Raw genomic sequence first — 144,179 nt, 5'->3', positions numbered from 1 at the left:
AGTAAACAAAACAGTGTGGTACTGACATAAAGACAGACATACAGATCAATGGGATAGAATAGAGACCGCAGAAACAAACCTTCACATGTATGGTCAAATGATTTTTGACAAGGGGGTGAAGACCATTCAACAAGGAAAGAACAGTCTTTTCAACAAATGGTGCTGGGAAAACTGGACATTCACATAGAATACAATGGGACCATTACCTTATACTGTACACAAAAATTAACTCAGATCAAAGGTCTAAACATAAAAGCCAAAACTATAAAACTTTTAGAAGAAAACATAGGGCAAAGCTTCATGACATTGGGTTTGGTGATGATTTCTTGTATATGACACAAAAGCATAAGCAACAAAATAAAAGATAGATAAATTGGACTACATCAAAACTAAAAACTTGTGTGCATCAAAGGACACTATCAACAGATTAAAAAGGCAACCCACAGAACTAGAGAAAATATTTGCAAATCATATATCTGATAAGACGGTAATATATAACATACGTATATATATATAAAGAAGTCCTACATCTCAACAACAACAACAACAAAACACCCAAATTAACAAATGGGTAAACTGAGATGAATAAACATTTCTCCAAAGAAGACACACAAGTGGCCAATAAGCTCATGAAAAGATGCTCAGCATCACTAATCATGAGGGAAATGCACATCAAAACCACAATTAGATACCACTTCACATCAATTAGGATGGCTATTACTAAAACAAGGCAAAACAGACAAATGAAGAAACCAGAAAATAACAAGTGTTGGTGAGGATGCGGAGAGATTAGAACTCTTATGCACTGCTGGTGGGAATGTGGAAAACAGTATGGCAGCTCCTCAAAAATTACAAATAGAATTACCAGGGGGCCGGCCCCGTGGCGCAAGCAGTTAAGTGCGTGCGCTCTGCTGCGGCGGCCTGGGGTTCATTGGTTCGGATCCTGGGCGCGCACCGAGGTACCGCTTGTTAAGCCATGCTGTGGCGGCATCCCATATAAGTGGAGGAAGATGGGCATGGATGTTAGCCCAGGGCCAGTCTTCCTCAGCAAAAAGAGGAGGATTTGCAAATGTTAGCTCAGGGCCGATCTTCTTCACAAAAGAAAAAGGAAGAAAAAGAAAAGAAATAGAATTACCAGCAAAACAGATCCAGCAATTCTACTTTTGAGTATACCCAAAAGAATTGAAAGCAGAGAATTTTTTTAAATTTTATTTATTTATTTATTTTTCCCCGAAAGCCCCAGTAGATAGCTGCATGCCATAGCTGCACATCCTTCCAGCTACTGTATGTGGGACGCAGCACCAGCATGGCCAGAGAAGCGGTGCGTTGGTACGCGCCCGGGATCCGAACCCGGGCCACCAGCAGCGGAGCACGTGCACTTAACCGCTAAGCCATGGGGCTGGCCCGAAAGCAGAAAACTGAATAGATATTTGTACACCCATGTTCATAGCAGCATTACTCAGAACAGCCAGAAGATGGAAGTAACCCAAATGTCTATTGACAGAGAGATGGGGAAGCAAGGTGTGATACATGCATATAATGGAATATTATTCAGCCTCAAAAAGGAAGGAAATTCTGATACATGCTACAACACAGGTGAACCTTGAGGATATTATGCTGAGTGAAATAAACCAGTCACAAAAGGACAAATACTGTATGATTTCACTTATATGAAGTAACCTAGAGTGGTCAATAATCAAATTCATAGACAGAAAGTCAAATAGTGGTTGCCAAGGGCTGGGGGGAGGGGGAGAATGGGGGGTTAGTATATAACAGGTACAGAGTTTCAGTTTGGGAAGATGAAAAAAATTCTGGAGATGCCTAGTGGTAAGTTTCACAACAATGTAAATGCACTTGATGCTACTGAACTGTACACTTAAAAATGATTAAAACAGTAAATTTCATGTTATTTAAATTTTACCACAAAAAAACTCCCCTAGGAACACAGAAAAGCAAGAAAGCTCATCACCTTACACAATATCCCCCTATTCCCAATCTCCACTACTAAGCATAACACTCTGGAGTAGTAAATGGGGGAACACGTGATGTAATTCAATTTGTGTTTGAGGTAGTTTACTCCAGCTATAGAAAGGAGGATGGACTTAAGCAGGACAACCTAAAAGGCAGGGAGGCTGGTTAGGTAGTGACAGCAATAAGGCAAAAGATAAGGAAAGCCCGGACTAGGGAAGTGCTGGTTCACTGCTAAAGAAGAACAGATGTATTGGAAATATATTTAGGACCCAAAATGAGCAAGATTTGGTGAGTGACTAACGATGAGGATGGAGAGGAATGAATCCAGGTACCTAGCTTTAGAAAGTTAGTGAATGGTGCACCATTACTTGAGACTAGATACACAGAGAAACAGAAAATATAATTTAATAAAACTTTTAAATAATTTAATTAAAATTTTAATAATTGGGAATGTGATTGTGGTGGTTTGTAATTTGTTAACTGGATTAAAATGACTCTTTCCCAGAACGCTCTTCCCTGTATGTTTCTGATTAGGGTGGACCGTAAGAAACATTTATATGAGCTTTGGAAGCTGGAAGGGAAGCAGGAGCCATGACGTTTTAATGCACGAAACGTTGGTGCCGGAGTGGAAGGCATTGACGGAGCTCATGCACGTTGTCACTTATCTGCCGGCTCATCTCCTTGTCATGGGGCAGCAGCCAGTCCTGTAGCTGCTCCACCTCCTCTTGGATCTTCCTCTAGCTCTTCTGACTCCTGGGCCAGATGAGTATTTAGCTTCATGCCAAAGTGTGCCCGCTCCTCCTGTAAGACGTTGGAGGTGATGAGAAACTGACACAGTTTCCAGTCCACCTTTGTGGATTCCAGCTGGAGGCTCCAGGTTCCAGCTCATTCCTGCTTCTCTTCCCCACTTTACATCCATCTTCTCTTCCTGACTACCAGCCCTGCCAACTTCACGCTCAAGCACAGGCACAAAGACCACAGCCTCACGGAGACTGTTTAACCACATCCCACAATTATGTAAGGTCAAATCGCTCGTGGTTTTGCTTCTCTGATTGAACTCTGCCTGACAGAGAATTTGGTGCTGGACACAATTCCAGGGGTCTAGTTGGGTTGGATGTGTTCTCTGAATAGGTTCTGGATTATCTGGAATTCATTCTCTGATTTTATCAGATTTCAAGGTATTAACGGCCCTGTTTCTGGTGGTAAAGGGGATGCTAGTATTATATGGCAATCAGAGGCAAAACAGTTGCACAGATTATCATTATCATACGTTGACACCTTTAATCAAATACCTAGAGAAAAGGGGTTGGCAAACTTTTTCTGAAAAGGGACAGATAGTAATATTTCAGGCTTGAGAGCCACAACTACTCAACTCTATGGCTGTAACTCAAAAGCAGCCGTAGACAATAAGTATACGAATGAGTGTCTGTGTTCTAATAAAACTTTATTTACAAAAACAGACAAGTCAGATTTGGTCCAGGAGACATAGTTGCCAACTTTTGCGGTAAAAGGTAAATCTTCGGATGAACAAAGCTTTGGTAAAAGTTTTGGATGATACTTTAGAGACAATACGAGTTATAATAGGATTGATTGGTCTCTTCTAAGTGTGCTGGAGAACTTAGAGAAAGGAAATGACGAGCTCAGGGCTTTACATTCTTAGCTCAAGGTCCATATAGGGGCTCTGAAATCTTCTCTGAGCACCCTAAAAGAATCTTGACTGATACAGTGATGAGAGAACTGAAATCAGTAGATAATTTGCAGGCAAACTTTAAAAGGAGGAATAAATTTGCAGAGCAGAGAATTGAGGGCATGCCAAGTTTGAGGTGCCTATGAAATATCCAAGTGGAGATGCTTAGCAGGCAAACACATGTACGCGATGGTTACAGTCACGAGAATAAATGAGATAACCAGGGAAAGGAGAAAGAGGGAGAAGAGCAGTGGGCTAAGGCAGAACCTCAAGGAACCCAACATTTAGTGGATGGGCAGGGGAAGAGGGACCCATAACGGAGGCTGAGAAGTCTAAGACCCCAAGAAGAGAGCAGCCTCACAGAGGCCAAGGAAATGGAGAGTTTCAAGAAGCTATGAGTGACAGCAATAAAATTGGGTCTGGCTGAGGTTGAGAAATGTGGTAAGTCCAAATTGAAAGAGACAGGAAAATGCCTTCAAAAGAAACAACTGGAGAGGAGAAGGAAGATATGAATTTTAATGAGGTCTATGTAACCAAGGGCACAGTCATTCTGCTAGCATTCCCTTCTTTAAATAGCCATTGAACTTGGGGACGATGCACGAGGTTAGATAGAGGAGAAGTGGCTGTGTGGCTCCTTTCCACACGGGTGAAAGGACTGTGCTGGATGAGGGGCGGGAGCGGTGGGAAGCTGCCTAACGGCCTCCATTTGTTTGATGAAATAGCAGGCACAGTCATGGAGAGAGGAAGTCGAGGGCGGTGCAGAGAGCTTAAGAGAGAAGTGGAGTTTTGGAACAGTCACCTGAGGCTGGGAAAATTTTATTTAAAGCAATGGAGACTTCATGCAGCACAGCCATATGAATGCCCTTTCATCTGTGACTTATAACATGAAGGCAGCATTTCTCTTAGGCGCAAACTTACAATACCAGACGTGTTTGTCCACATCCAGACCAATTCCTAGATTCAAAATTTTTCATGTATATTTCTTCCAGAAACCTTGGATAATGAAAGAACAAATAAAAATTTTCCTCATTTCTAGCAGCTCTAAGAGCATCCTTTTAAATTCCCAAATCTCTAAGGAAATTCTCTGTACATTCACACAGAATAGCTCAGCAGACCTGCAAAGATACAACGGTATTGCCTCCCACAATATCTTACCGAAGTATTACTTGCAGATTTCTGTTTATTTTACTGTGAAACTTGCTGGGCTTTGTCCTAGGAGAACTGCAACCAGCCCTGTTGAAATGCCAGGCGAGTAACTGCGTAGCTGCTTATATCTATTCCTTCACGTACTCAGTTTCCTCCTGATAAAAGAAAACAAAAAAACTATAATTTGGAATGCAATGGGAAACTGAAATCAAAAGTTTATTTGCAGATTTCCCTCACTGGGTTATAGTATCAAACATTTCTAAAGAAGTTTTTTCTGCTAAATACACACACACATACAGCAGAGGTAAGAGTTCCTTGGTAACTCAACTGTAAAATGTAGTTTTTGTGACTATTTTTACCGATGAACCAAAAAAGGTCAAACTAAAGTGATTCTTTGTGAACGCAAGTGTATGTATATTTTTAAACTTAAAATCAGAAAAGAACTTGATTTTGAAAGAAAAACTGAAGAATTTCATTTCTAAGGAGATTCACTGCCAAGAGGGAAGAACTATACTGTCTGGTCTCCCTGAGTACCTTCTCCCGTGCCTTCTCCATACAGCAACCAGAGTGATCTAGAAACGTAATTGAGTAAAATCACTCTTCTGCTTAAAACTCGCAGTGGAGAGTGTTCACCAAAATGTTAACACATCATTTCTTGGTGTCTCAATGCTTTGAGGAAATGAAAAGTGGATTTTCCTCATTGAAAGACATTGAGGAGGAGGAGGGTAGAAGCCCTAGTGCAGATTGGAAAGCTTCAAATAAAAATAGAATTACCCCTATTCCTACATTATCATTTGTCTTACCAACCTAGAGTGGACCATTTTTGAAGTTGATGGGGTTTTACTTACCTCAAAGCATTGGGCCTTCTCAGAGAGAGAGGGAGTAGGCTATGATCTGCAGAGAAGGGGCCCTTTTCTTAGGGAGGGCTTCATTCTCCCCGTCTCTGCTATCTTCTATACTGAAGGTTCCTAAATCTTATTTCTGTCCCTGAACTCTCACCAGACATCTATCAGAGGTCATAATTTCCAACCAAATGTAAAGTCTTCAATTCGAAGTCAACATGTTTAAAGTCAAACTTGCTATTTGTCCTCAAATATCAGGCTCCCCTTTCTAACTTACTCATCTCTGTCAATGAAATTGTCAATGAAATCATTCTCTTAATTACCTGGACTTGAAACCTGAAGGAGATTCACTCATCTTCGATTCATTCCTTTTTTTTTTCAATTGAGATCAAATCCACATAATATAAAATTATTAATTACCATTTTATCAATTTTAAGTGTATAATGCAGTATTTTCCAGTATATTCACAATTTTGTACAACCATAAACACTATCTAATTCCAGAACATTTCCATCTCCCTAGAAAGAGATCCTGTGCTTCTCAATTCCCTCTTCCCCCCATCCCCTGGCAACTACTAATCTACATTCTATCTCTATGGATTCTATTTCTATGGACATTTCTATAAATTGAATAATAGAATATGTGACCTTTTGTGTATGAAATTTTTACGTAGCTTATGTTTTCAAGGTTCATCCATGTTGTGGCATGTATCAGTATTTTATTCCTTTTTATGGCTGGATAATATTCTGTTGTATAAATATATCACATTTGGTTATTCACATTGTTGTATAACTATCACTACCATCCATCTCCAGAACAGTGTTTGTCTTCTAAAACAGAAACTTCGTAGCCATTAAACAATAACTCCTCATTCCTCTCTCCCCCTAGCCGCTGGCAACCATCATTCTACTTTCTGTCTCCACAAATTTGACTACTCTATGTACCTCATATCAATGGAATCATAGAGTATTTGTCCTTTTGTGACTAACTTATTTTACTCAGCACAATGTCTTCAAAATTCATCCATGTTATAGCATATATCAGGATATCTTTCCTTTAAAACTGAATAATATTCCATTGTATATATATATACCACATTTTGTTTATCCATTCATCCATTGATGACACTTGGGTTGCATTTCCATCTTTGGGCTATTGTGAATAATGTAGCTATGAATATGGATGTCTAAATATCTGTTTGAGTCCCTACTTTCGATTCTTTTGAGTATATACCCAGAAGTGGAATTGCTGGATCACATGGTAATTCTATTTTTAATTTTTGGAGAAACCACCATACCATTTTGCATAGCTGCTATGCCATTTTACATTCCCACCAGCAGTGCACAAGGGATCCAATTTCTCCATATCCTCACCAACGCTTGTTATTTTCTGTTTTGTTTTGTTTTGTTTTTCTTTTTTGATAATAGTTATACTAATGGGTGTGAAGTGGAATAATGCCATCTTAACAGTAATTTATTCCTATTTTATTCTTTTTGTGTGTGTGTGAGGAAGATTAGTCCTGAGCTAACATCTGTTGCCAATCCTCCTCTTTTTGCTGAGGAAGACTGGCCCTGGGCTAACATCCATGCCCATCTTCCTCTACGTTGTATGGGACACCACCACAGCATGGCTTGACAAGTGGTGCGTTGGTCTGCACCCGGGATCCGAACCTATGAACCCCGGGCCGCCGAGGCGGAGCACGCAAATTTAACTGCTACACTACTGGGCCGGCCCCCTATATTATTCTTTTTGATGGTATTGTAAGTGGAATTGCTTTATTAATCTCATTTTTGGATTGTTTATTGCTAATGTATAGAAATACAACTGATTTTTGTATATTAATCTCGTGTCCTTCAACTTTGCTGAGCTCATTTACCAGCTCTAATAGTGTGTGTGTGTGTGTGTGTGTGTGTGTATTCTTTGGAGTTTCTGTATTTAAATTGTATACAGATCATATCATCTGAGCCTGAAGATAGTTTTACTTCTTTCTTTCCTAATTGGATGTCTTTTATTTCTTTTCTTGCCTAATTGCCCTGGCTAGAACTTCCAGTAGAGTGTTGAGTAGAAGTGGTGAGAGTGGTCATTTTTGTCTTGTTCCTGATTTCAGGGGGAAAGGTGTCAGACTTTTGCTGTTAAGTCTGCTGTTAGCTGTGGGTTTTTCTTAGATACTCTTTATCAGACTGAGGAATTTCCCTTCTATTTCTGGTTTAGTCGAGTGTTTTTATCATGAAAGAGCATTGGATTTTGTGAAATACTTTTTCTATGTCTATTAAGATGATCATGTTTTTTCTCTTTATTCTATTAGTATATTACATTGACTGATTTTTGTATATTGAACCAATCTTTCATTTCTGGGATAAATTCCACTTGGTCATGATTTATAATCTTTTCTATACGCTGCTGGGTTCAGTTTGCTAGTATTTTATTGAGGATTTTTACATCTATATTCATAAAGGATATTAATCTGTAGTCTTCTTTTCTTCTGATGTCTTTGTCTGGTTTTGATATCGGGGTAGTACTGTCCTCACAGAATGAGTTAGGAAGTGTTTGTTCCTCTTTGTTTTTGGAAGTGTTTGTGTCAGCTTGGTGTTAATTCTTTGAGCATTTGGTAGAATTCACCAGTGAAGCCATCTTGTCCCAGGTTTTTTTTTCTTTGTTGGAAGTTTTTTGATTACTGACTTGATCTTTTTACTTTTTACAGGTCTATTCAGATTTTCCACTTCTTCTCGAGTCAGTTTTAGTGGTTTGTGTGTTTCTAGAAATTTGTCCATTTCATCTAGATTATCTAATTTGTCGGCATACAATTGTTCATAGTAGTCTCTTATAACTCTTTTCGTTTCTGTAAGGTCAGCCGTAAGGTGTCTGCTGTTATTCTTGATTTTAGTGATTTGAGCCTTCTCCTTATTTTTCTGTTCAGTTTAGATAAAGGTTTGCCAATTTTGTTAATCTCTTAAAAGAATCAACTTTTGGTTTCATTGATTTTCTCTATTTTTTTATTCTCTATTTCATTTATTTCCACTCTGATCTTTATTATTTCCTTCCTTCTTTTTGATTTGGGCTTAGTTTGCTCTTCTTTTTCTAGATTCTTAAGATGGAAGGTTATATTATTGACTTGAGATCTTTCTTCTTTCTTAATGAAGTGTTTAAACTGTAAATTTTCCTCTGAGCATTCATCCGACATTCTCTGTGTCCCATAAGTTTTACTATAGTGTGTCTTCATTTTTCTCTTGTGATTTCTTCTCTCACCCATTGGTTGTTTAAGAGTGTGTTGTTTAACTTCCAAATTTTTGTGAATTTTCCAGATTTACGTGTTATTGATTTCCAATTTCATTTTATGTGGTAAGAGTACATACTTTGTATGATTTCAATTTTTTAAAATTTATTGGAACTTGTTTTGTGGCCTAGCAAATAGTATAACATATAATAGAGAATGTTCCACGTGCACTTGAGAAGAATGTTTATTCTGCTGTCATTAGATGAAATGTTCTATAATGTCTGTTAGGTCTAGTTAGTTTGTAGTGCTATGAAGTCTTTTACATCCTTGATGGTCTTCAGTCTATTTGTTTTATACATTATTGAAAGTGTGGTATTGAAGTTTCCAAACTGTATATATTTGCTATATACAATTGCATATATGTACTGTAGAACTGTCTATTTCTCCCCTCAATTCTGGCAGTTTTTGTCAGTTCTGTTGTTAGATGCATACATATTTATAATTGTTGTATCTTTTTGTTTTTGAGGAAGATCAGCCCTGAGCTAACATCCATGCCAATCCTCCTCTTTTTGCTGAGGAAGACTGGCCCTGGGCTAACATCTGTGCTCATCTTCCTCCACTTTATATGGGACGCCACCAAAACATGGGCTGACAAGCGGTGCATCAGTGCACGCCCGGGATCTGAACTCGGGCCACCAGCAGCAGAGCACGTGCACTTAACCACTACACCATGAGGCCGGCCCCTATAATTATTATATCTTACTGATGGGTTGATTCCTTTATCATTATAAAATGCCCGTCTTTGTCTCTCATGACAATTTTTGTGTTAAAGTCTGGTATATTTGTCTGATATTAGGATATCCACTCCAGCTTTCTTTTCATTACTGTCATGTGCAATATCTTTTTCTATTCTTTTACTTTTAACCTATTTGTGTTTTTAAATCTAAAGTGAGTCCCCGTAAACTGCATATAGTTGGATCATGTTTTTTTAAAAACCCATTTTGTCAATCTCTGTCTTTTAATTGAGAGTTTAATCCGTTAAGTAATTAATTACATTTTTTGTGTGTGTGTGTGAGGAAGATCAGCCCTGAGCTAACATCCATGCTAATCCTCTTCGTTTTGCTGAGGAAGACCAGCTCTGAGCTAACATCTATTGCCAATCCTCCTCCCTTTTTTTTTTTCCCCCAAAGCCCCAGTAGATAGTTGTGTGTCATAGCTGCACATCCTTCTAGTTGCTGTATGTGGGACGCAGCCTCAGCATGGCCGGAGAAGTGGTGCATCAGTGCGCGCCCAGGATCCAAACCCGGGCCGCCAGTAGCGGAGCGCACGCACTTAACCGCTAAGCTATGGGGCTGGCCCCTAATGTAATTACTTATGGGGAAGGACTGACTTCTGCCATTTTGTTATTTATTATTTATATGTCTTACATCTTTTTTGTTCCTCAATTCCACCATTTCTACTTTCTTTTGTGTTAAATAGACACTTTCTAGGGTACCATTTTAATTCTCTATTATTTCTTTTACTGTATATTTTGAGTTATTTTCTTAGTGGTTCCCCTGGGAATTACAATTAACATCTTAGTTTATAACAATCTAGTTCAGATTAATACCAACTTAATTTCAATAATATATAGAATTTTGCTCCTATATAGCTCAGCTTCTCCCTCCCTTTGTGCTGTTATTGTCACAAATTACACCTTTATCCATTGTCTGCCCATCAACATAGATTTATAGTTGTGGCTTTAGTTGTCTTTTAAATCAGACAGGAAAAAACAGGAAATACAAACAAAAATACATTAATACTGTCTGTTATATTTATCTATGTAGTTATCGTTACCAGTGTTCTTTATTTCTTCTTGTGGATTTGAGTTACTGTCTAGTGTCCTCTCATTTCAGCCTAATGGACTTGAGCATTTCTTGTAGGGTATGTTTGCCAATAATAAATGCTCTCAGTTTCTGTTTATCTGGGACTATATTAATTTCTCCTTTATTTCTGAAAGATATTTTTGATGAATATAGAATTTTTGCTTGACAGTGTTTTTTTCTTTCAGCACTTAAATGTGTCTTCCCACTGCCCTCTGGCCTCTATGGTTTCTGATGAGAAGTTAGCTGTATGTGATGAATTGCTCCTCGTTGCTCTCAAGGGTCTCTCTTTGTTTTGAGCTTTCAACAGTTTATGACGGGTCTTTGTGTGATCTCTTTGAGTTTATCCTTCTTGGAGTTAATTGAGCTCCTTGGAGGTGTAGATAAGTATTTTTCATAAAATTTGGGAAATTTTTGGACATTATTTCCTCAAACATTCTTTCTGCCCCTTTCTCTCTCTCTCCTTTCCTCTGGAACTCTCATTATGCATATGTTAGTCCCCTTAATGGTGTCACACAAGTCTCTTATGCTCTGTCATTCTTCTTCATTCTTTTTTCATTCTGTTCCTCAGATTGGATAATCTCAATTGACCTATCTTCAGTAGCTAATTCTTTTTTCTGCTTCCTCAGACCTGCTATTGAGCCCTTCTAGTAAATTTTTCATCTAAGTTATTGTACTTTTCAACTCCAGAATTTCCATTTAGTTTATTTTTATAATTTCTACCTCCTGGGCCGGCTCCATGGCTTAGCGGTTAAGTGCGCACACTCTGATGCTGGCGGCCCGGGTTCGGATCCTGGGCGCGCCCCGAGGCACCACTTCTCCGTCCAACGCGAGGCCGAGTCCCACGTACAGCAACTAGAAGGATGTGAACCTATGACATACAACTATCTACTGTGGCTTTGGGGGGCAGAAAAATGAATAAATAAAATCTTTAAAAAAAAAAAAAAAATTTCTACCTCCTTATGGATATTCTCTATTTGATGAGGCATCATTTTCATGCTTTTCTTTACTTCTTTAGATATGATTTCCTTTAGGTCTTTGAATGTATTAAAACAGTTCATTTAAAATCTTTGTCTAGGAAGTCTAATATCTGGGCTTCCTCAGGAACACTTTCTGTTGATTGCCTTTTTTCTGTGAATGGGCTGTACTTCCTTGTTTCCATACGTGCCTTAAAATTTTTTATTGAAAACTGGACATTTTGAATATTATAGTTTGGAAACTCTGAAATCAGATTCTACTCTCTCCACAGGCTTTGTTTTTGCTAGTTGCTGTAGCTGTTGTTTGTTAAATGACTTCTCTGAGCTAATTTTGTGAAGACTGTATTTTTTGTCATGTATGGACACTGAAATCTCTGTTCTGTTAATTCAGTGGTCAGCTAATGAATGTACAGAGATTTTCTCAAACACCTGGAACAAAACAATATTCCAGTCTTTGCAGAAGGATTCTATGTGTTTATTGGGGCATGCCTTCAACACTCAGCCAGGAAATTTACAACTCTGCCTTGGCCCTTGCTTCATGCTTGTTCAGGTCAACTGGAGGTCAGAGCTTAGGACCTTCTCTGGTCTACCTTGAGCATGTGAACAGCCCTGGGCCTTCCAGATTGCCAGAAATATGTCAGAGCTTTACAAAACCCTTATTCCTCAAAAGCATCTTATTCCCCAGCCTTTCCTCCCAAGGTATTTGATTAATCTATTGTTTGCCCTAACTGTTATCAATTGCCTTAGCAGCAAAGGCTAAAATACTTGCCTGTAAGTATTTTCAACAAGTGACCCTGGGTAGTGGCTTTAGGGCTGGGCAAGTTCTGAGTTAAGTGAGATAAAGCATTCCTTTTGAGCCAGTCTTCTAGAGAGTCACCAGGCAGATCAACCACAGGTAAATATTTCCAAATGACATTCATTCTACTTCCTCTGATACTGGTACTAGAATGCAGGCTGTTATTTTCAAGGCTACCACCGAACTGGGGAGCTGGAGATGGGACTAGGGCAAGTTAAAACACTACAAAACTTGCTATTCTTAACAAGATTCAGCTGTTTTCTGGAATATGTTCTTCTCGAATTGCTGCAAGCATCTAGTTAGTTTCCAGAGTTCTGAAAAAGTTGATTCTGACAGTTTTTGCCAGACTTTTAGTTGCTTTTATGGAGGGGTGTACTTTTGAAGTGTCTCACTCCACTGTTTTCACTAAGATCAAAATTCATACCTTTTTTTATCCCCTATATCCAGGAAATCACCAAAGATGTCCAACTGTTACTTTAAAAGCCTCTTTTCTGTTTTTTTCAATAACCACTACCAGGCAGGCATTGAGAGGCAGTTTGTCTTACTAGCTAAAAGCACAGATTTTAAGCTCCACCACTTCCTGGATGTATAATATGGAGCAATTAATTAAAATTTTCTATGCATCAGGTTTACCATCTGTAAAATGGGATAATAAAAGTACCTATTGTTATGAGGATTAAATGAGTTAACACTTGTCAAGTGATTAGTACTGATCCTGGCACATAAACACTAAAAAATTGTTAGGCACTACATGCATTCAGCAAATATTTATTGAAGGCTTATTTTATACTTATCTGTAGGACTATTACAGTGAACAAGACTGACAACAGGTGTCTTAATCAGCTTGGGTTGATATAACAAATTACCATAGACTGGGTGGCTTAAACAACATTTATTTCTCATAGTTCTAGAGGCTGGGAAGTCCAAGATCAAGGTGTCAGTAGAATCGATGTCTGTTGAGGGCCCTCTTCCTGGTTTGGAGATGGTGTCCTTCTTGCTGTCTCCTCACGTGGCAGAGAAAGAGATCATCTTTCTGGTGTTTCTTCTTATAAGGGCACTAATTTCAGTCCTGAGGGCTCTACCTTCACAGCCTAATTACCTCCCAAAGGCTCCACCTCCAAATACCATCACATTGGGGATTAGGCTTCAACATATGAATTTGGGAGGGACGCAAACATTCAGTCTATAGCAACAGGTAAGATCCTTGTTCTCATGAAGCTAAGATGAAATGTCCCAAACACTCCATACTCACATTGCTATTTTTCAGGTTACTTCTGTTGGGAACCAGTTTTTCATGGGTTTCTCGTGTTGCTTCCTGTCTTGCAAGCAGAGGCACAGATGGCCTTATTTTCGGACTGTCTCCCTCTAGAGCAGAGAACAGGTTTGTGTATTGTCTAGTACAATAAAGATAATGTCTCCTCCCATGCAAACTCAGGCAGGTGTTCTTGCAGCCCATATAAGAGATTTGAGTTTCTTAGGCGTGCAGTTCCTCAGCTGTGACACAAACCCATGGCATATATAGCATCCGCTCTGCGTCACCTCTGGGGGACTTGAGGAGCAAGGAGAATGGATGCAAAACACGCTATGGCACGCTATTTCCTGTGCCATAAATAATCAAGTGTTTTGTCTCTGACTTGGGAGTCTTGTGTCTTCTGCCAGCATCATGAACAAACTAACTTTTTTGCTTGCAGTTAGGGTAAAATGTCAGACCCTTTACAGTTTTCGATAACTTCTATCCAGTATGCTGTTATAAAGATATCTTCCTTAAACCTAATTTCTACCTATTATATCTAAATTTCTTTGTCTGGCTTTCAGGCTCCTCCATACCTATCCAACTGAATTACCCATTTCTTCCTGAAGAAGACCTTCTGCTTTGTGGGCCAGGATTTTCAAACATATATTATCATACTCGTTTCTACTTCTGACATCGGGCTCATATGTCCTCCCCTTTGGATTTCTTCCCGTTCCCTTTTCTCCTACTTAGTCGATTCAAATCCATTTCTCAAGAACTATTTCAAGTCCAAAACTGGCAGGAAACTTCCCCATTGATCACCCTTTCTGTAAGCATCTGTAATACTTAAGATCCAGTGCACATAACAAAGAATTTGAGTACATGTTGTATTGTTTTCTAATGGTTCCATATGAGTATGCTCCTCATTCTGATGGTAAGCAGGAAGGAAGAGTGCTGGGCACAGAGCAGAAACTGAAGATTATTGATTGGAGTGGTTAAGAGCATGTGCACTGAAGCCAGAGTTCCCAGATTCAACTACCTGCTCCTTATTAGCTATATGACCTTGGGCGTATTACCTAACTTTTCTATGCCTCAGTTTCTTTATCTTTAAAATGGGAACAACGATAATACATATTTCACAGACTTGCTGTAAGAATTAAATAATACACATAAAACATACCAAAGATCATGTTGGAAACATCACAGAATTTATAGCTATGAGAACCGATGGAGGTATGCAGTACTACAGAGAATTTCATATCTGAAAAACCTTTCTGCTATAAACCTCTCAAAACCAACAGGTAAAATTTAACAAACATCTTCTGTTTGACAAGAAAATAAGGAAAATATTCAAAGGTCAAAGACGAAACTACAGCACAAACCTAAAGAGGAGGGCGCACGATAAAGCTGGGGGCTGTTCTAGAGCATTTGCTGAGCCGCAGTAATCTAGAGCATTTGTTTTAATGGCCACTTGGAGGCAGCACAATAAGTCTCAAGTCCACATAAGTTCAAGAGTAAGATCAGAGACCCAAATGTTTATCCAGGAGTTGCAAAGGATTATACACTCAGTGACTAGTTAAAAGAAACACACATATACTCCTCAAAGGAATAAACTGGAAAACAATTAATATATCAGTCGTGGCATTTTGTACAGGGTACAAAAGTCTCCTTTATGAATTTTTAACCACATGTGAGACCTCTAATATGTTTGGGGCCTGAATTCAGATTTCCTTCATGTTCCAAAAAAACCCAAATCAAAACTTTAGTCAAAGTGATCCCAGATTGGTAGTACCCAAGACTCTGGCAAAAGCAAACACAAATTCTCTCCAGAATTCTCTAAGAATTCCTACAAAGTTCCAAAGAATGATAGCTTGCAATCAAAAATCTCAAAATGCATGATGACACAAAATTTCTGAGTGAGAAACAGCAGAAACAACATGAAGGGGAAAAAAAAATCACCAGCCAAGACTTTAAATATATGTATTAATGGCTACATAATATTAAATAAGTATGTATTTTAAAAAATAAGACAATTAATTGGAAGTATAAGTAAAGAATAAGAGGCTATAAAAAATGACCAGACATATCTGGAAAAGAACTAAATAGATCTTCTAAAAGTGAAACAAATGTAATAATTGCATTTAAAATTTGGTAGACAGATTATATAATGGACTGACCCAGAAGAAGAATTGGTAAAGTAAAAAACAAAGCTGAAGAAATTATACAGAATTAATATTACAAAGATAATGGAATAAGAAATACAGAGGATGAAGTGAGAAAGCTAAATCTGTGTCTATTCAGCTTTCCAAAAGAGAGACTACAAAGGAAGAGGGAGAGGCAATTTTTAAAGAGATAGTGGTCTTTCAACAAGTGGTGTTGGGAAAACTGGATAGTCACTTGCAAAAAAATGAAGCTTCACCCTTTCCTTATACCATATACAAAAATTAACTCAAAGTGAATTAAAAGCCTAAACAGAATAGCTAAAAGTATTAAACCTTTAGAATAAAACATAAGGGAAAACCTTCAAGTCATTAGATTTGGCAATGATTTCTTGGCTATGACACCAAAAGGATAAATAACAAAAGAAAGACACAAATTAATTGGACTATATCAAAATTTTAAACTTTTGTGCATCAAAGGGTACTATCAACAGAGTAAAAAAGCAACCTGTGGAATAGGAGAAAATATTTGCAAATTGTATACCTAATTAGGAATTAATATCTAAAATAGATAAGGAACTCCTACCACTCAACAACAAAAAAAACAACCCACAATTAAAAAATAGGCAAAGGTCTCGAATAGATGTTTCTCTGAAGAAGATACAAAGGCTAATAAGCATATGAGAAGATGCTCAATATCATTAATCGTTAGAGAAATGCAAATCAAAAACAATGAGATACCACTTCACAGCTATTAGGATGGCAGTTATCAAAAAAGAAAACCAAAACCAAACCAAACAAAATGGAAAATAACAATCATTGGTGAACATGTGGAGGAACTGGAACATTTATGCACTGCTGGTAGGAATGTAATATGGTACAGCCACTATGGAAAACAGTATGACAGTTCCTCAAAAAATTAAAAACGTAATTATCATATGATCCAGTAATTCCACTTCTGGGTATATAGCCAAAAGAATTGAAAGGGCTCAAACATATATTGTACACCACGTTCATAGCAGCATTATTCACAATAGCCCAAAGGTGGAAATACAACCCGAGCGTCCATCAATGGATGACTGGAAAAACAAAATGAGATATATACATACAATGGAATATTATATTAATCAGCCTTAAAAAAGATGGAAATTCTAACACATGCTATAATACAAATGCACCTTGAAAAAAATTATGTTAAGTGAAATAAGGCAGTCATGACAGAATAAATACTGTATAATTCCACCTATATGAGGTACCTAGAGTGGTCAAATTCATAGAGGCAGAAAGTAAAATGGTGATTGCCAGGGGCTGAGGGAAGGAGGGTTATGTTTAATGGGGACGGAATTTCAGTTTTAGAGGATAAAAAATGTTCTGGAGATGGATGGTGGTGATGGTTGCACAACTAGTGCTGCTCAATTGTACACTTAAAAATGATTAAAATGGTAAATTTTGTTATGTATATTTTACCACAATTTTTTAAAAACTTGAAGGAATGACAATGGTTGCTAATTTTCCAGAACTGATAAAAGACGCAAATGTTCAACTCAAGGAATCACAATGAATCCCTAGTAAAAGAATACATTTCTAGACACACTGGAGTAAAACCACAGATTTACAAAGAGAAAATGTTAAGACAAGTCAAAGTGAAAGATATTACCTACAGAGAAATGATGTTTAGACTGATAACTGATTTCTCAGCACCACAATGGAAGCCAGAAGAGAAGTATAATGGCTACAAAAGACTGAGATGAAAAATTGTTATTGTTAGTGCTGTGGGGTCGATTCCAACTCCTAGTGACCCTGTGTACAGTGGAGTGGATCCCTGCCCAGTCTTTTTGCGCCATCCTCTCACCTTCCAGCACTGTATCAGACAGTGCTCCACTGCTATTCACAGAGTTTTCATGGCCAATTTTTTTGGAAGTGGGTGGCCAGGTCCTTCTTCCTAGTCTGTCTTAGTCTGGAAGCTCCACTGAAACCTGTCCACCGTGGGTGACCCTGCTGGTATTTGAAATACCATCAGCATAGCTTTCAGCATCACAGCAACATGCAGCCACCACAGCGTGACAACCGACAGATGGGTGGTGTGGTTCCCTGACCAGGAAACAAACCTGGGCCGTGGGGAAGAGAGCACTGAATCTTAACCACTGGACAACCAGAGCTGGCTGAAATGAAACATAATTCTACCTAAAAATGTGTATCTTATTTCTAAAAATCTTACAGGAATAAGGGGAAAATATACCTCATGTCATTTTGTACATAACCATTAAAACAGCACATTCAATATTTCAGTACAGTTGGTTATGTGTCTGTCTCCCACACAAGAACATGAGGTCAAGAGCTGTGCCTTATCTTTGATCCTTAAAATCTACCACAGGCTCAGTAGTTTAAAAACTGCTGATTGTGTGGAGAAATTAAACAAACAACCAAATAAAACATAAAGCTAATCATTTTTGGTGATGTACAATAATACATCTACATTTGTACCTGTCAAATTTTCTAAACAAAAATCAAGATATACGGTCTGAAAATGGACCAGATGATTTGAAATTGGAAAATATCCTCAAAAATATGCTGCCTCAGACCTATATCCCACAACCATCCCATCAACATCTCAGGACTAATATTTCCAATATCCCTTTCCTCTACCCAAACCCACTGCCATAATTCAAGTGAAATTTATCAGTTGTCAACCAAAGAAAATAAATTGCTTTTTTATTACTGTTTAAGTCTCTGCCTGGGTCAGGAAGCCATAACCCGTTCAGGTCCTATTGATAGGCTGGGAGATTAAAGCCAATACTGGCCTTGAATTACTCTTTGCTTTCTTTGCTTTATTTCCAGTTTTCAATCAGGTATTTTGGGAAAATTGAATACTAGTGTGTGCCTAGTGGTGTGCTAGCAGCTATTGTTTAGAAGGTACAATTGACTAGGCTCTCACTAGGTACTAGGTACTGGGTTAAGAACTCTAGATGCGTTATCTCTTTTAATTCTCACAACAACACTTTACAAATGATATTATTATGATGTCAATATTGTGAATGAGAAGACTAGTGCTTACAGAGATTAAGCAACCTACCCAAAGTCCTACGTAGCAAGTAAGTAGCAAAACCAAGATTTAAACCCAGGATCAAATGACTTTGAAGTCCATGCTCTTAACAGCAAGCAACTTACAGTCTATCTGGGGAGATAAGAAATTCACATATGAACTCATTGGAAAACAGTATTCATTGAAATGCCAAAATGCAGTTCCTTAAGTCGCAAATTATGGTGGTTCTCCAAGGCCAGATTGAGATTTGTTTTTCTGAAGTCTGAGAGACATTTAAGAGGAAAGGGCCTGAGTTTTGTAAGAAAATAAAAGTTTACAAGAGCCCTGAGCTGTATACAGTCAATAAATTCAATGACAAGAGAACTCATGGGAAAATGCCTACAGTGGTAATAACTTGTTATTTCTCAAATACTTGACAGTTTACAGAGCACTTTCACACATATCTTGTCATGTCATCTTCACAACAACCCTGTGAAATACAAATTATCGCTATTTTACAAGTGAGGAAAAGCGATGATTGAGTAGTTTGCCCCACATCACCGAGCCATGTTGCAAAGTGGTCAGTATGCAGACTCAGACCTAGATCTTTGCCTCCAGCCCTTACATTTTCTGTGATGCCTCACGGCCGCTCAGGACTCAGGGAGCCTAGCATCCAGTCTATCTGCTTTTCCCAGGAGCTTTCCTACCTGGCCACTTTCTGTTCCACGCAGCCTGCTGAAGTCCCTTCCATCAGTCCAACTGGTGGTCTCCTTGACCAACTGCCATGGAAGCTTCCAACAGCCACGTTCCACCCATCCAACCCTTTTGCCTTAGAGGATCAGGGCTCCCCTGGTTCTGGGGGCAGACTATTGGACATACTCATGAAGCCTCAACCTTCCAACTCATAATTATCCTTTTTCCCCTGCAGCAACTTTTGCACCAGAAACCAAGGAAAAGCTGGTCATTAGATAACTTTCCAGTGAACATTTGGAAATTTGAAGTGGGAGAAATATTGAAATTTCTGGAATTCTGCTTCTGAATGCCTTTTTATCTTTTCCCTTTTCCTAACTTCCTCTATGATAGCTAGTCTAACATTGCAGTCAATAAATATTTATTGAGCTCCTATTAGGTGCCAAGGACTGTTCTAGTTTCTGGGAATACAGCACTGAACAACACAGAAAAGTGCCTACTCTCATGAAACTTGCATTCTAGTAGGGAGAGCCAGATTAATTAAGTAAATATCACGCCAGGTGGTGATGGGCACTGTGATGAAAAATAAAGGTAAGTGGTTAGAAAATGACTAGCAGAATGGGGCCTATTTTCAAAAAGTGGGCCAGGGAAGGCAGCTTTAATGAGGTATCTAAATGCAATGAGGGAGCAAGCAAAGTCAATTGACTTTCCAGGGGAAAGTCTTTCCAGGCACAGAGAACATAGTACTGAGGGCCTGAGGTTAGCACAATACGTAGGGCATTCAAGGAATGGCAAGGAGCCAGGGTGGCTGCAGCAGAGTGAACAAATGGAGGGTGGTAGGAGATGAGATCTGAGAGCGAGTCAGGGACCAGATCTTACAGTGCTTTGAAGGCCGGGAGAAGATTGTTGCCTTTCAGGCATTCAACCTCATTCCAACAAACAAACGGAGCAGGTATTTTAGGCGAGGATTGCTGGGTGCTGAAAATACAAAGAGGAACAAGAGCAAGTCCTAACTGTCAAGAAGCTTAGAGTCTAATGAAAAGCAGAGACAAGTAAGCAGGCAATTACATCCCAGTGCAATAAGTACTGTGGTCTTGTTGAGCCCAAAGTGCTATCGTCACCTATGGGAGGGCACCCGGTGCAGACTGGAGATGTCAGAGAAAGTGACCTCGAAACCTGTGCTGTCCAATAGCTACAATAACCCCACTAGACACATGTGGTTATTAAGCACTTGAAATGTGACTGGTATGACTGAGGAACTGAATTTTTAATTTTATTTAATTTTAATGAATTTAAATTTAAAAACTGAAGCAGTGTGACATATTTTTCCATTCAACACAACTTTATTGTTTTGGTAGGACTACATTACACTTCTGATGTTGCATCGTGTAAGATATTATTGTTGCGCCGTAGTGCTCATGTACTTTTTACATTTTAACATGTGGCTACTAGAAAATGTATAATTAAATAAGCATGTGGGTCATGTAATATTTCTATTGGATGGCATTAACCTAAACTGAAAGTGGAAGAGATGAGTCAGGGCAAAGTCGAAGGAGAAGCTTCTAGGCAGAGGGGGCTACACGTGCCAAACCCCAGATGGTAAGGAGAGCTTGGCAGCTTCAAGGAATTACGAGTAACTCAATGTGATGAGCCCTGAAATGCCAGCGAGGAGTGGGGGAGACAGGAAGGAAAGGGGATCAGTAGCCGGGTCCTGAGGGCTTTGTACATAATACCACAGAATCCACGCTTTCTCTTGAGGATGACAGGGAGCTAGCGAGGGAGTCGAGCACGAGCATAGGAGCTGCATGATCAGCTTGGAATTGTGGCAAAGGTCATTCTGGCTGTCACGTAAAGGATGAATTGAAGGTGGCAAGAACGGAAGGAGGAAGACCAGTTGGTGCTGGTTACAATAATCAGGCAGGAGACCAAGGCAGTGACGGAGGAGGCAAAGAGACAAGTGGGCCAATGTCAGACGTTAATGAGAGGTCAGGTTGGCTAGACTCGATTGAGCAGGTATGAGGAGCGAACGAGCATTGCCCTCCAAAGCTGAGTGTCCAGGCAAACGACTGAGCTCCTAAAGGCACACAGGGTGCGAGGGCTGACCCACAGGACCGTGCTTCCCCTCTCTGTAAAGGTTATGAGTAACAGTCGGTGGGAAGAAAACTGTCCTAGAATCACACTGGGGGCATCTTATTTCGTCTTTAATTAATATGATTTTTGAAAGTCAGTGTATTCCATGCTGCCAGGCACACAGTTCCAGTATTTTCATTTCCTTCGATCAAAGGATGGCTGAGTGACAAGATTAAATCTCTCAAAAAGTCTCAGGGAAAGAGAAATGTATTTGAGGTGCTTCCTCCCTTTCAGTGGCAAAACAGGGAGGGGAAGAAATATTAAATATAGCAGAGAGCCACACTCCATCTCAGCAACCCAGGGGCATACTCGGGTTTTATGGAGCCCAAAATTTATATAGCTTTTTTTTGGGGGGGGGGATCTCTTTAAGGAAAAGAATATTAAATTGTGACTTTGAAATTGCTAGGCAGGTCCTCATGCAAATGAAGGGCCCTGATGCTTAAGCTTCATTAGCTTCATGGTATATCTGCCTCAGCATCAACAGCTTTAGGAGGCCATTTTGTTCATCCATCAAACGTTTATCCAGTATCTAATGGGTTATGGGCACTGAGCAGGGTGCTGGGGATATAAACATGAATGAGATGAGATGTAAGCCTTGTCGTCGAGAAATTCACCATTTTTTGGAGCAGATAGATAGACAGGTTGTCATAGAACTACACTAGGGATGGAAGGATAAGAGCTCTGTCTATAGGGTATTGTGGCTACAGAGACGAGGGACACTTCACTCACCTGAGGGGAGGGTGGTCTGGGTGTCCTTCTCAGGGATGTGGGTAATATTTTGTGTCCCGTGAAACTGCAAAATTTGTCAACTAAAAGTAGAAGGGTCTTGAATGGCAAACCCAGTTCTTGCTAAAAGTCTCATCACTGCCAAGATGAATGGCTTACCAATAACTTGAGATCCTCCCCAGGGTAAAATGACAACCCTGCTATGGACTGAACCGTGTACTCTCAAAATTCTTATGTTGAAGCCCTAACCCCCCATTGTGACTGTATTTGGATATAGGGCATTTAAGGAGGTAATTAAGGTTAAGTGAGGTCAAAAGGGTGGGGCCCTGATCCGATAGGACTGGCATCTTTATAAGAAGTGGAAGAGACACCAGAGATAGATAGATAGATCACTCTTTCTCTCTCTCTCTCCCTCCCTCTATCCCTGGCAAGCCAGGAAGAGAGCAGAAACTGGATTTTCCAGCACCTTGTTCTTAGACACATAGTCTCCAGAACTGGGAGAAAGTCAGTTTCTGTTGTTTAAGCCAGTCTGTGGTCCTTGTTATGGCAGCCTGAGCAGACAAGACAAACCTCTAGAGCACTGCAGTCAGTTCGCACTCAGCCTGGCCTCTGGGCAGAAGAGCCAGGAGCAGTGGGGCATTGCTGTGCCTCCCTCCGTATTTCCAGGGGAAATGCAAGAACTGTGGTTGGTGATCCCTCACTGTCCTGGGCCCTACTCCTTCCTGACACCTTAGCCCCTCTAGGCTACTCTTCCTTACAGTCATCCCCCAAGGGTCATGTTCACAGCTAGAAAAAGATTCTCTGCTCACAGATTAAGGAAGCAGCCTAATATTGCTGAACAAGTCCTGGTAATACTTAGAAACAGCCCAGGTTGGCCGCTGTCCTGGATAGAAGATCGCAGGCTAATCAAGCCCTATCTCTGAACTATAAAATGAAAGGACTGGGCTAAATTATCCCTCAGCTTCCTTCTACGTCTGTGATCTAGGATTCTAAGCTATGGTCTTTACCGGGTTCACTTTCAAGGGCCTCTGAGGCCTGATATGTCTCCAGGTCCCACATGAAGGAATCATTCTCTAAGATTGGGAGGTACATCTGGCCAGGAGGCCTTCCTGGCAGTCTTCAAACCACCCTCGGGCGCACAGGTGACTGTTCCACCTACTCAGAAGTCTCAGAGTCCTCTGCTTTTTAGCACTTTTGAAGCCACAAATGTATTTGTGGAAGGTGGGCATTCAGAGGTCTCCCTGGAAGTTTCTGATTAACAAGAAACATTAAAAAGTCTTTTCGCAGTTAGAAGAGCAGCTTCTGTGTTGTGTTCTTTCCACGTGGAAAAAAATTAAAACAAAGCATAAAACGTCAGGAGGAAACTGCTGAGTGCTGTGTCCTGAGTGTGTGGCATGGGGAAGCTTCTTAATTTCCCAGAGGACATGCGAATGTTTGCCAACCTAACCTTCATTTTGGCGTGGGAACTCAAATGCTCTGTGAGCAAACAATGGCTAGCACCTGGCTCTTGTGGCCATCCCAGCACTGCAACTGGTCAGAGTGGCAGACCCTCCCAGAAGCAGGCTCCGAAACCAAGGGCCTCTGAGGCCGTGTGGTGGTAGGAGCCATCTCTTGCCTCTTGCTCTTGTCTTACAGCCCTACAGTCTGTGCACCTTAGAGTATATATAAATTGAAACTATACTGAAGTTGAGAGGGACTTCAAGGTCAAATCAAGGTCTAATAAAGTGCAGCAATTCACTTGTTGGGCACTTACCAAAATGGCTTTGAATTGTGCCTTTTTTCATGTGCAATTGATTGTTAACTCTGACGGCCATTTACTACTTTTGTGTCTCTTCCTTGGTGCTTAGGATGTTCGTTGCTGAGTGATGTTTTCTGACACCAAATGTGTGAGAGTTTTCCACACCTATGCCCCAATTCTCCTACACCAACTGGGTGTCCAACAATTCAATTCAATTCTGACACTAACTCCTGGAGTTAGCGTCAGACCCCACAGGTTAAGGGTACAGTCCCACAAGTCTGCCTTCACTTCAGACACCAGACACAAAGGGGGTGCCTAGGCTACCCACACTTCTGCTTGGCTAACTACAAATGTGAGGGTTCAAACAACCACGACCTCTCAGGTTCTGTAATTGGCTAGAATGACTCACAGAATTCAAGAAAGCACTATGCTTATATTTACCAGTTTATTGTAACCGACACAACTCAGGAACAGCCTTATGGAAGAAACGCATAAGGCAAGTTATGCAGTGCTGGGGTGCACGTAGGGGGTGTGTGGAGCTTCCGTGGCCTCTCCGAGTACACCATCCCCTCAGCACATCAGAGTGTTCACTAACCTGGAAGCCCCCTGGGTTCCGTTGTTCAAGAGTTTTTATAACCCATCTCCGGCCCCCTCCCCTCCCCGGAGGTCAGAAAGTGGGGCTGAAAGTTTGGTCTTTCGGGTGACCAACCTCCCTCCTGAAGCCATCTAGGGGTCCCAACCTGAGTCACCTCATTAGTAAAAACTCAGGTGTGGTCAAAAGGGGAGCTCTTTACGAATAGCAAAAGATACTCCTATCAATCGGGAAATTCCAAAGGTTTTAGGAACTCTGCCAGGAACCCGAGACAAAGACTAAATATATTTTTTATTATACCACAATTGCACACAGTAGGTTCCTAAACATGTATCAGTTAATTCCTTAACTAACTTGGAATACAAGAAGCATAATTAGGGACTAAACATGCCTAAGGAATCCCCTTTCCCTGAAATCAAAAAGATTATGGGAGACCCTTGTTTTTGTGACAGGCCATTTTGCCAGGAGAATGTATGGTCCCAGTTCCAGACATAACCTTGAATTTGATGAGAAAATAAATAAATTGCATACACTTTAGCTGTTTTTTTTTTTTTGTTAAAAAAGCTAAATTTCTTATCTAGGAGTTTCCATAGATTTAACTGATTATGATGCTCCCCGACTATTCCTTATTCCCTGACCCCTTCATTGAAGCCTTGAGGGCTAACAGAATGACAAAAGGCAGAGGCTGGAGTACAGTGTGCCTGGCACCTCTGCAGCTGAGAAGCCTGCCATTTCCATATGCAGGAGCTTGCCAGAAGCTTCATCTAAGCAAGTCCCAAAGAGACAGTGGGCAGCAGAAGATGCATCAGCACCAGGGAAGTGCCAGAGCGGGTCAGCAGGGCTGTGCTGCAGTTATCAATTATGCAGTAGGATTTGGCTGCCTTTCAGAAGCTCCTTTTCACCACATTCCGAGGGCTCTAGTGTTAGAGAGTACGACACTCTCTGTTCTCCCAACATGGCCAACCCAGAGAGGACTTCCTGGGCCACCACAGCTGCCTGCTGTTAAGAGTTCTCACATATTGTTAACTGAAACTGAGATTACTATCTAAGGAAGGATGGGTGGATATTTGGGACTCAGGAATTCCTGAATCCTCAGCTGAGGAGCCTTGAGAGATTATCTTGTTCATTCACAGTGTTCATACTTACATCAAGAATAGCCAATGCTTGAGATGTTCCATTTATCCCCTGATTCAGTTCTCATCTGTGGAGGCAATAGGTTGACCCAGGTTATTTCCAATTCAGCAGTAGTGAGAGGCCTGGGGGAAGCTGAAGTTTCACTGCCCCATCAATCCTTCTTGACTCTGAAATCGGGCTCTATTTATATGACGTCTGCTCTTTCCTCATCCTCTGTCCCAGCAAGGCATGAGTCAGGAAATAGCAGGGTGACCAACTATGACAGTCTGCCCGGGACTGAAGAGGTTCCTGGGACACAGGACTTTCAATGCTAAAACCAGGAAAGTCCAAGTCCCAGGCAAACAGGGTGAATTGGTCACCCTAGGAAATGGCCACGACTGACCTGAAACATAGATAGTCCCAGGTAGGTGTTTTTGAGGCTAGATTCAGAGCTTGGTTTTGTTTGGAAGATTGCTATACCGTTCTCTTGAATTTGGCAATAAATAACGGTGTGAGGCTACACAAAAAATAAATCTCTCTAATAGCGAGGGTAAACATATAGACTGCAGAATAAAAAATAATTCACAAAAATGGAAGCTTCACAGGAGCAGGAACCATGATTTCTGTATCCCTATCACACACTATAATGCATAGCACATGGTAGATATGGAAAAAACATTTGCTAAATAAATGAGTAAACAAACTCATGAGTAAACAAAAAATTCCAGTTCTGGCTCGATCATTACTAGTGGTGTGATATTAATCAAGTTAATGAACTTTTTAAAGCCTCTGTTTCTTCATCTGTAAAATAGGGATGATAATAATTAGCCACTTTACAGTTATTATGAGCTGAATTGTGTCCCTCCAAAATTTATATGTTGAAGTCCTAATCCCCAGTAGCTCAGAATGTAACTGTATTTAGAGATAAGGTCTTTAAAGAAATGATTGAGTTAAAATGAAGCCATTAGGATCAGTCCTAATCCAATCTGATTTATAAGAAGAGTAAATCTGGACACACAGAGAGACACCAGAAACACAGAAGAAAGACCATGTGAGGACACAGAAAGAAGAGAGGAGAGAGGTCTGTAAGCCAAGGAGAGAGGCCTCAGAGGAAACCACACCTGCTGACACCTTGATCTTGGACTTCTAGCCTCCAGAGCTGTGGGAAAATAAATTTCTGTTATTTAAGCCACCACTTTGTTATGGCGGCATGAGGAAACTAACACAATAATGATTAAAAGAAATAACATGTGTAAATCACCTCGCACATGAATGCCTGTAAATATTTCTTGTTCTTATTACTATTTACTAGTAATAAAAACATCTGCACAGGGCACTGAAAAAATATATAATGTGTAAAAAACATACAAAAAGGATCAGTAGAACTGTTGTCCACACTGGAGGATCTTGGGAGACAGAGAAAAGTGAGCCTGCCCTGCATACTGACCACCATGCCGGGGATCACAGAAGGGTCCCCGTGTGTCAGTAAGCAACCGTCTAGCGCAGAGCTTCTCAAACGTTAAGACGCGTATGAATCACCTGAGGGTCTTGTTAAAATGCAGATTATGACTCAGTGCGTCTGGAGTGAGGCCTACACATCTGCACTGCTAACAAGCTCCAGAGTTGGTTCTCACGCTGCTGAGAGCACACCAGGCAACATTAAAGAAACAGGTAACTTAGTTCCATGGGGAATCATAAACGATTTGGATACACAAGACACAAAATTAAATACATTAAGTGGCTAGAAAATACTCGCTAGACTGCATCCTGTATCTATACATTGTGATTAGAGTCCACAGTGTATACCGTTTAAGTATACATATAATTCGGGGCTGTAGAGTTAAGGTGCTCAGGCAAGTGAAGTTATTTGGAGAATTCCTGGAGGAAGGAAGGAAGGCACTTGATTCAGCATCAGGAAATGAAGAATGATTTCTCTGTAGGAGAACTTCTCTGGGCTAAAGCAACTTTAAATAGTTGACGTCGTATTCAGTTCTTCATTTCCCTATCCAAATAAGGAAAGGAGTGGCATTTTGCTGCTCATTTGAAGGGGTGCGGGGAGGAAGGCGTGGGTGTGTTTATGGCACTCTTTGCTACAGGCTAGTTAATGTTTGGTTTCCTTATCTTTGGAGAGTGTAATGGCTGGTGCTAGCTTGGAGGCCACCTGATCTCAAGCCAACTCTAAAGTTATTAACAAAGCTACCAGGAGGCGGGCCTCCATGTGGGCCCGCAGCCAGAGCTTCCAGAAGAGGGCCTATGGGGGTGGAAGAACGGATTTGGCCTTGGGTTACTAGGTAACCTAAGAGGAACATCTTTAACACAGGCCCAAATCTGCATCATCAGGGCCTCCTGCTCTCACTGTGCCCCAGGAAGTCCCTTCCAGGTACCTCAGCACACACAGGTCAGATTTTCCTCATCTCTGAGACCCAGGAGGTTCCCTAGGGCAAGCAGATGTGGATCCAGCAATTTGGGGAGGCTTCTGTTTTTAGTGTTTTTCTAGAGTTAGAGGTGAGAGGATGGATTGAGAAGGAGTAGCAGAGATCTCATCCCCTGAAAATTTGGATTAATCAACTGACATCTGGGTATTCTTTTGCAGGAATCCAGGTTTCTTGTAAGGTAAGTGGTCAAGGTGACCCCTGATGATAATTTCTCTCTGAATAGATTTTTGAAGACTTCATTCAAACTGTAGGATCAAATACCTTATTGTGTTTAGATTAGGAACTTCCCTTTTGGACACTTAATAGCTGCTTGGTCAAGTCACTTAACCTCATTAAAGTCTCAATTTCCCATATTTACAAAATAATAGCACTTATTTCCAAGTATATCATGGATTAAATGAGGGATAAAGCATGTAAAGTGTTTGGCTTTATTATAATTTCTTCTTTCTTTATTCCATTTATTCACATTAATTTCCATGATATAATTGCAAGCCCCATAAAGGCAGTAGGGACTGTGGCTTACTTTCTTTCCCTCCTCCAATCCTAAAGTCTACCACAGTGCTTCTCAGTTAGATAAAATTTAAATGAGCATCTCCTACATGCCAAATAGAAGACATAGTTCTTGCCCTGAAGGAGTAATACAGTCTCTTAGAGGGAGATAGATGAGTCAACAAATAAAAATAATTAAGTATCCTAGCTGTCTGACAAATGTCTAAATGGGCAAAGAGCGACAAAGCAGAGCACGTTGACTTTTAGTTTGGAGACTAAGAGATAAGAAAAGGGTTTAAGAGCTTCCAGGTTGGTATACACATGGAGATTTGGGGAGAGTGGCACCCTCAGAGAGGGCATGAGTGCTCTGCATCCTTTTCTCATACCTTGCCCTGTGCTTTCTTCCATGTGGCTGTTAATAAACCAGTAATCTAGACTACCGGCTCTCTCTCCTTTACAAGCTCCTGATCTTGGCTGTGCACGTGGCTGGGCTCCAGTGGAAGCCATGGCTGGGCCGAGTGATCATAAACTAAGGATTTATGCTCTCTGCACAAACTACCACAACCACAACTATGTTCATGGGTCTATTACACTGTTTATCATCAACCTGCACCAATCAAGAAAGAAAATCAAACTGGCCAGGACTCTCGGGGACAAGCTTGTGCACCAGTATCTGCTGCAGCCCTACGGATGGGAGGGTCTGAAGTCCCACCTCCTCTCTTTAACAACAATAAGGGAGGGTATTGGAGTGTCCAACCAGCCACATCAGAACTCCTAGAGGGTCTGACTGAGTGGAACTCAACAAGCATTAATGTGAACTACCATCACAGGCAAGAAGACACCGAACCACTACTAAAGATTAAGAAATGGAAACTATTCTGTATAGCAGGCAAAAGGACTCCAGCACACAGAGCTGAGAAGGATGCATGCTAAAAAAAAAAAAAAAAAGAAACAGAAAAGGGTTCAGAGAGGATGTGTTTGAACTGAGTTTTGAGAAACGAGAATTGGCCAGATGTCCCAGAGTGTGTGTTTAAGTGTGGACTTGTGCATGGGCCTGGGATGGAAGGGGAGGGGTGGAGGGCATGGGTCAGTCCCCAAGCAGAGGGACAGTCCTAGGCAGAAACAGGCAACAGCCTGGCCTGTTCAGGGATCTAGAAGAGGTTTGGCATTGCCGGAGTGTGTAATGTGTGGGGGAGGTGGTAGAGCATGAGATAAGGTTATATAACTAGATCAAGGCCAAATCAAGGCAAGGATCAATCCATGCTTAGAGGTTTGGACTTGACCACGAGGGCAACGAACAGCCCATAGAGGGGAGTGGCTTGATCAGATGTGTGGGTAAGACTGTTTTAGCAAAACTTTTTTCTTTAGTTGCAAAAATGATTTCTTTTCAATGGGAAAAAATTTAAAGAACACAAGAAAAAAACCACTTATAATAATCTCACTGCCCATGCACAACTCATAATGTTCTGGAGTGTGTCTTCCAGAAGAAAATAACAGGAAAAGGGAGCTAACATGTACTAAGTGCTGACTATGTGCCAGGTGCTCTACAGGGGTTAGCCCATTTAATGTAATACTAGGGTTTACTGTTCCACGTGGGCTACAGCCAGTGGGTTGTGACAAGGGCCTAGATGGGGAGGAACTGACTTAGCCTTGCATGGCTAGGTAACCTAAGATGAACATCTTTACTAAGGTGCCTAATATCTGCATCACCAGGGCCTAATGTTCACGCTGTGCTCCACTGGGCAGGTGAGATGGGCATAGGAAGGCGGAGGAGAAGCAACTTTGGGAAGACGATAAGGACAATAAGTTCTCTTTGAGATGTTTGGGAGACACGCAAGTGGACATATGGATTTGGTACACAAGAGAGAAATCTGAGCTGGAACTCAACATTTTGGAGTTGATGCTTATATGCTAATAAAGCCTTGAGAAGAGGTGAATGTGCACCAGGGAGAGAGAAGAGAGAAGACCAAGAACAGAGCTCTGGGGAATGACAGAATTTCAGACTCAGAGCAAAGGGAACCCCACCAAGGTTTGTGAAAGAGGATCAAAGAAGAACCAGGAAAGAAAGACACCCTGGAATTTATTGAGTGTCGTATGTCACAGAAGCCAAGCAAGGTGAGCAGTGGAAAGAGGACACAGAGTTCACCCATTTATCAATAGGAACTTTGCCAGGGCACTTCCTGAAGGTGGGGGGGGGGGGAATCACTGCAGCAGGAGGAAGAATGGATGGCGAGGGACAAGAATGCAGCCTAGGGGCTGCCCCCGTGGCTTGGCGGTGGATTGGCAATAGATGTTAGCTCAGAGCCAGTCTTCTTCAGCAAAAAGAGGAGGATCGGCATGGATGTTAGCTCAGGGCTGATCTTCCTCACAAAAAAAAAAAAAAAAAAGAACTGCTAACTTCTAGAGAAGACTTATCTGTATGGCGGCCACAATACTCATCTGCCCTTTCTGCCAGGTTCCACTCCTGCCCCCTGCTCTGGCCATGTATCATTTGTTTCAGTCACACAGCCTCACCAGCTAGGCTGTTTCATACCACGGGGAATTTACACGTGCTCCAGAAAACCTAGAATGCCTCTATTCCTCTCTTCTTGCCTCTTGTTTGGTAAATTCCTGCTAATCCTTCAAGGTCAAACTGTCACTTGATTTGGTTATAGCATGAAGACAGCATAGTATAGTGGAGAGAACTTGGACTTGAGAGTGAGATATAACAGGGTTTAAATCTTGGTTCCATTTTTTAATAGATGGATGACCTTGGACAAGTTGACTTGACCTCCGTGAGTCTATTTCCTCCTCAGGTAATGGAGCTCACTGGAGTGCAGTGAATATTAAGTCACATGACTATATAAAGTACTTGGCATACAGTAGACATTCAATAAATATCAACTTACCTTCTGCCATGCCCATCTTCCAAGCCTTCCTTTATTCTATAGATAGCATCATTTCATTCAAAACTTAGAGTATGAGCCTGTGTCTTATTTCTGAGACTGTAGTATCTACATAGTATTCAAATTCTTCATGCCATGCCTAAGTTATAGGGTTTCAATATGGAATTTTTAATTTATTTATTTATGCAACAAATATGTATTGAATGACATCAGATGGCAGCTAATCCTATCACTTGTGTTCTCAATATGTTTTTTCTTCCTTTAGCATAGGGTTTTTCAACTTCGACACTTTGGGCATTTGGGCCAGAGAGTTCTCTGTTTGGGTGGCTCTCCTGTGCGTTGCAGGATGTTGAGCAGCTTCCCTGACCTCTACCCACTAGATGATACTAACAACTCCCCCAACTCAGATGCAACAACACAGAATGTCTCCAGACACTGACTGTCCCTTGGTTGAGAAAAACTGCTCTAGAACTGTGCTCTCTTCGTTATTCCCCTCTTTAGTCGCCATATTCAACCTCTATTGGCACCTTTCTCTCATAAAAATATGCTATTTTCTCCAGTCTTTCAAAACAAAACAAATCAATCAATCAAATACAAAACCCTCTCCTTTCACCGTAAAGCTCTCCAAAAGTACAGGCTGCATTCTTTTTGTGTGTGTGTGAGGAAAATCATCCCTGAGCTAACATCCATGCCAATCCTCCTCTTTTTGCTGAGGAAGACCGGCCCTGAGCTAACATCTATCGCCAATCCTCCTCCTCCTTTTTTCCCCTTTTTCTCCCCAAAGCCCCAGTAGATAGTTGTATGTCATAGTCGCACGTCCTTCTAGTTGCTCTGTGTGGGACGCTGCCTCAGCATGGCCAGACAAGCGGTGCGTCGGTGCGTGCCCGGGATCCGAACCCAGGCCGCCAGTAGCGGAGCATGGGCACTTAACTGCTAAGCCACAGGGCCGGCCCAGCAGTTCTTAATTTTAGCCTTTCCTGATGTTATTCAACCAACCAGAGCCTCCCCATCCTCTGTTTTACATGGTTTTCCTTTTGCCTAGTGCTAAATTTTCTATATTCCAAGCACAGAGGTATCTAGATATTCATTTGGGGTTGAGTAAATCTTTTCCTTTTCTATGACAGCAAAAGCTAACTATGTAACTTAAAACTCCCTTGACTGAGACACTTATTTTACAAGGCAAAATGAGTTAGAGATTAATTTGGGAATATTTCAACACCTGTTAAACAGCAGTGGACACACAATTGGCCAGAACATAAAACCAAGGCTTTAGGGAGCAGCTCTCGCTTGTTAACTGCAGTGTCAGATAAATGTCACCCTCTGCTCAGGCTTTTTAATAGTTTCTTAAAAAATAAAAATAAAGTACTCAGTTGTACTTCCTAAGGCATTTCCTGTTTACAGGGTATGTGTTCTAACAGCTGCGTTAGAAAGTGTGACCTAAGGGCTTTCAGATTAAACCGTCTTTTGAAGCTACTAGGAGATAAACTAGGGGATTACTCTCACCCAGACCAGACCCCAGTCTCCTGGCCCTGATCCTGGATGCTCTGGGTTCCCGGCTCCTCTAACCATACAGTCTTGTAATGACTGCAAGAGGATGAAGGGTTCGTGGAGGCCTGGAGTCCACTCTGTCTTCATGGAATGTATCATTTAACTAGAAAGGCGGGAAAGAATGATTTTCACAAAGCATTTTGCAGAAATTCCCATGTTTTCTGGTCATAGGGCAGAAGTTGCCAGGCACGGATCACCGCTGTTCCTTCTAACTCTCCCACGCTCACCCATCCCAATGTCTTTCCCTGCTCTGGAAAAGTGTAAGAGGGCAGGGTACGTCCTAGGCTGCGGGACATACTTTATACGTATGTCCCAAGTATTCTCTGGGACAACGAGTCCACCCCGATGGTGAAAGGTAAATGTACATGCTTACCAAAAAAAAATTCTTCTTTTTAAATACCATCAATTCAAACACAATTTATCACTTTTAGGCCACTAATTCACTAATTCCCATTTTAGCATATTTAAAAATACCCAGCCAGCCTGAAAGAATAGAATCTCATTTAACACAGAAAAAAATTAATGCATAAAGATGTTCATGACAGCATTATTTATAATAACAAAAACCTGAAAACACCCTAAATCCATAATCACAGGAGAACGGGTTAAAAAAAAGTATGGTACATTCACAGCGAGATATTATGCAACAATTAATAGTTATATTTAAGAGTGTTAGTAACGTAAGAAAATGTTTACATAATAATATTGAGTAAGCAAAATAAGATACACAACGTATATACAACTTATATTTTAACTGTGAAAAGCAGGCATAGCAAAAGGATCAGAAGGATATATAATAAGATATACTATGGACCAATTTTACTATCAGAAAAGGGCAAACCTCTCCTATATTGGAAATGCTTAAAGATAAAAGGAGCCTAAAGAGGGGAGAAGAGAGGAATAGAATCTCTCATAGTGTGTTTTACATCCTTGAAAGTGATTCATTTATAAATAGGAAATAATTTATAACTGACTAGTGTGGCTGGTGATCAGAATGCCATTATTTAGTGAAAGTAGAAATAGTAGCAGCTATTATAATCAAAACAAACAAACAAAAACCAAATCTGAGTCTTATTCAGCTAGGATACTGAACCGAAAATGATGAACTCTAAATACTAGTCATAAAATTCTCACCACAACAGTCTGCAGCTTTCCACTGCAAAACTAGAAAATGAAGAATCTTTCATCTTTATTTGCACACCCTCTACTATATTTTCCTACTAATATTAGGAGCTGTGGATGGTAAACAAGGAGATTGCTTCTATGATAGCACGGACCAGAAGGAATGGGGGAGGAAGAGATAACGTTCTCTAGTTACTCCATGGAGGTTTCATCAGTTGGACAGAACGGATACCACTGTGGTTCTTGGTTTAATCCTCCCTTTCAAGTTTGGACACCTGCTTTCCTTAACTATCCCAGCTCCAGAGGAGGACTAACAGTGAAGCAACTTAGTTTTTTAAGTATTGAACAAAACCTACATCAAATTATAGATTTCTATCAATATCTATTTTAAAACTGACTTATGTGTCTTGAAAAGTTCTTGGGAAAAATAAAAAGGGACACAGAGTGCATGCTCTATGAAATATTTAAACTATAAAGCCAGCAAGGCCAGTGATTAATGAGATTAAATAGATAAGATGGTGGGCATAAATCAGAATCATGTTGTCAAAGATTAGTAGTTACTAAACCTGTTTATCATCCTTCCAATAGGAAAAAAAAGCAATCATAGAGTTTTTAATGAAGGTCTGGGCCATTAAGCCATTGTGTAATTTTTATCTTTTCTTGCTCCTTTTGCCACAAGGCACCGTAACATCCTCTGTAGTAGATAAATTCCCTCTGCCTCTAAGAAGCTGTGGGGTGTAATTCTGGGCCAGCCACTTACCTCTTGGGACTCAGTTTCCTCATTTGGAAAGGAGGGAGTTGGTTCTTGTAATTCTGATATTCTCTGTTTCTCTAGAAGAAAACGTTTAGATAGTTCTAGGACATGAATTATCATATATCATCATTCTAAGACGCATTTAACTGTAATATACACCATAATTTTATGTATTATTAACAAAGAAAAAAATCCTGCCAACTAAACTATGACCTAATGCCTTAACCTTTACCCTGTGACCCAGGAATCAGTCACACCAGCCTCTCACGGCTTTGAAATATGGGATAATTCTCCCTGCCTTCAATTGCATTGTTTGGCTTATGTTACACAATTCTTTTGTGTATATGTCAGTAACAAAACATAACACAATTTTATTTGTTTGTGGATATTTTTTCCTTCACAGTTCCCATAAAACACTTGGTTCTTGATTTTTGCAATAATACATGGAATTGTGGTAATTTATCCAGTGATAAATATCTGCTTCTGATATTCATTAACATCAAATTCATGTCGCCCCATTTCCATTTGCCTTCTGCAAATACAATAACTTTTCGTTTCAGTGCTAAATAATAGTGTAATTTTTTGTAATTTAAACAGTAACTAAGGTCAACATGTTATTACCAACAGTGTATTTAACTCAATTAAAGTAATGACAACATGAACAGCTATGACTAAGTCTGAGCCTGGACAGACAATGACAACTACATCATGACTGTGGCCTGGCTGACATCAGTGTAAGAAGTATCCCAATTGATTTCAGAGATGTTCAAAACTTGGAGGGGAGCAGGTAATGTGTGTCTCAGAACTGATGAATTGAGATATGTCTTGTTCACCTCCAGTGATGGCCATCTGGCACACAGTAAATGTTCAACAAATATTTTTAGGTTTTTGAAGGATTGGAGTGAAAAGATGGATGAAAGGATGAACTAACCAACAAAGGAGTAGCTAATTGGGGATGCTGAAAAGGCACCTCACTGCCTTCTTTCAGATTGTTTCTCGTTTGGTGGCAAATTACCCTGCAGTCTTGACTCACTAAAGCTGGCTAGAATCATGTGTCTCCTAACCTTCACCTAGGACTTGGCATCTAGTTCACAGTCCTTTTTTTTCTCCCCACCACCTCTTATGTCTCTATCAAACTGCAACTCCAGTGTCCATGTGGAAGACTCATGTCACATGATCTTACATTTCCTTGACTCCTCAACACCAGTGGTCTTAGCCTCTTATCCTCTCCCGCAGCCTACTCTCAGCCCTATTCCTCGTTGTGCTGGTATTTCAGCCATTCTATAACATTCCATCCTTGATTATCCACTTCCTGCCTTCTGCACTTCTGCACCCAGGCAGCTACAAGCCGTCATGCCAATTCACTTGCTTCAGCTTCGGGTGGCTCTCAAGTTGCTGCCAATCTGTTCCTCCTGTCTTTCCTCCCAATAGCTCTTCCATCCTTTCCATTTTTTCCCCCAAACCCTCAACATTTTCGCTTTCGGCAAATCACTTTACTTTCTACTGTATGAGAAAAGTAAACCCATCAGGTTGGAACTCCCTGAGCTCCCTCCTCAGCACCTAAAAACTAAAAACTCTAATTCTATCCTTGCCTCTTTCTCTCGTGTTTCAGGGTAAATTTTCTCCAGTTCAAGGCTAATCCCTCCACCTGGTCTCTGCCTCCTCCTCTTCAGGAAACTCTTACTCTATTAATCATCCCCTTTATCTCCGTTACTCCAAGCTTCCTCTTTACTTGATCTTTCCTGACAGTACATAAATATTTTCATCCCTATTCTCTTTAAAAACAACTTCCCTCCTTCCACACTTCTCTCCTGGCTCTAGCCCTTTCTCTCTCCTTCAAAGCCAAGTTTTTAAAGTCTACCTATTATTGTTGACTCCACTTTCACCTCCCATTCACTTGAAAGTCTACTGCAACCTGGCAAACATCCTCACCATGCCAATAAAATTGTTCTCTTAGGTCACCGGTTACCTCCATGTGGCCTATTCATATCTCACTTTACCTCTCCATAGAACCTAATACTGTGGAATACTCCCTTCTCGACACTTCTTCCCCTTTGGTTTTTGTGATATCATTTTCTCCTCCTTTTTTATATCTTTCTTGTGTTATTTTTGATCAGACGGAAGAAGGCTCTGTCTTCAGCCTTTGGGCTCCCAGTCTGCTTATGAACTCTCTTTGGTGGTCTTCAATCAAATATACTGCTTCAGCTTCCACATACGCCCCTTAGCCCCAGATCTGTCCCAAATGTATCCAACTCAAACTTCTCTCCACATTGATGATAACAGGTCTCAATTAAACTCATCATCTGCCTCCATAAACCTGCTTCTCTTCGTGCCTCAATGACCATCCGCACAGTTTTCAAGCTGGGAATGTGGCCACCCCCTTGGACTTGGCCCTCCCTTGCCTGCACATCTGATCAGTTACTTAGCCTTCTAGAGTCTGTCTCCTACCATCCCTTAAATTCATTTCCACTGCTTCTACTTTAGTGAGGCCTTTGTCATCTGTCACTTGGATCATTATAGTAGTCTGCTAATTGCTTCTTCTCCAATCTACCTGCCACACTACTGCCAGAGTAATCTTTCTAAAATGTAAATCAGATCATGTTATTTCCCTGCTTAAAATACTTCAATGGATCCCCAGTAGTTTTCAAGGTAAAATTAAAACACCTTCACACACAAGGCTCTTCATGATGTGCCCCTGCTCTACATGATTTGGGCCCTTAGAATACCCTAACACTTGCTTTTTCTGATCATACTTGACTATATGCACAGGATGTTTCATGCCTCCGAGCCTCCTCTTGGGATGCTCTCCTACCCTCTCTTCTTTGATCTAGCTAACTAAGGATGCTGAACATCCTTCTCAAACATCTTTTCCTCTAGGAAGTCTTCCTTAACCTCCTGATTAGGTGCTGCCCCTCTGTTCTACAAGAACATCCTGTGCATAGCTCTATCACCTCTATTGTCATTGCTGGTTTATTTTTATGTCTTATTCTAGAATATATGCTCCATGAAAGCAAGGACCACGTATTATTTGGCTTAGGCTGTTATAAATATTAGTAGAATGAAGTGAATGAACAAATGAATCACTGAGCTTTCGAGTGTAAAAATAAGGTCAAGTGAAAAAAGTTGTTTTATACTCCAGATGGAGGAAAAATTGTGGATAAAGTAAGTAATGATAACTGTGAAAGAAGTATAAAAAAAGCACTTAAATTAGATATCTGCATTTACTCATATCTTTCTCTAAATTGTATCATTTCCTTAAATAAGTGTGTTAATATGGTTATTATTAATGTTTTGGTGTCCTACTGATAAAAATTAGAATTAATTTTTAAGTGAAAAAAAAACCCTAATTCATTAAGCAAATATCTTAAACTGAACTCCCAAGGAAATAAATTCAAGTGGAGCCTAAGTACTTGAAACACAAATCCAGGTACCACAGTACCCCTTAGATAGTTTAGATTTTCTCAGTCAACATTTTAACTTAGTATTTACCTTTCTCCAAAGTTTTTATCCCAACGTGTCTTTCACCATTCTTCTGTATGCCACCTATATTCCAGTCAAATTGAACTTCTAAACACTCCCTGAAAAATGCTCCATACTTCCCGAATGCTTTATTTCCTTTACCTGGGCCTTAATCACTCCACCAGGAATCTCTTTGCTCCATTTCCACCTATTTAAATATTAAGTACAATTTATTTTTTTATTTTTATTTTTTTGTGAGGAAGATCAACCCTGAGCTAACATCCATGCTAATCCTCCTGTTTTTTTGCTGAGGAAGACTGGCTCTGAGCTAACATCTATTGCCAATCCTCCTCCTTTTTTTTTTTCCCCAAAGCCCCAGTAGATAGTTGTATGTCATAGTTGCACATCCTTCTAGTTGCTGTATGTGGGACGCGGTCTCAGCACGGCCGGAGAAGCAGTGCGGCCGGGATCCGAACCCGGGCCACCAGTAGCGGAGCACGTGCACTTAACCACTAAGCCACAGGGCCGGCCCCTTAAGTACAATTTAATTTCTTGGATTCCTTTTGGAGGGATTAATTTCTCCTCTTTCAGGACTCTCATATCATTTTGCACCTCCTATTATATCCAGTTTTCCCTGAGCTAATATCCGATGCCAATCCTCCTCTCTTTGCTGAGGAAGATTGGCCCTGGGCTAACATCCATGCCCATCTTCCTCTACTTTATATGGGATGCTGCCACAGCATGGCTTGACAAGCAATGCATCAGTGCGCGCCCAGGATCCAAACCTGCGAACCCCAGGCCACAGAAGCAGAGCGTGTGCACTTAACTGCTGTGCCACCAGGCGGGCCCTATCCAGTTTTTTTTAACTTTAGTGTAGCAAAAATTACTATAAATGATCATATTTGATTTTACATTGAAGTTTTTAACATTTTTTCTACTCCTTAAAGACCGTATATAACTTTTTGTGTGTCTGTGAGGAAGATCAGCCCTGAACTAACATCCAATGCCAATCCTCCTCTTTTTGCTGAGGAAGATTGGCCCTGGGCTACCATCCGTGCCCATCTTCCTCTACTTTATATGGGATACCGCCACAGCATGGCTTGAGAAGCAGTGCGTTGGTCTGCGCCAGGGATCCGAACCTGCGAACCCTGGGCTGCCAAAGCTGAGCCCGCGAGCTTAACACCTATGCCACAAGGCCAGCCCCTAAATAACTTTTTTAATGACATATTTCAAACAAATATATTTTAAGTGCAGAGAATAATATAATACTCTATCCACTTTGATACATGATAGTTCTAAATCATGCATTTTAACTGGCGTGTATTATTCCATTGTATAAATATTCCACAATCTATTTATCTATTCTCCTACTTAAAATTTGTTGCTATTTTGAAATAATAAACATATTTGGAGATGATCTCTTGTGCACATGTGAAAAAGCTTTTCTAGGATATCTTCTCATGAGTTATATTCTTATGAATGGGGTATTACTTTATATGCAACTTCGGCTTTACTACTTCTTGCCTTCACCTCTCTGCAGTGCCAGGCACTATTCTAGGCTCTGGAGATGATGCCTGTGAACAAACAAAAGTCCCTGCTCTCATGGAACTTGCATTCTAGTGGGAGGGGTATACAATAGTAAGTTTTATGCGTACAAACTCCCACATCTTCATCAACCCTCAGACATTTTTTCTTAATTTTATGAATATGATAGGTGTAAGAGGATACCTGGTTGTTTTAATTTGCTTATCTCTGATTACTAATACGCTTAACCATTTTTTCTTCTGTTTATTCACCAGTTTTAGTATTCTTTTTTGTGAAGGATCTGTTCATATCTTTTGCTCATTTTTCCCCACTGAGTTGTCTTGTTCTCAATAATTTATGGGATATATTATTCATAATGCTAATCTTTTTGGTTCTATACATTGTAAATATACACTGCTAGCTGCTAGTTTCACTTCTCACTCTGCGTCTTTTTGTTGTAAAGAAGTTTTAAATTTTTTTGGTGAGGAAGATTAGCCCTGAGCTAACATCTGTTGCCAATCCTCCTCTTTTTGCTCAGGAAGATTGGCCCTGGGCTAACATCCGTGCCCATCTTCCTCCACTTTATATGTGGGACGCCTGCCACAGCATGGCTTGATAAGCTGTGCATTGGTCTGCGCCCAGGATCTGAACCCGCAAAACCTGGGCCACTGAAGTGGAGCACACAATCTTAACCACTATGCCACGGGGCTGGCCCCAAGAAGTTTTAATTTTAATATAGTGAAATCTATCGATCTGGACCTTTATGGTTTGTGCTTTTTGTATCTATTTTAAAAATCATTTCCTTTCCCAAGGTCATAAAAAAATTCTCTCATACTTTGTTATTCAAATTTTAGAGTTTGTCTTGGGCATTTAGGAGTCTGATCCACCTAGAATTAATTACATTAGTTAATTGATTGATTGATTGATTAATTACTGTACATGGTATGAGGTGACTATGTAATTTTATTTTGTTTTGTTTGTGAAAACCGATTGTCTTAGCACCATACCTTGACTGATTTGTAACACCACCCACTTGTCATAGGGTACATTTCCATATACGTTTGGGACGGTTTCTGGGCTTGCCATTCTGTTTCATTGGTCTATTTGCCTATTCCTTGGTCAACCTCACACTATCTTAATTGTTACTGATTTGTACTAATTTAATATGTAGTGACACAAGTTCTCCCAACCTCGTTTTTCTTCAAAATTGTGTTGCCCATTTATGGCCTTCTGAATACTCCACCTTCTGAATTTAGGTTGAACTTATCAAGTGCCACTCAAAAAACCAAAACAAAACAAAACAACACTTGGGGATTTTGATTGGAATTGCACTGAACTTATAAAGTAACTTGTGAAGAATTGACATCTGTACTGAGTCTCCCTTTCACAAATATAGTACCTCTCAATAGCTGTTTAAGTAATCTTTTATGTCTTTCAATGTGGTTTTATTTCCACAATTGTTGTACGCATCTCTGGTTAGAGTCATTCCTATTTTTTAAAATTTTTTAATGCATAGGAAACATTATTTCTTATTACAGTTTCTAATTATTTGTTTCTCCTATACAGGAACACAGCTGATTTTTGCATTTTGATTTTGTTTCTATGGATATTGCTAAATTCTTTTACTTTAATAGTTGTAGATTGTCTTGAATATTCCATGTAGATAAGCACATTGACTGTGAATAACAGCAGTTTGTTTCTTACTTTCAAATCCTTACACATTTAATTTCTTTTCATCCTATGGGTGATTGCTAGGCCCTCCAGTACTCAATTTAATAGTAGTGACATCCTTGTCTTATACCTGACTTCAAAGGGAATGTTTCTAACAAACATTAACCATTAAATATATTAAGTATATTATTTGCTGTAAATTTTGGGTGGATATCCTTTATCAAGTTAAGGAAGTTCCTTCTGTAATGAATTTGCTAAGAATTTTTACCATGAATTAAATTTTATCAAATGTTTTCTCTGCATCCGTTGAGATGATGATTTGGTTTTTTTCTCCTTTAATATAGAAATGTAGTGAATTATATTAATAAAGTTTCTAATGTTCTAGTATTGTATTCTGGGATAAACCCAAACAGATCATAAATATTAATTCTAATGCGTTGTTGGATTTAATTTTCTACTATTTTGTTTAGGATTTTTACATTTGCATTTATGAGAGACTGGTCTATAATTTTCCTTTCCTATCTATCCTTGTCTGGTTTTGATATCAAAATTCCCCCAGCATCATAAAATGAGTTGTGGTCATTGTTTCTTTTTCTGTTCTCTGAAATAGATTTTGCAAGATTATGATTATCTTTTTCTTAAGTGTTTGTTAGAATTTGCTTATAAACCCCTGTGACCCTCACGTTTTGTTTTGTTTTTGTAGGTAGATTTTAAACTACCAATTTAACTTTTTAAAAATAGCTATAGCTCTCTAATTAGATTTTCTATTTCTTCTTGAGTCAGTTTTAGTAAGTTTCATTTTTCTAGGGAACTGGTCATTTCATATAAGCTTTCAAATTTAGTTGTAGGAAGTTTATAGCATTCTCTTATTTTTAAAAAATTCTGTTATATGTGTAGTGATTTTAATCTCTGTCGGTTTTATTAGCCTTTTCAAAGCACCAGCTTTTTGTCTTCTTGATCATTTCTATTGTAACTTTGTTTTCTATTTAATTAATTTTTCCTCTGTACTATTTTTCTTTTATTTTTTTCATGTGTATGCTGTTGTTCCTCTATCTAATGTCCTGAGTTGCACACATGGTTCATTACTTTCTAGTCTCTTTTTTTCTAAATAAGCATTTCAAAGCTTTTGTAAATTTCTCTCTGTAAATTTCTCTGTAGCTTTTTCTGCATCCCACGAGTTTTAAAATATATTTTCTTATTTAGCTCTCTTTCTTATCTAATTTTAGTTATGATTTTTTTCTTTGACCCATCAATTATGATTTATTCCTAGTGTCATTTAGAAGTATTTTTAGATTTACTAACGTATAGAAGTTAGACTAAGTTTTTTTAATGCATCAGAGAATGTGATCTATACGATACTGATTTGTTGTTGTCTGGGCTGAGATGGTGGAATGATGCCACCTGGATCCTTCTGTCTTTCTATTCCATCATCCTAATACATGGCTTCCATCATATACCTTTTCTATATTTCTTACTGTTTCCAGTAAAATGGTTTGCATATAGTTGCTGTTGGGTACAACCTACTGATTTAGCATACCATGCTGCATAAGAATGAATTAACAACCCAAACAAAAATCACAAGATTTATCATGAATCAGTCCTCCCTCTACTCTTATCAGCTTCTTTCTCTTAGAAGAGTTCAGAATCCTGTTCTGGAGTTGCCCACCAGAAGCCTGGGCTTTATCCCATGCCCCAGCTCTGGACCTGAAGGGCTGGCTCCAACGTTAAGCATTTGGGGAATATTTGTTGAATTAAAGAATGCATAATTAGAAAAGAATGAATACTCCCAGCATGCTAATCTTGCAAGCCCCAAACTAGAAACGGATGGCAAATGTCACAAACAGTAATTCAATACTCTTACTAAAAAGATTGGAACTAGAACAAGGCAGGCTTACAGTGCAAGAAGAAGCGTCATGCACTGCATAGCCTTCAGGGGGAACAATTTAAGGAAAATTAATTTCTAAACAATAACTTTCTGGAAGCCTCTCAAACATATATATTTATGAATCTTCTGGCTGACCAGTCACACATGATTTTTCCATTGTTCACAACATAAGCAGTGTCATTCTACTCAGGATAGCAGCAACTCCACAGTGGATTATTGTCCACAGAGGAAATCTGGATAATTGAGCCAAAGGCACATGGATACTGGGGAGTAGGAGACTGAAGTTTATGGCAAATGATTTGGATTGTATTTTGTAGGCAGTGCTTGGCTATCCCATAACTGCACCCTTCCACCTTGCTTTGGCCAAGTCAAGACAGCTTGGGTGTGGTTGCTCATAAATATTCCCAAAGAGCAATGACGATTCTTGTGGATTCCTGAACATGCCATCTCCGTTGTGGAAGAACGCTGGGGTGTGTGTCCAGGCCTCTCAATGAAGTTTTAATCAAAGCACTGCTTCCTTCCCATTGTTGCTTTTGGAAGGGCCTTGTTCTCTGAGTCCGAGCTTTGACAACAGCACCTCCACTGAATTTTTCCATAGCAGCTCTTGGATTTCTGCCCCACTGCCTTCCATCTGCACGCCCCCATTTCCTCTCTTCTCGGTTTTGGCTCTGTGTGGTTCTTCTCAGTAAAGTGGCTGAAGAGTAATGAACCCAAAATACCTAAGCAACAAATGAGTCACCACACTTCAACAGCAGAGCTCTGAATATCTGTGCGTATGTTGGGGGGTAAATAGCAGAGGAGGTGGCTGCCCAGAGAGAGAGAGAGGGAGAAAAATAGAAACAAAATGAATAAGTTGGCTGACAGCAGCTGAGTGGGCGGGGGGGGGGGGGGGGCAGGGAACTTGGTTGGCTTGCAAAGGTGAGATCAGCGCTGTGGCTCGTCACGCCCTGGCTGACTCAGGCTAAGCTCAGGCTCCTCAGAAACTGCTAATACTGGGCTGTCTAGTAAAACTCAGCTGGACAAGTCACCCGACTGCTGACCTCTTCTGTTTACAATTCTGAGTCCTAGGGCTTGAAATTCTTTGTTCAGGTTGCTACAAGGCTGTTAATCAGGGACAAAATGATACTGCTCCAGGGCCATTCCCTTTCTGATCATACGGTACTTGGGTGACAAGAATCAGGGCATAATTTAATTTACTTCTTTGCACTTCTCTGTTGGGATTTTTTAGAATGCATCATTTTCCCAAAACCTTATCTTGAAGCATAACAGTGTAGCTGGATGACCAGCTCAAGGCTAAGGCTTGAGCATGGGGTGAACATGATGGGCAACTTGAGCTGTGGCTCTGCTGAGAGATCCGGAGACGCTGCCCCATCAAGATCAGTTTGGCATAGAAGACACTAGGCATGTATCCTGGTAGTTAAGGACATGACTCCTGCTTTTCTAAGTGAAAAAGGAGTGGAGTAGGCTGAGCTCTTGGAACATGTCTAATGGTCTGATTTCATGGGGATCAGCCTGGCCGGCACACAGTCCTTCTTGAAGACTTTTAAAATGTCACAAGAAGCCAGAAAGGAAAACCAGGTGTGCAAGGAACAAGGGCTAAGATGCATCTAGGACTGTTAATGTTGTATGGCTGCCAGGAGAATCTTTTGAAAAAAATTATAAAATGTCCCTGAGAAAGGTTGTCTCAGATCATGAGGATGACAGGATTTGCTCACAAGCTGTCTGGTTCTCGTTTTAGGTCAAAACCAGGAAGTTTGGGGACGAGCTTAAAAACAGAGGAAAACAAAATAAGTTGATTTGGGTTTTCAAGCCTGCAGCCGTGTTCCGCTTCACTTGACCCTGCAGTGGGGGCTGGAATCTGCCTTTGGTTTCATCTCCCGTTGCCCTCCCTCCCCTATCCCACATAAGTGCACAACCAGATGCCATGACTTGGAAAGAGCAAAGCTTGATCTCAAGAGGAAGTGGTGAGACTTAATGCTAACAAGGGTTGGCAGCTAGAAATAAAACAACGACAGACACTGTAAAAAAAGACCAGAACCCAAGACTTGATCAAGGTAAACTTTCTGATCCCCAAGTTCCTTAAAAGTGCTGCTTCTGCTCATTTTGATTTACACTCAGCTGAGCCAACCGATAAAATTACTGAAAATCCTCTTTGGAAATGATTCACGAAAATCATCTCAGGGAAGTCCATATTCTAGGCCTCAGAAGTCTTCATTTCAAAATGCTTTTTAAGACAATATAAACCATATATGCTTGTTATAAAAATAAAAGTAGAAACAAAAAATTAGCCATAGTTCCAACACTCATAAAGTTAACATTTAGTGTTTCCTTCCAGTCCTTTTATAGGCATGGGTTTACTCTTTTAACACATTCTGTATGTAGAATTTTGTACACTGCTTTTTGCTAAATATATATCGTACTGTTTTTCCTTGTCATCATATGGGAAATTACGTAACCATAATTATTAATGGTTGACTATTAATCCGTAGAGTTAACTTAATCATCCTCTATGTTTTGGACACTACATTTGTTTCTAGTTTTTAAAACTATAAGATTTTATTTAATTAATGTACAAAATTTGGAGACTTTTGCATCAGCCCCATCACTTAGCCAAGTGGTAAATCTTACAATATCTGGATCGGTAAATTGAGAGTTTCAGGAGGAACCTGTAGGACAGATAATCAGAGGGAGCTGCCAGTCGGACTCCTTGGGGAATCTAGTCCCTCTTGAGCTATAAGACTCATAGATTTCTGGTACAGGGGTCTTGAAGGACATAGAAATTGCTTAAGGCAATGTCACCAGCATCTAGCTATATATTTCCCTGCCAAATGTGGCCCACAAGTTCCATCTCCAGCCCAACATTTTCAAGCATCCTGGAGATAACAGATAATATTTTCAATGAGTGAAAAGAACAGTAAAATAAACGATAGGGGCTACACTTAGCTTGACAAAGCTGAGGATCTCACTGTGAAATATTTATAAAGTGTCTTACTATCTCTTATTCTGATTTCTTACTGGAGCATTCTGATTTCTTTTGAGCTTCCCTGGTTGGGTCACTTGCTGGAGAGATATGTTTTGAGCTACAGAGTTAGGGCAGCAGAAGCAGAAAGAATTGGCACCTGTCAGGATGGGCAGAGTCAGCTACGGGTATAATTTATCATTTACCAAATAGCTCATAGTTGTATGGTTATCATTAAATATTTCACGCAAATGCCATTTTCTTTCAAAGGCAAGTCCTGTGTCATATAGACATACAGGCAGTTCCTGAACATAATGGAGGAGAATGTGCCCCATGCTAAACACTTCTTAGAGATTATTTCATTTAAGAAATCTCAACAATCCAGAGTTAAGTGCTCTTTTCCCCATTTTGCATATGAGGCAATTAAACTACAGAAAAGTAAAATAACTCGTCCAAGGGGACATGGCTGATAAATGTTTGAGCCAAGATTAGAACCCAGGGCTCACTTCAAAGCCTGTGGTCTTTGCATTACATCATGCTGCCTCCCTTGTTAAACCTAACAGATAAATATGCTTGTAATAAAAAATGGGTTAATACTTAATCATTAAAGGTGGGGCTTTCTCCGAGACCCAGAAGTCACCATTACGGGCAGGCAGGATCATTCACAGCATTCTCTTGAGAGGCCCTAAGGACAATTCATGAAGACTAGGGGCCAGCCTAGTCAACTGTGGATGAGGAGCTCTTCCATGGGGTAGTCTTAAAGACCCCATGGAGGCTCTGACAATAGGAGGCCCCAGGGAGCATTCACCTCCTATTTTCTCCAAGGCCAGTCCTTAGGACATACTATGGTTGATGGAAATGGAAACTATTGGTTTACTGTGCTTTTTAATGCCTGTATGATAGAATGATCAGATGATAACATAAGTGTCTGTTTTCCCACTAGACTTGAATTTTGTCAAGGGACCGTACCCGTCTTCTTCATTGATATATTCCCACTCCTAAAACAGTGCTTAGTCCATAGTAGATGCTCAATACAATATTTTGAATGAATAAATGAAAATAATATCTTACCAAGTCTGGGCCAAAAGTGTGGGCTGGAGTTAAGGATTGCTCATGATCAACTCCCCAGGTATAGACGTGTTTCTCAAGATGTGTGGTCTGAATTGACCTGGTCCAAATCAGGATTGGTCAGAGAGTGTGTGCAATCAGTTTCCATTTTTTAATATCCATAATAAACTCTTGGTCATATGCATGAAGCCATCTGACATGGGAAGGGAAGAGTTTCCTTTTCTCCCCTGCCTTTGCAGCATGGAGTGAAGATAAACTTTCTCTTTTTCTATTCTCCTTGATTCCTTAATCAAACTGGATTTAAGCTAGGTTTAGGAAGAGAATTCCTCCTACAGAGAGTGCTTACAGCATCCTGCTTGGTCCCCAGAGAGAAAATTTGGGCTGAAAGTGTACATTAAGCCCAGTCCTTAAGCAATTAATATTGTGCCCAAGAAACAAAAAGCAAAAGCATTACAAAAGGATTTTGTCATAATCCTACATCTCCCAAATGTGAAACTCCAGGAAAGTCCAGATCCCCAGCAGAAACCCATCTGCTATGTTTCGAGTGTGATACGCTTCTGTTTATGTTTGCTCATTTCTCTCACTGAGTGCCAGGAGAGAAAAAGTGATATTTTAAAAATTCATCTGCTAGTAGTTATGCAACACATTTCTCTCCAAGTGTGGGTTGAGCAATGTGAGTAAAGCAGATGCAAATACCTCCAACAGACCACAATGTAACTTTTATAAAGAGAAGGGAGAAACATATATGCCTAGAAGATCTGAAGATGAGAAGACAGGAACTGTCCTCTGATCAGCTGCACTTGACAGGAAGAGTTCTGGGTCTTGAACTCCGTATTTCGAGGCCCATTTGAATCTGTCAGTGAATCTACTGGGCTTCGGGATTATAAAAGCTTAAGATTCCTGGTTAAGGATATAACAGTAAACAAATATAAGAGAGCATGTTACTGACATAAGGAGAAAGGGGAAGAAACATTGGCTGAGCCTCAATTATGCGCCAAACTTTTTGCTAAGTGTTTCACATCACATTATTTCATTTAATTCTGACAGCTATCCTATGATATTATCATCCTCATTTTTCAGACCAAGCCTCACAGTGGCCATATAACATTAACATCATACAACTTAGGCTGTCTATTTTGAAAAGCCACACTCTTTCCCCTATATCATACAAAAGAAGCTTCTAAGGCTTAAAATCTGTTATATGTTATACGTCATATGTGTTTGGAATCTAAATAGCTAATATTTGTTGAGCGCTTCCTATGAGATAGGCGGAAGTCTAAGTTCCTTATATATGCTAACAGATTTAATTTTGTAATCACCCCATGAGGTTGATGCTGCTATTATCCCATTTTAAGGATAGGGAAACTGAGTTTACACATAAATAAAGTTGTCCAAATCACAAGGAAATTGCAGGGCCCAGTCTGGATCCCTAGTCCACACATTAAGCACTGCACTACACTGCCTCTCCTTTGAGGAGTGCTTTTAAGCACATTCTAGAATCACTCCCTCCCCTGCAACCACCCCAAGCCAACATCGATATAATTGAGGACAATATTCAGCAAATGCAGTATTTCAATTACTCTCTAATTCCTTCTTCTTGCAGCCCACATCCCAGAGGCCCTCTCTGGAGGCGTAATGCCTCAGGCCAGTCAGGACTGTTACTTACAACAAACTTGAGCAAACAAACTGGATAATTTACACCCTTCGGAAGTTCAAGAACCAAGCATTCTGATTTTAGAGTTTCCCGCTTAGTGTCAGGAGACTATTCCTTTGCTTGTGATCGAGGCTAACAGGCCTCCTCTTCCAGTCAGACTCTAGAAGGAGATGGAGCAGACGGCCACATGCCAGGCCCAGAGTTCCCTTGTCCTCTCCTAGCCTCTCCTCTCCGGGTCTCTGCCTGAAGAATGAAATAAATTAAGAGAACATCAAGGGCAGGAGAGGTCCTTCCTATTCCCGTGAAATCCCTCGTTAGGGCACCGTGTTTGAGAGGGTATAGCAGTGGGTTGAGGGAGCCAGGGGCCTGGTGTCAGAACCATGAGTACTGTTTACAGAGAAGCAAGCAGAAGGGAAGAATCTGATAGACTGAGCCTTAACCCAAAGACACAGAGTTAAGCCTAAAGAAACTGTTTAGGGGCTGGCACCGTGGCTTAGCGGTTAAGTGTGCACGCTCCGCTACTGGCGGCCCAGGTTCGGATCCCGGGCGTGCACTGACGCACAGCTTGTCTGGCCATGCTGAGGTTGCGTCCCACATACAGCAACTAGAAGGATGTGCAACTATGACATACAACTATCTACTGGGGCTTTGGGGAAAAAAAAAAAAGGAGGAGGATTGGCAACAGATGTTAGCTCAGAGCTGGTCTTCCTCAGCAAAAAGAGGAGGATTAGCATGGATGTTAGCTCAGGGCTGATCTTCCTCACAAAATAAATAATTAAAAAAAAAAAGAAAAGAAAAGAAACCGTTTAAATTATTGAATGACTAAGTTTTAAAACCTATTGAACTAGAATTCGTTTTTTCCCTCTTGCTACCCAGCAGGTAGAGGCTCATAAGGGATATCAGAGTGATTTAGAGAAAAAAGAAACTGTGTTTTCTTTACACATCTGAGTGGAGTGAGTAATTCTGCAATCCTGGTTTACACATGAAAGGGGAGGCAGATGTGAGTTTCACAGTCAGAATCAAAAGCTGAGGCTGCTGCAATCTCGCTCTCTCCTCACTCCATGGCCATAGAGGGTGGCCTTTCTTTGAAGGCGTGGTCTGTTCCCTGTGAGGTCCGCATACTTATATTTAGACAATATAAGAACACATTCATTAACCTCAACCACAGTCTTCATTGTGGGTAAACTGCCTTCTTCTCTTTGGTGAGGTCAATGATGATGGTGGGATCCTTTGTGTTCAAGGAGTGGAATTTCAGCCACTTTCTACTGACTGTGGGAGTCGAGGACAAGGACCACACCAGAGGGTGGTAACCCATGGCTGAGAAAGAAGATCCTAGTCTACAGTCGCCCCTCATTCCCATCACAAGAGGAATATGCTGAAGCCCAGCTGAGGAGAAGGAAAGAGAGGAACAAAGCTGTGTGATGAAGGACTGAGGAGTTAAACTCAGCAGACTTCTCTAGCAGGTTAACCTGTATATGGGTAAAGGGACCTAGTGCTTTTTGTGGCAGAAGGTTTCTATTACTCTAGAAATGGAAAATGAGGAAGGAAAAATCTTCTTCCCCAAGTACAGAAACAACTCCTCCTATCTATGTACAATCTTCCCTGACGACAGGCAGTAGAAAATATAGTTAATAAGCGTCCAGGTTTGGAAGTTTAAATCCCAGTTTGCCATTTTCTTCCTGTGTAATCTTGGGCAAGTTACTTAACCTCTCTGTGCCTTTCATCTGTACTTTCATCTGTAAAATGGAGAAAATAATAGTACCTTCCTCACAGGATTGTTGGAGGATTAAATAACACATCTAAAGCCTAAAGAACAGTTCCTGGCGCATAATAAGCCCTCAATAAATTTGGCTATAATTATTTTTATGACAAGGGTAAAGAGTAGTATGATTTTGAAGGTCCTTCTAGTTAAGGTATCCCTAAATTGATTGACAAATGATTAAAGGTAAACTCTAATTGGATTTTTCAACAAACAAGTCATAGAGCGTCTCCCTCCATAGGCTGATCACACTTCGCAAGGACCTGCACACCACACCCTGGAAAGAACGGTGTTCATTCAGATCCTTCAGCCAAACAGGGTTTTGAAACATGTTTGACATCCTGACCCTTCCTGTCATTAAGGACATTCTGATAACCATGTTGTATAAGAGACAGTACCTGACTGCTGTTCTTTTCCTCCTATAGGCTGGGTTCAGTATCAAGGCAGTCTTCATGCAAAATGGGCACTTCAGCATGGTAACGATATTCACGGAAAGAATGTGGAGTCAGGAAGCCTTAGGTTTTAAATTTCAACCTCATGGCTTCCTAACTGCAAGCGCCTAAGAGAGTTGTCTTTAAAAATGGGGATAATGGGGTTGGCCTAGTGGCGTAGTGGTTAAGTTTGTGTGCTCCGCTTCGGTGGCCTGGGGTTCACGGGTTCAGATCACAGGCACGGACCTACACAACGCTCATCAAGCCATGCTGTGGCAGCGTCCCATATACAAAATAGAGGAATATTGGCACAGGTGTTAGCTCAGGGACAATCTTCCTCACAAATAAATAAATAAAAATGGGGATAATAATACCTACATAGTAGGGTTTTGTGAGGGAGAACTAAATTAAATTATTTATATAAAGTGACCAGCATAGAGTTGGCACTCAATAAGAGTCAGTTTCCGCTCCCTCTTTCCCCCTTTCCTGCAGAGATACAGAATTAGACTACTCTGTGGGGAGGGGGCATACATCAAATGATGTGTCAGTTTATTTTTCTCCTACTTTTCTGAGGCAAGAGATCATGAAGATGGGAGCAAACAAGCACCCATTGGTCTAATCTTTTCTACCTAGTGGAAATGGTCCATCTTTCTCGTCTAGCACTTTAAAAAAATGATCAAAGTCCAGCAGATACTGAATTATCTAGCTACTCTAAGACCATCTCGATCAACCTAGGAATGTGTCCTGTTAATCTCTATTGAAGGTGGAAACAAATAAGGCCTCAGGAAAATCTACCCCAATGTGGCCCCTTTCCAAAGTTGACGGGATAGATGTGTGCAACACCCAAGGGGGCAGGAAAAGTTAGGCTAGGGGTCAGGCTTGGCCATGGTGTTGTGATGCTCCATTATCAAGTGAGGAGGTAGTGCAAGTCTTGACAGCTTCTTATCAGAGTTTGAAGGACAAAGCAGAGTCTCCAATCCAATCCCCTTAGTTATATTAATTCATGATCACAGAGCCCTTCTCCTTCCCTGCCAGGACCCATTCAAGCACCCAACCATCAAACTCAGTGAGGCTTCACCCTACATCTCCAACCACCTTATTTTCTTCAACTTTTCTGAGACGAAGCAGAGGCCAAGAACCTGGGGCCCCCTGTATGGGAGTCATCTTAGGTGCTGACACACACAAGTGCTAACCTTGGAAAGTACCGCTGCTGAATCAAAAAGCCACTTCCCAGAGATGACAGAAGTGCTCAAGGCTTGGTTCCTGGAACACCACTGATACGGTCCAGAACCTTGAAGCCTTCTATGCCTCAGTTTCCCAGCATATAGAAAGGGTAATGACAACAAAGGAAAATTGCTACCTACTGCCCAACTTGTCATCACTATAAGTTGGAATGACACCCCATTTCAGGATGCTGTGAAAATTAATTAGTATTTACTGTGTATTCTGAGATGAAAGGTGCCAAAATTAGACAGAGCTGTGGCAAGCGGTAGGGTGTTAGCTGGGGTGCAGTGAAGATTCAACAGAACGTTCCTTTAGCTTGTAAATTAAACTTCAATTTCTGTCAAGTTAGAAAACTTTAGATAACAATTATTTTGTTTTTTCCTTTGTAAAATACTTTCACCTCTCTCCTTCCAAGTTTGAGGCATAAACAGGTGTGTTGGAATACAAAACCCATTCTTCCCAGTTGAACTTCTCAGGACTGCAATGAAAAAAACAGGGAACATCTTTTAGATTCTCCTTCATACCAGGCCACCTAACAGGATAGTATCTAGCTTTTTTTTTTCTTTCCTTGTCTTTTTAACAAAACAAGTAAAATTTGTAGAATTGAGACTCTATGAGATCCTATTCAGCTTTTGCCCTGAAAATTGTCTTTGCCTCCAGCCATATTTTCAGATGACCTTCACTTCAGACTCGTTTTGGAAATATAAGCATTTGTTGGCTCCTGGGCCACTTATTCTTTGCCTCTCTGCTCAATCTTCAAGAGCACAAAAGGAAAAGATTGCAACCATCATTTGCAATCTGGCTTCCCAAACCTCTGATGTAAGAGATGCAAAGCAGGCTAGGGTGGACCTTGGCTTCTCTGATGAGAAGAGCAGGGTGAAGAGGAGGAAGTGGGAAGAGGCCCTGTGGCTGCGGTGGAGCCTCTATCAGCAAAGTCAGCACCTACAGACTGATGAAGGCAGCAAATGAGCTCTTGCCTAGTGCTCCACAGTGAAACTGCCATATCAGTCAGCATCAGGGGCTGGCGGGCCAAGTTTCTGCACACTGTCTGTACTCCTGAACACTCTCAGTGACACAGGCGTCCTTTGAAGTGGGGTGACCGGAGACTAAAGCCTCTGCCTCATTCTTATCTCCTCCATGTTCCTCCTCACCACTTTGATCCAAATTCTTCTCAGGGGGCCCTATTACATGCCAGTTCCACTTGAAATCAATTCCCAGTGGCCAAGATGTCCACAGTTTAGCTTATATCCTTAAAAAAACAACAAAGTGAAAAAAAAAATCATCATCAAATAAATAAAAATGCGTCCCACTCCCGATGTAATTTTGATTTTTTTGTTTACAGTACTGCAGTTTCTACCTACTTCCCATCTTGCACTGTCTTTGCCTTCTTTGGTGCTCTTCTCCTTCTTCCTCTTTTTGGGCCAATCTATTGACAACCATCCCACAAAATGGCTGGACAGTGATTTCCCCGACTTATAAATTCATCCTCAAAACAGTTGTTTAGTTAAAACAGTCTTGGGTCCTCCATCACAAGTGATCAGCAATGTGTTTTGAAGCATCCGGGCCTGTCGCCTCTCTGAACATACCTAGGACCGTGTTTGTGTCCATTTCTGTGACTCATCAACCTCTCTGACTCTGGTTTCCATACTGTTAGATTGCTTTGGGGTTAGTTGGGAGATGAAGACCTACTGCCCGAAGTTCAAGTTAGTAGTGATAATACTCCATTGAACCTCAAACAAAAGACTGATATGGTTGCTTACCTGCCAAGAATCAGCAACCATAGGACTGAAGTGATTTCCAAGATTCAGGATTTGCCGAGTGGTCCTAATAGCTAATGGCCAACAGAGGAAGGGGACACCTCAAACCAGCCTATCCTGTGAGAGGTATTGGACACAGTGGTCTACTAAGGATGGTGGTTTGCACGTTTTTGCGGTTTGCCATCATTTTGGCAGGATAAAAATCCCCAAGGGCCAGTTTACCCCACTGACCTCCACTTACCAATGCAAAAAGAAACTTACATTTGTTTATTGAGAAGAAAAGCAAAGCTTTGGCAGAGAACAGGGACAATGTCTTTGGATCCCCAGGGCCTAATGGTTTCAAAAATGATTTATTGAGGTCATTTGATTCCTGTGAAGGTTAATCCTACATAGTTTTCTAATCATTTTGGTCTTGGAACTGTCCTTGGAGGGTGAACCTCTGTCTTAGAGTACAACCAGGTCGTGGATCGTGGGCAGACTAAATTCTTGATTTTTATAAAACGTGGTAGGGAGGAGAGGAGCAGCAGAAGCCTGAGCCTCCCAAATGCTTGGCATTAATTGATTAGACCATTGATGATTTGTTAAAGATGTTTCTCTCTAAAAACTGGGGTGGGGGAAAGGGAGGGTCCAAAGTGGTCACCAAGATGGCCAGAAATCCAAATGCTGTTACAGGCAAATCTCTTGGCATAAGAGAAAAGAAAATTGAGAAATAGGATTGGACTGTGCACTTCTGAGGTCATGTCAGCAGTCTCCTGGGCCACAGCTTTCGCTTGCTCAGAATGCAATTTGTTCAGGCAGTGCAGCTGGGGGCAGCAGGGCTTCAGCTACAAAAGCGTTGGCTGGTGAGAGAAAATCAAAATAATCCCCATTAACTTCCCATTATCTTAAAAATTGGAAACCCTAATGAGACGCTTCCAGAGTGAGCCGAGCAGCAGGAGGACACCTCTGATGGACGCTGTCCTCTGTGAGGATGTCACTGTCACCATGGGCAAGCTGAGTGCCCAAGTGCCTCAGAGCAGTTTCCCTGGAAGCAGCCAAGATTGATTGGGCACCCCAGGACTCAGAAGCTATGATGAAGAGACAGAGAAGCAGGCAGTCCAGAAGCAAGGCTGGCACCCTGAAGGAGACCCTTGACCCGAGCGGTGATTGTCTTTAACTCTGCATTTTGTTAATTGCACCTCAGAAACTCTGAACAGATTTAACTTGGATGGTCTCAGATTCTAAGTGTGGTCCTGCCTAAACGCAGGTAAAATGCCCTGTAAACAGGACTCGCTCACTTCTATGGTTCTCAAACTGTGTTCTCAGTATATTTCAGATGAGGAACCTCTTATGAGAAGAAGGTAGTTGGGAATGCCTGGCAATGAGCAACTGTGGAAACACTCCTCTCCCAGACCTGGCAAATGGCTTCCAGTGTTTTCTGTTCAAACACTACATCTCCTCCCCAGCTCTGCATCACTTCTTGGCGCTGCACAACCCAGTAGTACCACATCATCTCGTGGCACTGAGCCAAGAGTGTGCCCGGCTGTGCTTAGCACCATACAGGGAGTCTGCGAGGCCCTGCAAGCTCCCCCCACCGCACTCCTACTGGAGCAGAAGAGATTATCAGGCAGCAAGTCACGGTGTTGTTATGATTACTCTGATGTGTAGCAAATCTGTGTGGTGCAATAAATTAAGGCAAGGCTCTGTTCTCACTTTACACGCTGCCAATAGTTTTATTGTAACAGCTCGAAGACGTGAGTTTTCCTTTTTAGGCAGAGCAGAGGAAGCCGTGAGATCTGAAGAGAGAACAAAAGGATATTTGAATGTAGTTTGCAAGACAGGTATCTTACATGAGCAGGCTCATCGGGACATCCAACGTCGAACACTTTTGTGCTTAATGGTGTTAGGGAACTTCGAGGCCTTACAATGCCCACAAGAATTCATTTGAATTCATTTTCATATCAATGTGTCTGTGTTTTGCAGAGCTGACCTCTCTAACGAGACTTGCAGTGCTTTCTTTCGGTGATAAACCCGAGCTGATTGCAAGATCACAGATTGGTTCTGAAACTCATTAAAGTCAGCAAATGAGCATTAGTGAGATAGTTGCGTAGGCTGAAATTGTGATAACCTGTTCATTTTGGCAATTACAGCTCAGGCAGTAAAGAGAGGGGTGGCGAAAAACCCTACAACTCCCAGACTATGCTCCATTGCAGAGGGTTGTCCGGAGACGCACATGCCCTGGCTTTTCTTCCTGTACACCAGCACCTCAGTTCTGCAGAAGGCAAGGGAAGAGCTTGAGAAATGCTTCCCCTCTACCCTTTGCCAAGTTCAAAGCCTGAGCGAGGCCTTCAATCATGTCCCCAGCATACCTGACACTTAATGAATTTCTTTGTCAGGAGTCTTCCTCTTTGGGGGCAAATTCTATTTCTATTCTCTGTTTTAGAATTCAGCCCTTGCTTTTTTTACTCAAATGTTAGTCACTCAAGATTTCTTAACCCTCTGGTTCTAGAGCTTTCCTTTTATCTTCTTCTGTCTCTCCTAGGCTTCTAGGTTACTTTCCCCCAAACTAGACACACTGGGTGCTGATGCTCCGCTTTAGGTGTCATTGTATCCCCTGAACGCTTATTATGCTTTTGATAGTCAACATATAAATGCTGATTCATTGGCTCGTTCTACAACCACCAGCTCTACTGTTCTAGTTTACCATCATCCCTATGTTGCCCTGCAAAGCTATGCACTCCTTATGACCTTCCAGCCCCAAACAAGTGACTTTCTTGGTAATCCCCTTGGTAAAACCCTAGTACTCATCCCTTCACTCCTCCTTAGAAAATACTATACCCCCTTGCTTGAGTCTCATTTATTAGCAGCAAACGCTGAGACAGGAAATTTCATCCTCTAAGTTTGAGCAGTCTCATGAATTCTATTTTTCTCTCCTATGTTTTTCCCCTAACACATTCTACCTCTGGTTAATTTGTAACAAGCCTAATCAGTCTAAACTCTGGAAAAGCTGAGGTCATAATTTCTGAATCTGGTTTGAATTTGGGCTTTGCTCCTTTAACTCAAAATTAATATTGTAAATTTACTGGAAGTGTGTTTTCCACTTTCTGGCCTCAAACTAATATTTTTTACACACAAAGTTTGGTATCTGGCTCAACTAGTTATTAAAATGACAAGGAAATTTCCAACTCCTTTTTTGGCCTTTCCCCTGTCTCACCACTGCCAACCCACCCCACCCCCCAATACACACACACACACACACACACACACACACACACAGAGGAGTCACTGGAGACGAGAAAAATGGAGTCCTTGCTTGAATTCCCCTTAGGTTGTATCATTGTTTGGAAGTTATTGGTTCTTATCCAGAAGCAGACATGGACAGAGTAAGGAGTCACTGTTTTAGCTCAGCAGTATAAAGTAGCACAAATCCCAGGCTTATATCTTTCTGTAAGGCTGCTCTGGTGTACGGTCTTCCTTCTAATGAATAAATAGATTCCCATTAACAAATATTTATCAAGTGCTTATTTTGTTCCCAGTACTGCATTGTCCATTATATTATCTCATTTAACTTAATCCTTGCCCTTTAAGGTAGTATTGATGTTTTCATTTTATAAATGAGGAAGCAAATGTTCAAAAGTATTAAGTGAATTGTGCTGAGTGGTAGAACCAGAGTTTTGGATTCTGGCTCTACTGCTCTTTACATTTCACCACGTTTCTTCTAGTCTGATTTTTAACTTTGTGCTAATAGAATCCTATATGCGAGAACTGCAACTCTCTGTACAAATTGGTTGCTCTTAACCTAGAAAGCACAGAAATCCATTTACAACAAATACCATTCTGATGGAACCCCATTCTAGAGCTGGCATTGGCTCCTGAGTCTCATCTACTAAACACTCGAGTAATACTTTATGAAAGTTTGCCCAAATTTCTCAGTGGAAATTTGGAGCTTAGGATGTCTTCAAGATTGGGTCCAAGTGTTAGGCATCAAGGGAAGAAACAGAAAGTCTGACGATACTGGAAGATCCTGGTTGTGTGTTCCTCGATGTCATAGACAGTGGGTCTAAAAGTTGTATTAATTTAATTCGTTGTAAACAAAATGAAAGAATCATGGAAATAGGGGAAAAAGAACTTCTCCACCTAGGTTTTTTTAAAAAGCATTTGGACGGCCGCCCCGTGGCTTAGTGGTTAAGTGCGCGCGCTCCGCTACTGGCGGCCCGGGTTCGGATCCCGGGCACGCACTGACGCACTGCTTCTCCCGCCATGCTGAGGCTGTGTCCCACATAGAGCAACTAGAAGGATGTGCAGCTATGACACACAACTGTCTACTGGGGCTTTGGGGGAACAAAAGGAGGAGGATTGGCAACAGATGTTAGCTCAGAGCCGGTCTTCCTCAGCAAAAAGAGGAGGATTAGCACGGATGTTAGCTCAGGGCTGATCTTCCTCACAAAAAAGTAAATAAATAAATATTTAAAAGGCATTTGGATTCACAATATCAATTGAAAAATTTTTTTTGGTTAGTAAATACCCATTTATCTCTTTCCTATAAAAGTAGCTAGTATTTTTTTCTGCATTTACCATGTGTCGGTTACCATTATACATTTTTTACATATTATTTAATCTTCACAACAACTCGATGAGGTAAATGCTATCCTCACTTTACACGTAGAGAAACCGAGGCTCAGAGAGGTTAAGTAATTCGTCAAGGTCACGCAGCTGGTAAAGGGCAGGGTTAGAATTTGAATTCACACGTAGTGCCACTCCAGAACTTACATGTTTAACCACACTTAGAGTTGACAGATAAAATACAGGATGCCCAGTTGAATCTAAATTTCAGATAAACATATCCCAAATATTGCACGGAACATATTTATACTAAAAACGTATTTGTTGTTTATCTGAAATTCAAATTTAACTGGACATCTTGTATTTTTATTTGCTAAATCTAGCAACCCTAACCACACTTTTCTGCCTTCTGTAAATTCATATATCTATATACGTATATATCGGGTTGCTTAATTTGTGGTTTACATATGCTTGAGTTTTGTTACAGAATAAATGTTAACTCACATCCACAAAGCTAGGGCAAATCATCTTGGATTCCTTTTCCCTCCATTTATTGAAGGCTGGGTCGGTCTGGGGACAGTCTTCTCCGATAGTGCTATAAGCACAAGCTTTTCTCTTCTGATGAGAAAAGACTTCACTTACTATTGGCACATGCTGGCCTCCTGCCTACACTGGGCTTTCTCTTCAGTGGCCAGCTGTGTCCTGCCTGGTGCTCATCCTTATCCAACTTCTTTGCTGCAAAAATCTTGATTCTTTCTAGGAGTTGCAGAGCTGCATGGCTGAGTAGCTGCTTCCTTCCAGAGAACGAGGTTCACAGAAGGAAATGGAAAAGAATGAGCTTGCTGCAGCTTAGCAAACAGACCCTATATATAAAGTCTGTTGTATAAAACATATAATTAGGCAATATACACACCACAAAACCAACAACTCGATTATGGGTGTGCACTCTCCACTCTAATGTACTTCATGCAATGCACAACATATATCTAGCTGGCTGCCTTCTTTCACCACCCAGATAACCTGAGTTGAAGAAATAGAAACGGCTTTTAATGGCATTTGTCTTTTAGAAGACAAATGTATTGTCCCGGAGATCAGACAATGTGTTGGAAAACAAATATAAAGGACTTTGGAATTAGCTGATCTTTATTATCTTCTAATAATGTGGATAATTGAAAAATGACTATGTATTTACAAGCCTGGATAGTTATAGAATTAACTCTATAGTCAAGATTTTTAAATCTTTTGAATAGCATGAAGTTTTATGAACCCAGGATGTAATAATAATGGTTGATATTTATCACAACATAAAAAAAACATTTGAAGAGCACGTTACACACCTGACCACTTAGTTTTTACCGATACCCTATGAAATCTTGTGCTTTATTAGTACTTTATCAGTACCATACCACAGATAGGAACACTGAGGCTGGAAGAGGTTAAGCAATTTGCTCAAGGTCACAGTTGGTAAGTGGCAGAACCTGCATTTAGTGCCAGGTAGTCTCACTCCAGTCCACATGCTTAGTTACTGAGCAATGATGCCTCTGCAGCACAAAGTGGAAAAGATGATAGCTTCTGTGGTAAAAAAGCAGTTTTTAAAAAAAAAATTTAAATCTGTTGCTGTCTCTTTCACTCCAAAGGCATGGCGTGTTGTCTTTGTGAAAAAGTAAAGACTATCCAGGAGAAGATGGGTGGCAAGTGGCCAAAATGGTCAGGATCAAAAAAGATGCTGTAGGACTGGTACAGTTTATAGCACACGTGACTCAACACACGAGTTGGACAACACCTGAACAGGTCTACGCCCTGCTCAGCTAGACAAGTCTACGACCCCTTGCTTGTACATCACAGCAACGTCAAGCTGTCACCAAAGTTTATCACTGCTTACTCTCATTTTCTGTACTTATATTAAAGTCAACTAGTGCTGTGGTCTGAATGTCTGTTTCCCCCCCAAATTCATATGTTGAAATCATAACCCCCAAAGATGATGATATCAGGAGGCAGGGACTTGGACAGTGCCTAGGTCGTGAGAGTGAAGCCCTCATGAATGGGATCGGTGCCCTTATAAAAGAGGCTCCAGAGAGATCCCTAGTTCCTTCCACCAGGTTGAGGTCACAGTGAGAAAGTGCCAGCTATAAACCAGAAAGAGGGCCCCAAAAGAACACGACCATGTGGGCAACTTGATCTTGGATTTTCAGCCTCCAGAACTGTCAATAATAAATTTCTGTTGTTTATAAGATACCCAGTCTGTACTATTTTGTTATAACAGCCTCAATGGACAGACAACTGGTAATAAATAATTTCATGGACCAGCACCAGTCCATGGACCACACTTTGAATTGCACTAATACAGGAAAGATCAGCTTAGCACATAATTAATTAAAATATACAAATATGCTAATGAATTAGATGGCTGGCTTATACTCTCTCTCTCCACACACACACGCACACACACTCCTGAAATATTTATTGAGAAGCTACTATATGCCTGCTATTCTAGCCTCTGGGAATATTGTAATGAACAAAACAGATCAAGTCCTGCCCTCTAGGAACTTATATTCTAATTCAACCAATGTTTTGATACCCAAAGACCTGGGTTCCAGTTTGAGATCTTGCCGATTAATAGCTCTGTGCTTTTGTGCAATTCATTTAGTCCCTCTGAGCAAGTTTTCCTCTCTGCAGAGTGAGACTTATACCAACTTTAATGATATTGCTGGTAGGATTAAGTTAGGTACTGTGGAATCATTTTGAAAACTGTAAAATGACATACCAATGCCAGGTCATTGTTTTACCATGTGTCCTTCTGGAAGGCAGGGGCCATATCTTTCCTATCTTTGTATCCTCAGCAACAAGCATAAGTGCTTGGCAAGTAGCAAGCAGTCAGTTAAGGTTTGTTGAATAAACGTGTGTAAGTTCCTAAATGTGTGAGGTACATTTTTTGTGTAAAATATTATACATTAAAATCCTTAAAACCACTGCACCAACAGGAAAAGTATTTTAGGTACTGCAGGGCATAGCATATGTAATTCTACTCTCGGATTATAGTTTTCTAGGAGTCCAAGGTGTAAAAATACATTTTCTAAATATTTATTAGATGGGGCCCCTTTTTATTGATTTATATCACAATCTGAATGCTTCTAAAAGGGCTTTTCTATCAATTGACCCTGGGAGCAGCTATGCTGGTCCTGCCAGTTCTAAGCATACCCAGGCTCTCCAGGATTACAAGCTAGAACTGAGTTGTAAAAGTACATGAAGTTTGGGAAGCATTCGGAAGAAATTCTCAGAAATTTCTCAGAAAAGAAATATAGTTAGTCCATTTCTCTTCAAAAGTTTCAATTTCATCTTAGGAAATCTCATGGTTTTGTTTTTGTTTTTAATTTTAAAGTCAGTTTAAGTTCAACGATAAAAGCTATCAGAAGAATATTTTCCTGAAAATGATTTTTTCTTAGCAAAAAGGAAAGGAAAATCAGCACCCTCTCAGCATAGCCACAGATGCTGTGGCAGTCAAGGCTCTCTGCAGATGAGGTGAGTCCACTAGTCTGTTAAGTCACTCTCTGGGTCAGCAGGATTGTAGTCTGGGTCATCCTCATCATCCTCCAGCTCCAAGTCTTCCATTTCCTGGAACAAATACTTGTCTACCTCCACACTGTTTCCAACATCCTATAAGAACTGGATAGCAGATGTGTCAAGACTATGTTTTAAATAGCTGTTTCCCACTTTATTCTTTCCTGCTTGTCTTTCTTGCATTCGTTTCTTTTTGACTTCCAAGAGTTCTGCACCAAACTTGGCCTTCCAAATTAAGAAATTCTCAATTGTAACAGGAGTGCCAGGAAATAATTGCTTTTCAGCTTCTTCTGCCTCTTTTTCTTTTTGTTTCTCCCAGAGTATAAAGACTTTCTCTTTGAGGGTTAGTAATGTTACTCTTAGAGTTAGAGAGAGAGGCATGGATGCTCTTCAGATTCCATGAGAATGTATAACTCACTCAAGTCAGTGGCCAGTTGAGGAGCATCTCATATATCTAAGGAGCAAGACTGACACTGCAAAAGGCACTAACATAATTAGAACAGTAACTTACAAGGAGGAATATTTAGTAATGGGAATAAAATGAATACACAACATATATGACAAGGCAGCATATAAATGCCACAGGGGAGGTAAAAACAGAAACTGGGATTTCAGAGGAGAGGAAAAATCAGAAAAGTTTCCAGGTAGGAGCTACATTATAAGACAGGCCTTCAAGGATTTCAACAGATTTGGGGGCTGGAAGGGGGGAAGGGAGGCACTGTTCCAGGCAGAGACAATTTAGGCAAACGAGTTGGCTCCTTTCTAAAAAGTTGGTAGGAATTGTAGCTATTAGTTCAATTTTGCTTGAGAACCAGCTCTATAAATGTAGGGTAAGGCTGGAAAAGTGAGACGGAGACCCATAATTCGGCAAATGCCCGAGTAAGCAGTTTGTACGTAATTTGACAGGAAACTACCGATAATTTTGAAATAGGGTGGAGTCACGATCTGGCTACTACTTTGGGGATATGGTTCTGGCAAGAACACAAGATGGATTGTAGGGAAAGCAAATAAGCAGGAGACCACATAGGAGACAACAGCCAAAGTGCAGACTAGAGGGAATCAGTACCTGACCTAGGGTAGTGGCAACGCAGACAGGCAGGAGGGGGCAGATGGAAGAGACACTGTGTAGGAAGGAGCTATCTCTATCTGTCCAATATAGGAGCCCCCAGCTACATGTGGCTATTTAAATCTAAGTTTAAATTCATTAAAATTAAATAAGACTTAAAGTCCACTTCCTCAGCCGTATTAGCCACATTTCAAGCGCTCAGGAGCCACGTGTGACTATGGTATTGGACTAGGCAGATAAAGAACATTTCCACCATGGCAGAATATTCTATTGGGCAGTGCAGATTGCTACACTTTGGGGACTAATCGGGTACTGGGATGGGGAAGAAGGATTAAAGGCAGCTGAGGTTTGGTGGCTGAGTAACTGAGAAAGGTAGTGCCCTGAGCAGAAAGGGGGAAGTCAGGAGGAGGAGGAGCTGGATTTAGGAGGAAAGATGTCGTTTAGTTTCAGTCAAACACCAGGCAAGATAAAGTATCTACATAAATGCTCAGGTGTCCATGGTGACACGAAAGAGCGGGTAAAGCAGAGCACCCAGCGGGCTCTCCCAAGGCCTGTGAAGGAGCCCCAGCTGAGCCCAGCTGGCTTACCCCCTCCTGGCTCAGTTTCTCCGCAGCTTGCGCGGCTCCCTCCACCTCTCCCACGCCATGGCTCCTGTGTACTGTGAGAACAGGAGCCCCAGGACTCTGCTGTTTCCTCAGCCCCCTGATGCCTGCCTGAAGCCTTTTTTCTCACAGATACCTTTACTTCCTCTCTGCCAACTGCTTCACTCACCCTTCCCCATGCTCGATCCTTGGGAAGTCCCCCTGCCTCCACTTATTTGACTGCTTCCTCTTGAACTATTCTTTCCCACAGGGACTCCAAACCATGACCTCACTGCTTTTTTCCTTGCCCTCTCTTCCCTCCTAGCTGAGATTCCAAGGTCTATCACTATCACCACTCCCTGGCACATAGCCCTCCCCCTCTCACTGACTTTCATCAGCAAAAACCCAGCCCTGGTCAAATCCATCTCTCTTTCGACCCCCCAAGCGTGGAATGTGGCTGGAGAAAAACCACACACCTTGCTGAGTGGTCTCACTTTAAATACAAGACCACCAACTCAAGACGGCCCTCAGCATTGTCCTTATTACACTGCTCCAGTAACTCTTCCACTCTCCAAGGGAATTCTTTCTCACTTTCTATCTCCTTAGTCAATAGCCCCTCTCCACTCCCAGCTGTTTATCAAGAGTAAAGGAAAGGACAGCCCAGATCTACCTCATCAAACCCAGTGAGGCAGCCGGCACACACAGAGCTCAGCACAAATGGGAAAAGGTACAGTGTGTGTGGTGTAGGATTGCTAAAAGGCACTACTCCTCCAGGTGGAGACATTAGAAAAAGTGCCCCTTCCTCCAGGCTGATGTGGCTCCACCAGGGCACACAGCTTAGCTGGCAGAAAAAGGGCTGGAAATCAGGTCCTATCTGCCTCCTTCTGCTCCAGAGTGGCCTGAGCATGCCACCACCAAATGTACGGCCCGACCCACCAGCATTTGCACCCACGGACTTTGCCTTTTCTTCAAAAATAGTGTGTGAATGTACCATCCTTGCTCCTATCCAAGGCCAACCCCTTCATTTCTGTGCTAGGTCCCATTGCTTCTCACCTACTTGAGGACAACCTTTCTCCAGTTGTTTCCTCTTATCTTCTGCATCATCACTTTTACATCTCTAAAGGATCATTCCAGCATACCAACATGAGGAAACATCTCCCATCTTAAATACCCTCCTTTGATCCCGAGTACTCCTCTGGCTACTGCCCATTTCTCAGTTGCTCTTTACAGCAAAGCTCCTCAAGACTGTTTACACTTGCTGTAAACACTTCTTCCTTACCTCCCATTCTCCTGTTAACACACCCTAATCAGGCTTTCTCCCCTGTGACTCCAGTGAAACTGCTTTCGTCAAGGTCATCAGCAACCCTCATCAACCCAAAGGCGCTGTTCAAACTTTCAGTCCTCATCTTACTTATTTCAGCAGTATTTGATAAGACTGATCACTCCCACCTTCCTGAAACAATTCTCTTATTTTCCAACACTTCACCCTTGCCTGGTGTTCCCCCTATCTGACCGGTAGCTCCTTTGCCTTTTCTACTTAATCTCCGAGGGCTGGAGTTCCTCTTGGTCTTCTCCTCCAGCTACTCCCCCTGCCTAAGGGATTTTGTGTAGACTTAAGACTTAAAAAGCATCTATTGTCTTCAGACTCATGTATCCAATTGCCTACTTAACATCTCCACTTGGATGTCTAACAGGCACCTCATAGGTAACGTGTAGAAAACAAAACTCTTGATTTCTCCCACTCCAGATTTGCTCGTCTTTGAGTCTTCTCCATTTCATTAAATGGCATCACCATTAACGCATCCTTCAGGCTCTGAACTTAAGAATCATCCATGATCTTTCTGTTCCTTCACACACTCTCTGCCAAATCCATTCCAATTCAAAATATATCCGAATAGACCTTTTCTCACCCCTTCTCTGCTGCCATCCTAGTCCAAGCTACCACGAACAGCCTTCTTAGTGGTCTCCCTGCAGACATCTGTGCCTCCCTGTTGTGTATTTGACACACATTAGCAAGAGTAACTTTTAAAAATGAGAATCAGATGCAGTCATTCCTTTGCTGGATCTAGCCACATCCCCACCTCAGCATAACTACTACTGCCCTACAGCCAGCCGACTCTACTCAGCCATACCGACCTTTTGTTGTTCCTGCAACATACCACGCATGTTCCCACCAATGAATTTATGGCTGGTTCTTTCAGCCTGTTCCCCTACAGCGCGCCACAACCCCCGGTGGTTGCTAGGCTCACTCCTTCGTTATCATATGTGTATGTGCCCAAAGGTCTCCTCTGAGGAGCATTATCTGGCCAGCTATAAAGTCACCCCATTCCCTGATTTATTTTTCTTCACACCATTTATCACTACCTGAAATTTTTGATTACTTGTTTGTTGTCGGTTCCCTCTCTCCCACCCCGCCAGAACGCAAGCTCCACGAGGACCTCTACTTTCCTATGGCCTTATCCCCTGTGCCTAGAACAGTGCCTGCTACCCACCAAGTGCTCAGTCAGTACTTGTCGAATGGTTGCATTCCCTCCAAAATTCTATTCCTTCTGAATCTTCGGATCCTACCTCATTTCATTTCCGGCCTCACCCACTCCTCTACCCCGCCCTCCACAAAGCTGCAACCCCCATCGTTCTTAGCGCTCCCCACTCCTTCCTGCGCGGCTCCTTTAAGCGGACTCCGGAACGCCGCGGGGAAGGCGGGCCGAAACCTCCCCGTCGCCGACTCGGAGGGGCGGGGCGGAGCTAGGGGGTGGGGCCTGCGTGCTGCGTGCGTGCGCGTTCTGGAGGCGCCGCCGCCGCCGCTCCCGAGGCTGCCGCCGCCGCCGCCGCCGCCGCCGCCGCCGCTGCCGTCGCCGCGCAGAGCCGGAGCAGGAGCCACGGCCGAAAGGAGGGAGGAGGAGGAGGAGGAGGAGGTGGAGGAGGCGCCGGACCGGGGGGGTGAGTGAGGGGCGGGGAGCCCGAGCCGGCTCCAGGGGGAGCGGGGGGCGCGGGTCGGCCGGGCTGGGGCTGAGGCGGCTCATGTCGCTGGTCAGTCCCCTGGCTCCCCCTTCCTCCTCCGCGTTCCCTCGGTGTCCGGGGCGGCGGCCCGGGGGCCTGGCCGGCGGGAGGGGCCAGGGCTCGGGGAGGCCCGGCCGCCGCCGCCGGGGCCAGAGCCAACCACGCCCGCAGACCGAGCCGGTCGACTGTAGCTGGGCCTGCGGGAGACGGACGGGAGGGGCCCGGGCCGGGTGTGGGAGAGAAAGAGGACATTGTGTCCCCCACCCTCCAACTCCCCGAGGTGTCATGGCACAAGCCGATTTCCCTCGCCATCTCCCCGGACACAGTGCCCTCGCCCCTCGCCGCCTGAGAGCTGTCGAAGATTGGACATCGCTGCCTTTTTCCTCTTCTTGCCTGTCCCCAGACTGGGCTCAGATCTGCCTTCAAACCCAGCTCTTCCTTTGGGGGCACGCGAAAAGGGGGTTGGAGGGTTGGGTGAATTTTCTGTCCTCCCTCCTCTCTGGAGAGGTGCAGGTAGACTGGAGCGTTGCCGTCTCTCTATTCACTTCTGTCAGGGCTCAGGGTCCCCCTTCCCTTCCTTTATTCCCCCAGTGCATAGGGCTGACATCTCAACATCTCCCAGCCCCTTTCCCGCCCTCCTTCCCCCATGTCTTCCGTAGCATGCCATGTGTTCGCCTTTTCAGCGTTGCTTTTCTTGAGGCTCTACTTCTTTCCTGAATTTTGTTAGGGAAGAGGTCTCCGTGTGATTCTTGTCTTTCTAGAAACGGGCTGGTAGGAGTGTCGCTTGCTCCCTCAGGAAGTTAAGGACAGTGTCTTCAGCTGAATTGTGTAATTTACTGCTACGGGGAGAAGATGAGGGGAAGACTAAAAAGTGGAATCTCCTCACAGGGTTAAGAACTAGAGTTTAGGGGACCTTTTGACCTCTTGGCAAAAACTAGCATTGAGGAGTTATGTATTCTTGAGAGGGAAGATGGATCGTTTTCTCACTGCTTTGGAGGGAGGAGAGCATAAGAAATGAAAGGGAATAAGAAGGTAGGAGGTTAAGGGGCTACAGCCTTACAGGTGGCCACAGTTTTCTGCTTCCTGGGTGTGGGATGATGATTTTTTTCTGTTTCTGCCACAGAAAGAGTAAGGTATCAGCTGTTAGTTCTCCAACGTGGGGCTCCTACCTTCAAAAGTATGCTGAAGGGCAGTCTCAGAAGGGATGCTGCTGGAAACAGGATTTGGAAACTTTCTTTTGGTTTCCTGTCAGTGTGTGGGGGTGGGCATGCGTAAGTGTAGTTTTTCTTTTCTTTTGTTGTAAGTGAGATCTGTGATATTTTGACATAATAAGCACTAAATCAGGCCCCAAGCTCCTTTCTGTCTTTATTATGGTTTTTTTAAAACACTTTCTGTTTTGAAATTGTATTTGTGTTGGTTGAATGAAATTCTTTTTCAGTCTGGTGTTTCAGTGAATCTTGTTTCCTCGGTATTTTGAATTATGTACTACAAAGTATGATTAGGTGAAAGGTGTTGAGGATCATACACGGTGCCTGGCACATGGTAGGCACTCGGTGTTTCTTGAATGAATTGAATGATTACAAAGATGTGTCTAGGTATTATATAGCTTCTATCCTTTTGAGATGTATATTAGAATATTGCGTTTCACTTCCAATATATGAAATAATAATTCTTAACCTTTTCGAGGCTACTGACACCTTTGAGAATATGATGAAATATATAGACTCTCTCCCCAGAAAAAAAGTAATAGCATTTATGCACAAAATTTTGCATTTCAGTGACCCTCTGAAGCCAGTTATGGATACCTGTTTCCAACGTAAACTGGAATCCCTGAGTATTATTTGGTTACATATTAAAAGTGTTCAAAAGCCTTTGTTCACTTTCTCAGTGGCCTCAGGAATGACAGTGTCTACGCTTAGAGACTAAACTTCAGGTCTTTGCAAACAAGATTTAAGAGTGATTGTTATTACCATTTTATGGGGAAAAGTTCTCATTAATAACTATTACCAGTCAGTTTTGAACTAATATACTGATGACTTCCAAAGAAATAAGATTGTTATTGTCACTTTTGGCAGCTTAAAATCATAATCATGACTGATTTATGATTTTTATTGTACAAACTCCTTCTTAGCAATATGATCAACACTTGAAAATGTGCACAAATCAAACTGTTCATTTCTCCTGTTCTCTTGCAAGCTTGTTTATATGCGTGGTTTTTCATGTAGTTAATAATTATTATAGCAGCATTCAATATTAATTCAACAAATGCTTTTTGAATGGTTATTATGTGAATAAAACAAAGTCCTTGCTGTCATAGAGCTTATATTCTAATCAGGAGAGATGGGCCATAACCAAATAAATATAGAATATATCAGATGATAAGAGTTCTGCAGAACAGTAGAGTGAGAGGATAGAGAGAAGCAGTGGCAGAGAAGGGTAACCAGGGAAGATGTGAGACTAGAGCAGGCACCTGAAGGAAGTGAGGGATGTGTGCTCTCTTGGGGAAGAAAGGTCACAGGCAGAGGACTGCAAGTGCCAAGACCCCTCATTGTACTTGGCATTTTTGAGAACAACTAGGAGGCCGGTAAGCAAGAGGGAAAGTGAGAGAGCTTGAGGTTAGGGAAGCAGCTGAGGCCCCTGTGAGGCCTGTAGGCCACGGTAAGAATTTGGATTTTACTTTGAATGATATGGAAAACCATTGGAGGGTTTTCTGTTCCAGGAGACCTGTTCTGACTTAAGTTTGTGAGAATCCTTTTGGCTGCTGTGTGGAAATCAACTTAGCAGGGATGGGGGGAGGCAAGAGTGGAAGTAGGAAGACCAATTAGGAAGTTAATCTTCATTTTAAGCCTTTTTGAGTGGTTGCAAAATAGTCCATCTACCTGCTGTTGGGCATATTGGTAGTTTCCTTTTCCTCCGATTAAAATAACAGTGAAATGAAAGCTTTTATATATGCAACATTTTCTTTCTTTTGGAATGTTTCCTTGGGATTGATTTCTAGAAGAACTGATGAATCAAAGTACAGTCTGAATATACTTGTCTTCTTGGTGTATCTGAATTCCTTCAAAGAGTGGGTTGTACTAATTAAAGTGACGCCACAGTTGTTGATCTTAAGTTTCATGGCAGTGTCACTTGCATTGAGTATTATTATTTAATACTCTAAAAATAATTTGAGTTATAAAAGGATTGTTAGGTTGAATTTTCCAGTAGCTCGCATTTAGAGTTCATATGTTAGCTCACCTCTCTCTCCAGCATTTAACAACAGGGTGCTCATTGTTGGGGGATACAGAGATGAATTAGACAGGGTCTCTGTCCTCAGAGAATTTTACATTCTGTTGTCATTTGTAATGGAATAGTTAAATAACTTCAAGTCTTGCCAGTGTTTACTGTTACCCGTGGACTTTGTTAATGATCTTTTATATAAAATAAGCATTCCATTCAAGCATCTAATTTTTCATGTCGATAATTCCTTTTCTTTTCTCTTTTTTTACAAAGGGATTTTTTTAGTAGTGTCTGCAATTTGTTTAATTTCTGTTGTGGATGTCTTTAGAATCTTACAGCTATGACAGCCCCATGGTTAGTTCTTTGTGATAAATTATGCAACTGGTACTTAGTTGAGGACTCTCACAGTTGAGCTTTTAAATTGTTGTAATTCTTTATAGTTATTCAAAACATAGAGATTATTGTTTCTGTTAAATAAGGTCAGCATTGTATCTCCGAAATTTATTTAGTTTATAAGAGAAGATGATACCGGTCTGTTTTGATAGAACTTATACCATTGTGAGGACGTTGCTCAGCATTTCTGGTTCTGAAATCTAGATGGCTTGATTTGACGTGAGTGGAGGAATCGCAGCTTCTATAAAGTGAGTAAGTTGAACTAATTGAGTTATCTGCAGGCACCTACCACTGTGTCTGACACATGCTAGGGACCAAGCCAATGTTCACTGAACCTCAGATAACCTGTAACCTCTCAGTTCTAAAATTCTCTTATTTTAGAAGTTCAATAAAAATATCTCATATAAAGCATTTATATCATAATGTTGTAGTGAGTTTAAAATTGTGAACATAAACTTACTTCTAATCTTGCTTTTCAGATTAAACTCATCAATTTTAAAAAGCGTTATGGCATACTTCCAAGTATTTTCTGCTCGTTCTGATGTCATATATTGCTGTATGACTTAATGCCAAATTCACATCTTATGGAAACGATTAGTGTTAAACATAAAAATATTTAAGCTTTCGTATGTTACGGAGACAGATGAAGCGTCCGTTCTTTCCTTCTTTTATATGTGAAATTTGGGAATTAGAAGTGGTAGTTTTTATGTGCTTTTCATATACAGAGAGACTATTGGCCCATTCGCATTTTGAATTTTTGTAATAGTGGTTGTGAGTTTGCACTTAGTGATTCATACACCCTCTCTCCAATCTGCTTTACACACAGTTTTGAGATGACTGGTTAAGAGGGCAGTTTGTTTCAAAGTTAAATGATCCAGATGAGTATTGAACCCATAAGCTTAGCTTATCATGATGTTCTGATCAGCAAAGCAGTTCAACAGAGAACTATGCCATGCTCTCATTTCCGCTTGAAAATAGGCCTTTTAGAGGTAGAAGGTACACACATGCACCAGTATTGTGTGTGATGATTAAGGTGGAGTTGTAACAAGAAATAGTGTACTTTTATAAGGGGTTTAAGAATAATCCTTTTAATATAATTTTCAGAAGTATGTGATATACACGTGGATTAAATATGTTCTATGAAATTAACTTCAATCATTAGACAAGTTAACAGCTTTTTTTGGGGGTAGTAATGGCTTATTTATTTAGGCTATAAAATAGGTTAGATAAATCTGGAAAAAAATTTCTTTGCATATCCAATTTTCCCAGATAGCTTCCTATCTCTAGCCTATTTAGTTCACATTGATAGAGTGTTTCAAAGTGGGGAATGATAAAGTTAACCAAACTTGGAATAAACATAATCCTATGTTTGGTTTCAGAATATATTTAAATTAGGCCATATTTCATAAGAATAGGAATATACTAAACTACATGTTATAACTGATAAAAGATACTATTGGATTAATTAAAACTGGAAGTGCCTTACTTTGAACTCACAAGTATATATACCTGTAACATTCATGGTTGTTTGCAATGCTATGTTATACTCACTTTTTCTGATTGTAAAAAATAGCTTTGCTCAAGATAGAGCTGTGGTTTAGTTATCAATGACAAAAGTGTGAAGTAAGAGATGCATGAAGAACTGGGTACAACTGTTTCTTTGGACAAATCCCAAATGCAGTTTGTAAGATTCTAAGTTAGTAGTAGGAAATTCTCTCTTATTGCAGACTGAGCATTTCAGATCTGTCAGATGTGTAATCCAGAGAGTAAATTCATTCACTGTATTTTCAGTGATATTTTTAAATTCATTTATAAATAGGATCATTCCGTTCTAGACAAGTTGGCTGTATTACAGGACATTAAGCAAGCAACTGTAACTTAATTATTTTAGCAGTTGAAATTTAACACTAATCTTTGGGCTTTATGTGGTTTTCAGTATCTAGCCCAAATCATTGATGTCTTTTGAAATACCTTTTAAATTCCATTGTATGCTTGTGAAAATGTTGCATAATTTCATTAATAGATTTCAGATTCAGTCATGAACAGATGTTTGAGTGACCCAATATTAGGCTCTTTGATGGAAACTGAGATGTGAGGCTGTAGTTTCTACTTTAAGGAATTTATAGTTTAGTAATTTATTTTGTTTGCCAGAACCTGACATATGTTTTATAAATAAATGTATTTTCACGGTAGGGTAAAAATAGAATGATGTTTATTTTCTGAGTAAAATCAATGTGATATTTTAAATTCTCTCTTAGTTGCTCAACGACTGTTTCAGTGGTTTTATTTTCTAACAGCTTTTTAGTATTAGAGCAAACCAATTTCCCAGTTGTTTAAAATAATAGTAAAATAAGAATAAATTTGCTTTCCTGCTTATTTTACTTTGACTTTTTTTGTGTGAATTGCTTTCCTGCATATATGTCATATTGTAGGGAAGTTTTTTTCCTGGTTCAGCTAGCAATTTTAATTCTACTTTTAATATGAGAAGTTGTTTTTTTGTAGAACAGCTTAATATTTTTTTCTACACTGATTAAAATCATCCTGTGCCACTAAGATTAACTATCCACTGGAACAGAAATATGCATATAGACAAAACGCATCAATGTGCATTTTTAGTGAATGTTGGTAGCTTGCCAGCTTTATTTTCAAGTTCCTCCCCCCTCCAGACCTAACTAAGATGTGCTTATAAGGCAACAACAGTATATTTAGTCAATTCACAGAACAAGAATAGGTTTTCTGGTTTTCCTATTTTGCATTTTTTGAGTTAGGATTAATTGCACAGTATTATTCTCAATACCCATACAATAAAACAGTTCATTGAATCATGGTACTTTCTGTTGGAGCATTGGCTGACTTTTAGATGGTGAACCTTGTGCAATTTCATGAATACTACTGAGTCTTGGATGACACTCTTTACCCAGCCTAAATGTAAACCTGAGCTTAAGAAAAGCTGGAAGCAAAACAAGCTTGACGTTTTCTTTGCACTAGGAAATGTAGTTTCTATTCCAAATGATATGTCCTTGTTAGGTTCAGGATCATTTTCATTGGTTATAACAGCTTAAACATTTTTTTCCTGTTAATTCATGTTCTCTTGTGGCAAATTTTGAAAAGAACATAAATGTAAAGAAGAAATTGAAAATCACCCATAAACTATGACCCAGAGATAATTGCTGCTAACATTTTAATGTACATTTTTCTAGTTCTTTCCTTGCATGTACAGATTTTTTAATTTTTAAAAAAATTGGAATTATACTTTTATATATGCTGTTTTGCTCCTACTTTTTTGTCTGAACAGGATATTAGTCTCCTACTGTGGGACTTCTAGGTTGATTCTTTATAATATTACTATTTTAAATAACACTGGCAAACATTTTCATACATTTATCTTTGATTGCATCTCTGTTTTTTTTTCTTCCTTTAGGATAGATTCCCAGAAGTGGGATAACTGGATCAGAGGGTGGTTACCCTGTGTATAACAGTGTGTGTCTCACTGCACCTTCAATGGCATTGAGTAGGTCAGTTTTTATAATCTTTGCCAATTTGATAGATATTTTTTACAATTCTTGGGTGGTCATCGCAAAATCCTCATATTAATAATCTGTATAATCATCATAGTGTATGATTAGTTATTTGCAGTCATCTTTGAAAAAGTTGGTTGGAATGAATCTCTTTGAAAACACTTTGGGTAAAAGAAATCTTTGTGACAAAAAAGACATTCCTTTAAGTTGCAATTTGAGTGTTCTTTTATTAGAAAGAAATAGCATTTTAATATTCTCCCTTTACTAAAATGACAAACATGAGAAAACTTATTTTGTAGTATGTAGTAAGTAGAAATATTATGTCACACTAAATTATTTCAGAAGATGAGGGAGTGGTTACATGGTTCAGACTAAAAAAAACAACTTCGTGTTTAGAGCAGTGGCTCTGGAGTTAGGCAGCCTGGGCCCAAATCCTTGCGTTGCCACTTACTAAGTACATGATTTGAGGCAACTTACTGAGTATGTAATTTGAGGTAACTTACTAAATATATGATTTGATGTTTCTGAACTTTGGCTTTCTCATCTTTAAAAGGCGAATAATAATACCTACTTCATAAGATTATTAGGAAGATTAGAAATATTGTGTAAAACTGCTTGACACATAGTAAAAGCTAGCTATTGTCAATATTTTTTTTTGCCAGTTTTTGGGGGGTGGGGCAGGAGATATCATTTGTGTGTCCTTGTTTACATGAGTAAATGCAGAGATGCAAAAGGGCCGTGAGCAGTGGCAACTGGAGGGGAGTGGTAGACATTCTTTGTGGTAGGAATGACTTGAGCCACGATAGAAAGTTCTGGACAAGTTGGAGGACAGGAGATAGATTTGAAGAAGCCTAGGCTTGTATAATTAGAAAATATGGCGATAAGCCCGTAAAGATTGATTGGGGCTAGACTTTGGAAGTCATTGAATGTGAGGTTGAGAAGTATAGGCTTTATGTAGGAGCCCGAGAAGTTTTCATATGAGGAAGATGACCTGATCAGAGCATTCATCTTTTGGAATATGAATTTGGCTACAGAGTACAAAATGAATTGAGGAAGAAAGACCAAAGACAGGGAGGCTGGTTTAATAACACAGGTAAGGCAAGATCTAAGATCTGGGAGTTTAAAGGAAACAAGGAAGGTTTTGGGGGGAGTTGCTGGGAGTTTCTGTCGTGAAGATCTCTGTATCTTCAAGTGTACCCACTTTGGAGATGAAATTGAAAAGAAAGAGTCTGAGTCTAAGGAATGGGCTACATGGAGTTTAGGCAAGCTCTGAGACAAGGCGGAACTTAGTACACTTTGGCTGTTGGTACGTTTTTTTTAAAAATTGAAGGGTAGGGGCCGGCTCCGTGGCTTAGCGGTTAAGTGCGCGCGCTCCACTGCTGGCGGCCCGGGTTCGGATCCCAGGTGCGCACCGCTTCTCCGGCCATGCTGAGGCCACGTCCCACATACAGCAACTAGAAGGATGTGCAGCTGTGACATACAACTATCTACTGGGGCTTTGGGGGGAAAATAAATAAATAAATAAATAAATAAATAAAATTGAAGGGTAAAAGATTCCTATTATTTCATCAGTAAAAAGCATATGTTTATGCTATTTCTTTGACAAGTGCATAGTCTGCAGAAATTTTATTTATTTAGCATTTTGAATTCTTAGTTAACAGGGAATCCTTGCTTTTAGACGTTGTATTTCTGGAGGTATTATCTTAAAATTCTTCACTGTAAGGTGAAATTCTTCTGCACGTGGTCTTTCCAGCATTTGTGAATGCCACTGGACTTCAGAAACATGAGTTGTGTGAGCAGAAGTGATGGAAAGTGAAGTATAGGTTTCTTGTTTGTTAAGCAGCTTAGAGTATTGAGGGCAGTGAAATATGGAGCAATTGAAAAATAGGAAATGGAGTATATGATCTTTAGAAAAATATTACTTTTAGTACTTCTCTTCTCTCCCTTCCCCCTTAATTTCGTAATCTAAAAAAATGAATTTGCTAATGCCGTTCTTAGTCAATGTAGTAGCTGGCTCTAGCTCTACTCTAATTGTACTTTCCACTTGGCTGAATAACATACGTAAGCAAGTTAAGCCTAAAGATTGATATTAATTTTCTTTGACTGATAAGTAAACTCACATGAGCTGTGAATTACCTGCTCGCTGTCTTCCTTTAATATTAGCAGTTGAGAAAAGAAGCAACCCCTGATTTTTAAAAAATAAATACAGGTTTTTGATACTTTCCAGATGTTTGCATTTTTTAAACCATTGAGTTTTTATACCTTTCTTAATGTTTCTTTTAGTTTTCAAATATTTTTTAAACTCAGAAATAAAGTCCTTATTATTTTTATTCAAATCTCTTCCCTTTAAAAGTATCCTTGAAAACATTTTTAAATTAATAAGCAAATGTAGCACATAGTATTGGGGATTGCGTGTTGTATTACTCTTTACAAATACTGTGCTTTTCTTATGTGAAACTCCCAATGCCCACATCTGGTCACCTGAATATTTTGGTTACTAAAGAGACCTCAGATATTCAAAACAGTGACTTAATGTCACAAACTATGAGACTCCAGTTGAGTCTATTTTGAATTGGTTTGAAGGTCTTTCTGTTTGTCAACAGAAATCAGAACTACAATCATTCTCCTAGGACTGATCACACTTACCCTTCCTTCCTCCTCCCCAACCATCACTGAGAACAGGATCTTCCCTGATCTGGGCCATTCTGGCACTGTCCCTGTGATGGCAGCTAGGGCCTCCCCCGTGTGTATGTCTTACATTCTCAGAAGTCTGCTTGCATCTTGGCAGGAAAAATAAGTTGTTAGACTGAGTGGCTAACAGCTCATGGTGTACTACTATAAGAAAATGTACAATTTTACATGTCAATTATACCTCAATAAAGCTGAAATTTAAAAAAATTCATTCAGGGGGCCGGCCCCGTGGCTTGGCAGTTAAGTGCGCGCGCTCTGCTACTGGCGGCCTGGGTTCGGATCCCGGGCGCGCACCGACGCACCACGTGTCCGGCCGTGCTGAGACGGCGTCCCACATACAGCAACTAGAAGGATGTGCAACTATGACATACAACTATCTACTGGGGCTTTGGGGAGAAAAAAGGGAAAAAAAAATTTTTTTTTTAAATATAAAAAAAATTCATTCAGTTTTTACATGAGGTGACATATGAAGAGTGTGACACATGAATAGACTTTCATATCCTTCTATCCAAAAGGACTGGAATAAAAGAAAATAAAGCCCACTGGCTGAATAGAATATTGTGTACATTTTTCTTATTCTTTTTATCAAAAGAACATTTTTTTCTTATTCCATTTGAATCAGCAGTTTTGCATGCTAAATATAAATTCTTGACTGAGAAATCAGAGTCCTTCCCCAAAATAATCTTAAACAGTTTGGTCAGTTATCCAACAAATATTTACTGAGTGATTATTGGGGTGCCTCGTACTATTCTAGGAACTAGAGATAGAGCAGTGAATAAAACTTGCCCTCTATGCCAGTGGAGTGTGGTGGTGGTGGAGAGAAACAGTAAACAAACAAATAAGTGAGTAAGATAATTTCAGAGGTCACAAATGCTGTGAAGAAGCTATACCAGCATGAAATGATAGAATGGTGGAAGAGTTTAGATTGAGTGTTGAGGAGAAGCTCTCTGAGATGATGATTTTTAATCTGAGACCCATATGACAAAAAGCCAGTCATGTGATGACCTGCAGGAAGAGTGAACCAGGCTCCAGTTGGTGCAGAAGCCCTAAACAGGGAAGCAGCCACTCATGTTTGAGAAGGTTGTTGCGGGAAGCTGAGAAGAGACTGGTAGATGAGGTTGGCAAGGGACAAATTGCCAAATCTATGGTAAGGGGTTTGGATTTTGTTCTTATAAATACAAAGGAAAGACAGGATATCACTGCCTACCTTTATAGATAAATACGTGTAACTTTTGAATTTGAAGATGATGTTACTAATGATACTGGCTTAAAACAAATCTGTGGGGTAACTAGTAGTTTCTCTAGACATAGGAAATCACTAACTTATAGTACATAAATTATGTCTTTCCCAGGAGTCTGCAGAGATAGGAATGAGTTACTTTTAGTATTGCAAAGAGCCTATGAATATCATATATTTGCTCTTAATGAATTTATACAGGTGAAATATGTATCTTTGCTTTGACCAATAATTATACTGACTCAAATCTTTGAGACTAATTACCACAAATCATTATCATATGTTGTGATGATTTGCAGGCTCTTAATGAAATAAAACATTGTGCTTGCACCTGAAGAACCTAGCATTGAGTTACATTAGTCTTTTGACAATTGGAGAGTTCGAATTAGCCATTACTTATCTGATTAATACAGTGTCAATGCAGTTGGTAGACAAAATCTTTCAAGACAGTGGAATCCGTGGAGAATAAAAGATTTCTCATAGTAAGGTTGAGAACTGTTGATAAATGTCCTAATCTCTAGAGGAACCTACAGGGAGAAGGGAACTAATATTTTTTTGAAGGTAGAGCCCTTACATCCCATTTAATCTGCACAGCAAATCTGTGAAATAGATATTGTCCATTTTTTAACAGATGATGAAACTCAAGGTAATTATATAATTTATGAAAATTCAAAAGCTCTAATTATAGAGGATAATGCTGACAGCAGACTTCCAGAAGGGACTACTGCAGTACAAAGCACAAAATAGGTGATCAATAAATATTTGTATTTTGCTTACATGCAAACATGAATGGATGAGTGAATGAATGAATGAATGAATGAGTAGGTCAATGACAGAAGACTACCTCTATCCTTGTAATCCTTTCTTAAGTGCAACACACACCATTTTTCTTCTAGATGAGTCTAGAGAAGTCTTCAGAAATAATTTTCGCCTATCTTTTTCTCTGCAAAACTCCCCCCTCCCCACACACACATAATGAGGTTTAAGTTACTTAAAATAAATCACACAGTAGAAATCTTGAGGAGGAAAATAAAGACCAGAAACTTGGAAAGTGTAATTCTCACTTAGATTTTAACTGAGTAGTCCATAATGTTTTCAGCTTTAAAAAAAAGATCTGCTTTAGACCCTTGTATTATTCACATGCAAGATATCATCTTTTGGTTTTGTTTGTATCTCTTTTTTTTTTTTTTAACTGTTTGAAAACTTACTATAGTTTTCTGAAATGAGGTGGTAGAACAACAGTAGTCAAAATGTTGATGTAGCTAATGTGTGGCTGATCTCTGACTGTTTCAGAGGCGTGGGGGACATGTGTCTCTGTCTTCTAAAAGTGTGTGGTTTGTTGTTCAGAAATATGGACTGATAATTCTGGAGCATTTAATGGTTAGTAGGTTTTAAAGAAAATACATAATGGGATAGTTTTTTTTTTCAACTGATGTTAAAACCCAGGCAGAATAATAGTATGAGATCTCTAAACTGCATATTTATAGTTTCCAATCCTTCAAATGAATTAATATCTTAATAAATTTAAATCTAGAGTTCTTTTAAATGAATACCTGATAGGAATGGATACCTAAGCGATGAAAGTTTAAGCAGATAATTGAGAGATTGAAAGAAACTATTTTAGTGGAAGGTTGAGAAAGGGAAGGGATTGTGATACAGGATTTACCATAGGGGGATGGATAACACATGGAAGTTGTTATGCTAGACTGTGGAAAAGAAATTTATTTTCACAAAAAGAGAAATGAAATTGATGAAATGAGGGCTTTGAGGAGATAAATTGATATTGAACAGGTACAAAGAACACTTTAGGTTAGATATGGTGGCCTACAGGGACCTTCAGAGAGGATATGATGAATGTCACCATATGTGGCAGTTTATTACTACTTCATGAAGTATGGGATCTGTCTTGTTTGAGTTGGAAATACAGTAAACCTACGTAGAATGAAAAGGATTGTGTTTGTGAAGAAGGAACATATTTTAAAATTTGTTTCTAGGTGTCTGAGACTAAGCTTATAATATGTCAGGTCTATAAAAGATAACTTTGTACGATATTTTGGTTCTTGGTATCCTCAAAGTGCTCTTTTTGTTTTTTTTGCTAGATTTCTGTATGACAGCTTTTAGACTGCTCTTCTGTTGTATCCTGCTGCTCTCCATTCTAATCATATAATCGGTTTAGTAATGACATACATAACCCCTGGCATATGAAATTTTCATGCTTCAGAAAATTGTTTTGTGTATACAGAACAAGTATAAATTTGCCCTATAGATTTGTATATCTAAAATTTGATGTGGGTGAAACTTTTTTATATTTGAATTATTTAAGAATATCAGATTAATTTAAGAAAAACCATGGGCAAGTGAGTTTGGAAGGTGAATCTTACATCTCAGACCCACTTTTATTTCTTTAGATTATGAGATATTAGGTTATTTTGATGGTGTTTCTGTTACATCCAAATGCTAAGTGTGAAACTTAAGTAACTCAAAATTGGTCACATAGTATACTCTTTTAAAAAAAGTTCTTGTGCCTTTTGAATATTGAGTTTCACACTTAGGACAAACTCCATTGTAAAACATCCCTTTGAATTTTAAATAAATATTTAGTAACTCGTCACTAGTACTCAAATGTCATAATTTTTACGTTGGAATATGACGGCACTATAATTCAAGAACCAACCAAAATCTGCAGTTGAAATCATGGGTAGGACAGTTTTAGAGGATGTAGGCATTCTATTATTCCCATTACTACTGTCATCAATAGAACAAGCTTGAGAGCGTGTCACCACTCAGTGCCATCTGCTTGCATGTGTGTGTAAGCAGTAGGCCTTAGACACTGGATATAAAGAATCATTGCTTTGTGGTATTCTTAGCTGGCTCTGCTTAGGTTCAAGTGTACTTGGCTGAGCTTGTGTCTACAGTGAATTGTCACAGTTTTAGTCTTCTGCAACTATAATGCTTGCAAAACCATGTGTTTAATGTCTTCTACATGTTGACGTACTGAAGATGGACATGTGAAATTTTTTAGTAGTGCAAAGAAAATGCCTATTTAATCAGTAAAGTTTAAAAATGATTTTTTTAAAACATTCAAATACTTGCAGAAGAGAGAGAACTGTTCATAGAAAGGATCAACCATCCCCTCATCACCCTGTGGTTAATTTTCACAGTATGACTGTTTTTTTACTGCTATAAGCCAAAGTGTTTTGCAGAAAATCAGTCATAATTACATTTGTCTGCACTCTTTTTAAAAAGTGCTCTATTGTTAAGGGAGAAGAAGCAGGTTTACATAGTATGATTTCAATTCTTATTTTTACAAAATGTCTATTCATGTGTAGTATAGGCTAAAAAGAAAATATCAAAAGGACCAAAGTTATCTTGAAGTTGAGATTACAGGTGATTTTTATTTTCCTCTTTAAACCTTTTTTTTTCTTGTGTGAGGAAGATTAGCCCTGAGCTAACATCTGATGCCAGTCCTCTTTTTGCTGAGGAAGACTGGCCCTGGGCTAACATCCGTGCCCATCTTCCTCTACTTTATATGGGATGCCGCCACAGCATGGCTTGACAAGTGGTGCGTCGTACGCACCCGGGACCTGAACCCATGAACCCCAGGCCACCGAAGCAGAGTGCATGCTCTTAACTACTACACCACCAGGCCGGCCCCTCTTTAAACCTTTTATTTTCTGAATTTTATACATTGTTCATATATTTTATAACCAGAAAATGAAAGTTCTAAAATGAATTAATTACAGAATATGAAATCAAATTTAATAAAATTTTAAAGATAGAGATTCTTAGGGGATAAAATGAGTTAAAGGCTTTACAAATGAATTAATAAATAGAATGCATTCCTGAGATGGGATTATATGTAATGAGAAAATCTGTACTTTAAAACAAAAACAAGCAAAATTAAGTTTTCATTTTCTGGGTGTAGGGAGTGAGAATGGGAAAAATATTGTACTATTGATATCATGACTTGGAAAACTTTGATTTTTCTAACTCAGGTTTGCTTCATTGCATTCATTTATATACTGTTTCATGGATAATTGTTTAATTACAAGATTTAAACTTATTTATATAAATGATACGCCAAATCTTACTTTGAACATTTGGTCATTTGATAATTGTATTTGTGGGTGGCAGGCAAAACACTCCATGAAAGTTTGCATACCTACCAAATGTTACGTCACCTCTTTATTTCTCAGTTTTTTCATCTGTAAATGGAAAAAGGGTGGTACCTATTTCTTAGACTTGTTTGAGTATTAAATCAATATACCTGCCGCTTAAAAAAAACACTTAAATCTTATCACTGCCATTATTATTACTTCCACCAAAAGTTGACATTGATATCTATAAGAAGTTAGGGTAGGAGTTGCCTAGGGACTGGAGCAATATATTATGCTTTGTATCCGCTATTGTGACCAATCCTGTGTATGCCTTTAGTTAAGTGAGACTATTAGCTATGCGATTAGGTAGTTTCATTATTTATGTATACAATAAATCTTGGTATTCGTGGTTTAACATTTTAAACCCAGAGTATTTAACATTGGAAATTTGTAATTTGGTGTAGGCAGAGTTTTGAACCCTGTGTATTTCAAGGCTGACATGCCAAACAAGTATATTAACTAGAGAATTGAGTGTAGCTGACAGCATCCCAGTTATTTTTACCCAGTAGTGACTTTTGTTCCCTACTTGCTTAATTTTCATCATAGGATTAAAAACTGTTTCTTTGTGAGTAATGGTGGCCTGAGAAAGCCAGTGGTTAATGCTGGTTTTTGCAGATTTAAGTGAAGTGAGTTTATTTTAGTGGCAAAATTTATGAATATTGCTTATTTCTTTTATATTCTTCACAATACCCTGTACCCAGTAGAGATAATGACTAATAGGATGTGTTGGATAGTTTGTGAAGAAATTTGAATCTTCAGGTTCCTTAAGGGGAAACGAGGAGTTTAGCAGAAATTCCTAGATTTCCAGCTCTTAGGTTATTTTTATTTTTATTACTTAAGTACATAATTTTAAAAATTTCTTATAGACCACATTAAAATATATCTGTCTGGATTTCATATTTCCGGAAAGTGGTATGATGATGTGTGTGCCTCATTTAATAAAAGCCACTAGCCCCAACCATAGAAATATTGATTTTATCAGATCTGCATGGTGCCAAGGAATCTGTAGTTTACTCCTCCAGGTGACCCCAGCTGATTCTGATGCAGTACTTTTTCAATTTCTTTCTCTCTGTATTTTCACTTTAGTATCATATTTAAAAAATAGTCTGGGAGCCAGCCCGGTGGTGTAGCGGTTAAGTTCGCGTGCTCCACTTCGGTGGCCCAGGGTTTGCAGGTTCGGACCCCGGGCTCGGACCGCCGCACCACTTGTCAAGCCATGCTGTGGCGGTGTCCCATACAAAGTAGAGGAAGATGGGCACAGATGTTAGCCCAGGGCCAATCTTCCTCAGCAGAAAGAGGAGTATTGGCAACGGATGTTAGCTCAGGGCTAATCGTCCTCACACAGACACCCGAAAAATAGTCTGTATTGTATTTTTAAAGCCGTAGGAGTATAGGAATAAATTTTATATTTAATAATGAAAATAGTTATGTCTTTAACTTTTCATTGTATGTCCCTTTTTAATTAGTTCAATGTACATATATTACTTATTCAAACCCAAGTAATAGCAAATTCATTGTAGAAAAAAATGAGAAAGTACCAGTGAGGCAATGTTTCTCACCCTTTTTATCATTACTCCCTCCCCCGCCCTGCCTTCTTAGATATTTTTTCCTAATTGTCCCCGTCATGAAATTTTAATACCACAGGTGTACTATGTATTTGTTTATGTATTGTGTATTTATCTGTGCTTTATACACTAAAAGAGTAAGATTTTCTTTTGCTCCTGAAGAGACAATTTTCACCCCCTTGGGTGCAGTATTGCTCCTGTTGAGAATGGATGTATAAACTAAAAGGAAAAGCACCCTTAATTTTAGCTTCCAGACTTAACATTTTGGTATACATCTTTCCCAGTGGTTTTCAATGCATGTATATTTTTTCTTAAAAAAATGAGATCATATGCATAATATTTCATGTTCCCTTTTGAATATATTTTGAATTTTTCATGAAAAGTAATAGTATCATATCTAATGGATAAATAATATCAATGCACAGTATTCCATTATGTGAATTTGCCATCATTTCTTTAAATGATTCCCTATAGTTTTCCATTTTTTATTATAAAAGCTTTGCTATGAATATCATTGTAGTTGAATTTTTCCATGCATTCTTAATTATTTCCTTAGGATAAATTCCAAGAACTAGAATTGTTTTGTTCTGTACATTTTATTATTTTTAGTATGTATAACTTAGAAAGTGAAAGTCCCTTTCCCCAGAGACACCAGCCATTAATGTGAATATTTGTCCAGCTTTTTCCTGTGTATATTCTAACATAAATAGTTTTATATAACTATATCTGTCTATCTTTTAAAAAAGAATAGTTTGAACCTTAACTATGACAGGTTGCTTTTTTGCCTAAGGTATTTTGGTCACCTTTTCATACCACTGTATATAATTCTACCTCATTCTTCTTAGCAATATTCTGCTGTATTAATGTATAATAATTTATCCATTCTTCTATTGAAGGACCTTTTGTTTCCTGGGTTTTTGTTGTTTTGGCATACATCTTAGTTTGCTTCTGTTTTTGTGTGTCGTAAATTCCCATTTGTGGTGGAATTGGTGGGTCATTTAAGAATTGGAAGTACTTTATATGGTTTAGTCTTTTTTAAGGCTTTCTCTTCTTTTTCATTCCTTTATTTGCCTACTCTGATGTTGGTACTAGATTTAATTACTGTAACTTCATAGTGTTGTACTTTTATATCTGGAAATATAAAATGTTCTATTAAGTAGGCAGATGTGCCTATATATTTTTCAGATTACAAGTTACAGTTTAAGTTTGGCTGGTTGGTTGTTTTTTAAAGACAAGTGTATGTATTTTAACTAGTTTAGAATAATACAGATTTTTGAGGACTTAACATTTTTAGACTTGAGAACTTTTAGTGCCTGGCAGTAATGCAGAACTTTAAAAGTACCTCTAAGTTGCAAAGTGAACATACAAGCTGTTGAGCTTTGAGCTTTCTGGGAATACTGGAACTAAAACATTTCTGTCAAATATGCCTTTTAATCTTTGGTTTATTGATTGAAGTTTCTTGGACATAATATTCTCTCTGCTATCTTTTTTTCTTTCTTTTTTTTTTTTTTTTGAGGAAGATTGGCCCTGAGCTAACGTCTGTTGCCAATCTTCCTCTTTTTCTTTTTCCTCCCTGATGCCCCAGTACATAGTTGTATATCCTAGTTGTAAGTCCATCTAGTTCTTCAATATGGGACACTACCTCAGCATGGCTTGATGAGCGGTGAGTACGTCCGTGCCCAAGACCTGAACCGGTGAGCCCCGGGCTGCCAAAGTGGAACGTGTGAACTTAACTGCTATGCCACTGGGCCAGCCCCCTTCTATTCCTTTTAAAAGGAGATATATTCTCTCTCTCTTTTTTACATTTCTCGTAATGTCCTTAATTTAGATATCTCATACTATGCTATTTCTGCTTATTTTTGTAGGGTTCCTTTAGTTGTGTATTGTCTTCAGACTTATTCATACATTTTTTTGAGGTTTATTGTCTGATAAAATTCAAAATACATCAGAATAGATACTATATTAGGTCACTTTTTTGTGAATCAGCACTTGACTTTTTACAGAATCTTAATCTAATTAATGTTTTTGCTGGATTCAAGCAGGTTTCTTTATGGGAAACTAAGCATTGCAAAAGGATTATGCTTTGGTTTTCAGAGTAGAAATGTTTTTAGTTTTTTTTATAAAGCACTAATTTTTTCTGCAGCAATTTCTCCTTTAAATTTAAATTTAACTGCTGATACCATTACTAAAATCTTTAAATGTTGATTCTCACCCTATTAACTATGATACTATCTATGCTAACTTTCTTTTTTTAGGACACTTTCGAGTGAGATTTTCAAATGCTCTTAGTGTTCTGGAAGAGTTAGTTTACCTTTGTACTGAAAAATTTCTCCTGAGAGTACTACGCTCACCACTAGGATGAAGATTAATCAAAATAAATATAATAAATGATATTCAGTACATAGGCAGTTCAGACAAGACTTCTAAGAGTAGCCTTTTGGAGCTGAGTTGTCATCACAGCTAGCTTAGGCTCATTACAGAAGTTCACCTTGCTTTGGGTCATGGTTCCACATCTGGCAAAGTGAAAAACCAGCTGTTTTCCCTCATGGTAGTAGTCTTTTTTTGCATGGATGTTTAAAAAAATTAACATCTCAAATGTGATTTTGTCTGTTGAGGCTTACCATTTAACTAGGTTGGAGATTTTATTCTTTGGTGCAAAATTTAACTTAAACACTTTGTGAATGCACATGAAGCTGGGTCCTTTAGTCAGAATCACAGCAGCAAACAAATGACAACCCATGCTTGAGCATTAACTCACTATGACTTCAGACCTTTGGCCAAGTCTGTGTGATTGCTTGGATGCTGCCCTGCCTGCCCCCATTGCCCACTTCTTTGTTTTCTGAATCCTGAAGCCATATCAGAAACTTCAGATTCATTTAAATGAATAGTCCATATAAGGAGGATATTTGATTTTAACTAAATGTTATGTGAGATTATAAGTGATTATAAAAGTTAGAATATGTGATAGATATTTGTGTTTGTAAAACTTCAAAATATTTCCATTTCCTTATTTCTCATTATTGAAAATATTTTCCCCTCACACTGAGTATTGTGATCAATTAGTACCAGTAAGACTTTAATTAGTAATAGCCATCTGGTGGAAAAGATTCTTTAATAGGTTTGCTAGAATATACATCTCCACTGCACATAGAAGTTGGGAGATTTTATGTTTTATGCTCTGACAAAAAGTAAACTGCTTTTCGGGAAAGCTTCGAGTAATTTTTACTAACTCTTTATATAATTATTTTTCTGTTCAAGGTATAATTAAAATAATCCTTGAACATCCTTTTAGTCACACTGTTTTTAAAAAAAATCGTTATTTTTAACTAGCAAGTAATACATTATAAAAAGAACTACAAGTAACAAAAAAATACAGATCAAAGAAAAATACAGATAAAGTAAAAATAATAGTTATCAGTTTGCTATGTATCCTTATAGAAATTTCCTGTGTGAACATACATACATACATGTTAAGAAATATTTAGTTTTGTTTTCATACCTCCTTTTTTTTTTTTTTTAAGTTGTCAGATGTAGAGGTGAGACATGAAGACTAGAAATGTTCTTTACTAGCATGCTGTGAAAAATTCCATTCTTCAAAGACAAGTTTTGTCAAGTTCCTCCATCTCTACCCTTTCTCCTCCCCTCACCTGTCTTCTTTTCTTTTAATCACCACTCTTCTCCTTGAAAAGAGAGAAGTATAGTGTGGTGGATCTCAACCCTGGCTTGGCTGTATGTTAGAATTAACTGAGGAGCTTTGAGAAATATCCACATCCTGGCTTCACCATCCAGAGATTCTTATTTAATTGGTCATGATGAGGCAAGACATGTGGGAGGAGAACATGCTTTATCTTAGCCTGCATATAGAAGCTTGCCTGAGCTTCTGAGTTCACCTGTGGTTTGGAGGAAGTCAATGATTGAATCCAAGGGGGCATCTTCCTCAGTTTGCTGCCTTCAAGAAGGGAGACAGGCATAGGTCTATGTAATCCCTCAAGTTATCTAAGGAATGCACAGCCACAAACTTCCTCATTTATTCCAGTGTTGGTTCACCTACAGAATTTGTAATACTTTATTTCTGAGGAAAATCAACATCATTTATGCAGTGCAGATTAGATAGACAAGAAGATAAAGTGATGTAGTATGGTGGTGTGGTTAACCATGCAGATGCTAGAGCCAAACTGCCTGGGTTGTAATCCTGGTTCTGCAATTTATGTCTGTTGAGCTTAGGCAAGTTTGTTTTAGCCTCTCTGCCTCATCTATAAAATGGGGATAATAGTCTCCACCTCATAGGAATGTTGTGAGAATTAAAAATATTAATACATGTAAAGTGCTCAAAATAGTGTTTTGTACGTGGTAAGTACTCAATAAATAATAGTTAAAATTAATTTATTCCTTTTCTTGTGTCCTCTTTTCTAACATTTCCTACCCTTTTCTTGCCCATTCCTCCTGAAGATAAGTTGATGCTTTCTCTGATAAACTAGAGCAAGGGTCAGCAAACTTTTTTCTATAAAGGGCCAGATAATAAATATTATGGGTTTTTAGGGCCATATAGTCTCTGTTGCAGTACTCAATTCTGCTTTTGTAAGGTAAGCAGCCATAGACCATATGTAAACAGATGAGCATTGCTGTGTCCACTTTATTTATGGACACTGAAATTTGAATTTCATATAATTTTCACATCATGAAGTACTTTTTTTCTTTTGATTTAAAAAAAAAAATCATTTGAGAATGTAAAAACCATTCTTAGTTTGCAGGTCACACAAAAATAGGCAGTGGACCACATTTGGCCTGCAGGTCTAGTGTACTGATCGCTTAACTCTAGAGTAAAGGAACCTGCACATTCTGACAACTGTTTTAGACACTCTTTCTTTCTGAAGCTTGCCTTCAGTCTTTAATTTCCCTGTACTTTGGAGGAATCTCTAAAATTAGTTTTATTGCCATCATATTTAGAATTTAAAAATTCTACTCACAGCTTTGATCTTAAACTATTAGCACATGTGTGAAACAGTGAAATCTTTGTGGACTCTTCTCCTCTAACAGTGACATATATTACCGTACTTAGGGTTCTTTGGTTGCAAGCAACAGAAACAGACTTTGTCTTGTTCTCAGCACCAGTATATAGTAGGTGTTTATATTAGAGTTTTCCAGAGAAACAGAGAGTAGGATACGCACACACACAAACACACACATACACATTATACACTTACATTTTATATATAGTTATATGTGTGTATGTATGTATTTTTTTGTTTTGTTTTTGGTGAGGAAGATTAGCCCTGAGCTAACATCTCTTGCCAATCCTCCTCTTTTTGCTGAGGAAGATTGGCCCTGGGCTAACATCCGTGCCCATCTTCCTCTACTTTATATGTGGGACATCTGCCGTGTCATGGCTTGATAAGCAGTGAGTAGGTCACACTCAGGCTCTGAACCCAGGAACCCTGGGCTGCTGAAGCAGAGCATGTGCACTTAACCACCATGCCACCGGGCTGTCCCCCAGTTTATTTATATATATTTATATAGAGAGAGAGAGAGAGAAAGAGAGAGAGAGAGAGGCAGAATTTCTTCTTCAGTGAAACCTTGGTTTTTCCCTTAAGGGCTTTTAGCTGATTGGATGAGCCCTCCCACATTATCAATAATCTCCTTTACTTAAGGTCAACTGATTGTAGATGTTAACCACATTTACAAAATGTGGTTACAGCAACACCTTTCAGTAAATATTTTTCCAATAAAAGGATGAACAAATGGCTAAAATAGTTAAGCAGAAAAAAAGATGTTTATTTGAAGGATGTTGAATAACAGAATTTAAGTAAGAAATGAGCATGTAAGCCTTAGGAAACCCCAGAAAGAACCAGGGCAGTTTGTAGGAGTCAGGACCTAGGTAGCAGGACTGAACAGTCTTTAGTATACCACAGTCAGAATGAATCAGCTCAAACCATTTTCTGTCTTCACATCATTATGCTGAAGATTCAGCCTTTTAGGACATTCAGCCTGATTGACCTAGCTTGAGTTTGGGTGAGATGTCTCCCTTGCCCAGTGGATGGTGGGACATCTTGGTTGACATTCCCGCCAAAACTGCATTCAGGGAGTCAAGGGTTATTTCCCAACAGAGAGTCAGGATGCTTTTACCAAAAGAAGGAGGAAGGGATACTAGACATGCAAAAATAACAGATGTCCACTTCACCAAGTCCTGATATCTGCCCACATGGAGGGACAGCTGGTAAGGCTGACATGGACCAGGGCCAGATCATGGAGACCTTTACAGGCCTTAATAATGAGCTTGGGCCTTTTCTTCTAGAGTAATGAACCTTTTTGGGGTCATAGACCCCACTGAGAATTTGAAATTTTTGGACCAAATTTTGGGCCCTCTTCCTCTCTCCAGAAAATTATACTTATGCTTTAAAAGAGGTTTGTTTTTATTTTGTTTTGGATAGCAGTTTGTTTCAAGAGATTTTTTATTTATTTTTTTTGTGAGGAAGATTAGCCCTGAGCTAATATTCGATGCCAATCCTCCTCTTTTTGCTAAGAAAGATTGGCCCTGGGCTAACATCCGTGCCCATCCTCCTCTTCTTTTTTGTATGGGACGCTGCCACAGCATGGCTTGACAAGCGGTGTGTCAGTCCGTGCCCGGGATCGGAACCTGCAAACCCTGGGCCGCTGAAGCAGAGCCCGCGAACTTACCCGCTACACCACCAGGTTGGCCCCATTTCAAGAGATTTTTGTACCTTGTAAAGTACATCCATGGTTGGAAGGAAGACGGGCTAGTCTCTTAACCTAAAAGGTTAAGTCCCTCTTAACCTGAAAGGTTAAGAACTTATGGGAAGAGGGTTGTATATGCTACTTAAGGATTTTAGGCAAGGGAACCACAATTGAATTGCATTTTAAGTAAATCATTCAGGCTTATATTGGAGGATGAATTTGAGGGGTATAAGACTGGAGGCTGAAAAACCATCACAATATTACGTCTCCTCCCTCAGCTTCTGATATTTGTGTGTTCTTGATTCTTCTTAATCTGTTTGATTTCTGTTGGAAGGATTTGGTTAAGAGATGGTGAGAGCCTTAACTAACACAGTGGTAATAGGGATGAAAAGGGTAAACAATTTTAAGAAATATTTAGGAGATAAAATCCACAGAACTAGCTTGGCTATTGGTTGTATATAGGGAACAGAGTCAAGTATGCCTTGTATGTTTCTAGCTTGCATGACAGAGAATTGCAGAGGGAATTTTAGTAGAGGGCAAGTGGAACGGTTCACCTTAAATGTGAGGAGGGACAGCTTCATCTTCTGAGTGGGACTTGAAAAAAGATGTTGGTGACTGGACTTGATAAGTTTATCAGTGAGGGGAGGGAAGGATGGAGAAAGTGGAGCAAAGATTGGTAAAAGAATTGATGTGCAGTACTGAGGGCCCAGGTGAAATTTCAGACTAGGAATTTGTAGTAGTGACATCAGTTACATAATGGTATATTCTCCAGCAATGAAGAGAGGTTTTAAGATTCATTCATGGTTGATGTATACTGTCTGATTTGCAGGGGAAGACAGAAATACATGGAATAGACGTGGCTGGGCAAAGAATAACTCACACAAGGATGGTAATGATAAAGAGCAAGACTTACAGAGCCCTTACTCTGTGCTAGGCACATTTATGAGCATGCTTTAAATATATTGACTCATTTACTCAAAATAACCCTGTGAGGTAGGCACTATTATCCCCATGATGAAACTGAGGCACAGAGAGGTTAAGAGATTGCCTATGATGACTGAGTAAGTGGCAGAGCTAGACTTCAAACCCAAAAAGTGAGGTTCCAAAGTCTATGTTTAGCTACTAAGCTGCACTGATGATCACCCTTGTAGCCCAGGTTTAGGAGGGAGAGAGAGGAGATGATAATAAGCTGGGAGGTGATAAAGGGATCAAAGTATCTGAAGTTTCAGTGAAGTGGAAAACCTGTGCTGTGGGATTTTCCTCTAATTACACACACACACACACACACACACACACTCTCTCACACATACTCCTCAAGTTACACACACACACACACACACATTTGTACCAGGCCGGGTATTGAAAAAAAGGAAATTAGTTTCGACAATTACCAATAGTTCCTAATGATGAGGAACTTTTTTAATGAGTCCTGTTAGGACTGCACAATGCTTTTTGCTACATTTTTGTGTGTTGATCATAAGGTATTCTCATGAAAGTAAACCTTTCTGTTTCCTTTTGTATGCTCCACCACCCTAGTTTTGACAGAACCCCTGGGAAATGACCAGGTTTTTCCTACTCTTTCTCTTTTTTCTCATAACATAACATAACATTAATTTGGGAAGCTTTTTCATTTTAGTGTGTTTGTATCCACTAGTAAACTTCTGCCGGTTTAGTAGGGGGCCCCTGCAGGTTAGAGCTAGAGATATTTTATTGTAATTTGGAGAGACAGCATGTGTCTCGGTCTTGAAGTTCTCTATCAGATTTCCCTTTCTTTCCTTTTCTTTTTTTTAAACTTGGTGCCCAATTTGTAAATAAATTTCAGCAAATGCAGACTAAGAGAATAAAAAATGACTGCAGGGGCCGGCCCCGTGGCTTAGCGGTTAAGTGCGCACGCTCCGCTGCTGGCGGCCCTGGTTCGGATCCCGGGTGCGCACCGACACACCACTTCTCCGGCCATGCTGAGGCCGCGTCCCACATACAGCAACTAGAAGGATGTGCAACTATGACATACAACTATCTACTGGGGCTCTGGGGGAAAAAATAAATAAATAAATAAAATTATAAATAAGTGACTGCATCCCTCAGAGTGGAGCTACCTTCTCAACACAGCACTAGTTTGCTTTTCAGAAAATGTTGGGCTTTTTTCAACAGTTTTTGTTACCCAAAGGCTATACAATTGATAAATTAATCAAACTAACACTTTGAGAAAAGGGGTTATAGTATTTTTTTCATGGTAAGTTTGGGTCACTGGTTTTATTTTCCTTTCTCTCTCCCTGCCTCATATCCTTAGTAGATAAACATAATAGGTATTTGTGGTATTAGGGACCATTATAATTTTTTTTTTCTGTATTGATCTAGATATCGAGGTAAATTTGATGTTTGCTGTGCTCAGTATACCTTATAGATTGATTTGGTCTAATATTTCAATTATTTGCTTCTAGCCAGTGAAAGGCATTGTTAGAAACAGTTCCCTAGATCTAATACATGTTAAGATTGTAGCTTCTAGAAAATATAATCATAGATGTTTAATTGTAGTTTCTCCCTTTGAACCCTGACCCTTAAGGCTTTAGTAATACTTAAGGTGTCTCCTGTATTCAGGTGGTTTTCGGTTTGACTAAATACTTTTTCCCAGTTAACAAGCTTAGTCCAAATCTAGGCCTCAAAGGAAGCTGTTTATATGGTTGTAGAGAATTTTAATACTTATCTCTTATTGATTGGTATATTTAATGTGAAGTTATTTAAATTGGTAAATTGTTTATTGTATTTTAACAACAAAAGATTATGGTAATCCATTTTTGAAGAACCTTGAGAATTATGTGAGTCCAAAGGTATTAGACTCAAGCACAGTGTTGAGTGGTAATTTCATCATTTGATTATATGTAGCATTTTCAAATTTCACAATTTGTATATGCTATTGTTGTGTTACTTTCTGGCAGAAAGTAACACATGGCAGAGGATTAAGATACGTTTAGATACTGAGAAATTTCTCCTTATCAGTGTGAATGCGTGTGAATGTTGTAGATAGCAGTATCAGTCTTTAGTCTGTACTGTGTTGCGAATTCTACTCTTTAGTGAAAATAGCTGGTGTACTTTGTGTCTAGAACTAATTCTACATAGAAATCCCTCTATAATCATTTTATTTTCAGATGTTTTATAACAAAGTCACTGCTCAGCTGTGCTATAATTTCTATTTACTTGTAGTGTTTTGTGTGTATGGTTGCTTAAAAGTTTTATCATATATCATGGGAATATTTCTTTCTTGACAATTTAAAGATTGCTCCCATACTCCCACATTTTACTTTTCTAATTTTAATTGTTTATTTTATTAAATGTTACTTCTTTGGCAGCTCTTTCAATATCTGTAAATGTTTTCATGTTTATGACCCTTGGTCACTGCCCTTCAACATACTGATGTCAAATTCAAGATTTTGGGATTTTTTTTCCCATACTATATTCTTTAGATAAAAGAATGATACAATTCATTCAGACATAATTTAAAAAGAATACAGTTAGAGGGGCTGGCCCGGTGGCGCAAGTGGTTAAGTGCGCGCGCTCTGCTGCGGCGGCCTGGGGTTCGCCAGTTCGGATCCCAGGCCCACACCGACGCACGGGTTGGCAAGCCATGCTGTGGTGGCGTCTCATATGAAGTGGAGGAAGATGGGCACGGATGTTAGCCCAGGGCCAGGCTTCCTCAGCAAAAAAAAAAGGAGGATTGGCAGATGTTAGCACAGGGCTGATCTTCCTCACCAAAAAATATATATATAGTTAAATACTGTTATTAAGCAGATATTTTCCAGAATTAATATTCTGTCTAGTCAGAATTTTTCCAGCAGAAATGTTGTACTCAAAAGTAATTTTCGGGGGGCCAGCCTGGTGGTGCAACGGTTAAGTGCGTGTGTTCCGCAGCCCAGGGTTCGCAGGTTCGGATCCTGGGTGCGCATCGACACGCTGCTTGTCAAGCCATGCTGTGGCGGCGTCCCATATACAGTAGAGGAAGATGGCACGGATGTTAGCCCAGGGGCAGTCTTCCTCAGCAAAAAAAAAAAGAGGATTGGCATCAGATGTTAGCTCAGGGCTAATCTTCCTCACACACAAAAAAAAGTTATAAAAAAAAAAGTAATTTTCATAGTGAAAAGTATTTTAAAGCTTTGAACAGAATTGCATTTCAAGGAGACTGTTGTAATATATTGGTTTCTGCAAACACGCAGCCTCATTATGTACAGACCTTGCATTGATGTCTATATGTAAGTAAAAATGGGGTTAGAAAAAGTTTAGAGGTGGGATTAGTTGGTTATGCCGATAAAAGTGGGTAGACCCGGATGATTGCAAATATTTCCTGGTGATCATTTCTGCCAACAATATTTCAAGTATTTAATGTACTCCTACTTCGCAGCAAGTACTCTAGTGCGTTTTCAACCACACTGAGTGTAGACTTAAAGTCATTGGAATGGGCTTTCAGTAAAAGAATTCATCCACTGTGAGCAAAGAAATGTACTGTAACACAGCTTAATTTTGAACTTAAAAAAATTAGAAGTGGATATGAGAATGAGTATATGTAGGATATGTTACCTCAGCCCTTCATCTGTCACCCTATTTTGTTTGTGTGGTCTCCTGGTCATTAACTAGTTTTTATCAGTTTCCTAGTAGTTGAGTATGGAAAAAAATGAGATGAAGCACATATTTGGAATTTTTGCCCTTTTCTTGGATTTTGTTTTTGTTTTGCTTTTACTATAGAAAACGAAATCTGATAAACACAATTTAGGAAGACAGGATAGAGTTTAGGTTAAGAATGTGAGCAGTGGAATCACATTGCCTGAATACTGATCCAGCTATGCAAATTACTATCTGTGACCTGTGGTTAGATACTTTTATTAGGCTCCCTTTCTTTAGCTATAAAATATGAATGATAATAATAGTACTCCTACCTTATGGTCATGAAAATCAAATGGTATGGTCCATATAAAGTACCTAGCACAGAATATTAGATATCATTGCTTTATTATCCCTTCTTTTCTGTTCATCAGAACTTTGCTTCTGATTGTCACTTGATTTTTGAGGTTACTGTTTGGTTTCCATTGAATTTTTAGCAGGCAGTTTAGTGTTTAAAAGAATATTTAGTATGTTATTAGTTTTAGCTAGAATAAGCTAAAGATGCAAAAGAATGAATGTTGTCTTAGATTCCTAAGACCTGAGGAACCGGTCTGAATGCTTTTATGCACTTGGTTAACCTTTATGCCATTCAGAATATGAGACCAGTTCATGCTGATTTCCATTCCTGTTAGAAAGCCTTAAAAAAGAATCACTGTAGTGTTCATTGATGTCATTAGAACTATTAGGAAAAATATTTGTTTTAACTATGAAGACCCAGAGAACTCTGGTTTATACTTATTTTAATAGTGAAAACTTGGTTTGGGTTAAGAATTCTTCTAACAGTATATGAGTAATATTATTTGTAGAGTGCTGTTTACAAACTTTTGTAAACTTTCTCTCATTTAATCTTCACAAATCTGTGAAAAAGGTAGGACAGATGGAATGATTTCTACTTTTAAAGATGAGAAATTTGGGCTTTGAAGAAGTTCGGTGACTTGCCCAGAGATAAATAGCTAATTATATTTCTGCACTTATGTTAGTTTTCATTCTACTGTATCAAAGAGCTTCTATGTAGAATCAGTTCCTCCTATCTGATCAACCTATAATTTCCAGAATGTAAAACTCAAATTGTTGAAATTACTGGCTTTTCACAATTGTCAGAAGTATGTACCTTTTGTTTTGTTTTGATTTTTGGGGGGCTATATATCAAGTTAGAGGAATAGATAATCAAGTTCTGCTATAGTATGTTACTATAATTTTAATCTCATTTGTAGCTTTAGGATTTGGAAATATTTGATTCAGTAGTATGTCCTTAAAATACATTTGGTGCTATGGGGCTGGCCCCATGGCCTAGTGGTTAAGTTCGGTGCACTCCACTTCAGTGGCCCAGGTTCGGTTCCCAGGCGCAGACCTACACCACTAGTCAGCGGCCGTGCTGTGGCAGCGACCCACATGCAAAATAGGGGAAGATTGGTACAGATGTGAGCTCAGAGTGAATCTTCCTCAAGCAAAAAAGAGGAAGATTGGCAACAGATGTTAGCTCAGGGCAAATGTTCCTCAGCAAAAAAAAAAGAGAAAAATTTGGTGCTAGAAAGTTATATTAATAAGTTAATTGACTCGAAATATAATTTTGATTTAAAGGGCATTATGAAAAAATTTTTTGTCTGATTCTTACCATATTCTTAGTCAGACTGCCCAATTTCAAAATAAAAATGACTTTACTTTTAGTAATCATTTAAAAAACTAGTATGCTTATATTGTGTAAATACCTGTGGGGAGATACATATATTTTTTTAAATTAGGGCTATTTTTTGTGCAAGAAGTTCAAACATTTTTAGAATCTCTGCTCTTGTATCATGGGCTCTGTGATAATCACTATGAAGGAATAAAAAATAGTCTTTACCTTGCTTTCAGTAAAGTTGACGTTGATGGAGAATGCAAAGCTAATTATGAAACAATCAGAGTAGAGGTTGCCAAACTGCAGTCTAAGGCCTGTTTTTGTATGGCCCTCAATCTAAGAATGGCTTTTGCTTTTGTTGTTTAAAAAACAAGCAAACAAAAAATAGAGGAAGCTATGTAACATAGACCATATGTGCCCCGCAAAGCATGAATCTGGCTATTAGAGAAAAAGTTTGCTGAGTATGAATTAGAGGAATATATATCGCATAAAATGTACTAGAGACATTAGGGAATGCAAATCAAAACCACAGTGAGATACCATTTCACACCCACTAGGATAGCTGTATTCAAAAAATGGACAATAACAAGTGTTGACAAGGATGTGGAGAGATTGGAACTCTCATACATTGCTGATGGGAATGTAAAATGGTATAGCTGCTGTAGAAAACAGTTTGGCAGTTCCTCAAAAAGTTAAACAGAGTTGCCATATGATACAGCAATTCCACTCCTACAAATTTACCCAAGAGAATTGAAAACATATGTTCTCATAAAAACTTGTACACTATGTTCATCAGCTGATGAATGAATAAACAAAATGTGGTATAGCCATGCAACGGAATATTATTCAGCCATAAAAATAAATGAAGTACTGATAACATGCTACAACATGGATAAACCTTGAAAAACATTATGATAAGTGAAAGAAGCCAGACAAAAGATCACATACTCTATTATTCCATTTATAGAAATGTCTAGAATAGTCAAATCCATAAAGATAGAAAGTAGATTGGTGGTTGCCAGAGGATGAGGGGAGGGGGAAATGGGGAGTGACTGCTGATGGATACAGGGTTTCTTTTTAGGGCAGTGAAAATGTTCTGAAATTAGATAGTGGTGATGATTGTACAACCTTGTGAATACAATTTAAACCACTGACTTGTACACTTTAAAGTGATGAATTTTATGGTATGTGAATTATATCTCAACAAAAGAAAATATAACCAGAGACTAAGTAGTTTTTATGAAAGAAGTAATGAGAGCTCAGATAAAGAAGAGAAGACTGCAGGCGTGAATATAACTTTGAAGTTAGGGCTTGAAATGTACCCCAAAGGGCATGAAAGATTTGGATAGAAAAAGAGGAAGTGGGTATGGCATTGCAGATCTTAGGAAGGGGTATAAACCAAGATATTGGTGTTTGGCTGAAGAGGAAGAAGTGGGAAGACGTAAGAGGAAGAAAGACAAGCTGAGTCTCTTTTTTTCATGGGGCTTCTAAACTGGCATATTTAACTGATTTGGCCTGCAAAGGATCGTACTTTGCACTATGATTTTCATGGGATAAGTTGTATATTCTTCTAGCCTAAGGTGGGAATTTTTTATTCCAGCCAGAAAGCAAGAGCACAAGGGCTGCCTGCCATCATACTTTTAACAGGTTACTAGAGAGATTTTAGTTCTCAGTAGTATATGCTTTGAGGAATTAGCTACCATCTTTTTTGTTTTGTTTTGTTTTTAACCAGTTTTAAGCCATACAGAGTATCTGATTTTTTTGTTATTATTCAGAACAAAAAAATTTTTTTTTTTTTGGTGAGGAGGACCAGACCTGAGCTAACATCCAATGCCAATCCTCCTCTTTTTTGCCGAGGAAGACTGGCCCTGGGCTAACATCCGTGCCCATCTTCCTCCACTTTATATGGGACGCCGCCACAGCATGGCTCGACAAGCGGTGCGTTGGTGCGCACCCAGGATCCGAACCGGCGAACCCTGGGCCACCGCAGCGGAGCGCGCACACCCAACTGCTTGCACCACCGGGCCGGCCCCTGAACAAAAATTCTTAATAATACTGATCCTTATACTTGCTGCTTTCTACTTTATAAAGTTCTTTCATGTGTATTACCTCATTTAATCTTCTCACTATACCTGTGAGATAGATGGTATCATTCTCATTTCAAAGATGAAAGAGGCCAAGTAACAGAGTGATTAGGAGCCAGGATTGGAACCCTGGAGTCAGAAAGCCTAGGTTCAAATCCTGGTTCTTCTATTTACTAATCGTGTGTGAGTTTTGATGAGTTATTTAACCTAAGTTGTATGTGTGAAAAGTGATGATTATGATATCATAGAGTTGTGTTTAAATAAGTTCACAGAAGTAAAATTCTTAGAATCATGCTTGGCACATAGTAAGCCCTCAATAAGTGCTATGCTGTTAGATCATGAGAATTGAGTGAGGTTAAGAAGTCCAGTCTTTCAGCTGATAAGTGGTAGAGCCAGCACTCAGTTACAGGTGTTCTGAATTCAAGTCCTGTTTTTCTAGTTGTTTTTACCAGATTTTATTATATACTTATTTATTTATTGGATATACATTTATAAACTTTCGTTTAAGTGAAGACCATACAATAAACCAAATACTAATAGTGTAAGAGACTTTCTAACTTCCTTACAACAGAACTTCTATTCCTATACTCAGTCTTTTGCTTTAATCCACCGATAGCCAATCCTTAGCAGTTAACCAAGTTATGAACTATCAAGGGAAAAATGACAAAGGAAAACATAGATTTGACATGATTAACTTCAGTATGGTAAACAATTAAAAACAGATAACACCTGAGGGGAAAACCTGGAATAATCAAGAGTGGCTGTCCTTAATAAATAAACAGAACAGACTGATTGATAGGAAAAACAATTTATTTCAAAGACAAATGAGAAAAGAATTAGGCAATTCACAAAAGAAAAAAGATGTGACTGATAAATATTTGAAAAACAGTTTAACCTCACCAGTTAATCAGAAATTTAAGTAAAAGTACGATAATACATTTTTGATGATACAGTTAACAAAATGAGGACATTTAAGTTGAAATAAAAAAACTTAAGTTGAAACTCTGCCCGCTAGGGATTATGGTGAAATGAAATTCACATATTCCTAATGGGAATGTAAATTGATAAAACTATCATTCTCCACGAAGAACCTTAAAATTGTTCCTAACCTTTGATCTAGTAGTGATCCATCTGAGAAGGTAACCCAAAGAAAAAAATGATAACTCTGTATAAAAATTTATGCACAAAGATTCATTGCAGCATTATCTATAATAACAGAACATTTGGACATATCTAGCAAAAAGGATAGTTAAATTGTACATTTATTACAATATTATTTGTTAAAGAGTTTTATTAAAAGTTTTAATGACTTTGGAAAAAGATGATGAGATAATGTTTGAAGGGAGGGAAAGCAAGATTCAGAATTGCAACACTGTAACCTCTAGTGTCAAAAGGTAACCCTAGTCTTGACAATAGTTCACTCTGGATGAGGAGCTCTTAAATGTTTCATGTATGTACTGAACTTCTACCTACTATAAAAATAAAATAAATAAAACAAAACCCCTCTTGAACCCAAGTCCTCTTTCCCCTGTAGTAGTGACCACCCCATTTCTCTATTCTTTAAGCAAAGTCCTCAAAAAAATTGTCCATAATGCTATTTCCAATTTCTCACCTCCTGTCTTTCCTGAACCCAATCGGGCTTTTATCCCTAGGTTATTCCACTGAAATAGCTCAAGTCTCCAGTGACCTCCAGTGGTCAGTCAGTTCTCAGTTCTCATCTCGCTTGACTTGTTAGTAGCATTTAACAGTTGATCACTTCCTATTCTCTGAAATATTTTCTTCTCTTTGTTCCAAGAAACTACACACGTGGTTTTCGTCCTACCTCGATGGCTGCTGCTGCTTTTCTTCCATTGCTGATTCCTCTACCTGTGATTGTTTTTTAAATTAATATGGTGAATTACATTAATTTAAAAAAATATATAGTAAAATACACATAACATAAAATTTACCATTGTGACCATTTTTGAGTGTACAGTTCAGTGGCATTAAGTACGTTCACATTTTTGTGAAACTGTTACCACCATCCATTCCAGAATTTTTTTCATCTTCCCAAACTGAAACTGTGCCCATTAAGTACTAACTCCCCATTCTTCCCTCCCCGCAGCTCCTGGCAACCACCATTCTCCTTTCTGTCTATGAATTTGACTATTGACTACTCTAGGTTACTTCATATAAGTGGAATCATGCAGTATTTGTCCTTTTGTGACTGGCATATTTCACCAAGCATGATGTTCTCAAGGTTCATTCATGTTGTAGCATGTGTCAGAATTACCTTCCTTTTTGAGGCTGAATAATATTCCATTGTGTGTATATACCACATTTTGTTTATCCATTCATCTGTTGGTAGACACTTGGATTGCTTCCACTTCTGGCCTACTGTGTATAATGCTGCTGTGAACATGGGTGTACTACAAATATCTGTTTGAGTCCCTGCTTTCAATTCTCTTGGATATATATGCAGAAGTGGAATTGCTGGATTATGCAGTAATTCTATTTTTAATTTTTTGAGGAGCAACCATACTGTTTTCCATAGTGGCTGGGCCTTTGTACATACCCACCAGTGGTGCACCAGGGTTCCAGTTTCTCCACATCCTTGCCAACACTTGTTATTTTCTAGTTTTTTGTTTGTAGCCATCCTAATGAGTATGAAGTGGTATCTCATTGTAGTTTTTATTTGCATTTTCCTAATGGTTAGTGATTTTGAGCATCTTTTCATGTGCTTATTGGTCATTTGATTTGCAAATATTTTCTCCCATTCCTTTGGTTGCCATTTTACACTATTGGTTGTGTCCTTTGATGCACAGAAGTTTAAAATTTTGATGTAGTCCAATTTATCTATTTTTTCTTTTGTTGCCTGTGCTTTTGATGTCATATACAAGAAATCATTGCCAAATCCAATGTCCTGAAGCTTTCTACTGTGTTTTCTTCTGAGAGTTTTATAGTTTTGCTGTTACATTTAGGTCTTTGATCCATTTTGAATTAATTTATGTATATGGTGTACGGTCAGGATCCAGTTAAAGTGTTTTGCATGTGAATATCTAGTTTTGCCAGCACCATTTGCTGAAAAGACTATCCTTTCCTCATTGAATGGTCTTGGCACCCTTGTCGAAAATCATTTGACCATTTATATAAGGGTTTATTTCTGGGCACTCTATTCTGCAAATTTTGATATGTTGTATTTTCATTTTCATTCTGTTCAAAATACTAATTTTCCTTTTGATTTCTTGTTTGAATCATAGATTATTTAGAGGTATGTTATTTAGTTTCCATATATTTGGAGATTTTCTTGATTGTCTTTCTATTACTGATTTCTAATTTAATTCCATTGTGGTCAGAAAACATACTTTGTATGATTTAAATTCCTTTCAATTTATTAAGACGTATTTTATAGTTTAGATTATGGTCTATCTTGGTAAATGTTCTATATGCACTTGAAAATAATGTGTATTTTGTTGTTGTTGGATGAGGTATTCTATAAATATTGATTAGATCCAATTGATTGATAGTATTTTTCAGTTCGGCTATGTCCTTACTGATTTTCTGCCTGCTGGATCTGTCAGTTATTGATAAAGGAGTGTTGAAGTCCTCAGCTATAATAGTGGATTCATCTATTTCTGCTGCTTATCAGTTTTTGCCATATGTATTTTGATGCTCTGTTGTTAGGCACATACATGTTAAGGATTGTTGTGTCTTCTTAGAGAATTGACCCCTTTATCATTATGTAATGCCCCTCTTTATCCCTGATAATTTTTCCTTGCTCTGAAGTCTGCTTTGTCTGAAATTAATAGAGCTACTCCAGCTTTCTTTTGATTAATGTTAGCATGGTATATCTTTTTCCATGGTATATCTTTCTTTACTTTTAATCTATCTGTGTCTTTATATTCAAAGTGGGTTTCTTGTAGACAACGTATAGTTGGATCTTGTTTTTTGATCCACTCTGACATTTTCTGTCTTTTAATTGATGTATTTAGACCATTGCTGTTTAAAGTGATTTTTGCATGCGTGTGCATGTGTGTGAGGAAGATTGGCCCTGAGCTAACATCTGTTGCCAATTTTTCTCTTTTTGTTTGAGGAAGATTGTCCCTGAGCTAAATCTATGCCAGTCTTCCTCTATTTTGTATGTGGGATAAGCGCCACAGCATGGCTTGATGAGTGGTGTGTAGGTCCGCGCCCAGGAACCAAACCCGCGAACCCTGGGCCACTGAAGCAGAGCGTGCGAACTTAACCACTACGCCACCAGGCCAGCCCCTAAAGTGATTTTTGATGTACTTGGATTGATATCTGCTATATTTGTTACTGTTTTCTATCCATTGCCCTTGTTCTTTGTTTCTTTTTTTATCTTTTACTTTTTTCCTGCTGCCTTCTTAATTGAGCATTTTGTGTGATTTCATTTTTCTTCTCTCTTACCATACTAACTATATTTCCTTTTTTTTAATTATTACCTTTACATTTGAAATATGCATTTTCAATTAATCCAAGTCCACTTTCATATAACAGTATACCACTTCAGAGGTAATGTAAGTACTTATAACAGAGTATTCCCAATTCCTCTTACCAATCCCTTATAACGTTGCTGTCATTCATTTCACTTATCCATAAGCTAAAATCACCTAATGTATTGTTGCTATTATTTTGAACAAACTGTTATGTTACATCAATTAAGGGTAAGAAAAATAAAAGATTTTAAAAGATTTTATTTTACCTTCATACATTCGTATTTAGGTCCAAGTTTCTGACCTAAGTTATTTTTCTTCTTTCTGAAGAATTTCTTTTAACATTTTGTGCAGGGAAGGTCTACTGGCAATGAATTGCTGAACTTTTGTTTGCTTGAAGGAGTCTATTTTCTTTTTCATTTTGAAGGATAATTTCACAGGATACAGAATTGTAGCCTGATGGGCTTTTCTCCCCCAACACTTTAAATATTTCACTTGGCTCTCTTTGTGCTTGTGTAATTTCTTTTTTTTTTTTTTTTTTGGGAGGAAGACCAGCCCTGAGCTAACATCCCATGCCAATCCTTTTTTTTTTTTTTTTTTTTTTGTGGAGGAAGACTGGCCCTGGGCTAACATCCATGCCCATCTTCCTCTACTTTATATGGGACGCCGCCACAGCATGGCTTAACAATTGGTGTGTCGGTGTGTGCCCAGGATCCGAACCCGTGATCCCTGGGCCGCCACAGCGGAGTGCACGCACTTAACTGCTTGCGCCACCCGGCTGGCCCCTGCTTGTGTAATTTCTGAAGAGAAGTCTGATGTCATTCTCATCTTTGCTCCTCTATAAGTAAGGTGTTTTTTTCTCTCTGGCTTCTTTCAACATTTTCTGCAGTTTGAACATATGCCTAGGTGTAGATGTTTTGGTATTTATCCTGCTTGATGTTCTCTGAACATTCTGGGATCTGTGGTTTGGTGTCTATCGTCTGTTCATTATTTAAGTCTTTTTTTCTCCCAACTCCTCACTCCTTTTAGCTCTGTCTTCAAAATATATCTGGAAGATAACTAATTCGTACCACTTCCACTGTTGTTGCTACGGTCCATGTTACCGTCTCTTGGGTTGTTTTATTTGCCTTCAAATAGTTCTCCCTGCCTCTGCCCTTGACCTCCTCCTTCCTTTTACCACATAACAGCTAGAGAGATCTGTTTAAAATTTCAGTGGGAACTTGTCTTCCTTTGCTCAACACCATCCAGTGACTTTCCATCTCACACCAAGTAAAAGCCAAAGACCTTACCATGGCCTAAAAGCTCATATTTAGCTGTCTGTTTCATCTCTTACCTTATCTCCTACTAATCACTTCCTCATTGCCCTCCAGTTAGGGTGCCCTCCTTTCTCTTTATAGAAGTTACTGGGCATCTCAAGGCTTTTCCCTTTCCATCAGATATCTACATAACTCTGTTCTCTTAACTTCCCATTGCTTTTAGGTCTTTGCTTAAATCTCTCTTTTTTTCAAATTACAAATCTCCATGCCCTATGAACTCCCTTACCTTTCCTGCCTTACCAAAACACTTTACCAGCTGACTTGTGTCTTTGGCAGGAGAGAGCATGGCATATTGGAGAAAATGAAGGAAAGCCAGTTTGGCTGGAGCGTTGAGAACTAGAGGGAGCACATTGTAAGATGAAGCTAGAGTGGGAGTTAAGGACAAAACTGCAGATCTTTGTAGGCCATGTTAACATTTTTGGTCTTTATCCTTAAGGGTAGTAGAAAATCACTGAAGTATCTAACTGGAGGGATTTGGGAGGAGGGTCAGTAACATGATTAAATTTGTCTTTTTATAAAGTTCATTGTGGAAAAAATATTGGAGGGGGAGAAATTGGTTGTGGGGAGACCAGATGAGAGGCTATTGCAGTGATCCAGGTATAAGCTGATGGTAGCTTAGTCTACTAGGGTTGATGGCCATAAAAAAAAGAATGTTTGGAACTGTTTGATTCTTATGAAGAAATCCATTTATAAAACATACATGGTCAGCAGTTCATAACTCCTAATTGCCAGATTAAGATCTCCCATTTACAGAATCTCCATTTGGTTCTATTATGAGAAAATAGAATCGCTCACTCAATGTAATTCTTCTTCAAAATAAATCCTAGAAATTCTGTAAATCAATAACCATGTATCTTTTTGTATATTTCTTAGCATTGGGTACAAAATCAAAGATCCCTAATTAAGTTAATTGTTCTTATTTAATGGCCAGTTTCTAGACCTGATCAAATTAATTCATCTCTCATGAAAGCAAGGCTTTAAATAATTTTCGTAGTATGTTTTTTCTGACCTCTCATCTCAGACATAAAGAAGTTGATTAGGACTAAGATTGTCCTCAACAGGATTTTTTAAAGACAAAGGTGTCTGTGCCTGTGTTATTTCTTGTCACAAAGCCAGTAACCTCTGGCAACAGGAACCTGTGTGGAACTTCAGAGTTTATGAGAATTGGAAACTCATGACACTCTGGCCATGCTAAGATAGATTTGAAGTTCTTAAAGCAAACAGACTAAAAAACTAGGATCCTAACAGTAGTTTTCTAACGTGGCAATATTTTCATCAAATCTAAACGTCGATCCTCTATATGTTTTCACTTTAGTTGAGGGGAAAAGCATTTAACTTCTCCTACGTTTTTAGGCAGTTTATATGTACCTAAAATGTTACATTGTTTAATTATCAGAAACCAATGACGTGTCTTAATCCAGCTTTGTTTTGTTAATAAGGAAATTGAATATTAATTAGGGCAAATAACTTGTCCAGGCTCATAAAAGTTATAGATCTTGGTTTTGGATCCAGATGTGCCAGCAGAAAGAGCTTTCCTTTTGATCAGGTGTTGTTAATTTGGGTTCCTTGGTCTCCACTTCCCCCTATGTGTTTATAGTTTTCAAAGAACTGTGGATCCTTCAATTCAGTAAGGTTCAGAATCAATAAATTTTGTCATGCTGCTTCCTGATTTGGGGTTCCTAATCTGAGAATGCTGTCCACTCTTATCTTACGTAACCTTTCCACAATTCTTCTGAAAATAGTAAAACAGTGATGGTAGTGGTCATTTTTTAGTGGATAATATCTGCCAGGCACTGTGCTAAGTGCTGTACATACATGCATTATCTCATTTGGTGTTCACAGCAACGTTGCTGAACTATGTCCCTTACTTTAATTAACCCTCTTTCTGTCTCAAATCTCAGCCCCATTCCTTGCCCTCCTAACTGGTCTCCCTGCTCCGGTTTCTCATTCCTTTTTTCCAACCTACACAATTCTCTTTGAGCTGCCCCCCGCCTCCCCCCAGTCCTCTGCTCAAAAACCTTAGGTGGCTTTCCCCCTTAGATAGGAAAGTTTCAAGTTCTTAGGATACTAACCTACTGTTTAAACCATATCTGTACTCCTTCCTTTCTGTAAATGCTCAAGCCACCTAAGCCTTTTTTTTTTAATAGTTTTTTCAGTAGACTCTTCATTCTTTTGAATCTGTCTCTTTTTTCATGGAATTCCATGTCTGTAATATTCCCTCCAACCCCATCCTTTCCTCTGCCTGACCTTCAAATAATACATGTGAAGCATACGGTGAAAAATCTCTCTTCTTTCCATGTCCACTCATTCCTCAGTTTCCTTCCAAAAGTATTCTATGTGTATCCAAGTTTTTATGTACGTATATGAGTAGAGGCAAGTTAGCATGTTGGTTAAAGAGTGTGAACTCTGGATCCAGGCTGCTTGAGTTTGAATTGTGGGTTCTCTTCCTTGATGTGTGGCTTGGGCAAACCACTAGTACCTACCTCATAAGCTTTTTGTGAGGATTTCTTACAATGGTGCCTTGCATGTAGTAAGCCCTTAGTAAATGTATGCTAGTATTATTGCTGTGTTGTTGTTATATAACAAAGCATAATACATTGAGAGAATGGCATTTAAAATCAGGAGACAATAGGTTTGAACATAGTCTCCTAGTTACTTTGCACCTAAGTCATTTAATCCAAAATAAATTTTGTATGGTTTCCTCATCCATGGGGATAAGGATATACAGTTTTGATTGTGATGAACTAAAAAATATAAAGGAAAGACCTTTGTAAATGACAAAATACTGTATAAAGTTCAGTTGCTATTGTAAATGACAAAATACTATATAAAGTTCAGTTGCTATTGGTCAGGTTATTTTATTTTCCCTTCCAGGAATGATCACAGCATTTGAGCTAGTTATAGGAACTGAAGTAGTCTTTAAAGAGTAAAAATTTCAGGGGCCAGCCCCATGGCGTAGCGGTTAAGTTCGTGTGCTCTGCTTCAGCAGCCTGGGGTTTGCCGGTTTGCATCCTGGGCACAGACCTACTCACCACTCATCAAGCCATACTGAGGTGGCGTCCCACATAGAAGAACTAGAAGGACCTACAACTAGGATATGCAACTATGTACTGAGGCTTTGGGGAGAAAAAAGAAAAAAAAAGAGGAAGATTGGCAACAGGGTGTTAACTCAAGGCCAATCTTCCTCAAGAAAAAAAAAGAATAAAGATTTCAGAAATTTAGTGACAGTTATGCCATTTTCTTTAGAAATTATTCTAAATTCATACGTTTTCATTAGCTATGGCTTTTATGTTAGTCTTAAATGAAAATTGTGAATATATAATTTATGTGGCAATGCTGTTAAGGGAATAATGTTAAATACCTCTATGGAATTATATCTATCAATATTCTAGAATTGATATACTTAGCTATGCTTACCATAAATTAGTAAACCTAGTTTAGTAAACCTTGTATTTTAAGGAAAACAGAATTTTTTTGTCAACCTAGAAAGTATTAGTCACTGCCTATAAAATTTTCTTCATAGTTTGCAAATGTCTTCTTTGCCTGTGACGATGACAGTTGCTGAAAAATATTCATTTTACTAAGTATATGGTAATACATGTAAAAAGCGGTCCCCTTTGATGCGCTTTTTGATGATTTACTATGTTGCTAAAACAGGATAAGCATTCACTCTTTTTTGACAGCTCGTGGATCCAAGAGCGCATGTCATACCCAAAGGCACAGAATACGGGATATTTTTGGATACTGTGATATTCTCCCTTCTTCTGTTAATTAGAGGCATTCCCAGTATTCAACATTTAGGAGGAAAAGTTGTAGTTAGAGGTTAGTGGTAGAGCAGGACTCTAGCCAGGCAGTATGGATCCTAAGTTCAGACTTTTAAACATTTCACGATACTGCTTATAAGAAAGAGAGACTATGAAAAATTACCAATAGGTTTGACCAAAAAAAAAGGAACATCTAGAAATGAAAAATATAAATAAAAAATTTTAAACTCAATAGTAGGTTTAACAATAGGTAAGACTAGAGAATAAGTGAACTGAAAGATGATCTGAGAAATAAATTAACCAAAATAAAGAGACAGGGGTGGAAAATATGTTAGAGAAGAAAAGAGAATTGGAAAGTTGTGGCAGAAATTGCTAGTTGTTCTTGATTCCTTTCTCCTTCTAAGCAATGAATGTTTTAGTTGGGTGCTTTGTTGCCCAGCTACAGCTTCCATTTAGCTGCCTTTCTGGTAGTAAGGTTTGACTATGTGACAAGATTTTGGCAATTTGGATGCAAGTGGAAGTTACACATGCGTAGGTTATAACCTTATAGGTTATGCCTTTAAGAGGAAAGGGATACACCCTTTCCTTCCTCTTTTTTCCTTTCCATGGACTGGAATCTGGACATGGTGGTGAAGTATTTTTAGCTATGTGGAAGAGGGTGATACTCTAAGAATGACAGAGCAATGAGATGTAAGGGCTTAGCTCTCTCAGACTGCTAAACTGCCAAACCAGCCCTGGACTGTCCCTTCCGGCTGTCGTGTGAGAGAGGAAACAAAAAACTTGACTTTTGTTTAAGCCGCTGTAGGGTGTCTTATGACAGCGGTCTAGTCTACATCCTAGCTAATGGAAGAAGGGCATGAGAAGATCTAACAGTTATCTAAGCAGAAGCTAGATGTGAAGAAAAATCAAGTAGAGATAATATTTGAGGAGATTATGATTGAAAATTTCTAAAACTGCAAAAAGACACAAATTCAAGAAGTCAGATCTTAAGCAGGATAGATAAAAATCTAAACCTAAACACTTCATAGTTAAAATTTGCATGTTAAAATTTGTACACAAAGATGATAAAAATAGCCAGAGGGAGAACGCAGATTACTTTCAAAAGACCTGCAATTAGGCTGACTTACTGAAAGGAAAAATTGAAACCAAAAGACAAGAGAATAATAATGACAGTGTGCTGAGAGTAAATAACTATTAAAGCTAAGATATCTTTCAAGAGTGTAGGTAACATGTTTTCAGATAAGTAAGCACTGAGAGATTTTACCACCAATAGAACATCACTAAGACAAATTCAAAAGATATACTTTAGGTGGAAGGAAAGTGATCCCTGATGGAGAGTCTGAGATACTAATTAGAAAAGAAGAAAGGCTGAAAGTTAAAGAGCCAAGCATCCAATCTAAATTAGGAAAAAAACAGAATAAAGAAAGGAAGGAAATAATAGACATAAAAGCAGAAAGTAGAGAAATATAAAACAAGCCTACAATGAAGGATCAACAAAGCCCAAGTTAATTCTTAGAAAAAAACTAATAAAATTAACAAACCTAGTAAGATTGATCAAAAGAGAGAGTGGGCATAAATAAATAATAAGAATGAAAAAGGAGCTATAACTACAGATGCTACAGATTATAAAAGAGAGAAAAGTATACTCACACATTTTTGTTTAAGGAATAATTTCAAATGATAGATTATCGCATGTGTTGTCATAATAGCGTATGAAGCCTTTCAAGACCACTTGTCAAGACTTGGAAGCAACCTGAGTGCCCATCAAGGGACAAATGGATAAAGAAGATGTGGTATATATACACAATGGCATACTACTCAGCCATAAGACACGATGAAATCCAGCCATTTGTGATAACATGGATGGACATTGAGGGTATCATGCTAAGCAAAATAAGTCAGAGGGAGAAGGTCAAATACCATATGATCTCACTCATAAGTAGAAGACAAAAGCAACAACAAACACACACACAGAGACAGAGATTGGATTGGTGGTTACCAGAGGGGAAGAGGGGAGGGAGGAGGGCAAAAGGGATGATTTGGCACATGTGTGTGGTGATGGATTGTAATTAGTATTTGGGTGGTGAACATAATGTAATCTATGCAGAAATAGAAGTATGATGATGTACACCGGAAATTCATACAGTGTTATAAACCAATGTTACTGCAATAAAAAAAAAAAGACCACTTGTCAAACTTGCCAAAAATTTTACTCCTGAATAATAAGTGGGTTGGATTAAATATTTTAATCCTTTACTTGAATTTTAGGAGAATTTAAAGGGTGCAATGAATGGGATAACTGTCTCAGTCATACTTTACAAGATTTTGATAAAGGTTTATTTGGGGATAATTGGTAGATGAATTTCTTTTAAAAGTAGAATTTATGTTCCTTTTTAACATATAAAGAAGTGAGGAAATTGTGGAAACCTTGTGCTTTTGAACGTGTTTTTTTTTTTAAAGTGTTACTAATAAGTTTTTGATGCTTGTACCAAAAAGTGATGGAACAATACTGAGAATGATCTGTAATTTAATGTTCTCTTTTGTCTTTTTAAAAAAATATTGTCGCCAGCCCTAAAGTACATTTTACACTGTTTGACTGAATTAAACTGTGTGCTTAGAGAAGTCGTTGACTTCCTGGGGCAGGTACCTTATGTTCTGGAGGAGCAGTAGCAAATAGTAGTGTAACGCTTTGTGGAGGGGCATGTTGAAGCCCACTGTTCTAAACCAATACCCGAATAAGAAGGTCCTAGGTAGGTATACAGATACCTGCAGGCATAGAAAGCAAGTGGTACAGGTTATAGCAAGCTCCAGGAAGGATTGGGGGGTAGGGGAGAAGAGAATGAAATTGATAGATTATCTGGCAAGTATGGGTGGAAAATTATGTTGATAGAGAATTCTAGAATAAACACAAGTTATAGGAAAAAGGAAATATAATCTTAATATACTACTTTGCTATGTGTTGTTAGAGAGAGGTACAATTCTCATCTACCGTAATAACAATATCTAAAACTTAAAGAGATAGTAGTATAAAGATCTTATTTAGAAATATGGAGGAAAACACTCAAAGAAACAGCTAGAAGTTTGAAGTAACTGTTGTAGGTTAAAGGGATGTAGTGACTGTTCTTTTCTGTTATAAGCCTTTTAAAAATGCCTGCTAATAGTGCTAATTAGCATATATTACTTTTATTTTAAGAGACATATATTTTAAGAACTAAAGCTTTTGCCAAGGAGACCAGAATGATTACAGAATTTGAAATTTTATCGTTTGAAAGAGAGAATAGGATTGCTTATTTTAAAAGAGGATAGTTTAAAAGAGGGGGTTGGGGACGGGAATAACTGTCTTCAAATATTTGATGGAGTATAGCCTGGAAGAGGAATTCTCTACTCTTTTTAGCATCAAAGGGCAGAGACCCAAGTGACCACTACAAAGAAACAGAGCAGTGTAAAGAATGTTCTGACAATTAGGTTACCCAGAAATGAAAAGAACTGTTTTGTGAGGGTACAGTTCAAAGGGCTAGATGACCATATCTAGAGATATTTTTAAAAAGTGAATTGCCACAAAAGAAACACTTAACTGTGGTTCAGGCATTCTATTGTTCCGTACTGACTTAATATTTAAAACAAGAAAAGACAAAACCAACCACTCATGTAACATGTCCTAAGATTTACTACATGTAAGTTAAGTGTATTTTTTTCTAAGTCTTTTATTTGTCTTCATAGACTTCATAAAATAAGCTTTTATCATTTGCAGTTTGCATAATTAGGATTCAGGAGGATTTCCTTTTATTATATTGGGACTACTGATCTGTTTTCTCTTGTTCCTGTTATCTTTTGTTACCTTTCTTTCCTGTTGTTTATTTTTCATAATCTCACTCTGGTTGAATTAGTCAAGTTTTTTTCCCATTTTTCCACTAGTGATTTTTTTTTTTTTTTTTTGGTGAGGAAGATTGGCCCTGAGCTAACATCTGTGCCAGTCTTCCTCTGTTTTGTATGTGGGACCCCACCATAGTGTGACTTGATGTGCAGTGTGTAGGTCTACAGGGATCTGAACCTGGGAACCGTGGGCCCCCGAAGCAGAGCTCCTGAACTTAACCACTACGCCACCAGGCTGGCCCCTCTAGTGATTTTTAAGTAATGTATAATCTAGTTGTTGACATTACATTTTTCACATGTTTAGATTTATATTTCTTTCAATGTGGAGAGAGAGAGAGATTCAGTATCTTTATACTTTTCCCAAGTAAGAGAAAAACTAACATGCCTTTACTTTCCTTCCTAACTCCTCCCAAACCAAAATGTTAAGATAATCACAAGAGTTTTACTTCCCGATTTTTGAACATATTTTACAGTGATAATTAGATTTCTAACTATAATTTTTACTGATTTATTTGCTGGCCATGACTTCTTGTTCTTATGCCTTTCTACTTCTTGAATCATTTTCTTTTGACTGTTGGAGTATGAACTCCAGTAATTTTTGATATGTATTTTTATTATCATTTAGTTCTGTTTACTTCTCATCTTGATTTCTTCTTTGACCCATGTATTATTTAGAATTGTGTTGTTTAACTTAAAGACATTTGAGATGATATAGTTATATTTTTGTATTGATTTCTCGTTTAATTGCATTATGGTTACAGTAGACACTCTGTATGATTTCAGTCCTTTGAAATTTGTTGAGACCTGATTTATGGCCTAGCATGGTCTGTTCTAGTAAATGATCCATGTGCACTTGAAAAAACTGTGTAATTTGCAGTTGTTGGGTGTGGTGTTCTATATATGTCTATTGGGTTAAGTTGATTCATTACTTGGTCATATCTTCTATATATCCTTACTGATTTTATCATCCTTGTCTATCAGTTACTGAGCATTATGTTAAAATCTAATCATAATTGGGTATTTGCCTAATTTTGCCTTTAGTTCTGTCACCTTTTGCTTTATATATTTGCGTTGTATTTTAATTTTCATTTTTTCCGATCGAGTATTTATTAATGTAATTACTGATATATTTGGATTGTCTGGCATCTTTCCATTTATTTTTAATTTGTCCATCTCTTCTTTGTTCCTTTATTTTTCCTTTCTTCTTTCTGTTTTTAGTTATCAAACCATTCCAAAATGTAGTGGCTTAAAACAATAACCATGTATTATCACTCATAGTTTCATGAGTATGGAATTAGGGAGTGGCTCAGCTGGGTGGATCTGGCCTAAGGTCTCTCAGGGTGTTGCAGTCAGATGGTGGCTATCTGGGGTCATCTTGAAAGCTTCTTTATTTACAGGTCTTGGAGGGCTCAAACAGCTAGGGCTCCTCAGGCAACTCTGTCTGTCTCTATCTCTGGGCCCAAAGGCAAGGCTCCCAAAATAGAGATCTGGGAGGAAGATCTGGCACCATTTCTAGCTTCAGAAGTCAGATAGCATCACTTCTGCTATATTTCGTTTACTAATCTCGCCCATATTCAAGGGGAGGGGAATATGTTTTTCCTCTCTAGAAGCTTTTTAGGATTTATCTTCGCTTATAGTGGTTTGAAATTTCAACTACAATATGTTCAGTTGTGAATGTCTTTTATTATTATTATTATTATTATTATTATTATTATTATTATTATTATTATTTTGTTTGGCATTCATTGGGCACTTTAAATCTGACGAGTCCTAACTTTCTTAATTTACCTCTGCAAATGTCCTTCTATTATTTCTTTGGTTCTTCTGTTCTGTTTCTAGACTTCCTGTCAGATAGCTGGTGGAACTTGGGGATTCATCCTTTAACCTCTTTCTTTCATATGTTCCACCTTTCTCTCCTTTTGTTCTGCACTCTGAGTGGGTTCAGTATATTATAGGTTCACTAACTTGCTTTTCAGCTATATCCATTTTTCTCCTCAGCCCATCTAGTGAACTTTCTTTTTTGATGGTCATATTTGTATTCCCTGAATCTCCAATGTGTCTTTTACACAGATTCGATAACTTCACAAGTTTCTTTAAGGATATTACATTTATTTTATGGTCTTTTATAGGCCCTCTTAACTCTGTTTTCTTTGGTTTTTGTTCTTCTGTTTTTTGAATTTATTGCCTCTGTCGAATTGTTTTCCTCAAAACGGTGATGAATTGTCTGCTCTTCTTGAGAATCCCTGTTGGCCTCTTTACAGGAGCTTATCTCCTTTCACTGTGGGAAGGGGTAGGAAGTGCTGTTGTGCTGAGTGTGCCTGGGTTTAGAGTGTGGAGACTAATTTATAAACTTCATTTACAAGTACGTTATGTCTGAACACTTTAGCTCTATATACGTCCTCCCCCCAAAGTACTAGTCTTGAGAAGAACAAGAGGAGAAAGTATCGAGGAAATTCTCTCAATGAGATAATAATGTGATTTCATGTTACAAAAAGTTGAATTTCCATTATGATGTACTATGAAGAACATTGTTCTTTATTGTAGAAAGTTAAATCTTACCATGATTTCCATATTTACTCGCCACCACCCCCAGCATGTTGTGGTCAGTTGTCAGTTTTAAAATATTCACAGCTTCTGTAAATATTTAAATATAACCAACAATATAACTGCTTGTTAAGAAACTCCCTTCAGTGTTCCTTAATGGCAAAAATTTTTTCTCCAAAATTTTTCATCACAACTAAATTTCCTTTAATAAATTTTGTTTTGTTGGTTCAGTTGTGTAGGAGAAACTATTTCATCTTATAATTAATTTACATATTTAAAAACACAACAAAGTTGGGATTGATTTACATCACAAAGACAATCAAGTCATGTTATTTTGTGAAATTTGGAAGTAGTTTTGCTGAAGGAAGAATGAAAAAATTGTTATAACTTGTACCATAATGTTAGGAACTCAAGATTGATTTAAAATTTAAACATAGTGTAATGTTTATTCCTGTCCTCCTTATTTGTCAGGGAATCTTAACCAGAGTGAGAAATTTTCTGGTGCTGTATTGGGAGTACAGGGCACAAAGAGATTTCCATAAAAAGGCATGGGATTTGCTTGGAAGAACATAGTGGTTTTCTAACTTGGCAGTAATGAGTTAGAACTAACCCCCTTTAAAAAGAAAATATTAATCCACATTATTCCATATTGGGTATTTGTGTGTGTGTGTTTTCTTATCTGAGCTCTATTATTCTTGTATTCGCACATGTCCATACGTGTATACGTTCACAACCTATGGTATTTGTTAGGTATAAGGAAAATAATTTGCTATACATACAGTACATGAGAAAAATGGCTTTGAAACTTGAATATCTTACCACTTGAGTTGAGGAACAGGGGCCAAATATTTTGTTGTTGCAGAATACTCAAAATAATTTGGCCCTGTCTTGAGTGCTTTTCCCAAATTCTATTGCTCTAGGAGGCAGTTTGGGGAGTATAAATGAGCTTTGGTACATTAGGATTCCTTCTTGAAAGATACACATTTTTGGATTAGAGAGATGGTGAATTTGCATCTTGTTAAAATGGCAAGAGTCCCAGACTAAGAATCACTATGGGCTTAGAAAGGGGGATACGGATATGGGGATCTGTCTGGATGAAATATATGCTCTTGTGTTTAACAGTCAGTATTTTTTACTTTTTCTTAGAAATGAGAGGACCACCTGATATAGATAGAGGTATAGAAAGACTAGTGTCCAGCACAAACCTTTCCCACCTCACTTTTTCCTCAGGTTTCCTATCCATCTACTTAGCAAGATGTGGTTGTTTCTCAGGGCTCAGTTCTTAGCTTTCTTTTGTTTTCACTGGATAAATTCTCCCTGGTTGATCTCATCTGCTATGGTTTCAACTATTACCATCTTTTAAGTCTATACCTCTAGCCCATTGGTTTCTACCAAGCTTCCAGATGTGCATTTTTAAATATCTATCAGATGTCTCTACCTGCTTTTCCTGTAGGAATCTCAAACTTAATTTTTGCACAAAGTATTAACTTGCTTTTTAAACCTCCTTTTGTATTTCCTCGCTTAATGGAGGTATGCTACCAGCCACTTAATTTGCCCAAGCTAGATATCTAGGAGTTATCCTTGACTCTTCTTCATTCCCCTTAATAATAACCTCTACTCAGGCTACAGAGTCCTTCAGAATTTACCTTCAGAAAACCACTGTCCCCTCTTCAGCCCTAGTGCTACTGTACAGCCCTGTGTCATTTCCCACCTAAGCTATTACAGTAGCTTCCTAACTATTCTCCCTGCCTCTAGTCTCTCTTCCTTGAGTCCATTTTATATACTGTTATCAGTTATTGTTCCAGAATATATATCTGTCTTACTTAAAAAAAAAAAATCACTGTTTTCTCCCCATTGCTTGCTAGATAAAATGTAAACTCTTTCACATGGCTGATGCCTTTGCAAGCATAACCTAGTCTCCGTACTCAGCTTCATTTTCCATACCTTCTTTTTAAATGCTATGTTCTAGCCACACCAAGCTACGTGGTGTTCCCTGAATCTTCTGTACTTCGTGATTTAGAGTACTGCTCAAGCTGGTTCCTCTGCTTAGAATGCCCTTCTGTATGTACCTGGAACATTTCTATTCAGTTTTTCACTTGGCTCTTGTGTACCTTCCATTGAAAAGCTATCCTGGACTCCCTTCTCTTCCTCCATCCCTCCCCAGCCCTTTAATTTTGTCTCTGTAATAACTTTAATCACATCATATTGTAGTTATTTTTGCTTCTTCTGTGGGCTCCTTGAGGATGGGAAACATACACTTTTCATTTTTGTGTCCCTGGCACCTAGTATAGAACTGGTACCTGGGAGATACTTTGTAAATGTTTGATTCAGAACAACAATAATACTTGCCATCGTATCCATTGCATAGTCTACTAATTTATCCTTACTGTGTTTCTTAGTCAGTTTGGGCTTCTGTAACAAATTATCATAGACTGAGTGGTTTAAACAACAAATTATTTCTTACAGTTTTGGAGGCTGAGAAGTACAAGACCAAGGCACTAGCAGATCAGATGTCTGGTGGGGACCCACTTCTTGGCTTGTAGATGGTTGTTATCTTGTATCCTCACATGGCGGGGGAGAGCAGATAGAAGCAATCTCTTGGGACTCTTAAGGGCACTAATCCCATTCATCAGGGTTCTGCCCTTATGACTTCATCTAATTCTAATTACCTCTCAAAGGCCCCACCTCTTAATACCATCATATTGGGCGAAGGGTTTCAACATAAGGATTTGTGGGGGATACATTCAGTTCATAATGCTATGTATGTAACTGGTATCCTAAGAAATGTCCCCTTTTTTCCCCATTGAATTTTCTGAAATTAATTCCATTGAGCTATAATTTACATGTAATAAAACATATCTATTTTAAATATACAGTTCAGTAAGTTTTAGTAAATTATACACCCATGTAACCACTACCAAAATTAAGGTCGTTTCCAGATCATTTCCATCACCTGGAAAAATTCCCTTATGCTCCTTCATAGTCATCATCCATGCCCTGTCATCACTTGTCCCAAGCAGCTTTCTGGCACTATAACTTAGTTCTGTCTTTTATAGAATTTTATGTAAGTTAAATCATACAGTATTTACTCTGTTGTGTCTGGCTTATTTTGGTGGGCATGTTTTTGAGATTCATTCATGTTGTTGCATCTATCAGTAGTTCATTCCTTTTTGTTACTAGATGATATTCCATTGATTGGATATACCACAGTTTGTTTATCCAGTCACCTCTTGATGGATACTTGGGTAGTTTCTGGGTTTTGGCTATTAGGAACAAAGTGAACAAAGATAAGAATTGAAGTTCCTTTTTTTTTTTTCCCAATTTGACTTGTTGAAAAGACTGTCTTTTACACATTGAATTACTTTTGCCCCTGTATTAATGATCTATTCCTGTGTAACAGATTAACCCAATCTTACTGGCTTAAAACAACAGTAATCCCTTATTGTCTCTCAGTTTCTGTGGATCAGGAGTTTGAGAGTGGCTTGGCTGAAAGGTTCTGACTCATGGTCTCGTGAGGCTACAATCATCTGAATTAAGGCTTGACTAAAACTGCAAGAAATGCTTTGAAGGTGGCTCGCTCACATGGTTGGCAAGTTGGTGCTAGCTATTGGTAGGAGGCCTCGGTTCCTCTTCAGATGGGCTTCTCTGGAGGACTGGTTACGTATCCTCATGACATGGTGAGTGGCTTCCCTTGGACGGAATGATCCCACAGATCATGGTACAGTGCCTTTTAGGAGCTAATCTTGGAAGTCACATATTGTCACTTTTGCCTTATTGCGTTGGTCACACGACCAGTCTTGATTCAGTATGGGAAGAAACTACACAAGGATATGAATACTAAGAGGGAACAACACAAGTTGTGAATACCAGGAGGCCAGGATCATTGGGGGCCATCCTGGAGGATGGGGTACCACAGTCCCTTTGTCAAAAATGGACTGAACATATATGCATGGTTTTACTTCTGGACTTAATTTGGTTCCACTGATCTATTTTTGTCCTTATGCCAATTCAACACTGTCTTTATTACTGTAGTTTTATAGTATGTCTTGAAATCCAGTAGTGTAAGACTTCGTTTTTCTTTTTGAAAACTGTTAGCTATTCTATTTGAATTTTCATATAAACGTTAAAGTCATCTTGTCAGTTTCTACAAAGAAGAAACCGCTGATTGGGATTACATTGAGTCTGTAGATCAACTTGGAGAGAATTGACAGCTTAACAATTAATATGGGCATATCTTAATATAGTATGGCATATCTCTTCTTAAGTCCTTAATTTCTCTCAGCCGTGAGTGTAGTTTCAGTATACAAGTCTTGCACATATTTTGTTAAATTTCTCTCTTAAGTATTTTATTTCTTTTTTTTCTTTCTTTCTTTTTTTTTTTGTGAGGAAGATCAGCCCTGAGCTAACATCCGTGCTAACCCTCCTCTTTTTGCTGAGGAAGACTGGCTCTGAGCTAGCATCTATTGCCAATCCTCCTCCTTTTTTTTTTTCTCCCCAAAGCCCCAGTAGATAGTTGTATATCATAGTTGCACATCCTTCTAGTTGCTGTATGTGGGACGTGGCCTCAGCATGGCCGGACAAGCAGTGCATCGGTGTGCGCCCGGGATCCGAACCTGGGCCACCAGTAGCGGAACACGCACACTTAGTCGGTAAGCCACGGGGCCAGCCCAGTATTTTATTTCTTATTGAATGCTATTGGAAATGGTATTTTTTAAATTTCATTTTTCAGTTGTTCTTTGCCAGTATACAGAAATACAATTGCTTTTTTTTTTAGTCAACCTTTTATCCTGAAACCTTGCTAAATTCACTTATTAGTCTGGTAGCTTTTTTGCATATTCCTTAGGATTTTCTACATATAAAATCATGTCCTCTGTGAATAAAGATGGTTTTACTTCTTCCTTTTGCATAGATTAGAACCTATACTATACCTAGCTTAGTACAATGTTGAATAGAAGTGGTAAGAGTGGACATATTGGTAGACGAAAAAGAAAAAGCATATGATACCAATAGATGCAGAAAAAGTATTAGACAAACATCCAACATCCATTCCTGAGAGCCCATATAAACAAAAGCTCTTAAGAATGTTAAAAGGGCATAAAGAAGACCTGAAACCAAAAAATTTGAGAACAGTCTGACTAGAGTAACCTAAAATGCTAACTGCTTAGAATAGGTAGGGATTCATAATCTGGGGTCCCCAGCACTTGTATAGAAAAAATATATACATCTTTTTCACTAACCTCTAAATGAAATATAGTATTTGCTTCTATTTTGAATGCAGGTAACAGACCACAGAAGTAATATTAGCAGCAACTGTGACTTTGTCACCAGTAAATGGTTACTTTTAACTTTTCTTGTATCTTTAAAGTTTGTTTCTTGAAGACAACGTATGGTTAGGTCTTGCTTTTTTATCTTGCCTTGGAATTAGAATGTTGGAATATTGGAATAGATGATTTACATTTAATGTAATGACGTGGTTACCTTTTAATTCTATCATCCTGCTATTTGTTTTGTATTTCTCCCTTCTTTTCTTTGTTCTTTTTTGCTTGTTTGTATTTTTCCTGCTGTCTTTTGGATGAATTGGATTCTTTTCGTATTCCATTTTATCTCAGCTGTTGGTTTGTTAGCTTTGTCTCTTATTTTATTTCAATAGTGGCTCTAGGATTTACAATATGCATCTTTAACATATGACAGTTTACCTTCAAATAATATTATACTACTCCGGGTATAATGTAAGAATCTTGAAAAATAATACTTCCAGTTCCCTTCCTTTTCTTGTGCTATTATTGTAATATATTTTATTTCTGTGTGTGTTGTAAACTCTATGGTACATTATTATTATTTTTGCTTTCAGTGGTCAAAAAGTCTTGTAGATTTACTCTCACCCACCATTTCTGGATCTTTTTATTCCTTTCGTAATCTTCATTCTTTTATGTAGATCCAAGTTTCCATCTGTTATCATTTTCTTCCACCTGAAGAACTTCCTTTGATTTTTTTTAAGTGTGTGCTGGTGAACTTTTCCCCCCAGCTTTTCTTTCTTTTTTTTTGATCTGAAAAAAATCTTTATTTGTTTCGTTTTTGAAGGATATATTCATTGTATTTAGCATTCTAGGTTGACCATTTTTTTAAGCATTTTAAAGATGTTTCATTTTCTTTTGTCTTGCATAGCTTCTCAAGCAGTCTGTGTATTTTCTTAATTTTGTTCCTCTGTATCTAAACTTTTCCCTCTAGCTTCTTGTAAGATTTTCTCTTTTTGACAACTTTTCAGGAATTGGTTATTGTGCCTTGTACTTTTCTTTGTATTTCTACTGAAAAGAGGGCTCATTGAATCTCTTGGATCTGTGGATTTGTAGTTTTTATCAAATTTGGAAAATCTTTTATTGTTTATTCAACTACCCCCCCATTCCAGTTACACATATATTAGCCTGCTTGATATTGTCCTGTGGTTCTCTTCTTCTTTTATTTTTCTTCTTTCTTCTTTTCTCCCTCCCCCTTCCCCTCTCTCTTCCCCCTCTTTACCCTCCTTTTTATCACCTTTTTTCTATCTGCATCTCAGTTCTGTCAAATTTCCTTCTGCTGTGTTTAATATATTGTTAAACCCATCCAGTGATATTCCCCTCTCAGAAATTGTTTTTGAACATTAGAAGTTCGTTTCGGTTCTTTTTTATGTCTACTATTTCTCTCCTCATTATATTTTCCTTTAAATCCTTGAACATATTTATAATAGCAGTTTTAGAGTCCTTTATTATCTAATTCCAGTGTCTCATTTCTGGGACCGTTCAGTTGACTCATTTCACCCTGGTTTCAGGTCACATTTTCTTTCTTCTTCATATGTCTATTACTTTCGATTGGATACTATGGACATTGTAAATTTTATATTGTTGAATGGTGGAATTTTTTAAATTTTTATTATTATTATTATTTTTGCTTCTTTTAAAGAATTTTGGACTTTGTTCTGACAGGCAGTTAAGTTATCTGTGGATCAGCTTGACCCTTTTGAGGATAGTTTTTAAGCTTTGTTAGGAAGCATCCAGGGTATCTGTTACTCTAGGGCTTGTTTACCTCTGCTACTAAAATATGAATCGTCTGGGGTTCCAAGTGAATTGCCTGTTTTTCGACAAGGAGGACTTCTGGTCAGCACTGCAGTATTTCCCAGCAATCTGGGAATTGTTCAGCTTATAAAGCCCTATTTATTGTTCACCTTCCTCATGGAGTTTCATCCTGCATGCCTGGCCCACTTGAGTGTTTGGCCACACACTCAAGTGGGACCCTGTGCAGATTTCTGGAATTTTCTGTGCATCTACCTCTTCCCTGGTATCCCTCTGGTCTCTGCTTGAGTTCTTCCTCCCTGCACCACAGTCTGAAAAGTGCCTCTAGACAGAAAGCCAGGGCAGTTGTAGGTCTCGCTTCATTTCCTTCTCGTCTCTCAGAGATCACAGACCTATGCTGCTTATTGTCCAATGTCAGAAAACAGTTGTTTCATAATTTTGTTTTATGTTTTAGCTATTTTACTGTGGGATGAAAGGTTCGTTCCTACTTAATTCATCATGGCCACTGAAAATTCTTTCCTGTGTTTTTACCTCTTAAGATAACCATGGAGATAAAAAATAAAGTTTATAATCCTTTTTTTTTCTCTCTAGCAATTTGGGCCTTATGGAGTGTATTACTAATACCTACCTATAAAGTTTTAGCAATTTCTTCCATAATCTCCCATTCATATCCTAATAATTTTTGAGGTACTATTTTACATGGTTTCAGCTATAATACAATAATGAACAAAACAGTATAGAATTACTATGATATTTTAAGCAAATAAAACAACATGTACATTATATTAAAGTTCATGAGTGAACTTTTCAAAAAAGTTTTAAGTTGTTAGCTTCGTAAAGAATTGGGTTCATGGGGCCAACCTGGTGGCGTAGTGGTTAAGTTCACGTGCTCGGCTTCAGCAGCCCGGGGTTTGTGGGTTCAGATTCTGGGAGTGGACCTACACCACTCATCAAGCCATGCTGTGGCGGCATCCCACATCCGAAATAGAGGAAGACTGGCAAAGATGTTAGCTCAGGGCCAGTCTTCCTCAAGCAAAAAGAGGAAGATTGGCTACAGATGTTAGCTCAGGGCCTAGCTTCCTCACCAAAAAAAAAGAATTTGGTTCATGATTGTAGTTACAAGACAACTACTAGTTTTAATTGTCTTATTTTCTGATCAAGTACTCTTAGAAGTAACATAAACAGGCTAATGATTGATGCCTAGTCAAAGATGATCTTTAATAAATTAAAATGCCTGGCAGTAGTTCAAATCCGCATGGTTCTCCTTGATAGTCTTAAGGGAAAAAACAAAATCAAATATTATTTCATGTAACAGTTGTACATTCCTAGGCTATTCTTAGCATGTTTATTAATCTTTGATTTTTATTTGTTTTCAGATTGTCAGTATTTAAACAGACCACATCATGCGTGAGTACAAGCTAGTGGTCCTTGGTTCAGGAGGCGTGGGGAAGTCCGCTCTGGTAAGTTAGCCACCTAACTATAACTAACTAGTATAATACAAGAAGAACATTGTTATTTGCTTACTTTAAAACTTCTAGTCACTAAACAAAACTAAAAGAATAAAGTATTTTTTATATGCCTAGTATCTGGCCCTCAGGGAACAGGGACTCATTCAATAACCACGGATGTGTAGTTTTATAATAGTGGCTCATTCATTCTTTCATTCACCAAGTATTTATTGGCTGCCTACTGTATGTCAAGCACTAGTGTTCGCCACGGATGTGTAGTTTTATAATAGTGGCTCATTCATTCTTTCATTCACCAAGTATTTATTGGCTGCCTACTGTATGTCAAGCACTAGTGTTTGTGATTGGAAGAGGAGTAAGATTGTTCTCATTTTTAGGGGACTTACATTCCAGTGAGGAAGACTGATGATTACAGATAGCAGTGGAGTAAGTCCTACTCAACCGCCACCCCAGACTTAAGTGGAATGAAGGTTATTTTTTGTGGACATGCTGTTTTCATTTAGAAATATTTATTGAGCTTCTGTAATGTCAGACTCCAGGTTTACCGACTGTGAACAAAACAGTCACAGTCCCTCATAGAGCTTACCTTATAGTGGAAGAGATATAATAAATACATAATTAAACAAAAATCTACTTGATTATAATTGAGAGAGATACTTTGAAAGAAAAGTACAGATTGTTAAGAGAGACCCCTATGACAACTGAACCTAAATTAGCGTTAGCACTGAGAGAACAACTGAGAGAAACGTCACATTTGCTGGGGCAGGAATGAACAGGGAGGAAAGTAGAGGGAAATGACATGAAAAGTAGGCAGGAGCCAGATCATGACTTGAAAACTGTATGAAGACTTGGGACTTAGTCCTAATGACAAGAAGAAGCCATTGAAGGTGGGGTTTTGAGGGAAGGTGACAGAATTAGATGCATGTTTTAAAGAGAGCACTTTGACTGCTCAATGTAGAGTCATTTAGAAGAGAGGCAGAGTGGATGTGGAAGCAAGTTGGAAATTAATGCAGTACACCAGGTTATGGTTTGTGGACGCTTAGATTAGGGCCATGGCAGTGAAGAAGAGGAAAGTAGATGTTTTGAGAATTAAATAGGAGATAGAACTGACATAATTTAATGCTGGATTGATGTGGGGACTAGGAGAGAAGGATGACTCCCAGCTTTCTAGTTGAGCTACTAATTTTATGGATGGACTGTTTAAGTAAAGGGAAACACTGGAGAATGAGCAGATTTGAGAGTGAAAATCAAGAGTCATGTCAAGTTTGATATGTTTGTGAGATGTTCAGGTAAATACATCAAATAAACAATTGGGTCCTCAAGATAAGAGCTTAAAAGAGAGACTTGTGGTATGATTTGGGGTGCCATGAGTATATCAATGGTATTTACTTTCATGAGAATTGTGTTACTGTTAGGAGTGTAAATTAGTACCTCTGTGGTGAATGTTTGAAAATATCTCTCATTTTAAATGCATGTAACTTTCAATTCAGCAAGTCTCTTTCTGGAAGTTTATCTCACGCATAAGTCCACATATACAAAATGACAGGGTCAAGGATATCCATTGCAACATTCTTTACAGTGTCAGGACTTTGGAAACAACCTAAATGCCTACCAGTAGGGGCTAGTTAAGTAAGTTTTTAATACATATTTTGAGTAGAATACTATATAACCATTAACAAGAATACAGCAGCTCAACATGCACTTATATGTAATGATATCTAAAATGTATTATTTAGGGAAGAAAAAGGTACCATTTGTGTCTTATTAAGAGAGAGTGAGGGTGGAGATATTATAAAATACATAGACTATCTCTGCAAGGTTAAATAAGTTATAGATAATATATCGGTTGCGTCTTTGGGAGTGGAATTGGATAGCTGGGAACAAAGGTGGTAGGTAGGGTTAGTTACTGCTTCATACTCTTTAGTGACTTTTGTATTTTGTCCTATGTCCATGAATTACCTTTTCAAAAATAAATAAAATAATTAAAAATAAAAATCCATAGGAATAAATGAGGTTGTCTAGGGAGAGACTAGAGAGAGAAGAGAAGAACTCAGGATTAATCTCTGAGTACCTCTCAACCTTTAAAGAGTAGGTAGAATTGAAGGATCCAGCATAGAAGGATATATCTTGTACTTGAATTTAAAGAATGTATCTTTACTTGTCTGCTCAGAAGTCAAGTAAAGAAGAGGAAAGGGATGATCTGGGAACTTGGAGGTAGCCGGGCTTGATAAAGCAGCTTCAGTAAGGTGATGGTGCCATAACCATCCTAGGGTGAGAGCTGAGGAAATGGAACCACCATTGTGGTTGAAGTTTGATTAGTAGAGGAAACAGAGAAAGGGGGCAAAACTGGAGGGATCATGGAGTTAAGGGAGGTTTTTGTTTTGTTTTTGTTTTAGGGTGAGAGAGAGTAGAGCATGTTTGTATGCTGGAGGCAATAGTCCAGTGAAAAGGAAAATGATGATATAGGAGAGGAAGAGAATAATTGTTACAGAAAAGACAGTAGTAGGTGAGGAAGGAAGGAGAGGATCCAGTAGGAAAACTAAAAGAATAAAATAAAAATCTATATGAATGAATGAGATGTCCCCAGGAACTGAGAAGATGAGATTCAGAGAAGTAATGAAAGATGGCTTTTAGTAAGAAAGGAATGAGAAGTGTGGGATTCTTTTCCATTTTTGTAAGTCACTTTAACGTCTGGCTTCTAGAAGGCACTTGGGTTCTCATACCTTCTTCTGCATCCGATCTCTTGTGATAGCATATACGTTATATACCCCTTGGAAGACTCCACTCTGAATTTATGGGAGAACGAGTGTACATCATAGTATTATTAGGAAAATAGTTTTTGTCTAAATCTCTGCTCTGGACCATATTTTGAGAATCTCTGATCTAGTCTAAAGTCTATTAGGAAGCCATACTAGACTTTTTCATATTTAAATTATATGTAGTACTAAGATGATGAGGTGATTAAATCCTTGATGAAAATGATGATTAAAGTTTTTGGTGTGATTATATCCTGAGTTTCCTTTAAAGAAAAGGAGCTTAGTAGGAGAAAGAAGTTTGAAGTTTACTGTAGAAAGAAGTTTGAAGTTTACTGTATTCAAGTTATAATCTGTTTAGCTCAAGCTAAAATAGATATAAAATACTCCTCTGGGTAATTTAACCTCAGTCCACCTGACCTCAGTCCACATTCTTACCTTTGTTTTTAGGCAACAATGTACCAGACCCTGTTTTAAAGCTGTCCAGGAAATATTTCACAACCATCTCTGTACTACTTTTCATTTACCAAATGATAAAATACTTAGTTTCTAGTCTTGTTTTTAGGCAACAATGTGCCAGACCCTGTTTTAAAGCTGTCCAGGAAATATTTCACAACCATCTCTGTACTACTTTTCATTTACCGAATGATAAAATACTTAGTTTCTAGTCTGTGCTTATAGAAATCTTGGAGATAAAATTAGATAATCTGAAAAAGCTAAGTAGGCATTGTTTTCCAATGAAGAGAGTAAGGTTTTGGAATCAGGCAGGTGTATGTTTGAGTCTCAGCTGGGAAATGAGAAAAATAACTACTTCTGGGGTGAATATGAAATTTGAATATGATTATAAATTTAATATTAAATAGATTTTAATCTCCTTTTTCTTTTCCCTCGAAATTACACTGTTTCAAGACATTTTAAAATTTAGAACCTTTTGTCTCTCCTTTGAACAAAGGCATGAGATAAACTTACTATTGATACATTAAAGGAGTAATAGTTTACATGTTGATAAATTTTCTTTTTTTTTTTTGAGGAAGATCGGCCCTGAGCTAACATCTGCCAATCCTCCTCTTTTTTTTTTTTTTTTTTTTTGCTGAGGAAGACTGGCCCTGGGCTAATATCCATGCCCATCTTCCTCCACTTTATATGGGACGCCACCACAGCATGGCTTGCCAAGTGGTGCATCAGTGCGCGCCCGGGATCCAAACCGGCGAACCCCAGGCCGCTGCAGCGGAGCACGCACACTTAACCACTTGCACCACCGGGCCGGCCCCACATTTTCATTTTTTAATGAGTTTGAGGCTATGCTCTTGTTTGTATCTTTGTTGTGTTTTAAACCTTAATATAGTAATTATTTAACAGTGTAATGTCAGCAGCAATATCGCTGACAGTTTTTAATATGAACAGCTCTTTCATAGTAAGTGTACTCTTAGTTATGGATGTAACCTTATACTGAAAAATAATGATACTTTACATTTGCATATTTATCCAGAATTTCACTTAATTTCATTTAATGTTTACCACTTTGTAAGGTTAAGTAACATTCAAGAGGGGTTGATTTTTCTTTTAAGTCCTTCACTTTTCTCTGCCTTTTTTTTCTAGACAGTTCAATTTGTTCAGGGAATTTTTGTTGAAAAATATGATCCAACGATAGAAGATTCCTACAGAAAGGTAAAATGTGAAACTTGTAAACACTTGCTTACAAGTAGTTCATTATGGCTTTGAAACTTGTTCTGTGGAATTGCTTTTTTAAAAATAATTTTGAGAAATGATACAAATGTTCTGTATCTGTTTTTAAAAGTTTCATCAAGACAAAATATTTCTCATAGAATACTACTTAGCTGTAGAGAGCTCTGTGTTCTGTTACTGATTAGTAATCTGTTCTTTAATGTACACATTTTCCTCATGGGAAATTTTTTTAATGTAGAAAAATTGCATATAAATAGTAGGTATATTTTTGATGACTCTTTTTGTAAACTAAAACTAAGATCACTTCTATGCTTGAAGTTATCCAGTGACTGAAAGTTTTTATTTTTGTTTAGTTATATAATAACTTTAAAGATATTTCACCTTTAGACTATAAAAAATTAGATGGTTGGATTCTGTATGATGCTATAATGGTGGACACATGTCATTATACATTTGTCTCAACCCATAGAATGTACAACACCAAGAGCAAACTGTCATGCGAACTGTGGACTTTGCATGATAATGATGTGTTGTTGTAGGTTCATTGATTGTCACAAATGTACCACTCTGGTGCGGGATGCTGACAGTTGGGGAAGCTGGTGGGGAACGGGAGAAGAGTATATGGGAACTCTGTACTTTCTGCTCAGTTTTGCTGTGAACGTAAAGTTGCTCTAAAAAGTAAAGCTTATTTAAAAGGAAAAAAATTGAATAGTTGGTCTTGAGAAAAAATACTGTTTTATTTAATTGTAAGATTAGGTAGCATTGTGGAGAATTTTCATGATTTTATTTCCCAAATATATTAGAGGGGAAAAAAATATGTATTTATAAATAAGAAAGACTAGTAGCCAAGGATATACAAAAAAAATTTTAAAGATTAAACCTATCTTTCAACAAATAGGAAAGGATTGCTTTGTTAGATATTTTAAAATTTAACCTTTAATAGTGCTGTACCTTTTGTTAAATTAAGTTCATCAAGCAGTACTGGCAGAGCAGTTTAGTTATCTGCAAATTGGAAACAAAATTGTGCTCTGGATACGTTGAGAAACTACAGACCTGATTCATTATTCATTAGACATGCTTTTTTACAGATTGTGCAGGTTACCACATTAGTCCCATTAGTGGTGGGACAGTGAGTTTGTGGCACCGCCAGTGGCGCTCTCCATCAATCCCTGACCTGACACAGAAGCAGAGTTTAAAATAGTCCTTAGGTTAATACGTTTATTTTTAGAAGACAGCGTGGCTTTACTGAAATTTCTCCAAAATAAGTTGCTGGTTAAAGCTTTAACTACAAACGCAGATCTGTACCTAGAATGCTGAAGATTTAACACTTTTCTTAATCCCTTCTATATTAAAAATTTTCCACACAGTTGGTAGTTGATACTTTCTTTAGGCCTACGTTCTCTTTTTTCATAAAACACTGTTTTTTCATAAAACACTGGGCAAATAGAATTCAGTGTATAAAATTTCATCTTTTCCAAAGAAGTACCTTTTTCTTAGTCTGGAGGACTGTATGAGTTCACTGTTACTTATTTTAGCACTTCTGTTTTCCCTTTATCTCTTTAATTTAAAATTTTCGTATGGATTAAATTTGGGGCACATTTTAGTAAAACTTTAACAACTTGAACTTGGTGGCTTGGCAAAATTTTCTTTACCCCAAAATCTTGTCTGCATTTTGAGCTATTTAATACTTTTGTGCTTTGTTTTCTTTGAAAATAATATAAACATACATAATTTATGCATTTTTTTTCTGGTGGAACTATACCTGTTTGTTGCAGTTTTTCTTAAATTGCACAGTAAAACCATTTGCCTTCTAATAATAACATAAAAATCATTACTCAGAGTTTACAGTGGTCAGAAAATATCTACACTCAGCGTTAACAGTCCTGGCTTCTATAATATTAATAGAACATACTTGAGACCTGTTCTTATTATTGTAGTACCAAGTTAATTCTCCACCAATACAGCAAACTGCTGGAGAAAGGCTTTTGTGATTGTAATAGGTACTTTGAGTGAAGAGGTGGAAGGAAAACTGACTAACATTTTGATGTTACTTTTTAATCTCCCCCACCCCCCAACAGCAAGTTGAAGTAGATTGCCAACAGTGTATGCTCGAAATCCTGGATACAGCAGGAACAGTAAGTATGTTTTCTCTCTCTCTTTTTTTTTGGTTAGATTTTAATTTGTTAACAAGTTTTGTCATCTGAGTAGTTCCTCTGAGTAAAAGTAATCATTCTGATTAAGAACAAATTCTCTAAATGTAGGGCTTCTTAAATTTTCTTATGTGCATGAAACCATCTATGATGTACTTAATGCCTACATATCACTATTAAATTGTATGTTGAGTTCACTTACAGAATCTGTGTTAGGTTTCTTCTCCCTGTATTGAGGTAAGGATTATGCTATTAGTGCTTTTAAAAAGGTATTTTAAATCTCAAATTTTAGTTAAGATAGGTATTCCTCTGGGTTGAAATAAGACTGTCTCTTGGCACCAGAGCCATTCGTTTTTATAAAAATTATTTTTGCTTTTTATTAGCACTTTAACATCTCAAAGGGCTGGTGACAGATGCATGTTTTATGATGAAGGCAGCAATCTTTAGGATTATTTTGAGCCTCGTTTTTCTTATCTTTAATTGAGTATAATGACATTAGTACATCATAGCCTGCTTGTAGTGATCAAATGAGATCATGATTATAAATCACTTGGCACAGTGCCTGTTATATAGTATACTCTGTGGATTTGCTATTTTCATTGTCTTCATTTGTTATCACCTTTATAATTTTGTTATTAATTACTGATGATTTCCAGTTATACTGCCACAAAAAAAATGCCACATTAAGCGATTTTTCTTTTCTTTTTTTCCTCCGTATACATAGACTTTCGTTTAGGCAATTCCCAGCTTTAAAATGGATGGTATTCTTAAATGTTATAAGTTGTTTAAAATTCAGCACAAAATTTCCTGCTATAATTTTATAAATGATGAGAAAGTTTCAGATAGTTCCAACAAGCATATAAGCAGACTGGAGCAATTATAGTACTAATTACACTATATTTTTCCAGGCTTTTGTGGGAAAATGGATCTTGATTCCAACAGGGAGCTTTGGATCACCGGAACTATGTCTGTCTTATATCAGCTGAATCAAGAGATCTCCCCCTCTTGCCACCCATCCCCCCAGTTTTCTTAGCTTTTGAATCAGCAGTAATTCCCCTCCGTTCCCAGAGACCCCAGCAGTTAACAAGAATGCTTGCTACTTCTTTCACCACCTTCACACATGAGGGCGTTCTTGCTTCTTCCGCTTGTCCAAATGAAAGAAATTCTTCCCTCCTGCAGAGATCTTTCTTTTGTGCTCTCAGATGTCTTGTACTTACTTCTCCCATCCTGGCACTCAGCACTGGGTTCTAATTGCATAAAACTTGGAAAGTAGTTGATGCTCATCAGTCTTGTCCCAGATCACCTCTTACTCCTTGAAGATTTTTGCTCCCTCTGCAATACTGCTTCAGTCGTAATTCTCAGTGATTTTGGTATCCAGATAGAATCTATACGGATATTAGAGATGATCTAGCACCTTGGCCTGTCAGTTCCTTGACCTCCATCCTGCTTCAGCCATTCACACCCATGGTCTTAGCCTAGACTATGTGAATACCAGTAACTGTAATACCACCCCTAATCTCATTTTCAAGCATCCCACTCTCCAGTAACCACCTCTTGTTTTTCCATCTCACTTCCTTTCATACCCTTTAACTTCGCTGGAACCTGCAGTCCGTTTATCCTAACATTTTTGATTAACCCTCATATCCTCAACCACCTCTTCACATGGCTTCATGTCCATGGTCTGTCATTCATAATCAATCGCCTGTATTTGTGCTCAGCTCCCTTTAATTTGCAGCAGCCCTTGACTCAGTTGATCACTATCCTCCTCCGTAAAAATTTTATTCATTTAGCTTTCAAGAAAAAACTTGCTTGGTTTTCTCTCTGTGTATTGGTTACTTCTAAGTCTCCTTTCCTGATTCTTCTTCCTCTCCCAGCCTCTTAATGTTGGAGGACCTCAGGGTTCAGTACTTGGACTTCTCTTTTCCAGCAACACTACCTTGGAAATCATCTTCAGTAGCATCAAAATAATATAATTAGGATCTGTAAATAAAAGGGAATTATATACAGCTTTTCTAATTCTCACAAAAGTAAATTAAGGTGGTTAAGGTTTCACTTCTAATTCTACAGTTCATTGTCACTGTTTTTAGTTACGTTAAGTAGGGAACAAGAACATTCTCCTCAGAGTTTCTAGAAACCATGTATTATGTCTTATGTTTTCTGTTATGATAGCATGTAATAAAAAAATTTAGGAGCTCACTTGTTATTATGATTTAAATTGTTCCAATATATGTTCAGGAAATCATATTTATAATTGCATGTTTTTTATTACAGGAGCAATTTACAGCAATGAGGGATTTGTATATGAAGAATGGCCAAGGGTTTGCACTAGTATATTCTATTACAGCTCAGTCCACATTTAATGACTTACAGGACCTGAGGGAACAGATTTTACGGGTTAAGGACACAGAAGATGTAAGTACTTTTATCTCCATAAGACATACTGCCGTCTCTCTGTGGCCAAACAAAAAGTGTCTGTTTTCTCTATCAGTAGGGAATTTGGAGGGTATCTTCCACATGCCTAAAAGAGCCTATGTGACCAAAAAAATGTTAAAACTTTCTAAACCTACAAGTTATATGCTGAAATGGTTAGAAAAGGAGGACATATATGATAAAGTACACATTGTGCTATGTGCGTGATAAATGCAGTGAAAAAAGAAGAAGAGTCGAAGAATACTTGGTAAAGTGGGACTCAGGTTGAGCTTTGAAAGGTGGTGGTGATGTCAGAAACAGTGTTCAAAGAATGTCATTAAGAACCATAATGGTATGTTCCTGTTTCTAAAATTCTTTTGGTATAGTTTTTACTCAAATACAGTTTTTTCCTTTGAATTATGTTAAAGATTTTAATTAACTGGGTTTTTGTATTTTTTAATTTTATTTTTATTTTAGAATTCTTGTCTTATTTGATGAATAGCATCATTGTTTTTTTTTTTTTTTTTGCAAAGATGGGATGTGTACTTTACATGTTTACCTCAACTTTGAGCTACAGAGAGTTCCTTTTCAGTTGTATAAATTAAGATATAAAATTTCATTTGTACCTTTTTTTCTGTTTTTATGTGTTCTCTCTCATTATTAATGGGAACATGTGCACCTGCTCAGGATCTGAACTTTGGGTAATATTGTAGGTGGGAAGGATTTATACCGTATGACTCATGACCAACCGTAACCTAATGAATAGTTCTCTTCCTTTCCATGACTAATTTATCTAAGACGGTTCTGTTTTCATAGCCAATTACATGCAAATCACTGAACTTTGGCAATATTAATCCCTTTATCCCATGTAATAAACTAAAAAAAGATGGAGTTGTAGATGCCTAGTGTGTGTCATCTAACTCTTGGTAATTGCTTATTTTAGGTACAAGATTCACCATGTCCCTTAAATTCTTTCTTTTGTATAGTGTCCTTCACCTCACAAACAAATGACTGTTCTCTGGACACCTTTTAACTAAGGACATTATAATGTTAGTGACCTGTTTTATTGGAAGTAGGGAGTTATGTATGGACATAGCCAAGAATTTCTGGTATGGAGAAAAAGGGAAGACATACCTGCTTTATGGCTTTATTTTTATTGCTAATCCTCCTCAGCATCTCACCTAAACTGGTCTTCAGATCTACATGTCAAATGTAGAAGTAGAACCTGTTACTGTATTGGTCTTCCCACTACTTTTGGCATTTGTTGGACCTGTGAGAGGAAGCACTTAAATCACGGCCCAAAAATACCTTTTTCTCTGTATTGCAGGAGGTTCCTTTTTCCTTCAGATTTTTCTAGTTGGAAGTTCAGCAGTTAATAGTAGTCCACATGAGAATTTTGGGATTGTATTCTTAAAATAATTTAGCAGATCACTGTAGTAGAATCTCTTCCGTATTTTTTCCTAGCTCTTCCCCCTCCATGTACCTTCTTCCCCCCAACACACATAGATATACCTTTTTTTAAGCACTCGGTGAAGCTTCTCTTGCTAACTAATACATTTCAATTGGTGGCAGGCAGTTGCTTACTTATAAGAAGCTAAGTAATGAATATGTTAGTGCTCATTTTATGTTGTTTCCTTCTCACAGGTTCCAATGATTTTGGTTGGCAATAAATGTGACCTGGAAGATGAGCGAGTAGTTGGCAAAGAACAGGGTCAGAATTTAGCAAGACAGTGGTGTAACTGTGCCTTTTTAGAATCTTCTGCGAAGTCAAAGATCAACGTTAATGAGGTAACTACAGCTGCTAGGAAGCACAAACAAGTGCCTTTTCAGTTTCCTTTCTTTTAAGTTAACAGCAAAAAACAAATTTTTTAAAGAACAAAATTTGTTCTTTTAAGCAGTCTTTATTCTATCAATTTGTAGACAACAGTAAGTAATTCTTAGAAACTATTCTGGGGGCCGGCCCCGTGGCTTAGGGGTTAAGTGCGCGTGCTCTGCTACTGGCGGACCGGGTTTGGATCCCGGGTGTGCACCGAGCCACTGCTTCTCCAGCCATGCTGAGGCCGCGTCCCACATACAACAACTAGAAGGATGTGCAACTATGACATACAACTATCTACTGGGGCTTTGGGGACAAAAAGGAGGAGGATTGGCAATAGATGTTAGCTCAGCTGGTCTTCCTCAGCAAAAAGAGGAGGATTGGCATGGATGTTACCTCAGGGCTGATCTTCCTCACAAAAAAAATTTAAAAATTAAATAAAGAAATCAATAAGAAACTATTCTTTGACTTGCATAAAGTCACTTTGATGGCTATAATGAGGACACTGACATTTACCTTATTGGCAAAGAGGAAGTTTAACTTAAAGAATATATTTAAAGTCCTGCTGAGCCTCTAAATGATATGCCAGAGAGGAGTGTGTGTGCAAATTCTCACATCACCCTTGTATTGTAATAATTACCTATATAGGTATATATAAATGGAAATCATGTATATCTCAAATTATTATAATGAACTTCTGTTATACAGAGAGATGTTATTACCTCATGGATATCACAGAATTTGGTGTTGTGAGTCCTGGGTTCCCTTGGTGCATTGACTCAAAGGGAGGAGTTGGTGTGAGTGTGGACACGGAACTGTAATCCACTTGTCTTGTGGGCCTGATGCTGCAAGTGCACAAGGCTTTTTTTGTTTCCAACGTAAGCACTCCCCTATCTTGAGAACATAGTTGTGGACAGGAATTGTTAACAAATAAGCTGTCTGCTTGGGTGTAAAGGGCCGGTAGTTGACTGAATTCCTGAAAGATTAGTGCAGTCCCCAACTGCCACCACCAACCAAGCAAAAACTTGAGGTTCTCTCTGCTTTTGTTAATTTTAACAGAAGCCTTTTTTTTTCTTTTTAAACCAGAGTAGGCTTCTTTCCTTTCTTGTTAGTGCAAAAGTCTTCAGTTGGCAATGTGCTTGCCATTTGTAACGTCACAGGTAATCAATCAGAGTCCAGCTCACTTAGACCACAGATGCGAGTTAAGAGTGGGTTAGGTTATCAGAGTCCTGTGCTTTTGCTTGATGTTCCTCTTGGGCCATTGGCGCTGTAGGTCACTTGTCCTTGACTAATATTATGGTTGTAGACTATTGTCTGACTTTTAAAATGACCAAATTATTTTAAACATCTAAAAGGATAAAAATTAAGCTTGCTGCAAGTCCTTTGTTTTACAAATAATCAAGAATGTCAAAGCTGGCTTTTTTAGGTAAAACCAATTTTAACAAGTATATAAAAATAAGAAATTCATAAATTTCATTTATTCAGCAAATATCTATTCTGTGCCTGTGTGTCTGGCACTGTTAGACACCAGGGTAACAGTCATCCAGACAGACGCTGTTCCTGCGCTAAGGAAGTTGACATCCTAGTGGGGAACAGTCCTGCTGAGATCTTGAACAACAGTTATTTCTTATTCACTGCCAACTAAATGAAGGGAAGGATGATATGCTTCCAGCTTCAACTTTTTCCGTTGTGGAATTAGTTTCATAGATGTTATTTTGCAAAACGTGGCTAATCATAAAATTTTAGTTTTTAGTACAGTCTGACTTTTCCAAGAAAAAAAAAAAAGGTAACTTTGAGATAAAACATATTAAGATTGGTGAATGAGCTTGGCTAGGGGAACAGTAATGCAAGATCACCATTGGTAGAATGGTTCGCCTTAGGAATCTGGTTCCTTGCTGGCCCTGTCCTCACCCTCACTGGCACCTACCCACCAAGTTCATAGGGCTCTGCTGAGCCTGGGTTGGGCCAGGGTCCAGTGAGCACAGTAGGAATGAGGTGCTCCTTACTGTTTAAGCATGACATGTTTGTAGAACTGCCCTCTGAGTCGCGGTTTCCAGTGCAACAGAGCCACTTTTTCATAGCAGTCTTGAAGTCAACCCTTGACATGAGGATTTATAAAACAAAAATAGAAAAACAATAAAACAAAATTAAATACATTAGCTAGTTAAGAATCTTTACTCTTTTGGAAAACGTACAAGCTTATGCTAGAAATTCTTGAGGGTGTAATTGAGTTTCTTTTAATGTTTCTCTTTATAGCCTGATAATTCAGCTACAGAGTTCCTTTGATACTTAATAGTTCCTCAGACAGCTAATGCCTTGTAAACGTATGTGTGATTTCCGAATGCCTGGAGGTAGAGGGATCATACTTTCACAAGATTCAATTCTTGGACTCAAATATGAAATCATACAGGGACATACTGCTTGGCTAAATAGCCCCCTAATTCTCTTATCCACACCATTTTTGCTATGTTTTGAAAGTAGTACATAGCTATACCAAAATCACATCTGTCTTAAGAATTGATTATTCTTTGCTGAGGCTGGAATAATAATTGGAATCAAGACATCCCAACTGAGGAATGGCAGAGGGTTGAGAAACTATTCTGTGTTCCCTTTAGATTTTTCTGTAGTTCAGAGAGAGGAAGAACCTAGGCTGGGGACTTTCAGCATGTCTAACCAAGTAACTATAGTTCAAACTTGCCCTCATCCCTGAACCAACTGCTACTGTGAGGTAGGCAATGTTTGCCCAAGAAATCAGTGAGGATAATACTATAAAGTCAGTTACCTTTCTGTGTAGTACCAGAAACCTGAAACTGGCTAGCATGAAGAAACATGTGATTTTGATTAATTTACTGTTTAGTTTATTCTTTTATTATTTTTCATTTTATAGCTTAAGCATCGAGGCTAGAGAACTAATGAGAGCTTGTTCATGGCTTATGCACATTCATTTGTTAAAGGGCTTCGGAGCTGTGAAGCAACTTGGACTTTGGAGTTGTGAAACAGAAACTACCATTTTGTTCATAAATTCTGTGTTTTCAAGCTTACTTAGAAATAAAGTAATAGAGAGTTAAATGGTTTGAAGAAGATGGGAGTGGGGAGGATGGAGCAGAAAGAAAAGAATATAAATGAATCGCTTTGGGATAAATCACTCCAGTAGTGTTTTTTTCTTCTTCTTCTTTTTAACAGTCAATTTAGCCTTGTAATCTTTGAACCATTTAAAAAAGTAAATAGTTGTTTTATCTGAGTACCATCTTAAGAAAAAACTTATTGAAAAGATGTAAGAACAATAAAAAGAGTTTGTTTACCCTTCATCCAGATTCACCAGTTGTCACATATGTTCACCAGTCTGTCACATATGTTTACATATCACACTCCTTTACTCCTAAGAATGTTAGTGTATGTACCCTTAGATCAAAGACATCCTCTTACACAACCACAACACAATTATGAAAATCAAGAAAATTGACATTGACACAGTCTGTTGAGTGCATATTCATTTTGTCATTTGTCTCTGTAATGCTCCTAAAAGCCAGGGCATTTTGATACACTTCTACAAAGTACTGTTTATTAAAGATAAGTAATAGTAAGGAGCTTCTATGATATTCATTTCTATTCCAGGTCATTAGTAAATGAGTGTTTGCATTTCTAGCAGAGAACCAAATTCAGCTGAACTATTTCATGATCCAACACTTTGGCATATTTAGCACTATAAAACATATAAGCATATCAGAATTAAAATAATCTGCTTCGGGGGCTGGCCCGTTGGCACAGTGGTTAAGTTCAGTGCACTCTGCTTTGGCGGCCCAGGGTTTGCAGGTTCAGATCCCAGGCGAGGACCTACCCCACTCATCAAGCCATGCTGTGGTAGTGTCCCACATTCAAAATAGAGGAATATTGGCAACAGGTGTTAGCTCACGGCCACTCTCCCTCACCAAAAAAAGATAATAATCTGCCTCTGTGAAATAAGTAGTATTGTATTTTTGTCTTTGATACCTTGCATTTTTCATCCAAAATGAATTCAAAAGATTTATTAACAGATATTATTTGTTACTTCAAATCAGGGGGAGCAAAGATCATGTGCTTTTACATGTGATAACTTGAGAGGAACACAATATCTCTTTTGTCCTGTTGCAGTAAAAAATATATAACATGAATCTAATCATGAGGAAACACCAGACAAACCCAAATTGAGGGAAATTCTATAAAGTTACTAGCCATTATTTTTCAGAAATGGCAATGTCATGAAAGAGAAAGGCCGAGGAACTGTTCCAGATTTTAAAAAGATTAAAGTGACAGGAAGTTAAATGCAGTATGTGATCCTGGATGGATTCTCCCTCCGGGGGAGAGGGGTTACTATGAAGGACATTATTGGGATAACTGACAAAATTGGAATTTGGAATGTAGATGATACAAGGTAATGTATCAATACCTAAGTATCTTGAATGTGATAACTGTAACATGGTTATGTAAGAGAATAACCTTGTTCTTAGGAAAAACACATTCAACTATTAAGGGACCTGTAGTATGCAGACTACTCTCAAAATGGTTTAGAAAATAAGAGTACGTGTGTGGAGAGAGAGAGGGAGGGAGAAATGATAAAGTACACGTGGCAAAATGTTACTAATTGGTGAATCTGGGTAAAGAATATTCACAAGTTCTTGGTACTGTTCTTGCAACTTTTCTGTAAGTTTGAAGTTTTTTAAAAATAAATATGAAGTGTCAAATTGAGCATTAGCTGTTCTCTTAATAATTAGGTTTTGAGGCATAGAAGAGTCCATGAAGAATATAATTTCACTCCCTATTTGAATTTCACTACTCATTCTTTTTCTCAATTTAATAGTGAATATGTAAGAGCAGGTGTATTTCCCTCATTATAAATGTCAGTCCTGCTCTACCCTAACTGAGCATCACCTGGGGCTTCTAAGAAACCTGCTGTTAAAGCAGCAAAATATAGATCCAAGAGCAGAATAATACTTAACAGAACCAAGATTGTTTTGTGGAACAAGGTCTCAAATGTTGGTTGAATAAGTACTTTTTTCTTGTTTTTATTTAGATATTTTATGACCTGGTCAGACAGATAAATAGAAAAACACCAGTGGAAAAGAAGAAGCCTAGAAAGAAAACATGTCTGCTGCTTTAGACCCGCAGTAAGCAGCAGCTCTGAGCCAGGTAAGATGCTAAAAGCAGAACAAATGCCTTTCTCATCTTATTTTGGGCTTTCCCCAACCTTAACCACTTCCCATTTCACCTGTTAGGGTATTTCCAGGCATCTGCGACTTATAAATGTGATAAATAAACTTGTAGATACGTTCATCTGTTGGATAATTTATCTCTCTCCCCATGAGATTCTAAGCTCTCTGAGGGCAAGGACCACATCTGCTTTGCTCACCACTGTGTCCCTAGTACCTGGTACAGAGTGGGTATTCACGAAATAGTGGTTGAATGAATAGAATGCCTTTTAAGGTCACTTTGAAATTCATGCTGAATTGAAGTGAAACAGCAGTTCATCTGAAACAAAAAGGCTTAAGTGCACATTTGATGAGTCGTTTCAAAGTGAACACACCCGTAATAACAATAGTCATTCTTCCCCAAGTATAGCCCCTGCTCTGATTCCCAGCACCATGGATTAGTTTTGCCTCTCTTTGAACTTATCATAAACAAAACATGTAATATATTATTTTTATGTATGGCTTCTTTCACTCAAAAATGTGTTTTTGAGAATTATCCTTGTTGTATATAGTAGTAGTTCATTTTTATTGTATGAGTATACTAGCAATATATTTATATATTCTACTGAGGGACATTTGGGTTCTTTTGGGGAACTAGTATGGGTAATTCTTCTGTGCATATTCTTGTACAAGTCTTTATACCCATGTGCATGCTTTCTGTTCAGTACATAATTAGGAATGGAATGGCCAGATTGTCCTGTGTATATGGACAGCTTTAGTAGATACTGCTAAGTGTTTCAAGGTCATTGTTCCAGTTGACACACCTACCAGCAGTTTATGAGTTCCACATCCTCCTCAAATTTGGTATTGTCAGTCTTTTTACATTGAGCCATTCTCTTGGGTGTGCGGTGATATGTCAGTGTAGTTTTGGTAGTCATTTTCTCTCAGGTATGGGTTGATTTCTTTCAAGTGTTTCATCTCTAGGCTTCTAAGTAGTAGTTGACTTTAAGTACCGCTTAAGTTTTCATTAAGTGAGCCCTTTGGAGAGAAATTAGTGGCAGCATTGAAAATGCCTGTCAAGTGAGAAACCAGGCCCTGTGGGACTGTTTGTTTGTTTTTCTTTAATTATATATCTAAATCCTCTGAACAGTTTCTACTTATCTTTATCAACTCTATAAACAACACCATAAAAGATATTTTTACGGGGTGGATTTATGATGTAATTTGATGCTAATTATGTGAATATTACTCAGCTTGGTCCAGTTAGAGGAAAGTCAGCTGTCCCCACTTGAGAGTTGGTTGTGCTAACTCCTGTAAATCTCTTGGGTCGATTTAGTGGATTACGTCTTCCAGAGCACGAGTTTAACTCATATGTGTGTCCTTAGAGATGTGAATGAGTCTCTCTCTGAAGGGAAACAACTGAGTAATTGTATCCCCCTTTTAAATGAAGGTAGAAGGAAAATGGGCAGAAAGGAGAAAGGGGCATAGGGATTGCCTCTGGTAGTCAGCTCTAGGAAAGACAGCTCTGGCCAAATGGTTGGTTTTTAGGCTTTTAATGAAGTCTTGATTCAGTAATTATAAATCATCAGCTCCCTGAAAGTGACTATTGTTAAAATTACTGGCCTATGTTTAGGTAATGGTGCGAAGGTAGGGAAAATGAGGGCTCCAGTTCCTGTTCTGAAATATATTATTTAACTGTCTTATAGTTGACTGGCTCATGATACCGTTACCTTAGCTGACCCTACTTTAATTTCCAATTCTCAGAAAATGTCCTTTTAGCTTATGTTTAAAGGAAGAGGTGCCATCTCCTGGCCCATTGTGAAAATTCATTTGTCCTATAGTCTATTGTGAGTTTTACTTTAGAGAAGAGAAATCTTGGTCTAGCTCTAGAAAGAAGACTCTCATCCTGGTTGCATAAATTCTTAGGCTTTGATATGTTAATTCAACTTAAACTATATTTAATAAGTCACCTGAGATCTCTTTGGATGTTTAATAATACCAAATAATAGGTCAGTTAGCAATCAGAGTACTTTGCAGAGCATTTTATTGTCATTATAGACTTGACGTGCCATGTTGATCCCATTTTAATAAGTCCTCAGATCCAGGGTAGATTTAAATAGCACTTATAACATTTTTAGTAAGAGTTTGTGAGCCTTGAAGGCAGCTTATCTAGCCTGTGCCTTTAGACACAATTGTATTGGAACATGTTCATCTCTTTCTAATATGTCCTACTTTTAAAGACCTAGGAGAGAAATCATCTTCAGGAAATTCTTCCTTTAACCTAATTCTTTTCTCGTCAGCAGTAAGACTAACTTTGATTCTTCTGCCCTTGAATAGGGTGATCAACTGTTTCTGTATCATCTCTTTTTCTCTTAACCTTTATTAAAAGTGGTAATCCTAATATATAAAAGCATAAAATGGTAGAATAAAGAATTTCCTATGAAAAGTTTATGCAGGCAGAAAAGTGTCATTTCTTTATTGGAAAAGGAACTTTTAAAAAAAAGATAATGGGATAGAAATGAAATAATAACTCTTTACCTCTTTATAGACAGTACTGTCAGATATAATGTGAAACACTAAGTATAATAAAACTATTTTTTAACATTTTTAAAGGGAGTTCAAAATAGCCCTGTTACCGTAGCTATTTAGTATAATTTAGTTCCATGGAAACAATCAGCCAAAGTCATTGTTTCTTTCTATATTATTGGATATCTGCTTGTTTACTACCATCTTCTGACATCAAGAAATTAACCATATGTTTATATCTGTATTTATTCAATGTTCTAGATTACAGGAATGAAGAACTGTTGCCTAATTGGGAAGTGCCAGCATTGCAGACTTCAAAACATACATCTGAAGAGGCTTCTCCTGTTTTATATATTATGTGAAGAATTTAGATCTTATATTGGTTTGCACAAGTTCCCTGGAGAAAAAAATTGCTCTGTGTATATCTCTCAGAAAATAAGACAATAGTATTTCTCCTTTGCAATAGCAGTTATAACAGATGTGAAAATAAATATACTTGACTCTAATATGATTATACAAAAGAGCATGGATGCATTTCAAATGTTAGATATTGCTACTATAATCAAATGATTTCATATTGACCTTTTTATCATGATTCCTCCCTGTCAAGCACTAAAACGTTGAACCCATTATACTTTATATCTGTAATGATATATAGATTATGAAATTTCCCCTCAAACTCATTACAGCAGATAACTTTTTTGAGTCATTGACTTCATTTTATATTTAAAAAATTATGAAATATCATTCTGTCATTATATTCTAATTAAAATTGTTTGTGCATAATGCTTTGGAAAAATGGGTCTTTTATAGGAAAAAAAACTGGGATAACTGATTTCTATGGCTTTCAAAGCTAAAATATATAATATACTAAACCAACTCTAATATTGCTTCTTGTGTTTTACTGTCAGATTAAATTACAGCTTTTATGGATGATTAAATTTTAGTACATTTTCATTTGGTTTGTGTGTTTTTGTTATTGTTTATAGATTTAAAGCCTTTATTTTATAATGACCACATTATTTTAAATGCAACAGTAGCTCCTTTCTGCCTAGTACCTGCAGAACACTTGGCTTTAAACCCCTAAGTAACTGGTGATTTCTCTAAGAACAGACTTCATACTTTCTGTTCTAGATAGGTTTATTCCTACTATACTACATCAGACTACATAAAATAGTTTTGTATATTCTCTCTTGATCTTAAAGATTGTATCTTATTGAATAAAATATCCCACTGTGTATTATTTTTATATGTAAAAAGATAAGTTTAATACTGTATCAGGGTTTAACTTTTACTATTTCAAATCTTCCACAGCTTGTAATTTCATCAAGGGAATCCTTTTGTCATTGTTAATTTGTTGGGTATAAGTCCACCAATGAAATGTTATGTAAAATTTTCAAATTTGCTTTATAATAGATTGAAGAATTTGAGAGAAGTGGGCAAAAGTGAAGAAGCATATAAAGGATGTGACCGTTGCTTTTGCGTCAGCCACTTGTGAAGTAGTATAGTAGTAGCACTATGGAAGATTGCTAAGGTAAAATTTGAGCTGGCTATATAGTGGTGCTTTTCTTTTCCTTCCCTGTTTTTTCCATTTTTACAAAAAATGGGGCTTAAGTAGGACATGGACCTAGGGTGATATGACTTATGTATTCTCCATAGAGGTGGAGCAAAACAGCTTGTTAGCCAGTTAAGAGGAAAGAGAAGGAAAGAAACAAGCGTAGGAAACCCTGTGCCTTGTCCCTGAATCATAAGGAGGAGCCTAGTCCTAGAAAGTCTGAACCATTGCTCAGGGATCTAGATATTGTCTCGTTGCAAGTAGGTGTGAAGTAGTGTTCATGCCTTGCTGAGACTTTCCAGGAGTGTGGTCAGCCCATCAGTTACTAACTTGAAATTTAAAAACCAGATTCCCAATGTAAGCTCTGACCAACCTGAGAAAATGTTTAAAATATTGTAAAAGATATTTGGAAATTGTATTCTTTTGAGTTTCTAATAAACTTAGTTACCTAATACTTACCTCCTACTGATCCAGTTATACCCATGTCTGGGATTGAGGACCACATATCTAATAAATGCAATAAATTTTAAAAAATAAGCGAAGCATTAGGGTGGCACATTTTAAGGTCCTCTGGTCATTCTTTA

The 144,179-nt window shown here is 38.6% G+C and overlaps 1 protein-coding gene across 2 annotated transcripts; it reads left to right on the top strand.

Moving 5' to 3' along the window:
* Positions 1 to 67,085: 67,085 nt before the first annotated feature.
* On the top strand, positions 67,086 to 142,997 carry RAP1A (RAP1A, member of RAS oncogene family). Of its 2 annotated transcripts, none has more exons than XM_087445589.1 (8): positions 67,086 to 67,208; positions 123,446 to 123,529; positions 127,888 to 127,956; positions 130,053 to 130,109; positions 132,396 to 132,536; positions 134,178 to 134,321; positions 139,400 to 139,515; positions 142,302 to 142,997. In XM_087445589.1, exons 2-7 carry the CDS (start codon positions 123,473 to 123,475, stop codon positions 139,484 to 139,486), a joined length of 555 nt encoding a protein of 184 aa, XP_087301715.1. In that variant the 5' UTR covers positions 67,086 to 67,208; positions 123,446 to 123,472; the 3' UTR covers positions 139,487 to 139,515; positions 142,302 to 142,997. The 2 variants fall into 2 exon arrangements, with proteins under 2 accessions (XP_087301715.1, XP_014635516.1); XM_014780030.2 differs by lacking the exon at positions 67,086 to 67,208 and adding an exon at positions 74,327 to 74,395.
* Positions 142,998 to 144,179: the final 1,182 nt, after the last annotated feature.

Source organism: Ceratotherium simum, chromosome 2 (genome assembly GCF_057802395.1).
Source record: "Ceratotherium simum simum isolate JZ-2026a chromosome 2, ASM5780239v1, whole genome shotgun sequence".
Classification (NCBI taxonomy): Eukaryota; Metazoa; Chordata; class Mammalia; order Perissodactyla; family Rhinocerotidae; genus Ceratotherium; species Ceratotherium simum.
This window is presented reverse-complemented; position numbering and strand designations above follow the sequence as displayed.

Coding starts and splice junctions, on each gene's coding strand:
- RAP1A (XM_087445589.1), top strand. CDS start 123,473: ATGCGTGAGTACAAGCTAGTGGTCCTTGGTTCAGGAGGCGTGGGGAAG. Junction 123,530..127,887: donor GCGTGGGGAAGTCCGCTCTG/GTAAGTTAGCCA, acceptor TTTTTTTTCTAG/ACAGTTCAATTTGTTCAGGG. Junction 130,110..132,395: donor TCCTGGATACAGCAGGAACA/GTAAGTATGTTT, acceptor TTTTTATTACAG/GAGCAATTTACAGCAATGAG.